At 40.2% G+C, this 144,179-nt stretch overlaps 1 protein-coding gene across 4 annotated transcripts; it reads right to left on the reverse strand.

Annotated features, from left to right (window-relative positions):
• Positions 1–590: 590 nt before the first annotated feature.
• On the reverse strand, positions 591–107,189 carry PAPSS1 (3'-phosphoadenosine 5'-phosphosulfate synthase 1). Of its 4 annotated transcripts, XM_027600049.1 has the most exons (13): positions 106,905–107,181; positions 106,506–106,667; positions 93,492–93,606; positions 87,436–87,671; positions 78,340–78,478; positions 74,060–74,178; positions 60,227–60,340; positions 57,604–57,715; positions 55,747–55,952; positions 48,359–48,494; positions 34,133–34,401; positions 13,839–14,068; positions 591–1,268 (listed from the first exon to the last, which is right to left on the reverse strand). In XM_027600049.1, the coding sequence occupies exons 1-13, from the start codon at positions 106,962–106,964 to the stop codon at positions 1,130–1,132; spliced, it is 2,037 nt and encodes a 678-aa protein (XP_027455850.1). In that variant the 5' UTR covers positions 106,965–107,181; the 3' UTR covers positions 591–1,129. The 4 variants fall into 4 exon arrangements, with proteins under 4 accessions (XP_027455850.1, XP_027455851.1, XP_027455853.1 ...); XM_027600050.1 differs by lacking the exon at positions 106,506–106,667 and having other exon boundaries at positions 106,905–107,180; XM_027600051.1 differs by lacking the exons at positions 591–1,268; positions 13,839–14,068 and adding an exon at positions 15,259–15,385 and having other exon boundaries at positions 106,905–107,189.
• Between the last annotated feature and the right edge of the window lie 36,990 nt (positions 107,190–144,179).

Consider the following 144,179-nt stretch of genomic DNA (forward strand, 5'->3'; position numbering starts at 1 on the left):
AAAAAAAAATGCTGGCATCCCAACTAAAATTGTATATCCTGCTCCTCAATAAACATCTCCACTTGAATAGTCTACTTGAGGATATTCTACAAAAGCAAACTTGATGTGCTGCCCCCTCCCAAATGGACTGTCATCCCCCTAGCTCCCTCTATCAGGTCTCTATTACTGGTACCACCACCTTAGGTGTTTAAGAATATGAGAGCTATTTCGGAAAACTGGTTGAGTTTTTGGATAGACTGAGAATGCATTATCATTTTCCCACTTAAAAATTCACTATGAAACACAGTGTAGGAACTAATTATTAGAGTCCAGTAATTAAAGATACCTGTATTGGGGCACCTGGGTAGCTCAATCGGTTAAACGTCTGCCTTCGGCTCAGGTCATGATCTCAGGGTTCTGGGATCGAGCCCCACATCGGGCTCCCTGCTCGTTGGGAAGCCTGCTACTCCCTCTGCTTTGCTCTCTGTCAAATAATAATAATAAGGATAATAATAATAATAAAAAGGATGCCTGTATTTTCCCTCCTCCATCAGAAACGTTTCACAAGAAGGAAAGGTTATATGTAAACAAAACAAAAAATATCACATAAATAAGAAGCCAAAAGTTTAATGTTTCTGAATAAAGTTCATTCAGGGCTTACACAGATCGTAAGAATAGATTACAACAGCTGAGAGATCAATAGCTTATTGGAAGGAAAGAAGAAAGCAGTTTATATTTTCAATGTAGAAAAAGAAAATCTAATTGCTACAGATGTCTTGTAAAATTCCCCAAAGTCTAGCCAAGTTTATTGAATGTGTATACTATTGGTTACAACTAATATAACAGCTTGAAAAAATCATAAGACAGAAGCATAAATATAATATAAAAAGACAAGATTTTAAAATTGTACTGTAGGAATATTAACTATAACAAGTGGAAAAGATACATTAAAACCAGCAGTTTTTACTGTTACACTAGTTCAAAATAAAACTCATAAGGCAGACCAAAACTGATGCTAGTTAAGGAAAGTGTTCTGTTTTTAGGAAGTGTATCCAGACAGACACCACCACAAAGAAATGCCAACGGTAATTATGTGGTCCCCTCTTGTTACTCAGTGAAGTGTCAAAGGTGGAGTGACTAGGTCAACAGCTTAAGCTTTCTCCAAGGACTTGTAGTATTCCATCAGCACAGTCCAGGCTTTGGGAGCCATGAAACCTTCTGGAGGTTTCTGGCCTTCTCGTGCAAGTTTGCGCATTCGTGTTCCTGAAATAAATTCATAGTCTTCATGGCTGAAAGAGAGGAAAAAAAAGAAAATGATTTCCCATTTTTAGAATCTTAGTGATAGTGAAACTTTAAAAAGCTTTTGTTCTTCTGTTCATGGTAGATAAGCTTAATGGAAAAAAAATCTGAATAAAACATAGTACTTGTAAAATGAATGATCGATCTGATTTCACATTTGCCACTGAACAAAAAACATGTTCTCAAAAATTACCCATTTTTTGAACTAGGAGACAAATTTTAATTGAAATTTTTACTGAGACCACTGTATATTCACATGCAATACTCACAGTGAGAGCTCATGTACCCTTTACCCAGTTTCCCCAACAGTAGCATAGCTTGCAAAACGATAGCATAATATCACAATCAGGTTATCAGTATGGACACAACCTACCAATCTGATCCAGACTTCTCTAGTTCTACCTGTGCTCTGTGTATTTAGTTCTATACAATTTGATCACATATGTAGGTTCATGTATCCCCCATAGTCAAGATGTATTAACAATTCCAAAACCATGACCATCCCTTGGCTTGCCCTTTTACAGCCATACCCACCTCTCCCCGCTTACATCCTCCTCCCCAGCCCATGCCAACTACTAACTTAGAACTAGAAATTCACAAAAACAAAAAGGTATTAAATCCAATTTAGCTACCACAGATGGAAAACTTTTTAGGAAATTTCAATCTGAAAGGTTAAATGCATAATGGGACATTAAGAGAAAAACTGTTATTGTTTTACAGCAAAAGCAAGTTAAGTAGCAATAAAGGATACTATCCCACTGTTAAGATACCATAAAAGTGGTGTTAGTTTTTCTCATCTTTTTATATCCAAAAACACACAAAGGGGGCACCCGGGTGGCTCAGATCATTAAGTCATGATCTGCCTTCAGCTCAGGTCATGATCCCAGGGTTCTGGGATCAAGCCCTGCATCCCAGCTTCTCCCTCTCCCAATCCCCCTACTTGTGTTCCTGCTCTCGCTGTGTCAAATAAATTAAAAAAAAAAAAAAAAATACACAAAGGCCCTTAAACCAGTAAGCACTGAGCACCTATGGCCGTGGCACACACTGTCTACCAGGAATTTCACCCTCTTCCTACAAACAAGGAGAACCAACCTACACAGCAGACCAGGACCCATCAAGAGCTCTGGATCACTTAGGTTACCAGACCACAGGCTGTGTTTACTCCTAGTTAGGAGCTCTCTGTTCCTTCCCCACTTCATGATTTGTGGAGTTAACCTGGGGACCGTAAATCATAAACTGCCACATGCTTCTAGATGGATGCCAAGTATGTTTTTTTAACTAATAATCATACTGCCAGGAATCTACACTAAGGAAATAACCAGATGCACACAAATGGTATGCATAAAGGGAGCTATCTGAAAGTTGGTTCAGGATAGTAAAATATGGTAAATGACCTGAAGGGTGAAGGTTCTAAATAAATTATGGTACAGCACTGAGTAAAATAATCAGGACACAAAATTTTATGGGCAATACAAATGCAATTTTGTTAAAATACAGTGTGTGGAGAGAAGGCTACAAAGAAATACACCCAAATAGTGGCTATTTCTATACAGTTATTATCACAAGTGCTTTTAATTTTGCTCATGTTTTCTGTAGTTTTCTCCAATGATTTTTATCAATTATCAATATCAAATTTTATAATGAGTTTTATTTTTAAAAGTTTATTTTTAAAAAATCTCTACCCAAAGTGATTTTAAATAATTTTTAAAAATTTAACCTTAAATTAACCTGAAACCTCAATCATTTGGAATACTTCCCCTGAGGAAAGCAGATACATAAGGAGCTGCTATAGCATTATGCTTCCTATTCTGGTCTCACAGTAGTTACAATGGCTATTAATCCATACTTACACAGCAGGCATTAATTAACAATAAAGAGCCTATCTGAATGGTGCTAAGGACACAGAAATATTTACTAACCAGGCTCGGGTACTTTATTTCATTTCAGGAACTCAATAAATATTTGGTGAAATATAAAAGAATGAAAAGGTATATGTATAGACAAATTCTACTGGTTCAATACAGAACCACACATAGTCTTAAATGAGTCACTACTCTTCATCTTCTGGCAAAAAAAAAAGGAGGGGGGGAAATACAGGATTTTTGATTGCTGTGGTGAATCTCAGCTACTTGTACATTCCCTTTTATCTAAATCCAGATTACTCACATTAGCGATCTCCACGTGACCTTCATAATGAGCTCTTCCATAATCATCTTCAGATCTGTCTTCTCTCTGACCTTGCTCACCTCCACTTTAAGCAGGGGAACCCACATACCACCTTCCTAACCTGGTTCATTTAATCTACCTAGGAGGGCTCCAGACCAAGAAAGACCAAGTATTGTGATTTCCTCATGATCCAAACTGTGTACCGGTCTCTGGTCGCTCTTTCTGTTTTTCTGATTTTGTCTGTGTGCTCAATGACCCCACTGCTCATGGGACTTCTAAACCTTGCAACTGGTGGTATTGTCACCAGGCTCTGTGTACCTCTTTCAACTGGCCTGGCCCTATGCCTGCTCACAACTGTTAGTTCCTAAGATCCACATGACTCTTGGTCCTGAATCAAGTTCTACCTCTTCGATTCGCCGTTGGCCCCACTCCCTAGTGAGATACCTGACTTTAGTGAATGCCCCAACCCTCTTTGAAACATATCTAAAAATTTTATTCTGGAATACTATACATGGAGGATAGCAATACAAAATAGTGTGACTCATTTCATCAATCACAGGAAAATCATCTCTTACCATTAAGCAGAAAAGCTGTACTTAAATTTAGGCATACAACATCTTCCCCTAGTCACGCTGCCTGTTCTTCCTATTCGAATCCTCAACTACCAAAAGGATAGGAAGATATACATATGCATTCAGCTCAACATTTCAACAGCTCTCATCTGATTAAGTAAAACCTCTTTCAAATGTCTATATAAATTTTCAGTGATGTTCAATGAAAATGAAAGGTTAACAGATATTGCTTAAAAGATGGATCCGAATAGTTTCAATCTAGGGGCTATCTCTCACTTGTCTCATCTGTTCAATGTGCAAGACAAGTCAGATCTTTTATAACATGCGGGCCCATGCAGATGGCTGGTTCCCACAGTTCACACAGGAAATAAGCCAACATCTTTCTCTTACACAAATGACAACCTAAGGGGAGAAAAAGAAACTGACTGTATGTGAGATGGGCCTAGAAAAGAAGCAAGACTGCGAGAGGAGATTTCAAAACATTCAGTAAGGTTGGGGTTAGAAACAATCTGTAAATTTATCAGCACTAAAATGAAAACTGAGTTGGAGAAAACGGGTAAGCTCTCCAAAGACTCAGCAAAAGGAAAAGCATTTGTCAAAGGAGTAGGAGGAAAACCAAGATGATATGGAGGTCACAGAAGAAAAGTTCTAAAGTGTTAAGGCCACAGAGAGGATGAGAAAAATGACCATGAGGAAAAAAAAACCCTACTGGACTTACAAATCAGAATTTAAATCTTAACTGAAGAGTTTCAGTAGATGGTGAAGAAAAGAGATGGGAGTAGTAAATTGGCAGAGATACAGAGAAAAAAGAGGAGTTTTTTTTTTTTTTTAAAGGAAAAGGTGGCGGCGGGGGCGGGGGGGCTTTAAGCAAGTATACAGGTGGAAAAAAGACTGAGAAAAGGGAGGATGAAAACCAGGAGAGAAATGAAAGATGGAGAAGGAAGTCTGGCATGAAGGACATAGGAAGGGGGGCTTTGACAAGGAGGAGCATCAGGAATGAAGGAAAAAAGGAACAGTGATGATGTGGGGTTAGAAAAAGACGAGGCAGTTAATGCAGGATGGCCTCAACCTTCTCAATAAAGATGTGAAGACTGCCTTCAAGGGTAACAAGAAGCTGTGTGGGAATGGAATAATAATAGAATCCATCAACACTCCTGACTTTGACTCCAGGCCAGCCAGGTTACCCCTGAGGGCAGGGCTTAGCAAAGCCCAGATCAGACAGGAGAAGCAAAGAGGGCAGAGCGGTCCAGAGAGCTATCCAACTGTATCTAAACATCCTCACTCCAACCCGATGTCAAATCAGTTCGTTTAGCTCCAGAGGTTCACTTATCAGCACCCTAAATAAGCTTTGCTGAGGAAAATTATGACCCTAGAGCTTTATGGCCACGTAAATTTTAAAATTTGTTTCAACAAAGGAAACCTTGTGTCCCATGCTTCAAGTGCTCGTTCTGGAAGGCAATGAGAAAGAAGTGAGAGCTCAGCTTGCGGGATGACCCTGTCCTATTTGATGAAAGGAAAAAAGCCAGACCAATTACAGCCCTTTCTTCCCAGCCCCCCACCCCCAATGCCAAACTGTCTGGAATCCAGAAGTTTGCTTGCATTCCTTCTGAAATTGCATTTTAAAACCAAGGTCCCTGGGTACCTCTTTTCCAGATGCTCTTTCACACTCGATCTGCCCAGCATGCCACAAACATTTCTTCATCACATGAAATGGGAGTTTCTGCTCCCACAGGGTGGTGGTTCCATTCTACCCTGGCTACAAAAAACACATTTTCCTCCACCTCATACTTGTACTGTCACAGAAGGATTTTACTTTTTACCAGAAGTCAGGTGCAAGGACTTGGCACAAGAGTCACATTACCCATAATCAAATCGTATTTTTCACAGTTCATCTTTAATTAGACATCACCTTACAGAAATAATTAAATCAAGTAAAAACTCAAGACATCGGGGGAATAATCTAAAATTAGCTCTCCACTTTACCTGTGAGTAATCAGGAATCTGCCAGAAGCAGAAAAGGCTACTAAATAAATGACCCCGGCCGGGGCTGTGACTACAAAGCAATTCTAATAAGCCATCTAATTACACTAGTTAATTGATCTCCCATGGCACCTGAAAAAGGAAAACACAAGTATGTTGGATTTTTTTCCTTCTCAAAACCACTTGGTCATAGATTCTTACAATACACAGCTCTTCAAGAAAGAAAGGGGTTCGAATGGCAGGGAGGGGGGAAAAAGCACACCATTTAGCAAGCTATGTGGGACCCTGTGGGTTGGACCAGCCTCCTGTCCCATGTGGGATGTACTAAACCACATGTGGCCAGCATCTTGACTAACTCCAAAGTACAATGACTCTTGACCACTTGTTGAAGGTTTTAAATCTTCACAACCATCTGCTGTCTCTTAGTCCACAGATGTGGCCATCAGAGCCACCAGCATGAGTTGCTCAAATGGACAAGAGCTGGGGTCAGCAGATGGCCCATCAAGTGTATCTTTTGAAGGTTCATATTCAATTAGATCAGTTTTTAAAAAAAAATGCTAACTGGACAATAAGCAGAGAAGCAAAGGGGAATTTCTTCTCTGATAGAACTAAAAATAATAGTGGTAACTTATAAGTCAATCTAAGAACTATTTTGGGTCTAATTAACTTTTCATCCAACTTGAAAGCAGCTCATATATGATACTATGTAGATCAAAACACTAAGAATTCTTAGGCATGAGGTCAAAAGTCACTTCTTCAAAACCAGATAAACAGTTACTTACAGCTTTCTTTCCAGGAACTAAAAAGCACCGGCTAGCATAGTACATGACAAATTTAACAATTTTCAGTTTCAAACCAAAGACAAACTGAAATACACAAAAAATGTAACTATCTAGAACCTACTTATACCAAAATCCTTAATTCATCATGTTTTCCTCCCAGCACCACCATCTTATAAGTAAAAGCTAGAGAACAGCTCCTATCAGACATTGAGTCAAATAACAAATTTCCAGCGTTGCCCTAAAAAGCGTACTGAAGTCAACTCAGTTTTCGTTACCAAAGACGGTCATGAAACCTATAATCTACCACAGAAGACAAATGGTCTTTACCTGAGTGCCAAAGGACAGGTTTCAAAAAGGACCCAAAAATATCTTAATGGGCAAAATGGGGTTTCTGTGCTTTCAACTGGGAACAAGAGCATATCCATTTTCACCTGCTTCTGATTACTCAACGGTGGATTCCAGTTTTCAGAGAGCTAAACTCAGACGCTCTCAGATACCCATCATCCAAATGAAATTATCTGGTATGAAGTACATGGCTGAACTCTGGTTATACGAAAACTTTCTTTCAGCAGACTGCCCCGGTCTCTTCTGAGCTGCACATTGATGTCCCCGGGTCCTCCTTCCAGTATAGAGCCTACTTAGTTGCAGGAGGTTAGAGAGAGAGAAGTAATACATTTTCAAGGGGTTTCTCAAAATTAGTGACCCAAACAGCTTAAGCATCCATGAGTTAACCAGAAAATCAGGTAAACCCAGGACATTGCGAGATAATAAGGACAGTGCTTTGACCATATTAAATAATTTCCTTTATACTTGTCACCAGGATTTCTTTGTCTTGTGATTTGCTTTCTACTTTTGAGACACATGTGACTATCCTCATTTATTTAGAAACCAGGACTTCTATTACACTGAAAACATCTAGATCAGCTCCAAATATGAAAGTAAAAAGTCTGGAGAGGTTAAAAAAAAAAAAAAAAGGAGCATATTTTGGACTTGTGACTAATGACGAAATAATTAAAAAGAAAATAAATACCCAAATATGCCAATATTATTACAAATCTTTGATTCTCAACAGAGGTAATTTTGCAACCTGACCTCTCCCTCGCCAGGGCAAGCATCCTAGAATGCACCAGACCCCCCCACCCAACCAACAAATTATCCGGCCCCATACGTCAATAATGCCAAGATTAAGAAAGCCTGCTAAACGGCATGTTAGGAAAGAAACTGATTTGATATTGCTATAATAAGGAAATCCCAGTCCTACCTCCAAAAAGGCAGAAAACATAAGAAAAATGAGAAGATCCCGAAGTCACAGGAAAAAGAAAAGCAGATAGGAAAAAAAAAAATCAAGACACCAAACATAGTACTTGTGGCTCTTTCCTCCTGGAACTCCTTGCAGTAAGCAAGATCAGGGATGACACGGCACCACTCTACAGTCTAAGGGGAGATCACAGCCAGGCCTCAACAGTGCAGCGTCTGAAGGTCCAGATGTAGAAACACTATACTCCATGTGTGCTGGACAACGGGTCCAAGAGGTGGGACCAGGTACGACAAGAAGATGCTACCTAAGGACACGAGTGAGCTATGAGGAAGCCTCTAGGCCAATCTTGCTCTGCAGCATAGAGTGGCCTTCGGCACTTCCTCACTCAGCCCTGTGCTGTGCACACAACCACTGGGACTTGTGGCTCAGTCTGGTACCAGAATGAACAGCAAGGAGCCCCTGCAATGTGTACAGAGAGCTTCTAATCGCGTGAAAAGATGCTCATGAAAAGTAAATACTTAAAAGCAGGATAAAAAAATTGTTATAAACTCAACTGTTAAATGAATACACAGAAAGAGAGTAAAATCAAAGCACACACACACAAAAAAAAACCCAGTGATGGCATGAGTGTTTTTAAATTGTTAATATTGTTTTTTTCTCCTTTTAAATGCTTTTATAATTAAAAAAAAAAAAAACATGGGTTTGTTTGGTGTTTTTAATTGGTTGACCACTGCAGGAACTCATCCTATTCATTTGTTACCACCCAAAAATGCATCAAAATCAGGGCACCCCACTCACCAGAGTGGCAACTTTCTAGGAACAAAGGTTTGAAAAAGCGAGCACAAGTGACTGAAGCCTATTTTCTTTCCACCAGGCTGGGGTATTAAGAGCACCTTGTATTGCTCTACTGGGAAACCCATATTACTCTGTCCTAAGCACTAAGGGAAATATTTTCCCAAGGTCTGTCCTGTTTGCTTTTCCTACTTTTTCTCTAGTACTTACAGTTATGTCCATTTATCTCCTAAGAGTAGTCAAAACTGGTCAGGGCTTTGGGGGTAGAGAGAAGGAGCAGATCTTCGGCCTTTTTTGGTTCAAGGCACTTTGGCGTCCCTGGCATTAAAAAAAATAAATCTTCATATAGTCTATTCCAGCACAGCAGAGTTCTAACTGGGACCTTACATTGTTGGTTACCCTTCAATGCGTGGCTCTCTCTCCTTGCCCCCACCTCTTCTCTCTTTCAGAGGTTACAACTGATTAAAAGCAGGACATGAGTACTATTGGGTTTTATAATGAAAATACCACAACATCTCCTTAGGATATTCTCTCTATTTATTCCTAATATTAACAATGAGAGAAAAAATTACTTTTATTTTACTTCTAGAAAACATAAGCTTCTCATTTCTCCAGAATGTTTTCCAAAGAGGGGTCTCTGAAAAAATGAAGACAAATAATGTTACTACCACTAGAGGTCATTTGTACCGCAAAAGGGATTTTGCAGATGCAATGAGTTACACTAATCAAATGACCTAAAATAGTAAAATTATCTGAGTGGGTCTAACCTAATTACTGAAGCCCTTTGAAAGCAAAGACTTTTCTCAGCTGATAGCAGAAGGGAAAGTCAGGGAGATTTGAAGTATGAGAAGGATTCACCATGAAGGAAGTTCTCTTGCTGGGATGGAGGTGTCCACAACAAAGAACCTAAAATGGCTTCTAGGAGCAGAGAGCAATCCTTAGCCAATAGCCAGTAAGAAGATGGGGACCTCAGCCCCAAAGCTGCAAGGAACTGAATTCTGCCAACAAGGGTCATCTTGGAAGTGGATTCTTTCCAGAACTTTCAGATAAGAGCCCAGCCCGGCCAGAGAATCCAATGTCATCCACCCAGACTTCTAAGCCACTAAATTTGTGGCCATGTGTTATGCAGCATTAGAAAGCTAACACAATTAGCAACTTGGAAACACTGAAGTATAGCTTTAAGAGTCATCACACAGAAACCACTAGAAAAGATGAGCTTTCCTGTAGAAAGTATATAAAAGAGAAGGCTGTATGAAAAAGCCTTGAGAGACAGCTACAATTAGAGTATTTTTTTAAATGATACCGATAATATATGGATTAAGATCTACTCCAGCATTAAAACTATGAAAATACTCTATTGATAATGTGAAAATAACCAGACCGCAAACACTTTCATCCACCTGTCCCTTCATTTACCCACTTCCACAAGACACTCTCACTCATGTGTGCTCTTTTTGTTGAGTCGCTATTTCAATAACTGAACCATAATTTTGCATTTTTCTACCCACATACAAAGATTTACTGCATAAAGGAGAAAACATTACAAATAACTCAATTCTTGGGGTGCCTGGGTGGCTCAGTCAGTTAAGCATCTGTCTTCGGCTCAGGTCATGATCTTAGGGTCCTGGAATCGAGCCCCGCATTGGGCTCCCTGTTCTGCGGGAGGCCTGCTTCTCCCTCTCCCACTCCCCCTGCTTGTGTTCCCTCTCTCACTGTCTCTGTCAAAATAAATAAAATCTTAAAAAAATAAATAAAAATAAAAAAACCTGAATCCTTGAAGTTTGTTTGTAATATCTGAAAGAATGGGGTTTAATCTTGTAGTCCTAAAAAACTGAATTTCCTTGAGTCACTATTATAGCAAATAAGAACCCACTTAAGTTCCTAAGTAAAAACAGATGATTTTTATCATAATTCCTATCAATATCTTGCTTGAAATCTTCATGAAGTTTGTTTTTTTCTCCCTAAGCCTTGTCTTACACTAGTATTTAATTAAATCAAAAGCTACAAAATCATTAATTACATAAAAGCTGGCATTGAATAACATCCATTAATCAAACATAAGACAACCTCATATGTGCATAATTAATAACTGTGTTTTCTCACTACATCAAAGACTATCGCCTTTCCACAAAATTTTACTCACTTCCCAACATATTCCCATCAACTTAATTATATTTGAAGACAAATATAAAAAAACAAGAAAACTAAGGCAGTTTTAAGCTTCCCAAGTTACAATTTATTAAGATTTGGTAACTCAAAAAAAATTCCAAGAAAATGAGCCACTCATGCAACTAATATAGAATTCATCATTGGAAAATCTTATGAGAACTGATGTAATTATTTAGCTTTTGAATGATTAAAAGAGAGATTTAAAGCAATACTACACAGATTTAACAAAACATGAAAGTTATCAAGGGCTTCCCAGCACATCAGTCAATGACACACTGATGGGTTCTGGGTCTTGCGGGTGACTGAATCACCTGATCATGCATGCAAAGAAACCAGTCTTGAGACATCAAAACAAGAAGTATAAAAGAAAAGCTCAACTCTAGTTAGTTTTGTTTCCTTAACTCATCAGCATGGAAACTCACCTAAGTTTTAACTACTTGGCCACTAGCAAAATGATTCTATTTCTCTTTTCTCACTCTGTAACTAATCATTACTTTCAGAACAAGATTATGTTCATAACTTCTTGTACACAAACTGATCAGCTGCATGCTGGATGAGAAGTCAAAGGTTTCCCAGCCCAGCATTCCACCTCTAAAACTCTACGTGTTAACATTGTAGAAAGCAATGCTACCCTCCATCAAGGGTTCTCGGCTGGGGAGCCTTTCAAAAACATTGCCGGTGTGTAGGCCTCTCCCCAGAATAAGTAAATTAGAATCTCTGATGGTGACCCTATATAATTTTAACCACAAAAGAACAGGACTGTATTAGAAACTTTTTCTTTTCACTTTCCTTAATACTTAATTTATATTTTTAGTTTCAATCACCTTTTGTGATAATATAGACCAAGGTTTACTAAACTTGCTTTTATTTTTCTTAAAATTCTCTTGTTAAAGCTTCTGAGGCATCCCTTTGGAAGAAAAGACCCATTTGCAACTCTCAGCACACCCCTCTTATAGCTGCATTGTTTGTAAGACTGTGAAATTGCACCGTGTGTGTGCATGTAAGTGTATGTACACACTCATATATATACATACACATACAAACAACATACACAGAGACATATATTCTTAGAACAAAACAAAACACAACAGGCTACGATTTAGAACTATTTCTATGTGTTGGCAAATGCTGGTCTTTTATAAAAGTAAAAATGGTCTGGATTATTGCAAATTCTTCTCTTTGTGTGGTTCAGAAGTACACTGGAATGTGGGCCATATTTCAGATCTTCAGAAAAGAATAGTGCAGAAGAGCTCCTGTCTTAAAGTCCACACCTAGGCCACAGGTACAGTTAGGAGTTGCCTGCAGTTATATAAGCCTCTTCTGTTCATTGACTCCTAAGATTTTCCCGTATTTTAGCTATAGTTCATCACTCTGAAAAGCCTGCAATCACCTAAAATTGTGCATTTGTTTTTCTCCAGAATTATTTAGACCATTAAACGAGAAGCCAAAAAAAAATCCCTTAAAGTCTACTGTAAATAACAGTATTTCTTTACCCAGACAATCTATCATTTATCACAAAGAAATTCAATGACACTGAACTTTATGTTGCTTTTAGAAACAAGAAAATGTTTTGATCTATAAAAGTTTTTTCTTTCTTGTCCCCATCATTACAAAATGGGCCACACCAAATGAGGACACAGGGTCAAGATCAGCATTATTCCTGAATACAGAATTAACTGTAAAGTGTCATAGAAGAAAGGATGAGGGCTCTCAGATTAAAGGTCATTAGACCACGGTCAATTTTCAGTTAGTACCTGTCAGTAGAAGTAAATGTAAGAAAACATACATAAAAATACCTGTTCTACTTGCTGAACATGAATTGTAAGTTGTGCTAAAAAAAAAAGTAGGTATACTATATAAGGAGATGTAATTTGTACTAAATAAGCATCAAATAACAAAACAAGTATCTGCTAAAATGTAAAAATAACTAGGTGCTACAGATCATGGAAAGAAGTACAGACTTTAAGCTAAGATGGAATCAACTCATCCACTGCCATCATTTTAGAGAAGAAACAAGGCTAGACAGGCACAGGACTCTCAAGTCACCAATCGAGGATAGGGCTAGAACCCCTAACTTCCTATTCTAGAGCCTTACACCGCCACTCTTCATTTAGATTGACATTGTCTATAGATAAAGATTAATACAGAAGGGCCATAGATACATGTTTGACACTACCAATAAGCTGTACTAAAAGTTTGTTTTTTGCCCCTCCTAAGATTTTTGAAGAAAGAAGTTGTGCTCTCAGTGGTCAAGAGCACAGGCTCCGGAAACACACTCCTTGGGTTCAACTGCTGGGCTGCCATTTACTACTCTGTGGCCTTATACAAGATATTTGAATTCTGTATGCTTCAGCTTACTACTAATCTATAAAACAGCGATAATAACAGTACCACAGGAAATTGTGGGGAATAATTTGATACATATAAAGCAATTAAGACAGTGCCTGTCACATTGGGATTCCACAAATATGAAATTCTCTCTCACTATATAGATTTTTCTGGGCTTACCAGAGTAATCATCACTAAGTCTCTGGACTCCTTCTACGTGCTCTGTACACAATACATACATACATAGATATGGCAGACACAGAAATGTCCATACTGCCCCGAAGAGCTCCACAACAAAATTCCTGAAATCATTAACCATAAAACCAGATTCAATTTTTATTTCTACTTCTAACTGCTAGCATATTGAGAAGTTAGTTTCCTAGGTTTGGCCTTTCTCTGAAATGGGTACAACAAAGCCTGCCATCAGTCAAGTTACTGTAAAGCTGAGACAACATGCCCTGGGAGCAGCTTAGAGCACAAGGTGTATCACAGATCTGTGAATATAAAACTTACTGTTCAGAGTCATAGTAGTCCATACGCTTCTTTTTCTTGTTGTAAGCTGCAACTCGAAAGGGAACTACTTCCAAGGTGATTAGGCCAGGGGCCATTGTCAGCACTTTGGCACCATGAGTTGGCTCATAAAGATCCCTCCCTGTTTCTGGATGAGGCATGCCAGCAGGGTCTCGTCCAACAATGTAAAAATTGGCTCCTGCAACCATCCGTGCTCGGCAATGCCACTGGACCTAGAATAAAAGTTTTCATATTTGATAACTATGCTTTTATGCCAGTACTTAGAAGTAGTAAATGGATAATAAATGCATGTATACAGACAGCCCCAAACTTAAGGTCCCCAACTTTATGATGGTGCAAAAGTAATACACACATTCAGTAGAAACCATACCTCTAACTTCAAATTCTGGTATTTTCCCGGCTAGCAATATGCAGTAGAATCCTCTCTCATGATGCTGGGCAGGGGCAGTGAGCCACAGCTCCCTATCAGCCACACAATCACGAGAGTAAACAACCCACACATTTACAACCATTCTGCACCCATACGGTCTGTTTTTCACGACCACTCTGCTTTTTCACACTCAACACAGCATTCAGTGAATTATATGATTTAACACTTCATTATAAAATAGGCTTTGTGTTAAGTCAATTTGCCCAACTGCGCTAACATGAGTGTTCTGAGCACATTTAAGGTAGGCTAGACTAAGCTATGATATTTAGTAGGTTAGGTGTATTAATTGCATTTTTGACTTAATGTATTTTCAACTTATGATGGGTTTATCAGGACATAACATCATTATACGTTGAGAAGGACTTGGACTACTTACAGAATGAATATCAGGAGGAAATCTCAACAAGTTTAAATATGTCATCTTGGGAAGCCAGAAACAACACTGGCCAGCCCTCCCCACCAAAATCTAAAAGCATAAATGTGTAGAGATGTTTATGTGTATGTATTTATGAATATTTTTGGCTCTTTAAGAGATATGTAAATGTACATGTGTCTATATGTATGAATGTACCTAACCACAACATGTCATTTATATAGTTCAAAATCTAGTCTATTAGAAGTCAGGCTAGCAGTTGATCCTTTCAGGGAAGCAACTGGAAGGTGCTTCTGGGATAATGGTAATGTTCTTTTTTGCCCCCCAGATTTACTGAGTATAATTGACAAATAAAACGGTATATATCTGAAGCATACAACATGATTTGATAGATATATATTGTTAAACATTCACCATAATTAAGTTAATTAACACATCTATCACCTCACAGTTACCTTTGTGTGTATGTGTGTGGTGAGAACAATTAGGGTCTACTCTCAGCAAATTTCAAGTATATAATATGGTATTATTAACTATAATCACCAGATGGAACATTCGACCCTCAGAACTTACTCACCGTATAACTGAAAACTATGCTTTGACTTGAAAATTACAAGACGAATCCTTCGACAAACTTTGACAAATAAGAGCTTGTACTTAATCCATTTTGATGTCACCTCTAGGAGTCCCTGGTAATGTTCTGTTTCTTGATCCAGGACCTGCACGCTGGTAATTAGAGTATGTTCACTATAAAAATTCACTGAACTGTACATAAACTTGTAAGGTACACACTCTTCTCTATGCTAGATTTGAATACCAGAGGAAAAGGATTTCAATTATATGAATCCTTACATACACTGGCACCGAGAAAACCCTATAGCTAAGTGACTCCTACCCAAGATAACTGGTAAGAATAACACCGAGTGTTGGTTGTGACTCCGCAGCTATGCATCCGAAACTAGCTCTGAAGCTGAGGCAGTCACACTAGCACTTGTTGAAAAATAAAAAAAATTATTCATTTAACATCCAGAATTGTAGTACTTTGGAAGTTAAAGCAACTGTACAGAGATCATCATTCTCATTAACATGAAGAAAATGATCGCCCAAAGGTTAAGCAACTTGGCCAAGAAAGTGTAGAGGAAACCCAGGTCTAGAAATCTGGCCTCACCTCCCTTTCAGTGTTAAGCTCTACCACTTAGTGACTTACAAAACCATTTCTGGTTTAGGTGAAAGTAAGATATAAACAATGACCACCCACACACCGTTGTTATTTGCTCTCTCTTGACAGTTTGTCTTATACCAAGACATATTTTTATTGACATAGTTTAGAAAGTGCAATAGCATAAGGACAATCCCAGACCCCACACTCAAACTGATCACCCTGAGGAGTTTCAGCTTTTTCAGTTGTTTCTACTGATATTTACCTCTGTGTATGTTTTTTTTTTTTTTAAGATTTTATTTTTAAGTAATCTCTACACCCAACATGGGGCTTGAACTCACAACCCCGAGATCAAAAGTTCTGTGCTCCACTGACTGAGCCAGTCAGGCACCCCTGTGTTTCTAAATGGCATGTGTATACTGCTGATTTGACTATTTAATTTTAGGTATTATGTTACTTCTACATTATTTATATCCCCTACTATGATGATGCTTGACTCTTACTCCAGTCTCCTCATTCCCTACCCCATTTATGCAATAAATACAGTGATATCACCACTGTTGGTGAAATCAACATTTGTCTATAAAAGGGGAATTACAATTGTATTTATCTCATAAAATTTTTAAGAAAATTAATACATGAAATGTGAAGACTTTGAATAGTACTTGGTATAAAGTACATAAAAAATGTTAGCCATTACTTTATTCCCCATTAGCCTTACTTTATTCCCCTCCTTGTACAACTATTTGTTTTTCCTAGAGTTAATAATTGTCTTGACTTTTTTTTTCATTCACCTATTTTTCCATATACCTGTATTTCTAAGGACCTTTTACTACCTTTCTTCCTGAGAACACAGTTTACTATAATCCCTACTACTCCTTGCAGTGTAGCCATGTGGCAGAATTTTGGCCGAAAGAATGACAGCCCAAATGATATGTGCCAGTTCCAAACATGGAACATTCAAAAACCTCCTGAGCACTACCCTAGTTCTCTTTCCCCATATGTTAGCTAAATAAAGAGGACCCCAAGGTCCTATCACTATATGTTTTCTACTATGCAGCATTACTACTGTTTGCAATGAGCTGTAATCGTTCTGTATGAACAAGATGGCAAAACACAATGATAAAAGACTTTTGTTCCTCATATATGCCACCTCTTCTTCCAACCACCTTCAGATTCAGCGCTTCATGAAAATTCTGCTCATTCCCCTCTGCCCCTTCACTGTAGACACACAAGACCTTTGCTAGTCCAGATTCAGAATTTTTATCAAAGGGTCAGTCAGTCAAAACCAATCATCAATTAACTACTTTGCAACTTCACTTAAATGGAAAATCATTTCAGCCTCATGCAAATTAGCTACTGCTTTCAGAATTAAATTAAAAAGGGCAATTGAAGTTCTCTGAATTTAGGTGAACTTACTTTGCTCATTAAATATTTATATCTATATACTTAATTCATTCAAGTACCAAATGGTCAATGAACCAAGGATGTATGGCTTAATTTTAACATGTAAGGAAGCTCAGATCATTTAATCCAACCCTCTCTGCCCTTTTAAAAGGAGAGGAAACCAAAGCCAGAAAAATTAGTACCTTACAGGATCACAAAACAACTGGCAGTGGGCAGTTCTAACTTTGGCTTATAAAATAACCAGGAAATTTAGTTGCCTCTTTAATTTCTTCTAGAGGTTAAATGAGTAAATTAAAGGTAAACACAACAAACACAGACAGAGTCAACATTCTCCTGCAAGTGACTGAATAATTTCAATTTACATTCAGGGAAATGGTTTCCCTATGAGAATACTTTTTAAAACTGTAACAACCAGGAATAAGCAAATCACATGTAACTCTTCCAAGAATGTCTGGTGTGAATCAACTTACAACCCACTGAAAAGGTAGTATGCTTTAATCAAAAGAAATGCAAGTCAGCCCACAGCCATCCCCCGTATCTGGTTTAGGAACACAGGCTTTTGAATCAGACTGTCCTAGATTTAAAACCTGGTTTTGCACTTTAATGACAGAATGCCTTTAGTCAAGTTTGGACTTGAAACTGAAGCTTCGGTCTCCAAATTTATAAAAATGGCAAAGGTAATGTTTAACACATCAGACTGGTGGGAGATTTGAAAACACTCAAGACAGCACTTAGCCCTCAACAAAGGACAGTCACACACACTGCCACTGTTACTATTACTCTGTGAAACAGTCCATGACAATTCTGGTTGCATTTAATTGCTTCCTAGTCAGTTTCTAAAGAAAATTCATTTGCTCTGTGAAAAAGATGACATGCTGCCTAGAAGGTGGTCACTAAAACCCTGTGAGCGCTGCCTGTTTATCCCTCCAGCACACGAGGTCAAGATGTACTATCTTTTTTTTTTTTAATTTTTTATTGTTATGTTAATCACCATATATTACATCATTAGTTTTTGGTGCAGTGTTCCATGATTCATTGTTTGTTCATAACACCCAGTGCTCCATGCAGAACGTGCCCTCCTCAATACCCATCACCAGGCTAACCCATCCCCCTACCCCCCTCCCCTCTAGAACCCTGTTTGTTTTTCAGAGTCCATCATCTCTCATGGTTCGTCTCCCCCTCTGACATACTCCCCTTTTCTTCCTCTCCTGTTATCTTCTTCTTTTTCTTTTTTCTTAAAATATGTTGCATTATTTGTTTCAGAAGTACAGATCTGTGATTCAACAGTCTTGCACAATTCACAGCGCTCACCGTAGCACATACCCTCCCCAATATCTATCATCCAGCCACCCCCTCCCTCCCACCCCCAACCACTCCAGTAACACTCAGTTTCTTTCCTGAGATTAAGAATTCCTCATATCAGTGAGGTCATGTGATACATGTCTTTCTCTGATTGACTTATTTCACTCAGCATAACACCCTCCAGTTCCATCCACGTCGTTGCAAATGGCAAGATCTCATTCCTTTTGATGGCTGCATAATATTCCATTGTGTATATATACCACATCTTCTTTATCCATTCATCTGTCGATGGGCATCTTGGCTCTTTCCACAGTTTGGCTATGGTGGACATTGCTGCTATAAACATTGGGGTACATGTACCCCTTCGGGTCCCTACATTTGTATCTTTGTGGTAAATACCCAGTAGTGCAATTGCTGGATCGAACGGTAGCTCTAATTTCAACTGTTTGAGGAACCTCCATACTGTTTTCCAGAGGGGTTGCACCAGCTTGCATTCCCACCAACAGTGTAGGAGGGTTCCCCTTTCTCCACATCCCCGCCAACATCTGTCGTTCCCTGACTTGTTAATTTTAGCCATTCTGACGGGTGTGAGGTGGTATCTCATTGAGGTTTTGATTTGGATTTCCCTGATGCCAAGCGATGTTGAGCACTTTTTCATGTGCCTGTTGGCCATTTGGATGTCTTCTTTGGAGAAATGTCTGTTCATGTCTTCTGCCCATTTCTTGATTGGATTATTTGTTCTTTGAGTGTTGAGTTTGATAAGTTCTTTATAGATTTTGGATACTAGCCCTTTATCTGATACGTCATTTGCAAATATTTTCTCCCATTCTGTCGGTTGTCTTTTGGTTTTGTGGACTGTTTCTTTTGCTGTGCAGAAGCTTTTTATCTTGATGAAATCCCAATAGTTCATTTTTGCCCTGGCTTCCCGTGCCTTTGGCGATGTTTCTAGGAAGAAGTTGCTGCGGCTAAGGTCGAAAAGGTTGCTACCTGTGTTCTCCTTTAGGATTTGGATGGACTCCTGTCTCACGTTTAAGTCTTTCAACCATTTGGAGTCTATTTTTGTGTGTGGTGTAAGGAAATGGTCCAGTTTCATTCTTCTGCATGTGGCTGTCCAATTTTCCCAACACCATTTGTTGAAGAGACTGTCTTTTTGCCATTGGACATTCTTTCCTGCTTTGTCAAAAATAAGTTGACCATAGAGTTGAGGGTCCATTTCTGGGCTCTCAATTCTGTTCCATTGATCTATGTGTCTGTTTTTGTGCCAGTACCATACTGTCTTGATGATGACAGCTTTGTAATAGAGCTGGAAGTCCGGAATTGTGATGCCACCAGCTTTGCTTTTCTTTTTCAGTATTCCTCTGGCTATTCTGGGTCTCTTCTGGTTCCATACAAATTTTAGGATTATTTGTTCCATTTCTTTGAAAAAAGTGGATGGTATTTTGATGGGGATTGCATTGAATGTGTAGATTGCTCTAGGTAGCATTGACATCTTCACAATGTTGATTCTCCCAATCCATGAGCATGGAACGTTTTTCCATTTCTTTGTGTCTTCTTCAATTTCTTTCCTGAGTATTTTATAGTTTTCTGAGTACAGATCCTTTGCCTCTTTGGTTAGATTTATTCCTAGGTATCTAATGGTTTTGGGTGCAATTGTAAATGGGATGTACTATCTTTTTATGCCCAGTGGCAAGAAGGTTTGGAATACTGAATGCATATGAAGAAGGAATACAGTGATGTCTACAGCTTTCCTATAAAGTCTTCTAAGAATCTGTAAATGGCCAACCTAACAAGTGACTTATTTTCTACTTTACTTGCATCTGCGTGCCAAATAACAGACTGGCTTTTTTTCTGATTACAAAAGTAATTTAACTCCTATGTGGCAAATAGTGTTGGTTGCTTATACAAACAACTGATTTTTCTTTGCCCTGATCTATTTCTTAATGACAGAAACCACAGTCTAGAGGATGAAAATGTCAGGTCCTTGTTTTTGCAGCCTTCCCTGTTGTATAGCCATACGGCCATACAGTGTGGGCATCTGAGCAAATAATGGGACCTCTGAAGAAGTCTGCTGGAAGAATCCAGAAAACCTTTTCCCTAATAAAATTCTCAACTCTCATTTATCTGAAAATGTCTTTACTTCACCTTCATTTTTGCTCGAATATAGAATTCTAGATTAACAGACATTTCTTTTTGTTTTTCTCTTAAAGATGTTACTCCATGTTTCTGGTTTGTATTGCTCCTGAGAAGTGAGCCATCATTCCTATTTCCCTACTGTTTCCCCTTTCTCCTTCCCTCCCTCCCCTATTGCTTTGCCTTTTTTTTTTTTTTTTTAGATTTTATTTGAGAAAGTGTGCAAGCGGGGAGGGGGGTGGTGGTGGCAGCAGACTCCCCGCTGAACATGGAGCCAGACGGGGGCTCGATCTCATGACCCTGAGATCATGACCTGAGCTGAAACCAAGAGTCAGACGCTTAACCACTTAACCAAGTGAGCCACCCAGGAACCCCTATAGCTTTGCTTTTAAGGGTCCTCTTTGTATCATGAAATTTCAGGAGACTGACTATGCGTAAGTGTAGTTTTCTTTGGATTTATTCTAAGATTTATTAGGCTTCTTGAATTTGTAGGTTGACTTTGGAAAACTTTTAACCATTTTTTCAAAAACCTTTTCTGCCACATTTTTTCCCCCTCTCCTCTTTTCAGAACTCCAATTAAATATATGTTAGATGGCCTGATACTGCCCACAGGTCACTGAGGCTCTGCTCATTTTCCCATCTATTTTCCTTTTCTTTTCAAGTTACTTTGATTGATCTGACTTCTCTCTCACTGACCTTTTCTTCTACCAACTCTAGTCTGCATTTACATCCATCCAATAAATGTTTTCATTTCAGATCTATTTTAGTCCTTGACTTTCCATTTGATTGTTTTTTATATAGTTTCCATATTTTTGAGATTCCTCATCCATAAGACCATATTTGCTTTTAAGAAGCTTTAATGCTCTTAACTGCTAATTCCTACATCAGCATCATCTCAAGGTATGTTTCTAGTGACAGCTTTTATTCTGGATTATTGATTACACTTTCCTACTTCTTCATATTTGCAATTATTCATTGTTACTGTATACTGGACCTGTGCATGATTTCTTCTAAGGAGTCTGAATTGTGTTGTTTTCCTTTAGAGTGTCAACAGCTTCATTCTAGCTGGCAGGTAATTTACTGGCAACTTTTTTTTTTTTTTTTTTGAGGTTTATTTCTTCCTTTTTGGGGATGTCACTCTAGCATTTTTTTTTTAAAGATATTTATTTGAGGGGCACCTGGGTAGCTCAGTCATTAAGCGTCTGCCTTCAGCTCAGGTCATGATCCCAGGGTCCTGGGATCGAGCCCCGCATTGGGCTCCCTGCTCAGCGGGAAGCCTGCTTCTCCCTCTCCCACTCCCCCTGCTTGTGTTCCCTCCCTCGCTATGTCTCTCTCTGTCAAATAAATAAATAAAATCTTAAAAAAAAAAGATATTTATTTGAGAGTGAGCAAGAGCACAAGCGTGGGGAGGGGCAGAGGAAGAGGATCCCAAGCAGACTCCCTGCTGAACGCAGAGCCCCACTAAGGGCAGAGCCCCATATGGGGCTCTACCCCAACAACCCCAAGATCACAACCCAAGCCAAAACCAAGAGTCCAACACTTAACTGACTGAGCCACCCAGGTGCCCCATAACTCTATAGCTTTTTGTGCCAATTATCAATCTATTGTCCCTCAACTCCAAATTCACCCTTTAGTACTCGCTCTGAGATAATGAACTGAACTCTTTAAGTATTTCTCCCTTTACAGTGAGCACAATGTTAAGTTTTATCAGTAGAGGGCATCATAGGGATATTGCAGGAGGAAGGGGGCGTCAAAGGTGCCTGTGTATGGGGATATTGAGTGGCACTCTGGTCCATGGACAAGCCCAAAGTATACAAGCCTTCAACGACCCCAAAGCCTAAGCCTGAGCCCAAGGCCCACCCCACTGCTGCCCTCCTAGTGCAGATACTGGTGCATTCCAAGCCTCCCACCAGCAGCAGCTCCCTGATTCCCACAGTTCACCCACCCACCAGCCTGTGCTCACCTGTGTCCCAGAGGGTTGTTTCCTGCATCCACCTCAATACAGGTATCACACTGTGTGCACTGCTCTGGCAGCAAGCGGGCTCCCCCCCAGTGCCCCGACCCACTTTGAGCAGCAGTCTGTCAGCCTCAGCTAGCCTGTTCACCAGAGGGTATTTCCTGCTTTCTGGTTTCTGTGAGCCCACTTGTAGTCCAGACAGTCCACTGAATTTCTCCACCATCTGCTGGGATGAAACTATGTCTTTTCCAGTGAGGTCTGCAGCCTAGTCTTAGGGAGGGGGATCCCTTTTCCAAGTTTATCTTTCCTTTGGTAATCTCCCTCAACCCTAGGGTAATCTTTAGAGTTCACATTACGTTTTTATAATCACTCTCCTTTTGAAGTTTACTAATTCTTTAAACTTCCCCTGTTTAAATTCTAACTAAAATGGAGGTTCAACAATTACCTCACTTTCAAATGAGGTTTGAGAACTGTCTTATCAAAATGTTACGCAGAATATGGACTACTTAGAATCAGTAACTCTAGTTAAAATAGATATTTGTTTAGAATTTCCTCCCAAAGTACATTTTGGGGGCTAAGGTTTATTCAAATCTCTTATTTCCATATTGTAATACAAATCAGAATTACTTAAGTTTTGCTGTCCAGCAGTGATAATAGAGAAGTAGTTTATAATTCAAATTATAATTAACTCTTAAAGAAATGTAATTTATCTATGCAAGTATTAATCCTATAATGCCTACTCCCTACCACCCATCACAGATTTATTAAGATACTGTGTGACTACTGAACTAAAAGATTACTGTTAGGAACCCAAATTATACATCTCTATACACAATATTTAAAATGTAAATTCCTTAGAATTAGAATTGCTCTTGATTTGTCCCAATATGGCCATCTTACCTAGAAGAGTGTCTTTTCCTCATTTTTTTCCTCTTACCTATTTTTAATTGACATCTCTTTTGGGATAAACATAAAGTCTCATTTGCTCCCTGACTCCATTAGAAAAATGGTATCCATCATCTATCCCCCTACTCCCAACGATTTTGGTAAATTTTATTTTCAACAGTTTCTGAAACAAAAAATGAACAAACTTTCCAAATTTAAAATTATATTACACAAACATATAACTGGACTATACTACTTACATAAAATACTGTGACTACTACACCATCTTCTCCTGCTCCAATTGAGAAATTCCACTATCCCAGAAGCCTGGCAGAGTAAGTATATATCCTCAATTTTTCTTAATTACAAATACTCAGGGGGGCACCTGGGTGGCTCAGTTGGTTAGGCTTCCAACTCTCAATTTTGGCTCAGGTCATGATCTCAAGGTCATGAGATCGAGCCCCATGTTGGGGCTGCATGGAGCCTGCTTGGGATTCTATTTCCCTCTGCCCCTACCTCCTCCCCCCACCCCTTGCATGGAAGGAAGGGAGGAAGGGAGGGAGGGAGGGAGGAAGGGAGGGAGGGAGGAAGAAAGAAAAGAAAAGAAAAAAGAAAAGAAAAGAAAGAAAGAGAGAAAGAGAGAAAGAAAGAGAGAAAGAGAGAAAGAGAGAAAGAAAGAGAGAAAGAGAGAAAGAGAAAGAGAGAAAGAAAGAGAGAAAGCAAGAAAGCGAGAGAGAAAGAGAGAGAGAGAGAAAGAAAGAAGACAGAAAGAGAGAAAGAAAGGAGAGAGAGAGAGAGAGAAAGAAGAAAGAAAGAAAGAAAGAAAGAAAGAAAGAAAGAAAGAAAGAAAGAAAGAAAGAAAGAAAGAAAGAAAGAAAGAAAGAGAAAGAAAGAAAAACTGAGGATAATAAATAGAACAATTTAAGTCCAGCTTAGGTGACCTATTTCTTTATATATTCACTCAGAAATTTGCTTTTATGTAAGTGTAATTAAGTTTTCTTGAAGTCAACATTCCATATGGCAAAACTCAAATAACTGGTTTATAAAAGAATTTAGGCACAGAAACTATTTTCTTACATAAATGTGCAAGTTTTCCTTTCCAAACTATCAAAAGTGTACTTATTTTGAGCGCCTGGGTGGCTCAGTCAGTTAGGCGTCTGCCTTTGGCTCAGGTCATGATCCCGGGGTCCTGAGATCAAGTCCCGCATCAGGCTCCTACCTCTGCGGGGAGCATGCTTCTCCCTCTCCTCCCCAGTTGTGCTCTCTCTCACTATCTCTGTCTCTGTCTCTCAAATAAATAAATAAAATCTAAAAATTTTTTTTTAAAAAACGTACTTATTTTAATAGTACAAAAATTCTTTACGAAGTCAAATCCATGACCTATTTTTGTTGGGTAAAAAATCCATACCTTCATTCATCTCATGAATTCCATGTTAAAATACCCCTTTCTCTTCTTTGTACACTATCACCTCTCTCTAATATTAATCTATTTTCCTGAAATTCCCAAATCATAATGGCCTGTCTCCTGATTTCTCAACAGTAGGAATCATTTTACACTCTTCAAGTGACTGGGAAAATCTAGAGAGGCAAATGAAAAAGGAGGTTCATCCTTCCCATCATTAGATTCTGGGTCCTTATGGCTTTCTATCTTAATTGTGCAACTAGTACTCTGAATGCTTCTACCAATTTCCATCACTCTGTACGGGCACTGAACAGTATTCAGTCCTCATAAGCGTCACATTGATGATGTGCAATGCAAAAATTACAAATTCTACTTCGATGTTTCATTCCCCAGCTTGTAGAAGGGAATTACAATTTACAATTACTCTCATCACAAAATCTTAAGAGTTGAAAGGGAGTTTAGACTGTGGAATCCAAATCCTTCATTCTGCAAATCAAGAAACTGAGATGTGACATTCAAATTACAAGTTGTCCCAAAGATTCCCTTTATGTGCAAGAAATCTCAACTGTCTGAGTCTTTGAAATAACACAGCTCAAATGTAAGAGATGTATTTGTTCAGAACCATCAGCACCCAAACTAATTTTTTTCTTATGAATTATGTTTCCCTGGCTGAGCCCAGCTTTGCAGATTAGGAGGATCAAGGGAAAAGAGAGTAAATCCACCATGGCCCAGCCCCCCATCTCACTCCTGCCTCTCAAGCCCAGGGGCCCCAAAATTTGCTTTTGATAAAAGACAGAAGTATTTGATTTTGTTCTGCCTCTCCACCCTCTCACCTATCATTATTTTAAGGAACCAAAGGTGGTAAGGCATTGGAAAACATTTCATGAAGTTCTTTACTAGGGTGAGAGAAGATCAAAATAGTTACCAATTACTGAGTTCCTAATATGCTAGTCACTGTACAAAGTGTTTTATAAATATTATCTCATTTAATGGTTTCAGCAAATTGATCAGTTACTATTCCTATTTCACAAATAAGAAAACTGAGACTTGGCAAGTTTCAGTAACATGTCTAAGGTGCAAAATGAACAACTGAGAGAGCGAGTATTATTCCTGGGTATCTCCAACCCCCAAATTCATGCATACCTATTCTTACTGAGCCCCTTACACTGTGTCAAGCCCTATAGCAAGACAGGACATCAGGAGGACAAATCCTGGTTAGCACTACACTTAGGGAAGGAACAGTATAGATTACCTAACTGCAGGAAAACCAGACTAACAAATGATATTGGAACATGATGCTGCTTCACTAAGAAACAAGAAGAGATGATGAGCAGAAAATCTATAGAAAAATCGGAGGAAAAAAGGGCATTTTCCCCTGTGAAAAGCATCCTAAAAAATCTGTAAAATCGAATGCCTCTGAATTAAATTAGTAATTTTGGTTATCAAGAAACTAGATATAAGCTAAAAATATATAAAATATCAGACTACACAGACCCCCCAAAATTACTTTCAAAATACATCAACAGACTCTAAATGCTTCTGTGGTACAGACCCACAACTGCTTATTGAAAAACCTGAAATCCAATTTTTTCCAGCTTTCTTCAGATATAATCGACATACAACCTTGTGTGAGTTTAAGGTATACAACAGAATCTATGTACATTTTGTGAACTTACCACAATTAGGTAACACATGCATCTGAAATTTAAAAGTCTCTATGTACCTAGTTTTTAAAACTAATTTAGTAGCAAAACCTGATCAAGACTGACACAAAGTTAGTTGTGGGCTCACTGATCCCATTTGGTGTGAAAAATCATTCACTGTGCCACAGAAATATTAATGTGCTTTATCTCCCAGGAGAATAAGGTAATACGTGACCCAAAGATCCTGGATAAGGGCCTGTGGCACACGACTCCAGAAACACGAATAAGATAAATGAGAAGACAAAATTATCAAAGGCCCCGAAGAAGACCAAAGTTGACAATTAAAACTGGGGAGTCTATGGGCGCCTGGGTGGCTCAGTCGGCTGCCTTCAGCTCCTGGGGTCCTGGGATGGAGTCCCACGTCCGGCTCCCTGCTCGGCGGAGAGCCTGCTTCTCCCTCTCCCTCTGCCTGCCACTCTGCCTGCTTGTGCTGTCTATCTGTCGAATAAATAAATAAAATCTTTAAACAACAACAACAACAACTGGGGAGTCTATGGCGCTTACATTTAGGCTTAAATCTCCAGAAGAAATGTCTCTTTAGGTTGCTGGAACTCTTAGAAGTGCTTACAGGGAGGAACAGATTTATATCCTAACAGACATCCTAGTTAAGCTGCAGATACTGGTATAAAGCACAGACTAATTAAACAAATACACTATCATCCAGGGGGGGCAGTATATTCCTACTGTCCCAGTGTAGGGCATCTGCTCATCTGCACAGAAACAATTTCTATTAAGGAGTCATTTACTAATGCATGAGTAACTTTCATGGCAAAGAGAAATCCCTATGTCCAACTCTATGTTTCCTCCAAAGTTCAACGGGTTATCCTTATTCAAATGTCTTAACCCAAGGATACAGCTAGTAGTGGCACATAGTCCCATTCCAAAATGCATCGTACTTTCAGCACGTTCACACAGTATTTATCCTTTACAAAAATGGACTTAGCATTTTGCAAGATAGGACAACCACAATCTCCTATAGTCAATGAATACCTCACAAAAACAAAAATGTACACATAGAACACCTTTTTAGCATTAGAAAAGTAACTCTCCCTCCACATGCTGCCCCACCCACCCACCCAATTTTTTTTTTTTAAAGATTTTATTTATTTATTTGACAGAGAAAGACACAGTGAGAGAGGGAACACAAGCAGGGGGAGTGGGAGAGGGAGAAGCAGACCTCCCGCCGAGCAGGGAGCCCGATGCGGGGCTCGATCCCAGGACCCTGGGATCATGACCTGAGCCGAAGGCAGACGCTTAACGACTGAGCCACCCAGGCGCCCCCACCCACCCAATTTCTAAAATGGAATTTAGGAATCAAAGCTATTAAATCTTTACAGACTGGAAAATCAGGGGCATCCTGTTGATAACTAGACAGGCTTCACAGCTGCTCATTGCTCTGAAAAGCATTTGTGCTAGGGAAACAAATCTGGTACCAATGCCTTCTAAATGACCTACAGAAAATGATTAAAGGAGAGTCATTGTTTTTATTTTATTATTATTAGTTGGCAAATAAGCATTACTGGCAGGCTTTTTCCTGATGTCACTGGAAAAGCTACAAAAATGAATGTTTTTTTAATTACAAAAAAATTCTTCACTTAAGGCTGTGAATAGCCAAATAAGTCAAACACTCAAGGGGGGCACCTGAGAAAAAGAAATGGACAGTTTTCACAAACCACTCAATCTAACCGTTTAGATTAGATCCTGCCAGGTCATAAATCAGTAAAACATTTAAGGGTTTAAAATACAGAGAGCTTTACTAGAACTTCTAGTTTGCTCTTTAAAAGTTCAGAAGTTAAAAACTGCCTTTTGCTCAGGTACCAGATCCAGTGCTTCCTGACAAGAACCACACCTCTTAGCTCCTAACTCCAAATAGAGATCTATAGGCAGATGCAACTTTAAGGTGCTTTCAGACCCTTCTAGAAAACCTGAGAGCTCTGTGCAGACACCTGACTTCTTTGCCCTCCCACCCACTACCCACCACAGGCCCCTTAGAGACTTCCAGGTAGCAAAGAGATGTGGAGAAAAGAACAGCAGGCCATGGAGTCAGACTGGCCTGAGTTTCGGTCCCAGCTCTGCAGTCATGCTAGTGACTCTAGGGTCTCTCTGCTTGACCTAACTCTAGTGAGACTCCTCCAAGCCCTCAAAGCCCGACGACCTTCAGTGTCCATCCATGTAGGGCCTGCGTTACCCAGTTTTAGCAAAACTCTTGCTAGCAGAAACTCCCTATCCTCGACACGTGTTCAAATCCTTCTTCCCCACCATCCCCTAAGTGATATTTGATCAGCTGGCTTGCTTTCAGCAAGAATCCTGCAAGGTCTGCTTAACCACAATCATCTCTTGCCTGTAATTTCTGATGCTTTCCTCTTGGTGATTTTCAATCCACTGAACACCCCCCTACCACCACCACCCACTCTGCCCCTTGCCTATCAATCCCCACTTGTCTACATCCTATTCAGAATTGAGCCCAGTTCTACACTGAAGTCTCTTTTCCCCCACTGCAATAGTTCCTGAATAAAATCTGCTTTTACTACTTTAACTATTCCCAGTTCTGATGTTCTCTGATGGCCCACTGTTGCCACTTGGCCTCTCTGAGCTTCAGCAACCTCATCTGCAAAATGGGAATAAAGCTGTCTCACCGAGTTGTTGTGGGGATGAGGTTATACAATGTAGGAAAAGAATCTATTCAGTGTGTGACACATACCCACGTACTCAAAATGTGGTTATTTTCATTGTCTTTTTATTATTTATTTTCATTTTCTTTATGTATTATCTCAAACACCGAAGGACATTCCAAATCAAAGGATGCATGCTCTGACATGAAGTCTGCTCTGGAGGAGGTCACCCCAGGCTCTCTGCCAAAGCTGAAATTCTAGGCCTTCACACAGACAGACAAGAGCCCTGAGGTGTAGGCAGCTCCCTCGATGTAGGGACAGAACCCCAGGGGTGTTGAGAACTTGCAGCAAAGAGGTTTGTTATTGTTTTTTAGTAAAAGCAGTTGATATTCATCACCTTGTGCTGTCACCAACTAGGCAATGAGTTAAATGATTTACATCATCCTATTCACCCCTCATAACAACAACAAAAACACTGGCAGATATTACTAATACCATGACGCAGGTATCATAAGAATACAAAGAGCAAGAATACAGAGGAACAAAGAATATCACAACTCCCAATTCCAGGCTGTGATAAAACACAAGTTTGAAAGCCACTGTACAGAGGTTCCTCCTCTAATGAATGCCAGCCAGGGCCATCCTACCTCACTGCTTTGGAACTCCTATAGGATATTTTAAGAATTTATTTCCAGTCTGTTTTCAAAACATATGTGTCCACTTATTTTAAAACCTCTTTTAATAATGTACCACAAGACACAAAAGACATTCTGTAGAAGTTACAGTACATGGACCTGGAACCAGATTATCTGTAGACAACCTGTGATCTGGACTAAGTTTTGTTTTTGTTTTTTTTTTTTTTTTTTTTTTTAAGATTTTTACTTATTTGACAGAGAGAGAGGGAACACAAGCAGGGGAAGCAGCAGGCAAAGGGAGAAGCAAACTCCCCACTGTGTAAGGAGCCCAATGCGGGACTTGATCCCAGGACCCTGAGATCATGACCTGAACTGAAGGCAGACACTTAACTGACTGAGCCACCCAGGAGCCCCTCGAACAAGTTTTTTAACAGCTCTACCTCTGCTTCCTCATCTGTAAGCTGAGAATAATAATCATACCTACCATCTTAGTGTTATTGTAAGGATTAAGTTAGCTAATACAAGTAAAACCCTTGACATATTGCCAGTCAGATACAGTAAAAGCTCATTGAAAATGAGCTGTTTTTATATTCTATTTCTCAATCACTATATATAAATACAACTCATTTACTGATTCTACATTTCCTCTTCAGTGAAGACAGTTCAATGAAAACATTGTTGAGGTTGGTTAAGAAATAGTAAATTATTAGAAATTGTGTGGCTGAAGAGTCAGGCTAAAGGAATAAACTAACTAAAACGAAAAAGATCATCAAGGGACGCCTCGGTGGCACTGCTGGTTAGGCGTCCCACTCTCCGTTTCGTCTCAGGTCGTGATCTCGGGGAGGTGAGATCCAGCCCCGGGTTAGGCTCCGCGCTCGGCCGAGAGTTGGCTTGCGATTCTCCCTCCCTCACTCAAATAAATAAATAAATCCTTAAAAAAAAAAGATAATCAAGTATGAGGAAATACTTATTTTCTCATCTGGGAGAGTAAAATGGCACAACCACATTGGAAAATTCACTGTGAGCATTTTCTAAGCTGAACAAACGCATACCCCAGGACCCAGCAATGCGACCCATCAGTATACAACGACATAAACGTCCACTAGAAGACATGCACTGAAATCTGCATCCCAGCGCTATTCATACTAGCAAAGCACTGGAAACTGCCCACACGCCCACCCACAGTATTGGGTGGAGTCACATGACTTGTACTGAGCACGACCGACCTACCACCAACGATACACAACGAGGGCTGAGTTCCAGAAACACAATGTAAAGTGAAAGAAGCCAGACACAAAAAAGTACATGCTGCAGGATTTCTGTTACACAAAGGCTGGACCGGACACTGAGGCAACCCTCAGGTGTCTCCCCCCGGCCCGCCGGAGGAAAAGAGGACTATTCCCCCGGCGTCTGGGAGAGGGGCCAGCACACACTCAGCAGCTGTCAGCCCTCTTCAGAAACGGCCTCCATGCAGAGAGCAGCCGGGCCCGAGGGCACGCCCCTTCCCTGGGCGGCCAATCACAGCTCCACACCAGGGTATAAATGCCTAGTTCTTGGGCAACATGGAACATCTCTGCGGGCCCTTCCGGAACTCCACACAGGGGCAACTGAGGCTTCCACTAAGACTGAACCACAGCTTCACTTCTGCCTCTGCCCAATCCCACTCCCTTCCTCTCTTTCCTCTTCACAGGCGTTGATCCCAAGGGCTCTCGCCAACAAATTTCCTGAACGCTAATCTCACTCTCAGAGTATCCAAGCTTTGGCACAAGCAAACTGGACCCATGAGGTGAGAAGTGAGGATACAGGGGACCACTGGGGGAGAACAGGGAGGGAACAGAAAGACAGGAAGGGCAGCTTCTAGGATGCAGATAAGAGTCTTTTTTTTAAAAGTCTGGATGCTGGTTGTATGACTGTTCAAACGGGAGAAATCCATTTCACCTGACATCTATGAAATGTGTACTGTTTCCCATGTATACTATACTTAAATATGAAGTTAAAAGAAAGAGAGACAAACTAGAAAATGCCCTGGAACAGACCTTTCAAGAATATTTAGTCCAACCTCCTTGTGCACCGGTTAAATAACCATTTATGGTGCACTCAAAAATAACCCAGAGAAGTCTAAAGAAGCCTAGCCTGAGATTACAAACCATCTGGGGGCAAACCAGAACCATGTTGCCACTCCTCGATGGCAGGGCTGGACCGTCTTCACCAGACCATGCCCTGGTGGGAAGCAAAAGGCAGCAACTCTGAGGCCACGGAAGGGCCTGCTGCTGCCAGCCCACTGACCAGTCACCTATGCTTGCAAAAAACACAGCTCTCAGGTAAGCCAACATGCAGGCAGCACCCCAAAGGTACCTTTGTGTACCTTCACCTTTGAATCTTTCTTAAGAAACACACCTGCTTCTGAAATCAGAAGACATAAGAATCTTTCCAATGTAGACAAAACAGCATGCTTTAATTCTTTGTGGTGTTCTCTCAGGAAAGAATAATCTGTTTTAGCACAGCTTGGCTACTTTTATTATTTATCCTCTCATCTTCGCCTTTCTAAAAACAATTTTTAGTTAGTTAAAATGTCATCTCTCTTCCCCTTTTAGATAGGAAATAAGAAACGAAACACAAAGAGGACAAAATCTGTCCTGAATTGGGAAGGTAAATCCCTTTACTTTCCTAGGTGGCCTATTCCTGACCCTGAACTTGCCTGGATCACTCCCATTTTAAAAATCGTTTATCCTATAACTCTGGAGATTTTGAGACCAAATGATTCCTTTAAAATGATGACGATGATGATGAAGACAGCACCAAAGGAACGGTTGGAGAATTACCAGAATAAAATTTGTCACTTTATCTCCAAGACAATGTAGTTCCTCTTTGAAGAAGTCGTGATGGTCTCTAGGAAGCTTAAAGGTTGATCCCCTGCCTAATTCTCCTGAACCTTCGATACCAACAAAGAGGGAAGAAGAGTATGAGCTTGACCTACTGAAGTTCCAATGCATTATTTAGACTGGATCTAAGAGAAGAGTCAAATACATTTTCATCTTTCAGGGTCTTTTATTATTATCTTTTCTTTGTTTTTCTTGGATAAAGAGACAGTAAGAGCACACAAACCCACAACTAAGCTCCAGCGAAAATTTTTAGGCGTGAGCCTAAAGAATAGCCAAACACGCTTGGATTTCCTAAACTTTTTGGGAGGAAGACATCACAGAATATATATAAACTATTTAGACCCTTTTTAAGAGGGTCTGCCTCCCAAATAAATCTAAATAAATCCATCTCCCTTCAAGGGCTGAAAAAGAATGTAATAATAATGTGCATTCCATTCTTTATCTTGAAATTCAACAAGAAGCTGGTTAGGAATTCCCCACACAGTTTTTGAGGTCATTTTTGAATGCCTATTCTGCCTTGAAGCAAAAACCTGATTAAGTCCTTGTCTATATGTATGGTCATAAAAAGATCCCACAACATTCTTTTTGACCACTAAATAGAACTCCAGAACCCCCTCCGCACACAGTATCAAGAAGTAATTTTACTTCCTGACTCTATTATGCACCAGTCCTTCACAAAACAAAAGATGAAGAATGTCTTCTGAATGTTTTTTAAAGGGTACCATGCTTACCTTCCCACTGAAATACCTTTGGCCCTTCCAAAATTCAGAAGCAGCAAAAATCAGACCCAATTTGTCTCTGGGGAAGAATGACAGTACTTTGTTAAAGAGCTGAGATGGATATTATCAGAGCTCTGCCTGTAAACGGGGCCAACAGTTTTCAGAGGCGCCTCTGTCACACCTTCCCAAGCTTACCCAGCTCTCTGTCTGCGGGAACGTTCCCTCCTTCACAAAGCTGGGACCAAGAACCACGATAACAGCAAGAGAAGCCTCTCCCTGTCTTCCCGTTCCCAAGAAGACTGCTTTTGGGGGGGTCACCTCTAAAGAACGTTTCCGAGGCGCGCCTGGGTGGCTCAGTCGTTAAGCGTCTGCCTTCGGCTCAGGTCATGATCCCAGGGTCCTGGGATCCAGCCCCACATCGGGCTCCCTGCTCCGCAGGAAGCCTGCTTCTACCTCTCTCACTCCCCCTGCTGGTGTTCCCTCTCTTGCTGTGTCTCTCTCTGTCAAATAAATAAATAAAATCTTTTAAAAAATAAAGAAAGAACATTCCCGATAGGAGCATGAGAGTACTCCAGGCCTGTTCAATGTCTGGAACAGACCAACAAGTCAGAGGAGAATCAACACTAGTCGTGTTAGTAAATGTGGTTTCTGCTGAACTGAAAATCTTAAAAGGAGTCTACCTCAGTTGGCCCAGCATACATCATGGGAGATGGGAAGATGGCCACCACTGTTGTTTCAGGATTCAGGACTCCTTCCTCCAGCACTGCGGCATGCTGCTTCATACGCCACATCAAAGGAACGTCATCATCCTTTGTCCAGCCCCCAAGAGGGTGGAGGAGAAGGACAGGGCGCCGATAGCCCCTCTCTAGAAGTTGCTTATGGGTATCTTGCATTAACAGAGCGTGTCCATTGTGCACTGGATTGCGTAATTGAAAGGCAAAGACAGCGTCTGAAAAGAGAATTTCCAGAGTCAAGAATATAACGGCTTACCTTCCAAAGGACAAGCAATTCTTCCTCAAGTCTGATGGGATTAAGCAAACGTATGAGCCCACTATCAGAGACTGGTAAAAAAACATGTCCTACTTTGACCATTTACTCCAAGGCCAACTTGACCTATCCTTCTGCCATGTTTTTACTTTACAAATCTTACATGCCTGAGGATGTGTTAACAGAACGGTCATGGATTTGCAACAACTGTTTTCTGCATTCATGGCATGCAAGAATAACCACCAGACTTTCTGGTCCCAACTTCCTGGTTTAAGTGCTTACAACGGATGTAAGTGCTTGGCCTGTGCCTTAATTACACACCAGGTCAATCCCTCCATAGGACCTAAGACACTGCTTTATTAAAGGGAGACAGAAAGATAGAGAAATTTATCGTTTAAAAAATTTACCTACTATCCAAATATGCTCGTTTATACTGATTACTTTGTTTGACTGGAACCCGACGTTGTTTTGTGATGCCAGGTCTGGATTTTGGATTACAGTTTAGCAATAACACTATCCCTTACAAGAGCCACTGCTATTACCCAAACAGTGAAAACTGCTAGATGAATTAAAACTGGTTAACTCTGTATCTTCTGCTTACAACCCTGGCTCCACCCTGCATGGGGATTGCTATTAGGAGACATTCTCAAAAGCATGGTTCTTTGGAGTCACAGAGAAATTTCACAGAACACAGTGGTAACCCAGCTAGAAGAGCTCTGTATTTTATTGCCCTGTCAACATGTGGTATAGCATCAAGCCATGCTGATCCAAGCCTGACTCAGAGAGAGTATCTTCCCCTCTCCTAACAATTTTAAGCCAAATAGTATAAACGTCTTCCCCAATCTGTTGTCAGTTCTGACCCTCTTCTATCATGATGACAAAAGGCTACAGGAGGAAATCTGTGGCACCCTACTCGACCAGGGGTTTGGGGGTTTATTGGGGGGGAACCACATCCTGTGATATTCCAAGATTTACAGCATTACTGTTATGTTTTGAAGTTCTCACGCTACTTTTATACATGAACAAGGCTGGTTTTTACCCAAGAAATAGCTGATATAAGGTACAAAGAACAAGAAAGTCCTGATACAAATATATGAGCATTTAAAATTATTCCGCTTTAAGGAGATGGGAAGAGGGGTACAAACCTGAAAATTTTTCTACCCTGAATTCACTTCAAATTTTTTTTATATATGGATATAAAAAGATCCCCAAACAGGGGGTGCCTGGGTAGCTCAGTTGGTTGGGCATCCCACTCTTAATCTCAGCTCAGGTCTTGATCTCAGGGCCATGAGTTCAAGCCCCATGTTGGGCTCCATGCTGGGCATGGAGTCTACTTTAATAAAAAAAATATCCCCAAACATCCCTTTTGATCTTTAAATAAAACTCCAGAGCTCCCCCACCCCTGGGAGCAAGAAACAATTTTACTTCCTGACTCTACTGCATATACTCCAGTCCTTCACAAAAGTACAAATGAGGAGGGTATAATTCCCATTTAGGAGATCACTGCCTGACCTTATCCACTCTGATTCTGGCCTAAGTCTTGTCACTCACTTAGCTCTCTCCTCTCTTCCCTTCACTTTATGCCACCCATTTTTTTATAAACAGCCTGCTCACAGGCGCCTGGGTGGTCAGTCAGTTAAGCGTCTGCCCTCAGCTCGGGTCATGATCCTGAGGTCCTGGGATGGAGTCCCGCATCGGGCTCCCAGCTCATCGGGGAGCCTGCTTCTCTCTCTGCCCCTCCCCGCCCACTCATTTTCTCTCTCCCTCTCTCTCTCATTCCGTCTCACAAAAATAAAATAAATACTTTAAACAGCCTGCTCACAATAGACACACTTAATGAGCATCCAATGTATCCTCCTCGTAGGCCAATGTGAGTCACTGCACTGATAGGGGGTGGAGGACAGACTCCAGACTCACACCAGGGGGAGAGGACTCTGGCCCAGCACAAGCCTGCAAGCCCCAGGGCCCCAAGAGACAGCCTGTTTGAGAGACCACTTACACACAGTGAGGTAGAGCAAATATGTAAATATAGCGAGGATAATGGGAGCCAGGATTCTCAACTGCAGGAGATGGAAGGCATAAATACAGAAAGGAGAAAGGTTAGAACAGACGATGTGGTGCCAGATTAAGACTGAAAGTATCAGCATGAGCTCACGGTTTTCAGTTATATTGAGGAGACAGGAATAAATATAAATGTGTGTTGGTACCTAAGTGCCTGTATGCTTATACATTGTGCACATTTCTTAGCTCTATCCACTGAAAGGTCCTATAAGCAACCACTACCCAATGACGAGAAATACAAAAGCACAAATCTCACATTCTAAATACCGCACGTGAAATGGCTGATTCTAGGGTTAGGGCAAGGAACTTACAACATGAGCTGGGACATCTTGTGTGTCATAAAGAAAGAAGTGCTCGAAAAATGATGGGGACATGTCAAAAGTTTATAGCAACCAGTCTGACCCAATGACTAACCCCAATGGCCAACCCAGGACAAGTTAAACATCAATGTAAATAATAATAGTAATGAACTGTAACCTACTGAGTAATATAGGAATCTGTGAGTCCATAAAGAATAAAATAAATCAATACACCATGGAGAGAAGGGGAAACGCTACCTTTTGGTAGAAGGTCAACTAATAAACATAGGAAGAATGACAATTAGAAAAATCACCATTTGGCCATATTTGTAATGTGCTAAAAAAAACTAGTGGGTAAAAGTTTGGTAACAACAAGATATTTATAGTTTCAAAATCTCTCCCCCAAAATACTTTTTAGTTATTAAGTACAAAAAAGCTTGTTAACTTTATAGCAGAAAATTCTGGCAAACACAATCTTAAACAAGAGCAAAAGTAAATTTTTTTTAAAGATTTTATTTATTTATTTGACAGGGAGAGAGAGAGTGGGATCACAAGTAGGCAGACAGGCAGGCAGAGGGAGAGGGAGAAGCAGGCTCCCTGCTGAGCACGGAGCCCGATGAGGGGCTCAATCCCAGGACGCTGAGATCATGGCCTGGGCTCAATCCCAGGACGCTGGGATCATGGCCTGAGCCAAAGGCAGACGCTTGACCAACTGAGCCACTCAGGTGCCCAAAAGTAAACTGTTTTAAAGAAGTTAACCTTAAAACAAAAGTTCAGGATGAATCGAAATTGTGAGCCACCAAATATGATGCACTGAGAACTCACAACTGCTTTCGCAGTATCTCTGACAAAATGTGTAATCTGAATCTAATCGTGACGAAACAGCATATAAATCCAAACTGACAGACATTCAACAAAGTAAATGTACTTTGTACATTTGTACAAAAAATATGTACTCTTAAAAAATGTCAAGGTCGTAAAAGACACAATAAAGACTAAATGACCCTTCCAAATTGAAGCAGACTATAAAGAGACATGACTGAGTCCTGCATCAGAAAGGAAAGGTGGCAAAGAAAAAACCTGATTGCTGTTGGTTTTGCTATACTGGACCTTATTAGGACAACGGCCTGATTTGAATGGAGTATAGGGGTTAGACAGTGCTACACCAATGTTATTTTCTGGATGTGGATAAGCATGCTACGGTTAGGTAAGAGACTGTTATTTTTAGGAAATGCATGTGGACATACTAAGGGGTAATGAGGCATTCTATCATGTCTACAACTTTCAAGGAGAGTGAGAACCAGAAAGCAAATAAAGTATAATGTTAGCAACTATGGATTCTGGATGAATATATAGGAGTTCTTGGTCCTATTCTGTATCCTAATTTTTCTGTAAATTTAAAATTGTTTCAAAATAAAAAGTTAAAAAACAAAGTGAAAAATTTTGACAAGAGACATGTGAAGCAAATACAATGCAGGGTCCTTATTTAGATCCTGATTCAAACTATTAAAAAAAGTGACTACTATGAAATTATTAGAAATTTGAACACCGAATGGATATTTGATTATATTAAGACTATTAACTATTATTATTATTATTATTTAGCTGCAAAAATGGTATCATGGCTGTCCTTTTTAAAGTCCTTACCTTTAAGAGGTAAGTACTCAAACAGATGAAATAAAGGGGATATGAGCTCTGCTTCAGAATCACATGCAGGGGTGAGGTAGGGAGGGGGGTAAAGATGCAACAAGATTAGGTAAGAGTTGATAACTACTGAAGCTGGGCTAGAGGCACACAGGGATTCATTATACTATGATCTCTACTCACAAGTAGCTAAGTTTGAAATTTTCCATAACAAGTTCTAAAAGAGAAGATATATGCAGGGTACCAAAAGAAGCATTACTTTAGAACAGGGTTATTTATGGGTTCATATCATAAGTACACCAGTTTCTAGCCATGGACTGTGTCCTTTAAGGACTGAATTTCACTTCCTACATTTTTGAAATGGGGATGATACTAAGGTTATTGTTATGAAGACAAAATAATATAAAGTACCCAGCATGGTGAGATGCATACTGCGGTCCCTTGTAAATCTAAGTTCCTTGATTCATTCTTAAAAAAAAAGAAAAGAGAAAAGAGAAGAGGGGAGGAGAGGAGAGGAAAGGAGAGAAGAGAAGAGAAGAGCAAAGCCAAGCAAAGAGGGGTGCCTGGGTGGCTCATTCGTTAAGCATCTGCCTTTGGCTCAGGTCATGGTCCCAGGGTCCTGGGATCAAGCCCCAAAACAAGCTCCCTGCTCAGCGGGAAGCCTGCTTCTCCCTCTCCCACTCCCTCTGCTTGTGTTCTCGCTGTCTCTCTCTCTCTCTGTCAAATAAATAAATAAAATCTTAAAAAAAAAAAGAAAAGAAAAGAGAAAAAAACATATCTAAATATTCCTGGCAAGAAACTGAACCCACTGTTCTACTAGTGGCTCAAGGTCCACTGTGGTACAAACTAACACTCTCAGCTAATGTCTCCAAAGTGAGGACGTATTAGCTCTGTGCTCATTAGCTTTTGTCCTCTTTAATCAGGAACAGGCCTCTGTCTTTGTCTGGGTGTTACATCTCAGGTAGATGAGGACTACATGCCTAGACTTCAATCAGGTCAAATCTGATTTTGTAAAATCACCATTTGGCAGGATTATTCATATGACAGGATGTGCAAAAGGAAACATATAAAATAAATGGTCTCAGATACACATATTTCACAGATCCTGATAATTTATCTATGTAGGCTTTCTTTCCAAAAAGAATTAATCTAGCTTCACACTGGACATTTAAGAGAGAAACTGAAGATGGATGACTTAGTAAAAGTTCACATTAGCAGCATATAAAGGATTTTACTGCCAAAATTTCTTCCAGGTAGAATTACTTCCTTACTATCAGTTCTACTCAGAAATCCAATGACCATTTGATCTGTCTGCCCATTTTTTTCTTGCCAATATTACCAGGTCTTTCCTAAACTTCTATTCAATCCCTTTTAACTATTTATCAATGAATTGCACAAATGGTTTTAACTGTCTGTTAGGTCCAGACTGTATTTTCATCCCTACCATCTGGTTTCTCCACTAGAGAACCTACGTGGATGAACGATGTAATAAGAGTACCTGATCCACTGGAAGCTTACATTCCCAGGGTGCTGTCCCAACTAACACAACCCAATATGCATCACTATTAAATTTTCCTCCATCAATCTTCCATCAAGGATAGAAAAAAAAAATTATGGGTCACAATGGACCTGGGGCCACTGATACTTATAGCTTCACATCCTCATTCTCTTTTTCTAAAGGATGGTGATTTCCTCATTGTCACACGACTCTCGGTGTCAAATATTTGCCTTTCCACTTATAATTCCTTAGGCCTAGTTTGAGACTGTTCTACCTAAGTCCATGGTTTCAACTGTGCTTGAATATGGGAGATGATCTACAAGATGACTAGAATTTAATACTGACATTTATGATTTCCATCTCCTTCTAGGCCCTCTGTCCCCATGTTCCTGGAAAAGACCAGGAATTCTATGATCTTGACTTCTGGAGAGTACACTGCAAAGCTGCTGACATCATGTATAAAGCAAACCTTTTCCATAAAGAACCAGAGTGAATATTTTAGGCTTTGCAGGCCTTGGGGGTTTCCGCCACAACTATACCAACCCTGCAGTAGGGGTACAAAAACAGCCACAGACGATGGATAACCAGTGAGTCTGGCCCTTTCCCAATAAAACTTTATTTATAAAAACTGGCAGCAGGCCAGATTTGGCTTGGAGGCTGTTGTTTACTGACCTCTGCAAGACAAATGAAATGTGGCTGATAGATGTCAAAAGAGCACTGCAACCAAGCGGATTGGTGTGAGCAAAAGCGTTTAGAAAGGAAAGCAGAGACACATCTGGGGAACAGAGAATCATCCATTTTGTCAAAGATGGATCCAAAACCTGGCACAAGATTCTTACAGAGAATTTTGAATGCCAACTTAAGGAAGGTTACCGTGTACCAAACAGGGGCTATAAGCGAATCAGTCATGTTTTACAGAAAATCAGTCTCCACAGGACCATGCAGGATTGACGTGGGAGAGAGCAGAGCAAGTGGAGAGACAGCAAAATCGGAAGACTGTGGCTGAGGAACATGTTCCCACGTTTCCACATAAAATAAAACTTCCAGCAACTCTACCATCCATTCCACACACTCATTTATTCCTCCCCCAGGATATGGACAGGCTCATCGGACGGACCACAACCTACACGCTGGTGAATGGGGGTCACACTGCGGCAACAGTGAAGACAGGCATACCCCCTCCCTGAGACCTCTCCCCATCCCACGCCCCCCACACCTGAGGTCACCAAGCACGGCTGTATGTTACTGGCTCCAATATGCTTCCTCCGACCAAAACTCTCCTCTAAGCCTCACACGGTCTCCCCAGCTGCCTCCTAGCACACCACAGCCACCTGTGCCTCCACCCCTGCTGGCCTCCCTGCGGGCCTCGAGGCCCCCTGCACCGCGCTCACAGAGCACAGCGCCATTATCCAGCTCAGGGCCTCAGACTCCATTCCCTCCCTCAACCTCCACGAGCAGTGAATCACCCTGTCCCTGCATCTCAGCCACACGTGCTCTACTATCCCTGTATCCCTGTGTCAAACTTCATCGCCTCTTCGCCAGACTCAGCTACAAACCGGTCCCCTCTTCCATCCAGACTCCATGCAGCCCCCAGAGCAGGCAAGGGCAGGGAAGAAACCAGTTTGGGACAGGATGGCAATTCCGTGTTAGATATGCCATCCTAAGGTAACAACGGTGGAACCGGTCCTGGGCCCAGGAGCTTACAATCCAGTCAGAGAGGAGAAGCAAGCATTCACTAATCAGAGAATAAATGTGTGATAAAAGCAACATATGTCCTTCAACTCAAACAGCACAGGACTGCATCTTTGTTTTCAGAAGATAAGTCTGGTGACAGTGTGAAGGATCAAGTGATGGATTCATTCAACCAATTCCTTCCTGCTGTTACTTCATGAGTATAAGACTCCTGCCAAATCCAAGAGACACCTTCCTGTCCTCCCCACTGCCTCTGACAACACACCCAACCCCACATCTTCATAGCCTCAGGGCCTGCTAACCATGACACCAACCTTTTCTTTATCCTTTTAAGTAAAAACTATGAAACACTGAAGACATTTGGGAGGGGATGGGGATCACCCATAAATGCACCATCCTCATATAGCTGTTTCTGGTTGTTTTGCTCAATCACCTAGTTTTCTCCTCACACATATGTTTTTACACACTTGTAATCATATATGTATGACATTTTATACTCTGCTTGGCCATTCTGGGTCAATCACCTGTTTCTGACATCTTGTGGTCCCTCTTGGAGCAATAGGTTCATTTGCTAGGTCCTATGAAGTTCCTCATGGACTCATTCTGGAAACCTACCCGTTCACCTGGATTCAATTACTCTGCACACACAGATGGCTTCTGTTAGCTGCATCTCTAATCCGGACCATCCAATTCATCAGTTAGAGCAACTTATGACTGAAAGCATTTCAATATCTCTTGCTCATTACTGTCCCCATTCCCTCAATCCTTCCACCTTCATCATTACTCAAGCCAAATGCAGGTCTAACCCCCAAAACCTGTCCCTTCTATATTTCATGTCTAAGGAAAGGGACAGCCCAGGGATAGCAGGTTCTATCCCTTTCCCTCCAGTCCGGCAGCCAACACACTATGGAAACCAGTATGGTCTGATCTCTTTCCTTCCAGAAGATGGGAGGGGAAGAAGAACAGAAGATGGTTCTCCTGAGCATGTGCTGATTTGGGACAGGGGAAGGAAATGGCAACCACGAGTTGTTCCTGGTGGTGGGAAGAGGGTGAGCATGGAGGCCCCTGGATTCATGCAGGACACAGTTGCCTAAACTAGCTGCTCTGCCAGCAAACACAGTGCCATGAATCCGGCTCTGACCCTGCTCTGCAGCTTCGCATGGCGTGCCCACAGACTACCTCAGTTCTCACGGGAGGGCCGCCCCAGGTCTCTCAGAACTGGGCCCCACTGCCCCGCCCACAGTCAAGGCCTGGTAGCATCCCAGCCACTAACCCAGAATTACACCTCCCCACTTCCCACAACTTCTTCTCTGTAAAACTGCCCTACATACAGCAGTGATTAGTAAGTCTCCTCTTCCAGTCCCACCCAAGCTATATACTATCTGATCTGCCACTCTATCTCCCCCAAAGCTCTAGTAACAGGCATTTCTGATTTTCCCTAAGCCAATGTAGTATTTGTGGTTTTTTTTAAGATTTTATTTATTTATTTGAGAGAGAGAGAGAGAGAGAGAGAAACAGCATGAGAGGGGAGAAGGTCAGAAGGAGAAGCAGGCTCCCCGCTGAGCCGGGAGCCTGATGTGGGACTCGATCCCAGGACTCCGGGATCATGACCCTGAGCCGAAGGCAGTTGCCTAACCAACTGAGCCACCCAGGCACCCTCAATGTAGTGTTTGAACGAGAGTACTGACAACAGTTCTAGAGTTGCTAGGGAAGGTTGTGTGTTCAATGTTTGTTTTTGTGGGAGTTTTTCTGAAGAGAGTTAGAAGTAAGAAAGAGTATGATTTCCCCTCCTTCCTCTGGACTGTCCTAAATTACTGGGCTTTCTTTTACTTGAACTGCTTATGAGGGGAAAAAGAATAAGACAGACAGGTCACTTGAGTAAATATGAACACATTAATTAGCATTTTTCACAAACTGGTACTCTCTTTTTTTAAGATTTTATTTACTTATTTGACAGAGAGAGAGAGAGAACGCACACACATGTGAGGAGGGGGTAGGGCATAGGGAGAATGAGAGAGAGAGAATCTCAAGGAGACCCCCCACTGAGCGCGGAGCCTAACACAAGGCTTCATCTCACGGCCCTGAGAAAGGGCAACCACGAGTTGTTCCTGGTGGTGGGAAGGGGATGAGCACGGAGGCCCCTGGATTCATGCAGGACCCGAGCCAAAATCAAAAGTCAGACACTTAACTGACTGAACCACCCAGGCGATCCCAACAAACTACATTTTAATGAATGGATGGAGACATTAGAAGGATATTTTAGGTAAAGCTGGGAATGATACATGAGAAGGCTGAGGCAGAAGCAGAAAGTCTGTGAAGGCACTAGACTTTCTTGACCATAAGTGGCAGTGAGCAGGAGATACTGTAATCCAAAGTGTGGGGAGCCTCCATCAGTCTGGTCAAGGCATACTCAGATGAGGCTCTCAACATAATTTAACAAAGCGAGTATTTGAAGAGTGGTGGTCAGGGTTACGGGAACCCAAAAGGACTGCTGAGACCTCTGGACACTAGCAGCTCTGCATCCTGTTACCACTCCCGAGGGCACTGGAAGGAGACGGTGTTTCTGAAGCCGTGAGGAGGGGCAGTGACTGGAAGGTGGTTGTAGGGGCATGGAGGCATGGCCAGAATCACAGTGCTGAAGCAGGATGCTACTGGGGCAAGAGCTCCCCCAAACTTTTTGTATTCTTTGGTTACATGCTAATGTTTCCCACACGGTGGAGGCAGGATACAGCTCCCCTCTCCCCACTACCTCCCCCCAACCCCAACACACAGACACAAGACAGAACAGACAGGAAAGGGAATGGAGAATAAGCAAGCACAGAGCCCAGTTGACAAAAAGCTTTATATTCAACTTTTTTTTACTACAATTTCAAAGCATTTCTAAGCTTTAGAATGGAAAACAATTTATTGCTGCCATACTTTGGGGTATAAGAGTACTAGTTTGGGGGCTCCTGGGTGGCTCAGTTGGTTAAGCATCTGCCTTCAGTACAGGTCATGATCCCAGGGTCCTGGGATGGAGCCCCACACTGGGCTCCCCGCTCTGCAGGGAGCCTGCTTCTCCCTCTGCCTGCCATTCCCCTTGCTTATGCTCTCTCTCACTCTCTAATAAATAAAATCTTTAAAAAATAAATAAAATAAAATAAAAAATAAAATGTGTTTGTAAGTTCAACAACTCTACAAAGCCTTCTCAAAGATTTCTTCAACAGTGTGACAAGAGTACTAGCCTGAAAGAAGTTAGGTCAACTTTTCCCTTGGTAATCCAGCAAGACAGGAATATTCTGTGTGTAATAAACACTAAGTGGCTCTTACTTGGCTTAAGTGAAATCGGTTCTTCCTCTCCATGACAGTGGTCAACCATCAGTGATTCAAAGAACCTGCCCTCTGGAACAGCATCACCTTGCAATCACTGCTGTGGCTATTAAAGACCACTCAAACCTTCCAGCTACAGAACGGTCTCAGAACAGCAAAAGCGATCATACTAATGAACACAAGATAACAGCCCATGTCCGATCTCAAAATTCTTCTTCAAAGGTGAGGGGAGAAGAGGAAGAGGTAGGAAAAGAAACCCCTGGTAAAAGAAAAAATAAAGATTCCGTTTTCTCTCCTTGCACTATGTACGTGACACAGACACCCAGCAGAGGACTTGTTAACGGCCCCTAAATTTAAGAAGGAACAAGAATACAAAGGAAACTCCTGGGTCTGTTGCTTATTTGCCTTAGTCTAAAATGGAAAAGTAAACAAAATAATACTCCACAATCTTTGTTGTCTGATGTAAGGATAACTGGCTCTCAGCTACTTTAAACAAAGTTGCAATCACTCATTATGCAACAAATTCTCTAAATGATTTAAAATGTTTGGCTCTGAGAGAAGAGTGAAAAACAGATGTAATACTGAAGACTCCAATTATGAATAATTCCTTGATAAGACTCCTCACCAGTGCCAACAATTAATTTCCTAACATGAATTACAGTTATGAATTCAAATTTTGGCAAAAAATTAAAGTAAATGAGGCGGTCTCAGCACATCTTCCATTAAACATACTCTTGTTCACCAGAAAAAAAAAGTAAAAGCCTGTATGTACTAAACCTAGATAATTCTGGTTGCAAATGAAAGAAGATCCAACTAGAAGTGTCTTAAATAATTCAAACATACATTAAGTCTTTGAATTAGAAGTCTGGATAGAGAAGACACTAGCACTGGGTCAGCAACTCAGACAGTCTAAGACCCTCATGGGTTCTCACAGACAGAAATAGCTACCAGAGCTCAAAACACTGTCCCCTTCCCTGACAGCACGTGAAGCAGGAAAAAAAAGACAGGGAAAGACGACTTTTTGTCCTAAGCCAGTTTCTCGTCAAGAAGAAAACCCCTGGGGCGCCTGGGTGGCTCAGTTAAGCATCTGCCTTCGGTCTCCGGGTCCTGGGATCGAGCCCCATGGTGGCAGCTCTGTGCTCAACGGCAAGTCTGCTTTTCCTTATGCCCCTTTCCCACTCATGCACATGCGCCCTCTCTCTCGCTCTCATAAATAAAATCTTTAAAAAAAAAAAAAACCCTTTTCTAGAAGCCCCTCGCTCTTACATCTCAATGGCAGAAGAGACTTACACAAAGACCCTTAAATTCTCTTTTCAGTGAATGAGGTGCCCTCACTGACTTACAGCAATCACGATATATTCCCCTATGACTGAGCCCAAAACATGTTAGCAAAAAAGAAGCAGACACTATTGTATGGGCAGGCACCAAGTGTAGCATTCAGAGAGACTCCTGCACAAGTAGTTTAAGCCATGCTTCAAATCCAGAGATAGTGAAGTTAAGGAGGGGCAGGGGGCCTGGGGTCCTATGCTCAGACACCGTACAGGGGCCACACAGAAACTGAATGAAACAGGCGGGCCGAGTGGGAACCGCACAGCTCTGAACAGTGTGTGGCCTCCAGTGCCTGATCTATTTTAAGCTCTCATTTCAAATATCAGCAAAGTACAGGAGAGTTTAAGAATAAACAGATATTCTTTCTTTAACCTTTACACAAATACAGGTCAGCCTATCTTCAGACTCAGAAATTATGACACGTTAACTCTTACCATGGGCCAGCTACTATCTACAGTGCCCTACACAATGATCTCATTTCACTTTTTTCATTTCTTTTTTTTCAGAGAGAGAGAAAGAGAGTGTGGGGGTGGAAGAAGCAAAGAGAGACAGGGAGAGAAGAGAATCCTAAGCAGGCTCCATGCTCAGCACAGAGCCCGACATGGGGCTCAATCTCACCACCCTGAGATGATGAGCCAAAATCAAGAGACAGATGCTTAACCGACTAAACCACCCAGGTGCCCCTCATTTTGCTTTTGAAAATAAAATGTTATGCAGGGGCACCTGGGCGGCTCAGATGGTTAAGCATCTGCCTTCGGCTCAGGTCACGGGTCACAATCCCAGGGTCCTGTGATCGAGCCCCACATCGGGCTCCCTGCTTGGCGGGGAGCCTACCTCTCCATCCCCCTTGCTTGTGCTCTCTTGCTCTCTGTCAAATAATTAAAATCTTTCAAAAAAATAAAAAATAAAATAAAATAAAATAAAATAAAATGTTATGCATTAAGTACTACTACTGTCCTCATTTTTACAACTGAAGGAAGTGAGACTTGGAGAAGGGAGTAATTTCTTCACAACCACATGACTTCTAGGAAGTGAAGCAGGAACCAGAGTTCACAGAAGCTAGACACAACTCCTGAAATAAGTGCTCTTGCCCGGCTTCTGTAGTTACTCGAAAGAGGGCTTCTGATGAACAAATATGGTTGGGTAGCCAGCTAGCTCCTTAAAAAGCCACCACATTAACTTTTCTCAGCCCTGCCCACTCCATTTCTACACAGAAAATATTTTTAAAAAGTGGCACCCAGGTTTAGGGCTTAACCTCTTCTGTAGTGGACCTTTCAAATTCTTCAGATCTTAAAAAAGCCTCCCAAGCTCTATAGTGAATGTGGGTGCCTGACATGGAAGCTTGGATTTGTGAGTATGGGTGCACCAGTATAAACACATCATTCACCTACCTCTGTGTAAAAGACCAGCTAATCGCAAACTGTCAGGTATAAAAACCCCGGTCCTGGAGTACTTCATAAAGAACAGCATCTACAGACTCTTCTCCTCCTACTCCATTTCATGCTAATCCAGAAATCTGAAACCACTACTAACCTACTCTTCAACAACTTTTCCTGTTATCCGTTTAAAGTCCTTCTCTTCTACACCACAGGCTCCTGTCTTACTGATTTATGGATCCCCAGCACCTGGCACCCTGGCATAAAGATGCACAACAAACATTTGCTGAATGAACAGCCAGCATGATATTGTTGTTCTATTACTTTCTACAGTGACATATTAGACTCATAAGATATTCTGAAATATAAAGTACAATGATATGAGTGAATTACTCAAATAACTTCTCTTCCATAGTTCTATTCAGCTTTAGCATATAAGTTTTATAATACACAAATAAAAGGTCAATTTGTTATTGGCAACCATCTCCCACACAGTATACAAAATAACATTAGATCAAATTGCACCAATATAACAAAACTACCCAGGCAGGTTTAGATAGACTACCTCTCCAACATATTTCATCCTGCATTTATCTTTACTCAACATTCTCTTTTACACTTTAGTAAGCAATGGGAAAATTCTTCCAGAAATTCCCCATCAGGCAGAGACTTCAAGTAGTCCCATGTTAGATAATAAGATCCATGTCTTACCAGCATTCATATCTTTAAACTTCTGCTTTAGCTCAGTAGGAGTGAAACGATATTGATCAAGACCATCATTCCAGTAAATTCGGTCCAAGACTTGAAGATCTCCTCCAATCAGCCAATCTCCTTGTTCCATAACCATCTAATAGAAGAAAAAGAAAGAAATGTTTTAAATAGAAACCAAGATCAAAATAAGTAAGAACATTTCTCACACAAGCTACATATAGTTGCAAGTCACCCTCATCTTAAGGCCAATGGTAAATCTGTTTGCCGTATCAACTGAATTGGGATTAGAGATGCTTTAAAATTAGAATGTAGGGGTGCCTGAGTGGCTCAGTCGTTAAGCATCTGCACTGGGCTCAGGTCATGATCCCAGGGTCCTGGGATCGAGCCCCACATCAGGCTCCCTGCTCAGCGGGAAGCCTGCTTCTCCCTCTCCCACTCCCCCTGCTTGTGTTCCCTCTCTCGCTGTGTCTCTCTCTGTCAAATAAATAAATAAAATCTTAAAAAAAAAGATCTTAAGTTTAAAAAATAAAATCAGAATGTATTTTATAACTTCTCAGAGGGGTCTGTGACACAACTATGATATTCACATATGAAAGGCAAACAAAACCAAAATGAGTGATTATGGCTTGTTAGGTAACAAAAACATTCTCTTCACTGTTGTTGTATGCTGATGAACAGAAACATCTGTAACCCTGGGTCACCCCAGCCTCTGTGTTCTCCAATCCTAAACTTTTGAGCAATCCAAGTAATGATGATAGAGCTGGACACAAACACATACCTTCCCATGTCCACACCACCTCAAATTTCTCACAGCTTCACTCATGCTCTTTCCCCGCATCTGTGAGGAGGAATGCTACCTCTGGGACCTGTCCATTTCCACAGCACAGCTAAAGCTCACTCTTCCTCCCCCACCCCCTCGCTTCAGCTTATGGGCTAATAACGCACCTAGACTGCTATGGTCCCTTCCTACCTGGTCTTGTTCACTAGAAAGTCCTTCCCCATCCATCAAACCATTCATTCATTATTTATCGAGTAACTGGTACATGCGCTGGTACGTGTGCTAGGCACTGCGGAATGCAGCAGCAAACAGGACAGAGAAAGGCCTCACTCTAACAGAGCTTGCATTCTAGTGGGACAGACCGAGCAGAAACCACCCAAATGTTGGCTAATGAAGAACGTTACAGAGAAAACAACCAGGGCAATGGAGCACAGCTCCCAGGGATTAGACTCAATGACATTTCAGAGAAGGGAGTCAAGTGAAGGTCTCTCTGAGGAGGGTGGCATTGAACCCGAGATAACTAAAGGAACCAGCCATGGAGATCAAATAGTTCAGGCAGAGGGGCAGTGCAAGTACAGAGTCTGAAGCTGAAACAAAGTCCTGGAGCTTTAAGTCCTTGAGGAGTGGAAAGAAGGCAAATGTGGCCCAAGGCCAGGAAAGTCAGAGCAGGGGGAGGAGCAGAGATAGAACGAGAGAGACAACAAATAAGGCCAGGGCCAGACCCCACTGGGCCTCACAGGCACTTGGGTTTTATTCTAATTACAATGAGCAACCATTGGAGAATTTCAAAAGGTGGAGCAATATGTTCAGATATAGATTTTTAAAGGTTCGCTCTAATGAGGAAGGACACTATATCATACTCAAAGGTTCTATCCAACAAGAAGATCTGACAATTTTAAATATTTATGCCCCTAACATGGGAGTAGCCAATTATATAAGCCAACAAATAACAAAATCAAAGAAACACATAGACAATAATACAAAAATAGTAGAGGACTTGAACACCCCACTCACTGAAATGGACAGATCATCTAAGCACAAGATCAACAAGGACATAAGGGCTTTAAATGACACACTGGACCAGATGGACTTCACCAATATATTCAGAACATTCTACCCCAAAGCGACAGAATACATACTCTCCTCTAGTGCACACGGAACATTCTCCAGAATAGATCACATCCTGGGTCACAAATCAGGTCTCAACCGGTACCAAAAGATTGGGATCATTCCCATATTTTCAGACCACAATTGCTTTCAAACTCGAAATTAATCACAAGAGGAAAGTTGGCAAGAACTCAAATACATGGAGGCTAAGGAACATCCTACTAAAGAATGAATGGGTCAACCAGGAAATTAAAGAAGAATTAAAAAAATTCATGGAAACAAATGAAAATGAAAACACAACTGTTCAAAACCTCTGGGATGCAGCGAAGGTGGTCCTAAGAGGAAAGTATATAGCAATACAAGCCTTTCTCAAGAAACAAGAAAGGTCTCAAATACACAACCTAACTCTACACCTAAAGAAGCTGGAGAAAGAACAGCAAATAAAGCCTAAACCCAGCAGAAGAGAAATAATAAAAGATCAGAGCAGAAATCAATGAAATAGAAACCAAAAGCACAGTAGACAAGATCAGTGAAACTAGGAGCTGGTTCTTTGAAAGAATTAATAAGATTGATAAACCCCTAAACAGACTTATCAAAAAGAAAAGAGAAATGATGCAAATCAACAAAATCATGAATGAGAGGAGAGATCACAACCAACACCGAAGAAACAGAAACAGAAACAATTATAAGAACATATTATGAGCAACTATATGCCAGCAAATTAGATAATCTGGAAGAAATGGATGCATTCCTAGAGACATATAAACTACCAAAACTGAACTAGGAAGAAATAGAAAACCTGAACAGACGTATAACCAGCAAGTAAATTGAAGCAGTAATCAAAACTCTCCCAAAAAACAAGAGACCAGGGCCAGATGGCTTCCCAGGGGAATTCTACCAAACATTGAAAGAAGAATTAATATCTATTCTTCTGAAACTGTTTCAAAGATAGAAATGGAAGAAAAACTTCCAAACTCATTTTGTGAGGCCAGCATTACCTTGATCCCAAAACCAAAGACCCCATCAAAAAGGAGAATTACAGACCAATACCCCTGATGAACATGGATGCAAAAATTCTCACCAAAATACTAGCCAATAGAACCCAACATTTAAGGATTATTCACCACGACCACAAGGTTGTTTCAACAACCACAAATCAATGTGATACAATACATTAACAAGAGAAAGAACAAGAACCATATGATCCTCTCAATAGATGCAGAGAAAGCATTTGACAAAGTACAGCATCCTTTCTTGATCAAAACTCTTCACAGTATAGGGATAGAGGGTACTTACCTCAATATCATAAAAGCCATCTATGAAAAACCCACAGCAAATATTCTCAATGGGGGAAAACTGAGAGCTTTTCCCTTGTCAGGAACACTGCAGGAATGTCCACTATCACCACTGCACAGTACTAGAAGTCCTAGCCTCAGCAGACAACAAAAAGAACGGCATCCGAATCAGCAAAGAAGAAGTGAAACTCTCACTTTTTGCAGATGATATAATACTTTGTGTGGAAAACCCAAAAGACTCCACCCCAAAACTGCTAGAACTCATACAGGAATTCAGTAAAGTGGCAGGATATAAAATCAATGCACAGAAATCAGTTGCATTTCTATACACCAACAATAAGATAGAAGAAAGAGAAATTAAGGAGTCGATCCCATTTACAATTGCACCCAAAACCATAAGATACCTAGGAACAAATCTAACCAAAGAGGCAAAGAATCTATACTCAGAAAACTATAGAATACTCATGAAGGAAATTGAGGAAGACACAAAGAAATGGAAAACCATTCCATGCTCACAGACATTGTGAAAATGTCTATGCTACCTAGAGCAATCTACACATTAAATGCAAGCCCTATCAAAATACCATCAACTTTTCTCACAGAAGTGGAACAAATAATCCTAAAATTTGTATGGAACCAGAAAAGACCCCGAAGAGCCAGAAGAATGTTGAAAAAGGAAAGCAAAGCTGGTGGCATCACAATTCCGGACTTCAAGCTCTATTACAAAGCTGTAATCATCAAAACAGTATGGTACTGGCACAAAAACAGACACATAGATCAATGGAACAGAATCGAGAGGCCAGAAATGGACCCTCAACTCTATGGCCAACTAATCTCTGACAAAACAGGAAAGAATGTCCAATGGAAAAAAGTTTCTTCAACAAATGGTGTTGGGAAAATTGGACAGCCAGATATCGAAGAATGAAACTGAACCATTTCCTTACACCACACACAAAGATAAACTCAAATGGATGAAAGACCTAAATGTGAGGCAGGAATCCATCAAAATCCTTGAGGAGAACACAGGCAGCAAAACCTCTTTGACCTCAGCCATAGCAACCTCTTCCTAGACACATCACCAAAGCCAAGGGGAGCAAGGACAAAATGAACTATTGGGACTTCATCAAGATAATAAGCTTCTGCAGGGCAAAGGAAACAGTCAACAAAACCAAAAGACAACTGACAGAATGGGAGAAGATATTTGCAAATGACATATCAGATAAAGGGCTAGTATCCAAAATCTATAAAGAACTTAACAAACTCAACACCCAAAGAAAAAAAAATAAAATCAAGAAATGGGCAGAGGAAATGAACAGACATTTCTGCAAAGAAGACATCCAAATGGCCAACACACATGAAAAGTGCTCAACATCACTCTGCATCAGGGAAATACAAATCAAATTCTCAGTGAGATACCACCTCACACCAGTTGGAATGGCTAAAATTAATAAGTCAGGAAACGATAGATGTTGGCGAGGATGCCAAGAAAGGGGAACCCTCCTACACTGTTGGTAGGAATGCAAGCTGGTGCAGCCACTCTGGAAAACAGTATGGAGGTTCCTCAAAAAGTTGAAAATAGAGCTACCCTACAACCCAGCAATTACACTACTGGGTATTTACCCCAAAGATACAAATGTAGAGATCCAAAGGGGCACCTGCACTCCAATGTTTATAGCAGCAATGTCCACAATAGCCAAAGTATGGAAAGAGCCTAGATGTCCATCGAAAGATGAATGGATAAAGATGTGTATATATACACAATGGGATATTATGCAGCCATCAAAAAAATGTAATCTTGCCATTTGCAACAACATGGATAGAACTAGAGGTTATTATGCTAAGTGAAATAAGTCAATCAGAGAAAGACAAGTTATCAAATGATGTCATCGATATGAAGAATTTGAGACACAAGACACAGGATCATAGGGGAAGGGAGGGAAAAATGTAACAAGTCGAAACCAGGGAGGGAGACAAACCATAAGAGACTGTTAATTTCAGGAAACAAACTGAGGGTTGCTGGAGTGGAGCAGGGTCAGAGGGATTGGGTGGCTGGGTGATGGACATTGGGGAGGGTATGTACTATGGTGAGCGCTGTGAACTGTGTAAGACTGATAAATCACATACCTGTACCCCTGAAACAAATAATACATTATATGTTAATAAAAAATAAAGCTAATTTGGTAAAAAAAAAAAAAAGAAAGAAGAAAGAAAGAAAGAAAGAAAGAAAGAAAGAAAGAAAGAAAGAAAGAAAGAAAGAAAAAGAAAGAAAGAAAGAAAGAAAAAAACATATTCAGAAAACAAACAAAAATTGTCCTTCTTTTTGGATATATATGGGGGGTATATATTAAATAACTCCATGATCAAAAGGAAAAAATGAAAAATAAAAAAAATAAAGGTTCACTCTGCCTATTCTGAGGAGAACAGACTACAGTGGACATGGAGGAAGCAGACTACAGCCAGGGCACGGCTGTGACCATCTAGGCTGGAGACCTGGAGAGCGTGGCCAGTACCGGTGCAAGTGGAGGTGGGCTGGGGACATCCTACACAAGACCACCAGGCCAAGCTTCTTAAAGCACCACTTCGTTTGTGACTCACTCATGCTCCAAGGCTGCCTGTGACTTCACTCCTAGCAAGGCACAAAAGACCTAAGACAGAGTCTAACCCTGACTCCTAACAGGCGCCTCTGTAGCTCTGGGCAAGTTGAACCCACAGCCTAAGACTCCTCAGGATTCTACCTCCAAGGATCACTGTAAGGACCAAAGGACAGAAATGTGGTTGGAAAAGCACAAAGCATAAATACATGTAAACCCCTATTATGACTGAACAAGATTTTAATATCTCAGGGTAGAATGCTAAGCTCCTCTGTCTTCTCAAGGTCCTCTCTCCTGCTTAACAACCAGTCATCTCTCAAAGGCATGGAGTTTTGCTCCTCCTGCTCCCTAAAACTGAAATTCCATTTCTCACAGTTCCTATCAAAATCCTGCTGGCTCCTCAAGGTTGCATACCAAGTACTAACTATCCTAAGAAGTTTTGCAGATTACTCTAAATAAAAGTAGCACATACACCAATAATTGCTCTCTGCTACAGATGATCGAAGATGGCTTTGAAGCCCGAAGTCCTAAGTGCAAATCAAACCCTCATCCCACCCTTTAGCTGTATAATTTGGTCAAGACATTTAACCCCTGTAATTTCTCCATATGTAGGATGGAAATGCCACCCATCCTTAAAGGTTTGCTTTGTGGTTCAAAGAATTTACATAAGCATGTTTTGTAAACTACTATTTGTTATTAATAACTAGAATTTTAACATCGAAGGAATGTCTGACACTATCACTAATTCAAACTTCTTATTCTCTAAAACAATATATCTCCCTATTTTAAAAAGTTTATCACTTTTTATCCTTTATGAGACGAGATTTAGCATATTGACATGATCTAAACAGATGTCAAAATATTTTCTAGATAAAGCTACTAAAATTTCAATTTCTTTTAAAGCTCAAAGTACACTTTAAAACAAGTGACAGAAATTTTACTTCAGTGACGACATTTCACATACAACACATAAAATATATGAGGCCCTTTGGAAAGACAAATTGGATTTCACTGCTTTCATACCAAACACAAAGCATTCAATTAAAGGCCCAGACAAGACAAAATCACCCTGCCGTAGGCTCCCAAAGTACCCTGCCCTCACAGCCTACCTGTAAGTACATGATGTCTGCTCCCTACCAGACAGTAAGCTCCAACCATACAAAGACTGTGCCCACCATTACATCAGCCCTATATTTCCAGAACCAGCACCTAACTCAGTGCCTAATGTACAGAAGATGTTTAAAAAAGATTTACTAGGGGCACCTGGGTGGCTCAATCGGTTAAGCATCCAGCTCTTGATTTCAGCTCAAGTCATGATCTCAGGGTTGTGAGATCGAGCCCCACGTTGGTCTCCGTGCTGGGCGTGGAGACTGCTTGGGATTTTCTCTCCCTCTCCCTCAGCCACCCCTTCTTACCTCTAAAAAAGATTTACTGAACAAATATTACCCGGACCAAAATGACAAGATCATGCGTTCATCACACTAATCTAAGATCCAGTGTCCATTCTGCCAAATATTAACAATCCCAATGGAATCGTCAACATACAGGTAATGCCCACACTTCGGCACAAACATTATTGGCACATCGAGATAAAATGCAGCAAGGTTTGCTCAGGACCTTGATGTAGGGGTGGTTCTTGCATGTTGTTCCCCACTGTCTGGCACAGCGCTCCTCCTTCCGGTGCTCAAAAAACTCCGGGTTGCGAAGAATAGCCACACGGCGGCCCTCGTACATCAGAGCAAATGCCGTACAGCCGTCCAGCCTCTCTTTTTCTTCATGAGTAGCCGGCAGAACTATAGGCACTGACAAGTTAATGACACCCCCTGCAGGGCACAAAAGAACATAAAGCACACAGCTTGGATTACTCAACAGGCCTCATATCCACCTTTCACTCCAGCGGACACTCTTCAAATAATAGATTTATGGGTCCAGTGACAGTATCTGGCACAGAAAATCAGGAGAGAGAACAAACAACTCCAGAGGTTAAAAAAAAAAAAAAAAAAAACAGCAAACACTGAGCAGCAACACTGTGTAGCAATATACTTCTCACAACAATTCATGAAACTGTCTTTGGGGAGAAAAAAATGGATATAAAAATCACAGAAGTAAAAGAAACTGTTTAAAAAGGAAGACTCAGCTGGTTATGCCTAATGTCATCGAAAATATAATGAGCACCTCCAATATATGAATAAGACAAAGAACGATGCTTCAGGGCCTTTCCAGGAAAATCGAAACCTTCCTGATAACTATATTTTGAGTGGCAAATATACTTAAGTATACTTGGGATACTTGGGTTTCCTTGAGATAGGAAGACAAAAACACCCAAAAGGTATTTTTATTTCTTGGTTTTTAATCAGAATTGAACCAATGTCAGCAATTACTGGCCAAGAAACAAAGGAAGTCATCAGTGCCTCTATCTGAACCAAAATGTATGGTCAGTGAGACAAAAAGCACATTCTCAGTTTCCAACCTTTCAAGCTCTAAACGTTTTCTTTTCTGTTCATTGTGCCCAGGTTAGAAAAATAAAATGCAGTCTCAAATTCATATGTGGATCTTATTTACATACTTAGTAAAAGCATATTCTTTTGGAAATCATGGCATGCCTCTTACAAAATATGTCAACAAAATCAACAATAACTGCTTGGCTGCTTTAAAGTTACCACAACTAGGAACAGTTTAAAAGGGAAAATTAACAGGTACATTTGCACCAAACCCAGACTAAATCATTACTAAGGAGGTAGTCCACAAAGACTTTACCATTGGTTCCAAAGAAGAAAAATGAAAAAGCAGTATTTAACACTTTTATGTGATAAAGTTTGAGAAAAATGACTAGGAGTTATAATTTCTAGTATCAACTTCACTCCTTAGTTAAAAGAAGTCACAACACAGAAGAACATGGTAGCAATTTAGTAGGGCTCTGTGACATTTAAAAATATTTTCTTTAATGTAATAAATTAATCTCAACAGTATATAAAGTTTCAGATAGCTGAACTGTCATTACAATGTACAATTTCTTTGGCAATTTTTCTTTTTTTAGTGTTTTAAAAGAGGAGGAAGAACCATCCTTTTAACCATCTATTTCAGGACTACTTAACTTGGACTCCCTGATTCCTTATTAGAACACTCAAGCATGGATTTCAGCAGGGCAAAATTCAGTATAAATGTGCACTTTTCAGAGACGACTTTCCACAGTGCTCAGGTGGATACAGCATAGGGAAACTGTATTTGCTTTTTAAATCCATTTTCAGCCCCAACCCCAGGTTTTTCTTCTCTCTCTGCAATAAATTACATTCAGGAAAACAAAGCGGGGGAAAGAAAAGATCTCACGGTTTGCTTAAAGTATTTAGTACTGATATAACTTAGTCTTAAAATGCTACCTCCATTAGACATCACCACTATTTTTTATAAACAGTGATAAATCTGTGTCATTTCTCTTCCATGCTCGATGTATACTATAGAAGTAAATGGTCTTACCATCCAGAAGACAATCAAAATGAAGGCACTGCAGATACTCCCTCTCTCTCATAAAGCCGTTCAGTGGGGTTGCCCACCCTTCTGCCAAAACCTGCACCCACTGCATATCCACCTAGTAAACAAGACAGGAAAGTTTTCTACTTCATATGCTTAGGAACAAAAGCAGTAATAACCCTTAGGAGTTTAATTTTGAAAGCAATGGAAACAAATACCTCAAGAATGATTATAGACTATACAAATCTAATAAAGATTAAGGGCACTAGGAAAATGTGCATTTCTTCTAATAAATGTAAATAACATTAGGCTTCAAAGCATTTCTAATAAGGATAGCATCTCCTCCACTAGTGGTTCTCAAGCTTTAATATGTTATAAGAAACCCTTGGAAGGCCTTTATTAAAATAAAGATTGTTCTACCTCCAGAAATTCTATTTCAATCACTTTGCTGTGGGGCCCAAGAATTTGTATTTTTAATAGGTTCCCAGAAAATCCTAACAGTGATGGTCTGGAAATCAGACTTTGATAATTGGTGCACACACACACAAACACACACACACACACACAGTACATGCGCACACACTCGGTTAAATGAGCATGTCCAGTTTACGTTAATGATACATAGTCCATCAGTTCCTCAACGTTCTGGTAGGAGATGCTAGAAATCTTAAAGAGCAAGAAATAATAGTCTTTGTAAAATGAAGGATGCTGTGCCATTGGTGGGGCACTTGTTTTGATAAATATTTTTATGTAAAGTTTGTTTTAGTTTAAGGCAGTCCTAAGGCTGGGGCCCTCCTCCAACAGGTCTGGTGCCCTCACAGGTAGAGGAAGAGATGCTGCCAGGGCTCGCTCTCTCCACTCAGTGAGGATGGTAAGGACACAGGCAGTGAGGGCTGTCAGCAGGCCAGGAAGGCAGGCTCACCAGTGACCACGTCAGCCAGCAACTTGATCTTAGACTTTCCAACCCCCAGAATGGTGAGAGGACCAGAATGTACCCCATCCGGTCTAACGTCTTGGTGATGGCACGCCAGGCTAATATTCTACTGACTTAAGACGAATTTTTCAATTAATTACTTTCCATCCTGCCATGCAAAGAACAAACCACTATATTAAAAGAGCTACTGTGTTTCCGGGTTGTAGAGTCTAACTGACCTGGATTCATATTCATTCATTCTCATTCTCATATTCTCTCTCTCCCCGTGTGTGTGTGTGTGTGTGTGTGTGTGTGTGTGTGTGTGTGTGTGTGTGTGTGTGTGTGTGTGTGTGTGTGTGTGTGTGTGTGTGTGTGTGTGTGTGTGTTTTCATTCCATGCAAAGTATGTCGGCGACAACATCTGTTCCTTTGCAACAATCACCTTCCTGAGTGGCTCTGCTCTCCGACACTCCCTCTCTGCTTCCCCAGCATGTCTTAGCTTCTGGTCAATCACGCAGAATGCATCAAGTAATCTACTCCTAATCGGGGATTTGAATAACTACTTAAAAAGGCTTTCTCTAAGCCCAGAAGTTTGTTGGTGGGCATTGTTTTGGTTTTTTTTTTTCCTTCCACTTTAAGATTTTGGCGCTTCCCTGAGGTTCTGGATTTTTACTAACTAAAACAAAGGCTGGGAAATTCAACTTCTGATCCAGGTTCTTAGCCCTTAATCTCCCCATTTTTAAAGTACATCTAAATGATACAGTCTAAAATCCCCTATTATTTGAAAATGATAAATTACAGTTTCCATTGTCATCATATCCAGTTTAGCTCAGTTATTTTGGGGGGGGGCTTCTGGAGGTGGCACTCAATGATACTAGAGCTAAGACATACACAGAATTAGTCTTAACAAAATAATAAAGAAATTCAGGGTTTTGGCAAAGGATTATGAAACTTGTTTGGAGGGGGAAAAATGTTCATTTTAATTATTATATTTATAGTATTTTGAAGCATTAAGAACCTATTCTTTCTCATAAGCCGAAAACTTTTACACAATCTTTGGTCTTTGCTATTTCAAAATTATTGGGGCGCCTGGGTGGCTCAGTCAGGTAAGCTTCCAACTCTTGATTTCGGGTCAGGTCAGGATCTGAGTCGTGAGATTGAGCCGGGCATCGGGCTACATGCTGTACGTGGAGCCTGCTTGAGGATTCTCACTCTCCCTCTCCCTCCCCTCCCCAAGGAAGAAAAGGGGAGTATGTCAGAGGGGGAGACGAACCATGAGAGATGATGGACTCTGAAAAACAAACTGAGGGTTCTAGAGGGGAGGGGGGTAGGGGGATGGGTTAGCCTGGTGATGGGTATTGAGGAGGGCACGTTCTGCATGGAGCACTGGGTGTTATGAACAAACAATGTATCATGGAACACTGCACCAAAAACTAATGATGTAATATATGGTGATTAACATAACAATAAAAAATTTAAAAAAATTAAAAAAAAGGTAAATATTATGACTGAAACCAAATCAAAGCCATGATATTTTGGAAATATGGCTTCACAAATTAAATACACTTCCCATCCCTGGAAATTGTGACATAAACTACAACTAACCTCCCTATCACCCACCACCCACACCCTCAAACATAGTTATCAAACAAAATTTACAGATAATGACTATATATAAGGCTAAGTCACTTGGTATGAAAAGCAACAAAGCACTTACTTTATTAATTTTCAATGCTGGTAATGTCTCTGCATCTGTTTTTGCCAGATGGAGTTTATTTTCTGGCACATATAATTCTTTTACTTCATAAGAGGCATCCACAGGTACAATATCCTATACAACAAAAAAAGTACAATTAAATGATTCAACAATTTAAAGTTCTCCAAAGGATGTCTTAATGAAGAAAATTTAACATTTTAAAATGAGACTTCAAAAACGAAGTATAAAAGAGGGCTCTGAATGCTGTGCCTCCCCAGTCAACTTTCCTAATGTCAGTTGGTCTACTCTCAACACATAATATCCCACGTACAAGAAGTCCTTAAGCATCATGTCCCATTACCTAGTAACAAAGAATAAATTCCGAGAATGTGCCACATATGTCAAAATCAAGCAACTGCAAAGAACAGATGACCTCCAATAAAAAGAATTTAGGAACAAACAAAAATCACTCTAAATATAATCATTTTCATCTTTAACACATCACAAAACCCTTTTATTTCAGCTTTCGTATGCGTCTTTATCCCTGGTGTCACTAACACCACCTTCTCAGTCATGCCACATGGTACTCCTGAATGTGTCAGCTTTACTCCCCCTGCATGGTTTGAGAAATAGTACTTTTTGATCCCATGTGAAATGCAGTCTAGAAGTTTTTTATCTGACCCCCAAGTGCTCATTTACACAACATTGGGACAGTGCTTATCTCTAAGAACATACAAGAAAGAATGTATTTCTGATTACCACAACACAGCTCCTTAGGTGATCTTTACAAGGCTTGCTCACACTTGTCAGACCCCGAGGAATAATGTGTTTAATTGCTTCACCTTTTTTTTAAGCCAAATCTATTAGGTCACCTTTATAAGCACACAAAATTGGCAATGATTAAGGGCTTTTCATACATGTATCTCATCCAAGCAATACTTTGTTATTCAAAATAAGTAATTCTCAAGGGAATGAGTAGATAAGCCACAGACTGGGAGAAAATATTTGCAAAAGGCATTTCTGAAAAAGGACTGTTCTCTAAAACACACGAAGAACTCCTAAAACTCAGCAATAAGAAAACAAACAGCCTGATTTTTTTAAAAAATGGGCCAAAGACCTGAACAGAAACCTTACCAAAGAAGATATACAAATGACAGATAAGCATATGAAATGATACTCCACGTCATGTCATCAGGGAAATGCAAATTAAAACAACAAGATACCACGACACACCTATTAGAATGGCTAAAATCCAAAATACTGACAATGCCAAATGTAGGTGAGGATGTGGAGCAACAGGAACTCTCATTCACTGCTGATGGGAATGCAAATGGTACAGACATTTTGGAAGACAATTTGGCAGTTTCTTACAAAACTAAACACACACCATATGATCCAGTAATTGTGTTCCTTGGTATTTACCCAAATGAGCTGAAACCTATGTCCACACAAAAACCTGCACAGATATTTAAAGCAGCCTTATTCATAATTGCCAAGACTTGGAAACAACCAAGATGTCCTTTAGTAGATGAATGGATAAACTGGTACATCCAGACAATGAATGCACTAAAAAGGAATAAACTTATCAAGCCATGAAAAGAAATGGAAGAACCTTAAATGCATATTACTAAGTAAAAGAAGCCAATCTGGAAAGGCTACCTAGCATATGATTCAACTATATGACATTCTGGAAAAGGAAAAACTATGGAGACAATAAAAACATCAGTGTTGCCAGGAGTTATGGGCGAGGGTGGGCTGCAGGGAAATGAAGGGAAGAGGGGATTTTTAGGGCAGTGAAATGATATGATACTATGACAGTGGTAAATGTCATTATACATCTGTCAAAACCCACGGAAGTACAACCCTACAGTAACCTATGATTTTGGGGTGACAATGTGTCTATGGTGTATCCACTGTAACAAATGTACCATTTTGGTGAGGGGTGTTGATAAGAAAGGCTGTGCTTGTGGGGGAGGGGAGCAGGGGGTATACGGGAACTCACTCTACTTTCCACTCAGTTTTGCTATGAACCTAAAACTGTTCTAAAAAATAGTCCATTAAAAAAAATGCAAAACAGGGGCGCCTGGGTAGCTCAGTTATTAAGTGTCTGCCTTTGGCTCAGGTCATGATCCCAGGGTCCTGGGATCGAGCCCCGCATCGGGCTCCCTACTCCACGGGAAGCCTGCTTCTCCCTCTCCCACTCCCCCTGCTTGTGTTCCCTTTCTTGCTGTGTCTCTCTCTGTCAAATAAATAAATAAATAAATAAATAAATAAATAAATAAATAAATAAATAAAATCTTTTAAAAAAATGCAAAACAACAACAAAAGCAATTCAAAATAAATATCAATGGAAGAACCAGATTTTCGAAGACACACCTTGCTATTTTCCCAACCAAGTGTGAGAAGAAACTTCCAACTTATATTTGGACTTATATTAATATCTTCATATTAGAGGGAAAAAGCAAACATATATGTGTATCAAAGCTAGATGATCTCCTGAAAGGCCTGGTGCCACTACTCAAGCAGCCCCTATGGGTTCTGAAAATCTAGAAAAATTGATTCTCCCACATTTCTCCTCTAAAATGGAACAAAAGAGACATAGTTCGGCATCAGTTAAATCATGTGTCAAAATCAGTCTGCTCCCATTGGTAAATTCAAGGCTTCTGATCATGATAAACCCAAGAATAAAGAGAGTAAACATGAAGGAAAAGAGAAAAGAACTAATAAAACTTAAATACAGGAAAGAAACACTGCTTGCTACAATACCAAGTTTAGCTAATTGTTCTGGAGTACAGACATGAAGGGTACTTTCTGGTGGCCCCCTTTGTCCCTCGAGCATTCCACTGCTCACAGGAGGAGGAAAGTGGAAAAGGGAGTGTCTAAAACATAAACCATGCACGGCACTTCATATACCTTCCCTGCCTACTGCAGTGAAGCTTCCAGCAGGCACCTACAACTGAAGGGTATCCATTGTGTTTACGGGGCAAATACATGAGGACATTCAAGACAATGGTGAAGGAAGAATGATGACACCTTCCACCAGCTGCCTCTACTTCCTCTTCCTGTAGATATAAATACTATACAACTTTGTATTAATGAGGTAGATTATTCCCTTTTTTTTCCTCTCTCTCCAGAGCATGAGCAAGGGGGCGGAGGCGGTGTCGAGGGAGAGAAATCCTTAAGCCGACTCCCTGCTGAACGCAGAGCCCAGTGCAAGGCTTGATCTCAGGACCCTGAGATCATGAACTGAACTGAAACCAAGAGTCAGATGCTTAACCGACTAAACTAGCCAGGCACCCCGAGGCATATTATTTCTAGTAATGCCAGGCTAAAGAGGTCATGTCTTAAATTTGCCAACAGACTCAAAGAAGTGGTTAAGTGTATATATACACAATTTATACATAATGCTTGATTTCACTGTGTACCTGAAGAGGAAATCACATATAGAAAAGTCCCTTGTTTTCTTTGTATGTCACTTTTATCTCAATAAAATTGGAAAGAAAAAAAAGACTCTTCTTATAATCTAGCAAAAGAAATAGCTTAAGGTAGTCCATACTGTGCAATAACAAGGAATAATTCCAGGAATCGTTGTTAATACATTTATTTTAAATTAGAGCAGTAAAGAGAATTTGGAATTGAGAAAAACAAATCATCCCACATATGGTTATCATTGTCATTTTTATATATTCCCTTCCCAATACAGGGCACTGGTGGTTTCAGGAGTCTGTACAAAACCTATTATTTCATCGACTTGAAAATAAGAATTCAGAATCAACTTTTCCTACAAGAACAGTATGACATGCATTAAGAGAACTGCACACACCCTATCTGTTCAATTAGCTTCTTGGATATGTAAAGCTCTCAAAGACATCTTGAGACATACCCATTTTTCCAGCTGCAAAATAAAGAACTGAAATCCTCCACACTTGGAACAAATGCTAAACTTAAATTACACAAAAAGTCAGACATTATTAGGACTACCGTGAGGAAGAGTGTGATAAAGTTCCACAAAACAAACTTAAAATTAAATACATTAATCACAAAACATTAGGGGCACATCTTCAAAACCAAAACGGGGCAAGAGAAAGCAACAGGGGTCTATAGGTTAGTTATTTCTGATGTTTTACATCTAAGATTTGAGTTCAAATTCTACCATTGCAACCTTGAGCAGGTTACCACATCTCTGAACCGGTCTCCTTCTCAGCTGTTTAAAACAGATATATATGCACATACGTTACAGGTCTATTGTGAAATTCAGTAAATTAAAACACCTGAACTGCAGGGACTCACATTCGCTGGATGCTTAAGGACAAAACCAGCATTGTCCCAAGGGCTTCCTAGGAACGAATTCATTTAATCTTCATACAATCCTACCTAGGAAGATAGAAGTACTTTCCTTGAACAGATTTGGAAATTGAGGCTCAGAAGAGGTTAATAACTGACCCTGAATCCCTGCTATTCTGTCTTCCAATGCACTTACCGCACAATAAATACTCAATACAGCATGTGTGCCACACTCCAGGAGCTGTTCTAAGCACTCTACACATATTAACTCAGAGAATCCTCAGTACAATTCTAAGACAGGCACTATTATTACTTCCCATTGCACATACAAGAGAACTGAAGCCAGAGAAATTAGGTATTTTTTTCCAAGGTCACGTAGTTAATTGATAAATGTTAGAGCTGGGATTCCAACTGAGGTCCCAATACTATTCTCCTCCAAAAAAATAAAAAATAACCATTACTGTTTCTCCCATGAAAACAAGCTATGATACATTTTGTCACACAGATTGTCCTTAGTTTATCTTCATGATTTTATTAAACATTTACAATTCCCAGGGTTGTTGGTATGTGATCTTTGTGTGTTGATAGAGCTCTAGACAAAAAGTAAAGATACTCAATATTTCAATTAGGCCTACACATTTCTAAGAAGGGTAAGTGAGCGATTTTTCAAACAACTTTTCCAAACCACATCATTGTAAATACATTGAAAACCTCCATTTCCACTATGTTGGACCCCTCAGAACTTCAAAATCCAGAATCCACGGTCGGGTAACAAATGAAAGAGGGACTCCAGGGAAGAGAAGAATTTCACTGACACCAACAATTCTACATAAAGTTTTCTTTGCCATCCCTGGAGCCTACGTTACTGTAAGGATAGGAAATCTTTTTTGTTATAGGGGTTGACTATTCTCCTCTTCCACTACATTTACCGCTGGTCGTTGTCAACAGTTTTGGAGGGCCAGAGGAGAGCATCCGACAGACTAATCTTTTGATCTTTGTTGGATACAACAGGGCATTTTTAGCTGGTTTCCTAAGCCGGCACCACTAGATTCAGCTCACAAATACTGATCAACAGCAGCAGGGACCACGGCCCACTGTGATGCTCCACGCAAATGGCTGGGGCTGTGCTCCTTGTTTCCACCCTGGATTCACCCCTCTCCAGAACCACACTGGAGCGTACACCCAGGTATGTCAATCTACTCCCTCTGAAGAGATGTTCGAAGTAAGAACGGAGACCTAACAAATGTTTCTATATACCATCTCTTCCTTCCAACCATATCCTAAGTTAAGAAAACAAATACACAAATAATTTGTGAGCAACTGTGCCTCCAAGAGAACCAGTTTGAACATGAAAGAATATTATCTATACTATGAGCTCAACCAAAATATTTTTCTAATGTTTTGTGCACCCATATAAGCTATGAACCCATCTGGGATGAAGACATTTTTAATGTGCTGCTTTATACGCATGGATATAGAGGCTATAATCACTTTCCTTTCAAGAAAGGGTGAATTTTTTTCTTATTTTAAGTCAAAATAATTTTTTCATTATAAGCATTACACACAATTGTTCCCTTTTCAAAATTCACATCCAGCAATATTTTTAAATGAATTTTAGCCTCAAAACTTAAATACAAAATTCTTCTGATGCCTAACTAAAGTCAAAACTAAAGTTCAAGAGGTTGCTACTGTTTTTCTCTTCTAAAAAAAAATACATCAAGGGACATAACAGCATGATCAAGAGGCACACAGAACATTTGCTCAAAAGAAAGGAATTCTATATAGATTCTATGCGTAGAGAGACGAGAACTCTCTATCAGGAATACAAAAAAAGAACTTTTTAAATGCACACACAGCCAGTTTCTAGCACATTCTACTGACAAATCTTTTCAGTTCCCAAAACCACTATTAAGCATCTAAAAGGAGCAAAACCACCTCAAAGTGAGACAAGATATCTAGACAACATAATGTGAAGTCCCGGCCACATGAGCGGTCCATTTTATTTAGGATTCATTAAGATTTTCAGAGACACAGTCAGCTATTAGAAAACAATGTGTTCTTCTTCAACATGTACATATAAAACCTTTTATTTCACAGAATTTCCTTTAAAGCAAAAATAGACCACAAGCCAGGCCTGGAGCAAGTGTTTATATACCTAAACCCCTCGCCACCAATCTTGAGAGCACGACAGTCACCCAGCATTTATGGGTGAAAGGAATACGGGGGGCGCTCCTGAGTCGGGGGTCAGTAAACAATTCACATGCTACCATTAATTACGGAGGTCAAGAAATAATTTAAATATTATGAATGTGTAAATATTAATTCTAAAATGTTACGTAGGTACTCAAAACTTTTTTTTGCTTGACTGATGAAACACAATCTAAGAGCTAACATATACTGTATCTGTAATCTTTGTTCAAAAGGACAGTTGTTAGTTTTTATCTGGAAACCCACAGATGGAACAAACATTCACTACCTGAAAATAATAGTGTTCTTGTCTTCCCTTTCGAATATTCCTAAAGAACTGTGAACATGTTAATAAACACAATGATTCCACATTCTAAGTTTTGCCCTTAAATATTTTCTGCACTTTTTTCCTGAGTCAAATCTGCTCACCAGATTTGAAGGCTAAAGCTCATTCATATTTTATGTAACTATTAAATTTCTATTATCTAAACTACGTGCATCCAAACCATGAACACCAAACGACATTCTGGCAACACTTTAAAACTGAGCTGCGAAGTCAGGTTTTTATGTGCAGTATAAAATCCATTTAGAGCACTAAACCACCATTTCATAAAAAGACAAACCTTTAAATAATTTATAGCACTAGTAAATCTCAAGTTCCTAGTGGATTTAAAAACAGTATTTAAAATATCACTTTAGATTAAAACCAGCAGCAAGAAGCCTATGTCCTTATGTCATAACACACCAAGTTAAAATGCAATACCAGCAGGCCATCTAGTGACCATCTAAGGGTTCGGGGAAAAACTTAAATCCAAAAATCCTCAGTATTTTTCAGTGTCTTCTATTTTCTTGAATAAAAATATGAAAATATGCCAACTGAAGCACGTTAAGAAAATGAAGATGCGGCAACCCTCTTGGGTCCCCTCCCTCTTCTGGAGCTTTGTATTTTCACTCAATAAACTCTGCTTTGCTGCCCACCAAAAAAAAAAAAAAGAAAAGAAAGTGAAGATGCTCTGACCAAACACTGAGAAATGAAGTATTCATATAATACACAGGCCAGATCAAAAGAGAAGACAGACAATGCAAAGATGACTGAGGATACATAACATTACACGAACCAAAATACCCATCATCCCAAAATACCCATTGTACAGAACATTAAAAACATATTTTTCTTGGACAGTGAAACTTAGAGTAAAGAACATTAAAGAAGCAATACCTGGTAGAATTCATTTCAGGAGAGTCTCTCCAAAGCAATACCAAAGCATCAGATAGAAAAATTCCTTGGCTATCATGGACACAGCACTTCTCAAACATCTGTGTTCTCTAGAAGCCCCAAACCAGGCTACCCTCCTGCTTAAAAAGTTTCCCATATATTTCAATGGGAAATACAGATTTAGTCTTTGTCCCTGGTTCCTGGCACAGAGCTCTTAAAACCCTTGGAATCTCCTGAGTGGTTAAGGGGGTGTGTGGTGTGATGATGTAATGACTCCAGGCTAAGGGGCTCCTCAAGAAAGACCATGCCATACTTAGGTGAGAAGGTTGGAACTTTCAACTCCATACCCAGAACTCTGGGCTGGGGTAGAAGCTGGAAACTGAGTTCAGTCACCAATGGCCAAAGACTTAATCATGCCTCTGTGACAGAACCTCCATAGAAACCCCTAAAGGACAAGTTCAGAGAGCTTCTGAGTTGGCTAACAGTGCCCACAGAGCACAGAAGGCACCATGGCTCTCCCTGCCCCATTACCTTGTCCTATATGTCCATTTGCCTGTTCCTGAGTTGTATCCTTTACAATAAACTGGTAATGGTAAGTAAAGTGCTTTCATGAGTTCTGTGAGTCAAATTACTGAACCAGGCTGTGGGGGGGTCTGGGTCGTCCGTGAATGGGCAGCCAGCCAGGCAGAAATGCAGGTATCTGGGCACCCTACTCACAGCAGGCATCTGAAGTAGAAGCAATCCCGTGAGACTGAGCCCTAATCTGCAGTGTCCAAGCTAACTGTGGACACTTGGTGTCAGCACAGAATCGAATTGCTGAACACCCAGTTAGCGTCAAAGGATCAGACAATTAGTTGGGGGCGGGGGGGGAAAACACCTCAAAAGTCTAACAAAGGGAGCCCGAGGAGGAAATAAAATGTACTTAAAATAAGATTTTGTTTTATGTGGCTTAATAACCCAAGGCGCTCATTTACCATTTAGATTTAGGTTTCAGGACCTAAACAGATTAATCCATCTGGCACGATGGGCCCCAGCTCTGCAAGGTATATCAGGTAACCAACAATCACTTCCTACTTCGCACTACAAAGAACAAATATTTCACACTAACTGGAGACAGACACAGGCAGTTTACTTCTTTACAAGGTCAACATTCCTTCCCATCCAGACAGTGCTGCCTGAACTGCTCTGAAGTCCGTTGACAGTATTCTAAAAATATTAACTCCTTCTAAGACCCAATACTCTCAAGTTCTCAATCCCAACTACACTTCGGAAAAAAATGGTCAAGGAATGCGCAAGAGAGCCACAGGAAAGCCTGAGCTTTCATAAACAAACTGGAAATGGAAGGAATCCAGGTATAAGGAAAGGCAGTGTAGGAGAGAGTGGGCTGCAGCATCCAACACGCTGTGTTCAAATCCAACTCTACCCCAACGGCGCTGTCCTGGGACAGACTTCACCTCTCTGAGTCATCTCCCATCAGTAAACTGAGGATAATTATAACTACTTTTCAGAGTTTTAACATACTACATGTATGAATGCTACTGAAACAACTACTAAAGGCCTTGCCTCCGTGGGAGTTCTTGTTGGTTTCCATCTCTGCCCGCGACATTGCTTTCTAGCGCACACGGTTATAGTCTTACACGTAATGCTGGTTAGTGCAGGACCTCTAATCTTCATATCCTCACTCCTCGCTTTCACCCCTGCACTCTGCCATCGTTAGCCCCTTCACCTCCCCATCTAGCTTTGTGAGATTAGCTCTACTCCGTGAGCTCCCATAACCCTCCTTTGGAAAGCCTCACAAATGCCTCTGTGATGACAATGAAGTTGCACAGTATGTGCCACCCTGGGTCACCAGGGACAAGCTGCTTCGGAAGGTGCATGCTGCACTAAGTTCCCTTGCGATCAGGGTGCGGTGGGCAAAGACCCCTTGTATCACCAGCTAACCATCAACACTGAGCTGAATGTCAGGTATTCACCGGCTTACCTACATGCCCTAATGCTCATTTGAGATTCAACTCTCAACAGTCAAAGGAGAATAAATGCCAGAACAGAAGTAGTCGTGTTCTTTACTCTAAGTTTCACTGTCCAAGAAAAATATGTTTTTAATGTTCTGTACGATGGCTGTGTGTATGTATGTCTTCTTTCAACTGTGTTCTTAAATTTTTTTCATGCTTTAAAAGAAAAAATTGGATTAATTTATACTGTCATTCGAGTCTACAACGATAAATAATGGTGATAAGGACTAAAAATTAAGGTCCATGATGCAGGAATTTTTACTGTTTAATTCACTGCCACATCCCCAGTGTTTTACAACAGTACCAAGCACGTAAGGCACTAAGTATTTGTTAAATTAACTAATGGAATCAACCAAGTAAAACACAGAAATACATACTTTCAATGGGAAATCCCCAAAGGAGGGTGGTGCCAAAAGAAAGCAATTGCATTCTGCCCCTCCTCTCTCTAAAAAAAAAAAAAAAAAAAAAAAAAAAGGAAGGAAAAAAAGAAAAGAAAAGAAAAAGGGGTGCCTGGGTGGCTCAGTTAGTTAAGCATCTGACTCTTGATTTCGGCTCAGGTCATGATCTCAGGGTCGTAAGATCAAGCCCCATGTCAGGCTACACTCTGGGCATGGAGTCGGCTTGAGATTCTCTCTCTCCCTTACCGTCCCCCTCTGCCCCTTTTCTCTCTCTCAAAACAAAAAAGCAATTGCATTAAGGAGCCATTTGTATTTCTTCTGTCACCATCGAGCTTTATGATAAAAATAAATAATTTTTCAAAAGAAAATGTCTCCATCTTAAACGAATACAACCAGAATGCCTTTCTGGTTGTAGATTTAATTACACTGCACTTTAGGTATAATGAGAACACTGTTCAAAGTAAAAGCCAGAGGCATTTGGAAATGAGTTCTAGGAAATCATACACCTAGAATCCTAGGTATAGAATCTAGTATGTCCATGAGCAAGTTACTTATTATCTCTAAAATACTTCAGAGGTTTACTCTGTGAATAAAATTAGAAAACACATATAAAGTACTCAGCACAAAGACCACTTGGAAGGTGTCACAGTAATTAGAGTGGGAAGTTGTTAGAAGCTAAACTAGGAGAAAGGCCACTTGCCCTCAGATTCTAACAATCAAAACAAATATTTTAAAAGCCACAAGACCCCACATATATGACCTTTATAGTATGTATTCAGTAAATGTTAGTTTTTTTATCTATCCCTCTTTTTCAAACCTTGAAAGAAACTGTCCAATTATCAGATTGTCTAGCAGGCATAATATAGAGTACATCCATATAAAAAAGCAATTAGTATAATCATTAATTAGGGGCAAACATTAGAAGTAAAGCTTTAATTAAAGTCACAGAGAGAGGGGCGCCTGGGTAGCTCAGTCGTTAAGCATCTGCCTTCGGCTCAGGTCATGATCCCAGGGTCCTGGGATCAAGCCCCGCATCGGGCTCCTTGCTCCACAGAAAGCCTGCTTCTCCCTCTCCCTCTGCCTGCCGCTCCCCCTGCTTGTGCTCTCTCTCTCTGTCAAATAAATAAATATTTTTTAAAAAATTAAAATTAAAAAAATAAAGTAACAGAGACTAAGGAAAGCAACAGAATGAATGAATGAATGAATGAATGAAGTGGCAGAATAAATTAAGGACAATAATATGAAAATACGCAGCTTGGAGCCAAACTATGGAGAACCTTGAACACAAATCACCTTAATTCTATAAACCATGGGAAAATCAATAAATTCTTTAGAGTAAAAAAAATACAAAAACAAAACAACTAGACCACACTCAATAAAGAGGATTCTCTGAACAATACAGGATGGCATAAAAGGCATATGGAACTGGAAGCAGGGTAGCCAGTTAAGGGAATATCAGGGTAGTGTGAGCCTAAAATCGTACAGGGACAGTTTGCCCTCAAGTTTTAAGCACTGGGGGGAGGGGGAACTGCAAAGTCCCAGGCACAATGACACTATGTGAAGTCTTTGTTTTCATTTCACAGAATCATGGTTAAAACCCAATTTCTGACTAAATACAGTGTGGGATTCTGGGTCAAATCCTAGTACAGGACAGGAAAAACTTGTGAAAGCCACATAAATGTGTGCTTTAGTTTACAGTATCTTCCTGGGGTTCATTTCTTAGTTTTGAGAAATGTTCTATGGTCATGTAAAACATTAAAGTAAGAGGAAGCCGGGTGAAGGATATACAGGCACTCTCTGTACTATTATTAGACTTACAGAAGCGTTGTGAAATTTTTTCAAAATACAGTTTTTTAAAACAAAAACAGCAAAATCATCTGCTCACTACCAAAAAAAAAAAAAAAAAAAACGACTCTATGTAGGTGAACTGTCAAACCCAAAGGACACTATTCTACCCCAGGCCCCAAAGAAGTGGTTGGGAATGAAAGGGAAGATGTAACAGAAGGAGCTATGTGAAGCACCCACCACAAATTATGTTTAATAACCCCATATTAGTGTCTGAGCACCTGGAATTATGTGTAGTCCCTAAAATGGCTTCAGAGATTCCTGAGCCCCCTACACTATATAGGAGAATATCTGTGTACCTTCCTGAGGTTCTATAAAACACTTAAAAATCATTAATTAGATATGAAAACTAGAGAACCCAAACTAACAGAAAATAAAATTCTGTATAGCTTCCCAACATTGATAAGACAAATCTCCAGCTTTAAAAAAGAAAAAAAAGATAGGCTCAATGTACAAAAAAATGCAAACAAAATTACAATCCAAATAAAAAGGAAAAACACTGGAAACACAGACAATCCCAGAAGAGTAAAAACAGAGCAAGAATAGAGATTCCAGAATAGAACATCACATAACAAGAGGAAAGGCCAGCTAACCTATGAAATCGTCAACGTTCCTGAGTCCATCACAGAGCTGAGGTACTAAAGCAGTAACAAAAACTGCTTCCAAAGAGTGACAAGTCCCAGCAAGAAAAGACAAGACCTATGAACCCTTCATGTGCGCATGGGAGGAAGAAGTGGCTGCAATAAAAGCAGGAAAGAAAAAAACAGCTAAATGTTTTTAGCACTCTTCAAGGCTGAGTGAGGACTAGTGTGACAGGTTCACATACCTGGGAACCTGTCACCAGGAGTTCTATACTCACTCACAAGCACATCATTTCACTTACTCAGCTAAAATGTTTAGATAAGGGAGGACTCACATTAAGAAGGTGAGTCCAAGGTTAACTATCTGGCAGATACTTTACAATATGAAAAAAATTCTAAGGCTAAACATTTTTAATATATCCAGACACAGGTAATTTTTTTAAGTTGTATGTCTAATATATCCAGTTAGAGATACTAGATGAAAGAGGTTTATGGTAATAGGATTTCAAAAATCAAGAGGGTATTCAGATGCCTAGGCCACAGTTAGAAGACAGAATGGAGCACAACGACGCATCACCAACTGTGTACCATGTCAGGAGTCCCTGCACAACACTAGGCAGCAAAGGTGAGGACATCCTGGCCAGGGAAGGGAGTAATACTGACACCCACACAAAGGCCAGATCCTCCCCAACTAAGTAAACTGCATGACCCTCCATTTGGACCAGGGAAGTGTGAAGATAGGAGCAGGGAAGAAAAGAAAAACAATTTCTAAAAACTGAAACTGGACTAAACTCTATGAGAATCATGGACCTCACAGAAGTCTGAGCGCTCGGGAAAAGAGCCAGCTTCTTTATGCTTGTATATGCTCAGGAAGGAACCAGAGAAAGATCTTTATGTCCTGGAACGTTTCCCTTCCTAAAACTCAACCATCCTTATCATCATGTTACACAAGGAAAATCCAGGCACTCTCTAAGAGTCGAGGAAAAGTTAGCTACATTATGTACCTCAACTTAAAAAAATACAATAACCTCAAGTTGTAGAGCTGAATAATCACGGCTGAATGTATTAGGTATTTGTGTAGAATAGACAAAAGAGCCTCTGGCCTGCAAGCCTCATATGGTTGACGCTGACCAAGATATTGCATATGTTGTATACAATGGTGCCCCCACAACACCTAACACAGGGACATACACACTCAGAAAACCGTCAGCACCATAAAGAACCTGAAATACAAACGGTACTCCGTATCACCACCACCTGTTTTTTTTTGGCAGGGGAAGAGCACAAGACAAATACATTTATGGAGGATTCCCTCTTTGACCTTCCCCTACCCGTTCTTGTAGAAGTTCCACCACCTGCTGGACACAGTCGTTCACATCACAAGAGTCTGTCTTCAGCACCAATTCAGGAGCCTCTGGCTTTTCATACTCAGAATCGATTCCAGTGAAACCTACGAAAGGTACCAGGTAAGAGAGAAGGGTGGAAATTAAGACAGGCTTATTTCTTCAGTGCAAGTCTCTGCTCCGTCAAAGTTTGTATTTATGCTGTCCCTTCTGAGTTACGGGGTTATGGTACTGAAACTTCTTTCTTGGGAGAAGATTTCTGATTAAACTTTCATTTCTCCTTTAAACACGTACAGTCAATTCCTATTTGCAGTTCAATAACATTTCACAAACACTAAATTAGGGAATCCTGAATCATGGGCTCCTAGGGGAAACATGGGGTTAGGTTCCTGCAAGCCTCAGTCATCACAAAATATTCGATCCTTCTTCATGGTACGAAAGCTGAAACACGAAGGCCAAGTGTCACTTTGTTCAACCTCTGCTGGGAACACATACTCGGTGTGGCTAAAACTTTTGCCACTCTGCATGTGTCCACAAGTGACTGCCAAAGCCCCATGAGTACTGATGTGGGGGTTAAAAAACTTTAGTGAGCAGAAAAACTTGCAAGTATGGGCTCTCCAAAGGATGAGGACTGATTCTTCTTCTTCTGTGCCTAAATGCCTAAACTGCCAATGGAGAAATAGGAATGAATACCAAGGGATCCAGAGCATCTTAATTTCTCCAGGGGAATACAGGATATTATAGTACTTAACCCCTGGGCATAAGCCAAACTCAACAAGGTCTTCTTCCTCTCCATGCAAAAGCTGGCACCAAAGTCTATCTGTCCATTATATTCACAGGGATTATCTATGGCCAAATTGAAGCTCTGCAGGCTGCTTCTGCCACCAGGATTAAGTGTTCAGGCAAGACAAATTAACTACTACTAGCTTTAGCAAAACATAAATAAGAATGGTAATCCTGCTGTATCACAAAATATACTCCACAACCAAACATAATTAGTTTAGATATTAACCCCTATTTAGATTTTCCCTTTAAATATGTGTTACCAAGGAACTGCCAAGGAAGAATGCATGATGTTTCTCAAGAATGGGCTAGCTGAGCTGAACATATGCCGTTCCATCACCTCATACATAAGTCACTTAAGGCCAGTCTGCCTTGGAGTGCTTAGGTCAACCTTGGGGTAGAATGGTAAACATTAATTTAAAATCATTACTATTCAGAGGAACAGTTACCAAGAGAGTTCTAAAATATATTCTACAAGTCTACAGCCCACTTATTTTTTTCTATTTCATATTTCCAAGTATCACATGAAGTCCTGAATCTAAGAAGGAGATGTCTGCATTACCAATATTCCTAAAAGAGTCACACTAAAATAGTTGGGGAAAAATAATTCTGATCAAAACAAAACACTAGTTTTGTTGTTTTGTTTTTTTTTTAAGAGAGAGTGTGTGTCTAGGGGCGTAGGGCAGAGGGAGAGAGAATCTTAAGCAGTCTCCACGCTAGTGCAGAGCCCAGTGCAAGGCTTGATCTCACAACCCTGAGATCATGACCTGAGCCGAAATCAAGACTTGGACACTTAACCAACTGAGCCACCCAGGCGCCCCTAGAACACTAGTTCTTAAGCTCCAATTCTCAAATGCACACAATGGAATCACCAGGTCCCACCCCCATGAGATTCCAATTTCACTGGTACAGCTTTGGCATCGGATTTTTAAACGTTTCCCCAGGTAATGTTAACATGCAGCAAACCTTGAAAAAACCACTGTGTTAGAAGACCTGGCTTAGCATTTCAGAAGTCCAGGAATTCCCTTCCTAGCTAATTTATCCTGTAAGTGAGTATAATAAATGTACACTTAAGAACATTTATATTTAAGCAAATAATAACTATGAGTAGTAATCATGAAAATAATCTAGCATTAGAATGGCTGACACGGGGATACATTTACAGTTTAGTAAACGTCACATAAAGGCCTACAAAAGCCTGAGGTCTGCTGAATGTATGCAATCTCTTCTGCCCTCAAACATTTACCACCACAGCTCTGAGACTGCATTGATACTTCCTTTCAAGCACTATTCTGACGATTTTTAAAAACAAACAACTCTACAATCAGAAACTTTATGGCAGAAACACCATGGCAAACATAATGTTTGTACACAGGCACACACACACACACACACACACACACACACACACACACACACACACACACACACACACACACACATATATTAACCTAAGGAACATTTTATCAATGTCTACTCAGAGGACTTCGTTTTTTAAGATTTATTTGAGAGAGAATTCATGTGTGCATGTGCACAGCAGGGGTAGGGACAGAGGAAGAGGGAAAGAATCCCCTAGCCAACTCCCACTGAGCGTGGAGCCCAACCACGGGGCTCAATCCCAGGACCCTGAGATCGTGACCTGGGCCAAAACCAAGATTCGGACACTTACTGACTAAGCCACCCAGGTGCCCCTAGTCAGAGGAATTTAAAAACACTCAGGAAAATAACCAAGTAACACAGAGAAAACTAAGCTAATACAATCACACTTCCAAAAAGAGAATGCAAATTGTAAATGACTCAAGGTATTTTGCATGTGACCTTATTCATCTTTGCATTCCAGCACCAAATATACCTCAGAAATAGAAAACACTGATCAATGTGTGTTGAACATCCAATTTCCTCTCCTTCTTCTAATCTATCCAACAAGCATTTACTATGTGTGTGTCAGGCATTAGGCTTTGGGCCTCACACTGTGCTAAACTAAACTCTTAATGATAGAAAAACAGTCAAGATATTACCCCTGTCCACAGTAGCTTACTCCAGAGCCAGAGAGACAAATCTACCTCCCTCACCAATCCATCCTTGCAAAAACAACAAAACCAACTACAATTAAAATAAGATTTAGACTTCAGGATCCCAGACACATCACTTTGCTTCTCTTTGCCAAATCTCTATTATGAAAAACTGAAGTGAAAACTGGCCATCAACAAACAGAGAGGAATACAGATGATAAAAAGAGCTAAACTAGTTTCCCTCCCAATGTCGTATATTATTCAGGTCAGGCAACCTGTTGAGTCAAAAACTGCAGGCTTAATGGGTGAAACTGAGTCTCCATGGTGGCACAACTGGATGTCAGGCTGCCCTAAGGAACCAGATTTCACACGGCAGGTGGCACTTGCCCCAACTGCTAACGTGTCCCCAGGTCCAACTATAGAAGAGCCCAGAATAAAAAGAATTGTCCTTCCTCTTAAACTTTTCTTATGCAGGGCCAGAGGGTGAGTGACAAAATCTCGAATTCACAGAGCCCCAGGGAGCTCCTGTGATCATCCCAAGCTATCATACTCCCTCTATTGGGAACGCATCAAAGTTACCTGCAAGAATCATTGATCCCTACACAGTGCTGACTGGGTAATCAATCCTTGATTTTTTTTTTTTTTTTTAATGCTGGCATGTCCTCTGTTAACAATAGAACAGAACTAATATCCAAGTATGTCTTGAAGATAAATACGACTGGTATCAAAGTCCACAGCAGACAGGTTCTTAATGTCTCTTATGTCCAAATGTTCACCACAGTTGAAACTCTAGAAGCAAACCATAAAATCTAAAAAACAAGGTACCTCTATTTTGATGGAATTAGCAACACATTAATTCAACCTAATTCAACAATTGTACACAGAATGAATGAGGAACTATTCCAAGCACCACGATATAAATAAGAACAAGACACTGTCTTTGCTCTCAAGATGTTTCTAATTCAGGCATTTTTCCCATTAGCTATGGAATTTCCTTCATTTTCACTGGAACAAAAAGCAGAAGGGACAGCAGCTAGCAACTGATATTCAGTCTAAAGTTAGGCACCTAATTATATCAAGTAGGTTTCCAGCAGTCCCTGAAGTCCCAACCTTCTAAACCTCTGTCTTGTGAGTAGGATTCCAACCTGATCAACAATACCCGAGTATACACAGCGCCAGGTAGTGCCAGTAGGCCTCAGAGACACAAGAGTGTAGTTAGACCCACTTTTTCTTCTCAAGGAGCTCCAAGTTGTTTGAATACTGCCAATCTCTTAGTAAAGATGATCCGTCTCAAATATGATAGGCTAAAATACACAAGCAAAGGGGCGCCTGGCTGGCTCAGTCAGAACACGCAGCTCTTGATTTCGGGATTGAGGTCGAGCCCCACGTTGGGTGTAGAGATTACTTAAAAAACAGAATCTTTAAAAAAAAAAAATGCAAGCAAAGAGAAACTGGAAAAAAAATAGTACTTACCTTTAATTTCTCCAGCCCGTGCTTTTTTGTAGAGTCCCTTGACATCCCTCTGTTCACAAACGTGCAAAGGAGCATCAACAAATACTTCAAAAAAAGGTAAGCTTGCACCCTCATGAATTTGCCTTGCATTGTTGCGATCCTTAGAAAAAAGACAGCTGAGTCAGTGGAAAATAAATACCAGACAAAACAATTTATATTTTAAAATATAAACTGAGGGGCGCCTGGGGGCTCAGTCAGTTAAGCCTCCAACTGACTTCGACTCAGGTCATGATCTTGGGGTCCTGGGATCGAGCCCAGCATCGTGCTCCACACTCAGAAGGGAGTCTGCTTGAGGATTCTCTCTCTCTCTCTCTCTCTCCCTCTGCCCCTCCCTCCACTTGTGCACACACACTTGCGCTCTCTCTCAAATAAATAAAATCTAAAAATATATATATGGGGGTGCTTGCGTGGCTCAGTCGTCAAGTGTCTGCCTTCAGCTCAGGTCATGATCCCAGGGTCCTGGGATTGAGCCCCACACCGGGCTCCCTGCTTGCCGGGAAGCCTGCTTCTCCCTCTCCCACTCCCCCTACTTGTGTTCTCTCTTTCTCTGTGTCTCTAAGGATTAAAAAAAAAAAAAAAATTTTATATATATATATATATATATATATATATATATATATATATAGGGCACCTGGGTGGCTCAGTCGGTTAAGCGTCTGCCTTCCACTTGGGTCATAGTCCCGGGGGGCCTGGGATGGAACCCCGAGTCAGGCTCCAACACTGCTGTTGCCCACAGTCCATCAGGAACCCACTGCTCACATTAAGTCCTTGAGCACTTTTCTCAGCTGCCTTCACGATGTCAGCTACAACATATACACCAACACTTAAGCCTGAGCCCTGCCCTCCCTCCTGAAATTAAACGTTTCCAACTCCCTCCTAAATATACCCAGCTGGAGATCCCAGCTACCTCAAACGTAGCATGTCCATAATTGAGTCCATTCTCTTTTCCCCCAAGCAGGAATCCCGCCTATATGGACCAAATCAAAGATGACAACACTATCCACCCAGAATCCCAAGAGTTGTTCTGGTTCCTTCTCTCTACCCCACACCCCCACCCCCTGGCATTCTGTCACAAAGTCCTTCAGATTTTGCCTCTAAATATTATACCAGCCCAGTTTGCATTGCTTCTCTACTCCCTAGTTCACCGCATTCCTCATCTGGTCAATTGCTACACCCTTTTAAAAGTCTGTTGGCTTCTAGCTTTGATCTACTCAAAGCCATACTCTAACACTGTCCCCTGGATGACAGATGATGCAAATTCAACCATGTCACTAACTTTTCAGAGATTCCCAACCACCGTCAGGGTAAAACGCAAACTTCTCAGTGGGAGGCTTCAGGCCTTCTATACCTGGCCCCACCACTCTCAGTCTTGCACTTGATGTTCTATTAGTAATTAATACCTGCCTAGTCTACCAGGCTCTTTGGGCCTTACACCTTAGCCATCCCCCTGCCAGAAACCCTGCACTCCTCCCTTCTGCCTAAAGCAATGTGCATCTCACAGCACGGATCCGTGGTGAATTCCTCCAGGAAGCTCACCCCACATGCCCAGAATGATGGAGGGCCCCTGCTTCCTCTGGCTTCTTAGAGAACCCACTATATACCTGTCATAGATCTTATTCTGATATACTGATTATCTTTTCATTAGCTACAGCATGTAGCAGAATGACTAAGTTGTGACCTTAACTGATTCCAAAATGTCCTTTTAAATGAAGGTGTTTCCAAGTTTCGAGCCATGGCTCTCTTCTCCTTCTATACAACTCCATATACTCAACTTCAACTAGGCTTCAATTTACAGTTAATGATTCCTAAATCTATCTCAATTCTACACAGCTTTCCTGACCTCCAGAACCAATGTTCCAATGACCCACTTAGATACGCCACTAGGATTTCAAACCTAACCTACCTAAAAATAGTCATCTCCTCCCTTCCCATCCTGTATTTTCTCCCTCAATCATTTCATCTTCTATTCAGAAAGCACCGTCCTTCATGTTCACCCCAAATTCAGCAATCAACCAGGCACCACGTCCTACTGATGCTACGGGTTCAAGAGCCCTCAAATACACCCCCTCTTTTCCATTCCCATTGTTGCTGCTTGAATTCACTCCAAAAGCCTCCTCACTCATCTCCTATCTCCAGGCCACTCTTATTCCGGCTTCAAAGGGGACCTTACTGAAATGCAAACCAGAGACAGCATTGCCTAGTACAATCTCAAACAGTTTAGTCCCCTGTGGGGCAAAGGTCTGAGCAGTGAAGGTTTATCATCGGACCTCTGCGAATCGCTCTAGCTTCATCTCCCCTCACATTCATCCTGCACCGCAGTCGTAACGAACTACCTACAGTTCCCCAAAAGATCAAACTCCCTCACATTTCCATGCTACTGCAGACACTGTACCATCTCCTCTGTCGAAATAGCTTTCTCCCTCCCATCTCACCGGTATGTTCTGATTCCTCCTCCATGACTCATTTCAAGCAGCACCACCTCTGTGATTCTTCCACAGCATCTTTCATAGACATTTACCTCATCGCCGGCTGCAACGTACTGTAACTGTTCACATCTCTATGTTCCCACCAGACTAGCTAGGAACTATCAGGTTTATTTTGAGAACCAAGATGCCCAAGTTCAATGGTGACATGGAATAATACACACATCCTCTATTATATGGTTTGATGCAAATATCACAGATTTTGACACATCCTAAGCATAGTCCAAACCTCATTCTTAGTGCTTTTAGAGATGAGATCAACAAATTTTACTCCATACTATGGAAACAAGGGAGGCAAAAAGAAGATCAGCATATACTTTTAGCTGACAGTTCTCCAAATCCCATGTTACTCTCTCCTCTTCCAAGAGTTGCACAAATTCCCAAAAGTGCAACAATATCCGTTATTATATTACTATGAAAACTTCATATCCAAGGATTCAAGAACTCAAACTATAATTCTCTTCTACACTTCATTATCTAGTATACTTTATTTTTTTTTAAGATTTTATTTATTTATATGAGAGAGAGAGAATGAGAGATAGAGAGCACGAGAGGGAAGAGGGTCAGAGGGAGAAGCAGACTCCCCGCCGAGCAGGGAGCCCAATGCAGGACTCGATCCCGGGACTCCAGGATCATGACCTGAGCCGAAGGCAGTCGCCCAACAAACTGAGCCACCCAGGCGCCCCTCTAGTATACTTTAAACTGATATACTAACATTGTTCCCCATGTTCCAGGAAAATGAAAAGTAACTAGTCCTCACAGGACCTTTCAGGACTCCTGCCATGGTTCAATTAAGTGAAACTTAGTAATTAACACTCCATCTGATACTTACCTATAACTCTAACAGCTCATATTTTGGTGTTGCTTTTAAAAAAGTTTAAGTAACCATCCAAATTCACAATACAGTACTAGAACTGTGCTACTATTTGTTATATTTACTGAATACTTACCACACACCAGGCACTGCGCTGAGAGCTTTGGATGCATGATTTACCTAATCCTCAGAGCAACCCTATGAAGTAGGCATTGTCTGAGCTTATGAAAGTCAAGTCAACTGGCCAAGGTCATAACAACAACTGGCAGAGCTGAATTCCAACCCACTGTTTCTGTCCCCAAAGCCCCTGCCTTTATTTTATTTATTTATTTATTTTTTAATTTTACTATGTTATGTTAGTCACCATACACTACATCATTAGTTTTTGATGTGGTGATCCATGATCCATTGTTTTCGTATAACACCCGGTGCTCCATGCAGTACGTGCCCTCCTTAATACCCATCACCGGGCTAACCCATCCCCCCTCCCCCCCCAAAACCCTGTTTGTTTCTCAGAGTCCATTGTCTGTCATGGTTCATCTCTCCCTCCAATTCCCCCCCCCATTTTTCCCTTCCTTCTCCTAATGTCCTCCGTGCTATTCCTTATGTTCCACAAATAAGTGAAACCATATGATAATTGACTCTCTCTGCTTGACTTATTTCACTTAGCATCATCTCCTCCAGGCCCATCCATGTTGATGTAACAGTTGGGTATTCATCCTTTCTGATGGCTGAGTAATATTCCATTGTATATATGGACCACATCTTCTTTATCCATTCATCTGTTGAAGGGCATCTCGGCTCTTTCCACAGTTTGGCTATTGTGGGCGTTGCTGCTATGAACATTGGGGTGCATATGGCCCTTCTTTTCACTACATCTGTGTCTTTGGGGTAAATACCCAGGAATGCAATTGCTGGGTCATAGGGTAGCTCTATTTTTAAATTTTTGAGGAACCTCCACACTGTTTTCCAAAGTGGCTGTACCAACTTGCATTCCCACCAACAGTGTAAGAGGGTTCCCCTTTCTCCACAACCTCTCCAACATTTATTGTTTCTTGCCCTGTTCATTTTTGCCATTCTAACTGGTGTAAGGTGGTATCCCAATGTGGTTTTGATTTGAATTTCCCTGATGGCTAATGATGATGAACATTTTTTCATGTGTCTGTTAGCCATTTGTATGTCTTCTTCAGAGAAGTGTCTTTTCATATCTTCTGCCCACTTTTTGACTTGATTTTTTGTTTTTTGGGTGTTGAGTTTGAGAAGTTCTTTATAGATCTTGGATACCAGCCCTTTATCTGTAGTGTCATTTGCAAATATCTTCTCCCATTCTGTGGGTTGCCTCTTTGTTTTGTTGACTGCTTCCTTTGCTGTGCAAAAGCTTTTTATCTTGCTGAAGTCCCAAAAGTTCATTTTTGCTTTCGTTTCACTAGCTTTTGGAGATGTATCTTGAAAGAAGTTGCTGTGGCGATGTCAAGGAGGTTACGGCCTATGTTCTCCTCTAGGATTTTCATGGATTCCTGTCTCACATTGAGGTCTTTCATCCACTTTGAGTTTATCTTTGTGAATGGTGTTAGAGAATGGTCGAGTTTCATTCTTTTGCATGTGACTGTCCAATCTTCCCAGCACCATTTATCGAAGAGACTGTCTTTTTTCCATTGCATGTTTTTTCCTGAGTTGTCAAAGATTATTTGACCACAGAGTTGAGGGTCCATAACTGGGTTCTCTATTCTGTTCCATTGGTCTATATGTCTGTTTTTGTGCCAGTACCATGCTGTCTTGGTGATCACAGCTTTGTAATCTTGAAATCGGGCAACGTGATGCCCCCAGCTTTGTTTTTTCTTTTTCAACATTTCCTTGGCGATTCAGGGTCTTTTCTGATTCCATACAAATTTTAGGATTGTTTGTTCCAGCACTTTGAAAAATGTCATTGGAAGTTTGATCGGGATGGCATCGAAGGTATAGATTGCTCTGGGTAGCATACACATTTTAACAGTGTTTATTCTTCTGATCCATGAGCATGGAATATTTTTCCATCTTTTTGTGTCTTCTTCAATTTCTTTCATGAGTGTTCTGTAGTTCCTAGAGTATAGATCCTTTATCTCTTTGGTTAGGTTTATTCCGAGGTATCTTATGGTTTTTGGTGCTATTGTAAATGGAATCGTTTCTCTAATTTCTCTTCCTACAGTTCCGTTGTTAGTGTATAAGAAAGGAGCTGATTTCTGTGCATTGATTTTGTATCCTGCCACATTACTGAATTGCTGTATGAGTTCTAGTAATTTGGGGGTGGAGTCTTTTGGGTTTTCCACATAAAGTATCACGTCGTCTGCAAAAAGAGACAGTTTGACTACTTCTTTGCCAATTTGAGTACCTTTTATTTCTTTTTGTTGTCTGATTGCTGTTGCTAGGACTTCTAGGACTATGTTGAACAACAGTGGTGACAGTGGGCATCCTTGACGTGTTCCTGATCTTAAGGGAAAGGCTCTCAGCTTTTCCCCATTGAGGATGATATTCGCTGTGGGTTTTTCATAGATGGATTTTATGAACTTGAGGAATGTTCCCTCTATCCCTATACTCTGAAGAGTTTTAATCGGGAAAGGATGTTGTATTTTGTCAAATGCTTTTTCTGCATCAATTGAGAGGACCATATAGTTCTTCTCCCTCCTCTTATTAATGTGCTCTATCACACTGATTGATTTGCAAGTGTTGAACCACACTTGCCTTCCGGATATAAATCCCACTTGGTCATGGTGGATGATCCTTTTAATGTATTGTTGGATCCTATTAGCTAGGATTCTGTTGAGGATTTTGGAATCCATATTCATCAAGATATCGGTCTGAAATTCTCCTTTTTGATGGGGTCTTTGCCTGGTTTGGGGATTAAGGTAATGCTGGCCTCACAGAATGAGTTTGGAAGTTTTCCTTCTGTTTCTATTGTTTGAAACAGCTTCAGTAGAATAGGTATTTCTTCTTTGAATGTTTGATAGAATTCCCCAGGGAATCCATCAGGCCCTGGACTCTTGTTTTTTGGGAGGTTTTTGATCACTGCTTCCATCTCGTTACTGATTATTGGCCTATTCAGGTTGTCAATTTCTTCCTGTTTCAGTCTCAGCAGCTTATAGGTTTCCAGGAAGGCCTCCCTTTCATCCAGATTGCTCAGTTTATTGGCTTATAGTTGCTGATAATAATTTCTAATAATTGTTTCTATTTCCTTGGTGTTAGTCGTGATCTCTCCCTTTCATTCATAATTTTATTAATTTGGGTCCTTTCTCTTTTCTTTTGGATAAGTCTGGCCAGTGGCTTATCGATCTCATTCTTTCAAAGAACCAACTTCTAGGGCGCCTGGGTGGCTCAGTCGTTAAGCATCTGCTTTCGGCTCAGGTCATGATCCCAGGGTCCTGGGATCGAGCCCCACATTGGGCTCCCTGCTCGGCAGGAAGCCTGCTTCTGTCTCTCCCACTCCCCCTGCCTGTGTTCCCTCTCTCGCTGTCTCTCTCTGTCAAATAAATAAATAAAATCTTAAAAAAAAAAAAAAAAAAGAACCAACTTCTAGTTTCATTGATCTGATCTGTGTTTCTGGTTTCTAATTCACTGATTTCTGCTCTAATTTTAATTATTTCTCTTCTAATGCGTGGCTTAGGCATCGTTTGTTGCTTTTTCTCTAGTTCTTTAAGGTGTAGAGTTAGTTGGTGAATTCGGGATTTTTCTATTTTTTGAGTGAGGCTTGGATGGCTATATATTTCCCCCTTAGGACCGCCTTTGCAGTATCCCATAGGTTTTGGACAGATGTGTTTTCGTACTCATTGATTTCCATGAATTGTTTAAGTTCTTCTTTGATTTCCTGGTTGACCCAAACATTCTGAGCAGAATGGTCTTTAGCTTCCAAGTGTTTGAATTTCTGTCAAATTTTTTCTTGTGATTGAGTTCCAGTTTTAAAGCACTATGGTCTGAGAATATGCAGGGAATAATCTCAATCTTTTGGTATCAGTTGAGACCTGATTTGTGACCCAGTATGTGGTCTATTCTGGAGAGAGTTCCATGTGCACTCGAGAAGAATGAGAATTCTGTTGTTTTAGGGTGGAATGTTCTGTAAATATCTATGAGGTCCATCTGGTCCAGTGTATCATTCAAAGCTCTTTTTTCCTTGTTGATTTGCTGCTTAGATGATCTGTCCATTGCTGAGAGTAGAGTATTGAGGTCTCCTACAATTAACGTATTGTTATCAATATGACTTTATTTTGGTTAACACTTGGCTTATGTAGATGGCTGCTCCCATGTTGGGGGCATAGATATTTACAATTGTTATATCTTCTTGTTGGATAGACCCTTTAGGAATGATATATTGTCCTTCTGTGTCTCTAATCACACACTTTAGTTTAAAATCTAATTTGTCTGATATTAAGAATTGCTACTCCAGCTTTCTTTTGAGGTCTGCTGGCATGGAAGATAGATCTCCATCCAGCCCCTTCCCCACATAGTAATTCATCTGTTCTTTCACATCTGAGTTATGCTGTCATTTAATAAACACTAAATATCTACTGTGTTCCAGGAGCTGGACTTGGCATCAAGACTACAAAGACAAATAAGATGTAGTTTCAGCCTTCGAGGAGCCAGTGGGTTTTAGAGGTTAAGAGGCATGGTGGGTGAGAGCATGGATTCCAGTGACACTGTCTGGGTGCAAATCCTTGCTCTACCATGTACAGTATGTGACCCTGGGTAATTTACACCTGTTTCCTCACCACTGCCTTTTTTTTTTTTTAAAGATCTTATTTATTTATTTGAGAGAGTGAACAGGGGGCGGGGCAGAGGGAGAGGGAAAGGAAAAGAGAATCTCAAGCACACTCCACACTAAGTGCAAAACCTGACGCAGGACTCAATCTCAGGACCCTGAGACCATGACCTCAGACAAAACCAAGCATCAGACGCTTCCCTGACTGAGCCATCCAGGCGCCCCACCTCTGCCTTCTTCACTGGTGTGAGCACTAAAGGAGTTAATTCATAGTATACAGTTGGTGTTCAATAAAGGTTAGCTGCTATGATTTTTATCACTACTACTACTCTCGCTGCTGCTATTAGCACCACCAACCAACGACCTGGTATTTACAGTAAAACAATGCGTTATGGCACAATAATAAGGGCACCAGAGACAGGTATCCCACAAAGCCCAAAGGACAAAGGGGAGGTACTCAGGAGGAGGAGACACCTACCCTGAGTCTCAAAGCACAAACAGGAGTCAACTGATGTGGAGAAGGATCAGTGGAAGAAGAGCGCCTTTCAGGCAGGGGAACAAAAAAATCTCACAGTGAGAAACAACACAGTTTTTTAAGAGAAATATGAAAAGTGAAATGGTGCTAAAATAAGAGGAAGAGTGTAATAAAAGAGGAGACCGAAGATCTGGAAGCAAAGAAGCCATAGTCAGGCATATGTGAAGAAACTGAAGACTTTCCCTGGTGTCAGACACATGTTGAGTATTTACTATGTGTTTACTGAATTGAAAAGTCAAACTTGAAATAATCTGGCCACTGGCTTGAGGTCAACAAGTTTGGTTATACTGGGAAGGGAGGGGTCATAGCAGGTTTTATCAAAACTGAATTTACTCAGAAAGTCACAGCACAGAAATGCTGTAGGTTAATTTAAAATAATTAAAATAAATTAAAATATTTGAATTGAGCTTCAAAGCACAGGTCAGTTTTTAAACTGTTTGTTCTACCTGATAGCATACTCTCAGTGACATGAGAACAGCAATAGCACAAAGCCACATACCTGAGTATAAGGTGATATAAAACTTGTGATGCATACTAAGCCAGCATCTGCAAACAGCTTAGCAACTTCTGCAATGCGTCGAACATTCTCCTCTCTGTCTTCAGGACTGAAGCCAAGATTCTTATTGAGACCCTGACGAATGTTGTCACCATCCAAAGTGTAGCATGGGATACCATGGCACACCAAGTACTCCTCTAAAGCCATGCTCACTGTGGTCTTTCCTGCTCCAGATAGGCCTGAAAGTGAACAGTCCAAGCACAGTTCAGATGCAGCATTAGAAAGATAACCACTTAGTCATAAAGAATTTAAATCACAGCCTTAATTACATTCATTATTCATAGCCATCTCTCAGTAACACTTTTCGCACATTTCTCTATAAGATTTACATCTTAGCTAGAAAAACATCTGTAGTTCAAATAAAATAAGCATTTATGGTTTTTGGGTTTTCTAAATTACAATAGACATTTATTTAAAGTAATACATTTGCAGCTCAAATAGTTCGAAACTGTACATTTCAGGTTTACCCAACTTCTTAAAAATATTTGAGGAGAGTTACAACGACAGATTTCAACTCCATGATTACTTCTTTGCCTACTCCTCTATTTTCTTTGTCAAGCAACTTCATTCAGATGGGGTTCAAGGTGAATTTATCCTCCTCATATTTTGTCCACTGCTCATTATGCAAGATCTGCTGCCTCCTGGTCAGATCCAGTGCTCTCTCAGTGTGAAACACCCTGTGGTTATACAGGTTCTCAGGAAGCCTTATGGCCTCTTTCACATCATCATTCTCATATACTGTATCATCTCGCATTAACTCCAGTTTATTGGACCCTGTGGCATCATGATACCATTTCTGAATACCCTCTAGCCACCAGCTTGATGGTGCAAGGCCTGTTCGCCATTTTGACCCAAGACTACAGCGTTGCCTACTCAAGCATTTATGTTTTTAATAACTCCTGTCTATGCCCAAAGGTATTCTAGAAATTACTCAGTTTCAGAGGGTAGATATTCACTTTGTTCTCATTACCACTATTCCAATGCTACGTGCCAAAGTAAAAACAGAGTAGTATGCCCAAATTATTTCTAGGGAAGTAAGAAAAAGGACAAAAGTAAGTAAAAATAAACATTATAAAGTTACTTCTACATCCCAGAATCAATACATTCCACAGACTACCATGATAAAAGTATCTGGGAGTCCAATTTATAATATAATTAACCTTGAAAGAACATCCTTACCTCAACTCACCTTCCTCTACCAATGATGTTTACTCACTAAACAACAAGGAAAAGGAAAGCATATAAGTATGCACTAGTACATGCCATCTCGATGAGTATGAAAGCACAGAATTCACAACTAAGGTAGTGATGAGGCAAGAGATAAAAATGGAAGTCTCACGTACTAATTCCTTTGAAAGAAGCCATGAGAGTATAGAAGGCTAACTAAAAAAAAGGGAGATGATGTGTTAGGAGGATCAATAGTATTAATTGCTTTATATATTAAAAATTTGTATTGTTGGGGTGCCTGGGTGGCACAGTAGGTCGAGCATCTGACTCTTGGTTTCCACTCAGGTCAGGATCTCATGGTCACTCAGTGTGGAGTGTGCTTGAGCTTCTCTCTCCCTCTCTTTCTGCCCCTCCCACTCATGCTCTTTAAATCTAAAAAAAAAAAAAAAAAATTAAAAAAAAAGTCCTTGTATAGCAGATCTTATTTTCCAAAGATGGCTGCAACAGAATTTCCCACCCTGCGACCTCTTTGACAATGTAACATCACCACTGTCACATCAAGAGGTAGAGTCTAATTCCCCACCCTTTAATCTGGGGTGGCCTTAGGATTCACCTATCATGAAAAGAATGCAGCGAAAATAACAATGTGTGACTTCCAAGGCAGGATCAGAAAAAGCTGTTACACAGTTTCTCTTTGGACCCTCCACTTGAGAGAAGCCCACTATTAGATACCCTGAGGCCACCATGCTAGCAAGATCATGAGTAGGTGGTTCAGCCAGTTAAGCCCCCAGCTGACAGGTAGCATCAAGTGAGTTAGTGATCACCGACCCCAGCAGGTGAGCCTTTAACGTCAGGGAAAATCATCCAGCTGAGCCCTCCTGAATTCCTTACCCACAACATAGTAAGCAAATTAAAACGGTTGGTTTATGCCACTAGGTTTTGGGTGATTTGTTACACAGCAACAATAATTGAACAAAGAGATGGAGGCAGGGGGTTCTGTTTTTTGTTGTTTTTAACCAGCAGCTGAGCACTAAGTATGAGAAGAAGAAAAAAAAAAAAAAAAAAAACCCTGAAACCTGAACTCTTAGACTTTATACAACACAACCGAAATGATAATAAAAGTACCTATTTACACATACGTGTATATATACTCATTTTATGTATATATTTAGTTTGAAACAAAGTAAAGAGAGAAACAAAAAAAAAGGGACTGCTGAAACTTTAATTACTGACACAGGAAGTTTCATTGATGATGATTACAGGGAGCACAGACAAAAAGGCAAAGAAATTAAAGCAGTTAGAGAAAATTAATACACAATTACAAGAGAGATAATCCAAAACTAGATGAGGAAAATTAGTACAGCTAAATAAAGAAACCAAATGTACTGGACTAATTCCCCACCCCACCCCCAAATTCATACACACCGGGAACCTCAGAATGTGGCCTTAGTTGTAAACAGGGTCTTTGTGGATGTAATTAGTTAAATTAAAATGAGATCCTACAGTACTAGGATGGGCAGTAAATCCAGCGATGGGTGTCACTACCAGGCTATGTGAGGATGAAAGCAGGGATATGGAGCTCTACATCTACAAACCCAGGGAGCACCCAGGATTGCCAACAACCTCCAGAAGCTAGGTGAGCGGCCTGGAGCAGATTCTCCCTCAGAGCTTACAGAAGGAACTAACCCCACCAAAACCTTCATTTCAGACTCCCAGCCTCAGAACTGTAAGACAATAAATCTCTGGTGTTTGAAGGCACCCCGTTGTGTAAAATAATTTGTTACAGCAGCCCTGGGAAACTAGTACACCAACCAATGTAAAAATATAAAAGAAAGTTTATCTGAAATAAAAATCTGAGAAAAAGCAAACTGCATTCCAGAAAAATGGCAAACAACTCAAAATAGCTTGACGGATCCTGGTTAAGCTACTGAATTGCAAGAAAAGGAAAGGAATCTTTACTTCCATTTCCAACAATATTGTCAAAAAAAAAAAGATCAAAAAAGGCTACGGAATATTTGACAACATGATTAACAAGCTTGATCTAATGAACATATGTAGAACATTGCACACATAAGGGAATAGATGTTCTTTTCAAATACATATTTACGAAAACTGATTATGTACAAGATCATAAAACAAGCACCAAAAAATCTGATAAACAGTATTTATAAGCGTCACAAGTGGTCAGATCAATGGAATAAACCATGTTCAAGGAAAGAATTACCCAATATTCTAAAGATCAATTTTCCCCAAAATTGACCTTTAGATACAATGTAATCCCAAATTAAATCCCTACCAGATTTTCGAGGAACTGGTTAAACCAATTACAAAATTTATACAATAATGCAAAGAGCCAAAAAAAAAAAAAAAAGGTTAAGATATTCTTGATGAAGAATAAGGTAAGAGGACTTACTTCACTGGATTTCAAGACTTATAAATACATAGTAAGATAATGTGGCAATAAAAGAGGAATTGACCAGTAGGATAGATCAGAGAGCCCAGAAACAAATCCACACATAAATGGAAATGTGACATATGACACCTGGCATTGCACAAAAAAAAGGATGCCCTCATCAATATATGCTCGAGACAAACGATTATCCACATGGAGAAAAAAGAAAATAGATCCCTCCCTCACATACACACAAAAATCAACTACAGATGGATAAAGGGCCTAAATGAGAAACGGAAAACTTTTAAAGGAAAAGAAACAATTTTTCAGGGATCCAGATGAAAAAAGGAAAGTTCCTAAAAAGGGAGAAAAAAAAATCAAATTAATCTCACACTTCTTCACATCATTTAACACCAGAAGACAGTGGAATAATGTTTTAAGAATTTCAAGACAAAAAAAGTATGAAGTATAAATCAAATATTTATTTTACCCAAATTGTCGTAAAAGACAGGCAGACATTCTCAAATATAAAAACAGGGAATTCAAAATCCAGTGAGCACTATCTTACAAAAACAACTTAATGATGAAATATAAACACTTAAAACTGGACCCAGAGAAAGAGCTCATGATTGAACAACGCCATAATAAAAGAACTAATGGTGAGTTGATGGATATACAATCAATTTACTTACAGAACTCAAACACAAAAAATTATGAAAATTTTAAGATTAAAAATTATGAAAATTTAAGAATGTGTTATGGGGGCACCTGGGTGGCTCACTCTTGTTAAGCATCTGCCTCCGGCTCAGGTCATGATCCCAGGGTCCTGGGATTGAGCCCCGCATCGGGCTCCCTGCTCTACGGGCAGCCTGCTTCTCCCCCTCCCACTCCCCCTGCTGTGTTCCCTCTCTGTGTCTCTGTCAAATAAATAAATAAAATCTTTAAAAAAAAAATGTGTTATGAACCTGAACAATGGAAAAGTAACAATTTAACAAAAGTCTAGACTTAAGAATGAGAAGAATGTGTCTTCATTCACATAGAAACAGACTTGTCTACAATTGAAGCATGTAATTACAAAAAGCACACACACAGAAAATAAGAATGCTGCTTTTCACCAATCAGCAAAAATTTTAAGGATTGGTAATATCCTGTTGATGAAGACACTGGGAAATGGAACTTCTCCCACACTGTTGGTAGGAGAGTAAACAGATATAAAATTTTGGTGGTAATTTGGCAAGATGCATCTAAAGTTTAAATACGATTCCTAGAAGTGAAAGAATCCATCATTCTTAAAACCGCCTCCAAAATCTAGATCACTTGACCCTCTTACCAGCCTACTCTGGCTGGGCCCAAAGGGAGACTCTGGGAGAACCAATGTGAAAACCAATCAGAGGCCAAAGCAAAAGGTGAATGATAGAAACGGATGCGAAATTCTTTATCACTCACTGTTTCTCTTCATATGGTTTACATTATTAGCTTATTGAATGTGGAATCTAGGTCTTATTTGCATGCAAAAGTTTACAGAATGTAATGTAGTTATCAAGTAGAAAGTAGTTTTGTGTGTTTAAAAAAAAAAAGATTTGAGAGAGAGAGAGGGCGCGCATGCACATGCAAGCACACAAGCGAGGGGAGGTGCAGAGGGAGAGGGAGAGGGAGAGAGGCTCAAGCCGACTCCAAGTTGAGCACAGAGCTCTACTCACGGCTCAATTTCATGATACTGAGATCATGACCTGAGCAGAAACCAAGAGTCAGACATTTAACCAACTGCACCACCCAGGTGCCCCTAGAAAGTAGTTTTAAGATGCATTCGGGGGCGCCTGGGTGGCTCAGTCGTTGGGCGTCTGCCTTCGGCTCGGGTCGTGATCCCAGGGTCCTGGGATCGGGTCCCACATCGGGCTCCCTGCTCGGCGGGAGGCCTGCTTCTCCCTCTTCCACTCCCCCTGCTTGTGTTCCTGCTCTCGCTGTCTCTCTCTGTCAAATAAATAAAATCTTTAAAAAAAATAATAATAATAAGATGCATTCGGGGGGTGCCTGGGTGGCTCAGTCGTTAAGCGTCTGCCTTCAGCTCAGGTCATGGTCCCAGGGTCCTGGGATCGAGCCCCACATCGGGCTCCCTGCTCTGTGGGCAGCCTGCTTCTCCCCCTCCCACTCCCCCTGCTTGTGTTCCCTCTCTCACTGTGTCTCGCTCTGTCAAATAAATAAATAAAATCTTTAAAAAATAAATAAATAAGATGCATTCGGGTTTTCCCCTTTATTTCAACAGCAATTCTGTAAAGAACAAAAGGAATTACCAAAAGGAAATATGTTACAATTAAGCAACATTGTTAGTTACATGTAGTGATGTTCCAAATACAAGAACAGCTCAAAATTTAAATAAATATGCTTCATCCTGGTTCAAGGCTGCTTTTGAAATTAACAAGTTTATCTCTCTTGGCCATACCTGTCAGCCAAACTGTGCAACCACGAAAACCACCTCGGGTCCCCACAACCTGACCTCTCTTGTTCCTGCTAACATGATGAGCTTGATAGGTGACATTAGTTGCTCTCTGCATCCCCTGGAAAAAAGAAACAAAATTCTGATTCACCTGAGTCCTTTAAAAAGTAAACACATATTCTTTGCTGTCACTGTTCTATATAACATGCCATAAGCAAAGAAAAAGATTGAAACTAACAGCTTTCTTTCCTTTATAGTACCTAGCATGGCCTTTGATGCTTTTACATACACCACTGAATTTAACCCTCAGAGCCAGGACGGTAAGGACTCTTACTACTGTGGTTTTACAAATGAAGATACTAAACCTGAGAAAAGTTAAATGGCTTGCCCAAGTTCCCATAACAAGGGAAGGCTCTCCAGAGCCCAGTCTTCCACTCACTTAATCATTCATTCAACCAGTATTTACTGAGGCCCTACTAGTATACCAAGTGAACTAAAAACAGGGTTCCTCCCCTCACTGAGCTTACGTTCCACTGGGGGAGACTAAGCAATAAAACTTTATTGTAATATCAGAGAGTGACAAGTGCATTACAGAAAATAAAACAGGGTATGACTGGAAAGAGGAATCAGGGAGGAGTGCCTCTTTAGACAGGCTGATCAACAAAGGCCTCCAAGAAGGTAGCATCTAAGCAGACTCCTGAACAAAGTATGGAAGGTCTGTAGGTATCATGACATGCATGATGGAAAAAAAAAAATAGATGCATTGTTTATTTGTGGTTATTCCACAAAAAAAGTGGAATGCAATTTTTCTTCCAAATTATCTTCTTAAACAAAAAGAACATAAATTTACACAGGCCTCAAAGAATCTGAATAGCCATTTCTCCAAAGAAAAAATACAAATGACAAAATAGGCAGATTAAAAGATGTTCAGGGGCACCTGGGCGGCTCAATAAGTTGAGCATTTGACTCTTGATTTGAGCTCAGGTCATGCTCTCAGGGTTGTGAGATTGAGCCCCACATCGGTCTCCACACTACGTGTGGCATCTGCTTGGAATTCTCTCTCCTCTGCCCCCCACTCACTCTCTCAAAAAAAAAAAAAAATTCAATATCATTAGCCATCAGAAAAAGGCACATCAAATCAAAACCACAAAGAGATACCTCTACAACCCACTAGAATAGCTATAATCAAAAAGACAGTAACAAGTGCTGGTGACAATACTGAGAATTTAGAATCCTCATACATTTGCTGGTGAAACTGTAAAATAGTAGAGCCACTTTGGAAAACAGCACTTTTGCAAAATGTTAAATATACAGTTACCACATGACCAAATAATTAAACTCATAGATGTATACTCACAAGAAATGAACACACATCCACATAAAACATATATACCAAGTTCACAGCAGCATTATTCATAAAAGCCAAAAAGTGGAAACAACCCAATCGTCCATCAATTGAAAATCAGATAAAATACTTTAAAATTTATATATCCATTCAATGGAATATTATCTGGCTGTAAAAAGGAATGAATTTCTCAAACGCATTACAATTTGGATGACCCTCAAAAACATTAAGCTAAGTGAAAGAAGTCAGTCACCTAGACCACATATGGTATAATTCCATTTATTTCAACTGCCCAAAACAGGAAAATCTATAGAGACAGAAGGCAGATTAGTGATCGCCGCAGGCTGGGAGACTGGGGGCCAAGGGGCAGGGGGAGTAACTGCTAATGGGTACAGGGATCTTTCATGGGGTGATAGAAATGCTCTAAAATTGTTTGTGATGACAACTGCACAACTCTGTAAATATACTAAAAACCTTTTAAACCATACACTTTAAGCAGATGAACTGAATGTATGCAAATTATATCTCAATAAAGCTGTTTTCTACACAAAACAAAAAAAAATGAATCACAGAGTTTCTATTTTCTCTTCCTATGGAGCAAAAACGTAATTCAGGTTCTTTTTTATATTTATTTATTTATTTGAGAGAACATACACCTGTGTACATGGCAGGGGCAGGGGGTTGAGGGGGCAGAGGGAGAGAATCTCAAGCAGACTCCCACTGAGCACCAAGCTCCACAGGGGGCTCTATCCCAAAATCCCAAGATTATGACCTAAACAGAAATCAAGAGTCCAACGCCTAACCGACTGAGCCACCCAGGCACCCCTAATTTAGGTTCTTGTTAGCAGCATGTTGTTATAAAATAGATATGTGACAGCATTTTTTTGATAGGGTGTTTGTATTTGATACTGCTTATATTATTCAACATTCATTCAAAACTATTTACTGAATGCATACTACATGCCTGAAATTCTTCTAGGTGGTGATGAAACAAGAGTGAAGAGTACCAGTAAAAATCACTGTCCTCATGGGACTTATCTAGTCCTCATGCCTAGTGCAGTGGTTCTCAAGGTGTGGCCCCTGCGGAAGCAGCTCTTCCATCTCCAGGTAACTGTTACAAATGCAAATTATCGGGTGCTGCCCCCAGGCCAAGGGAATCAGAAACTCTGGGGTAGGTCCCAGCAATCTGTATTTGAAAGCCCTCCAATCGTGGAATGCCTGGGTGGCTCAGTCGTTAAGCGGCTGCCTTCAGCTCAGGTCATGATCCCAAGGTCCTGGGTTCGAGCCCCACATCGGGCTCCCCGCTCAGTGGAGAGCCTGCTTCTCCCTCTCCCTCTGCCTGCCTCTCTGCCTACCTGTGCACGCGCGCTCTCTCTCTCTCTAATAAATAAATAAAATCTTTAAAAAAAAAAAAAAAAGAAAGAAAGCCCTCCAATCGATTATGAGGCAAGCTCGAGTTTGAAAGCCACTGGATTAATGGGAGAGCCGGGAGAAAAGATAAGTAAGTTAAGGCAGGAATAAGTATCAAAAAGAGAAAAAGTCAATAAAGCAAAATTGTGAAGAAATTTCAGAGAAGTGACGTTCAGACAGGGTGGCCAAGCAAGGCTTCACCAAAAAAGAGGACACTTAACACCTGTGATGACTTCTGGGGGAAGTGTCTCCACACAGTGCACAGAATGAGCACAAGAAGAGTGAAAAAGTGACTAGGGAAATCTAGAATGGTTGCTGGGCAGTCCTAATGTCACGTGAAGCCAACAATCATCAATTCAAAGCAAAACCAGTCACCAGGACCATGTTTTCTGCAGCCGCATCAGGGACACAAAATGAAGCAGGAGCAATTGGAGTGGATCCAACTAGAGCTGTAGTCTGGCCCAGGGGTCTTCAAAATGGGGAATAAACAGCCTTGCAGCTATAGAAGCATGAACTGTGGGGGTTTGGGGGGGGGCGTGTTTTGTTTTAGAAGTATGAACTTTGTAAAGGAATGTATTTCTATCCAGATCTTCAACTTCTGGATGGTACTCCTTTCTAAAAATGGTCTACCTGAGGTGCTGGATCTCTTTGCCCACCTCTCCCTCCCCGATCCTCCTAGTGTACGGCACAAAGCATCTCTGCCCTTCTGAGTCCTACTATCACTCATTGCAGAAAATCCTCTGGGGCCAAAGGGCAATCTGACAATTCTTTGAATAGGCGCACCACAAAAGCTGTACCCCTCCTCCACTAATCATCGCATTAACAAATGCATTTCCAATAAAATTATGCTCTACATGTTCAATAATCATTTATGAAAAATTATAACGCGGGTCTCCCTAGCTATTTCTTTTCGATGAACTAATGAAGCAAACATTACTTTCCAGCTCTACGTTTCCAAGATCTTAAACAAAAACAAGGTTCCACACGTGGAAATCCTCACCTCTTGGGAATCAGGGACACCTCTTCCCATGGGTCACTAGTTTCAGCTCCCAGCCCACGTGTCTGGGTAGAAGGGAGTGGAGTCTGAAGGATGGAGGGGGCGGTTTGAGGGAGTGGTTTCGAGGAGGGTGCTAGATAGTTAGCTGCCTACACTGACAGAACCTGTTTGACTGGGGTCATTTTGCTTTGGGGTTTATTCCAAGTTATTCTGCTTTGGGGCAAGAAGAAACATGCATCTAATGAATTTTAATTCATTCTGGCCCTGTAAAATAGCTCCTGTTTTTCTTTTAAACTGAGTAGAATGCATAAAATTATCTGAGTAGCTATAAACGGCTTTTAAAAACTCTGGTAGATAGGGCAATCTAAGGAGGCTTACTGCTTATGTATGTTTGAGATTTTTCATATTAAAAAACAATCTTAAAAAAAAAAAAAAGAGATTTTCCACAACCTCCTACCTCCCAGTTTCTCAGAGTAAATCAAAGAGCATTTTTTAAAACTACTGGAAAGGCAAGGTGGTGGGATTATGCCTGAACGTTGCTGAGAATCCAAAGGCCACTTCCACAAGCAATCTTCCTTCAGGCCCCCTCCCCTTCTTTTCCACCCATGCTAGCCAAATTCTTCCTATAATTCCGCCCGAAAGAAAGGACATTAGTGAGTCACCGAAGGGCGAGTGAGTTATTTCCTTCCGATTTTACACTCCTACTCTCGGTCTTCAATGGCCTAGCTTCTTTCCACAAGACGGAGAAATCAGGCTTACGATTTCTTTCCTAAGAGGCTGGGTGAGTTATAGAAATATTTATGTGGCTTGGTACATACACCCAGGCAGTCCCTGTAATAACTCACTGCCTATATGATCTGTTCTTTAGGGACTGTTTTATACTTTCAGCTGTCTTTCTATGTGTATATATTTTGACTTCCTTGGGAGGGTAGGTCAAGCACATGAGTTACAGTTCTATCTTCCCCAGCGCCCAACCTCTTTCCTTGTGCCTAGTCAGTGCTCAGTAAAAGTTAGATCTGAGGCATTTTTTTTAAAGATTTTATTTATTCATTTGACAGGGAGAGACACAGCGAGAGAGGGAACACAAGCAGGGGGAGTGGGAGAGGGAGAAGCAGGCTCCCAGCGGAGCAGGGATCCAATGCAGGGCTCAATCCCAGGACCCTGGGATCATGACCTGAGCGGAAGGCAGACGCTTAACGACTGAGCCACCCAGGCGCCCCTGAGGCATTTATTTTAAAGCATGATTTGTTTTCTCTGTATAACTTGCAAATGAAATGATGACTGACATTCAGAAGCCTTAAGTTTAGCAGAAGTGGGACAATTCATTTCAAGAGAATTTACTCACTTTCTACACTCGGGGCTAAACAACCATCAGTCCTGTTACTAGGCTAACATCACCAGGCCTCTGATACTTGTGGTGCACATTTTCTACACATTCTACAAACTTCTGTCATGGCACACACAAGTGGCCCTGTGTGCCTTTTTGACCCACCTTAATTTCCACATGGGCGGTTTTATTTTATCCACTTCCCTATGGGAGAAATTAACTTCTCCTACGATGTCATTTAAAGAATTGTAATGCCTTGTGAGTTTACTATGATTTGATGAACAACTCTGCCTTTTTAAGTGAAATCTATAAAAGCACAGAGCATATATCAAATATCAAGCATAACTCTGGACTCAACACCCATCACCCACCCCATGACCCACCTTAAACTGACTGCTAAACAGTGTGCTCCTCCAAGAGTATCTCTGAAATGATTAACAGTCATGTTTCTTTTATGTCTCAACACAGACTATGGAGAGATGGCAGAGTATCATGTGAATAAGTTGAAGAGATGGTCGAGTACATACAAAGAGAAGAAGCTTTTACTTCACAAAGTTACTGATCAATTAGTTCAGTTACTGGTAACTGAAGTTAATCTTTTGAACAAGCCAAAGACAAACAGCAAAAGAGAAGATCATATATTCCTGGAGGCTGAGAAAATCTGAAAATGGTATACTTAAAAACTTGCTACTGCAAAACACGTTGCACAGCAACACTGGAAGGATGCTTCTGGTCAGAAAGTGAATCTCTACCCCAGGCCTCCTGAATCAAAACTAAGTTACTGGCAGGCTTTCCTGATTGACGTCAACTATCATGCATGTGCTCTGTATATACATGACGGCTCTCCAACGGGTCTGTCTTAAATATTAAGTAATCTTTAAATATTTAATGGAGATTTTTTTAAAATGTCAATACCTTTAATGAAAGGGCCCCTGGATGACCTCCAGGTGGAAAGCCCAGCTCTAAGAGATTCCTAGAAGTCAGAAACCAATCTAAGACTATCTGGTGATCGAGCCCTTCTAGATACTGGGGATAAAATTAAAAAAAAAAAAAAAAATTTCAGGGAATGGGGAGCCTGGGTGGCTCAGTCGTTAAGCATCTGCCTTTGGCTCAGGTCATGATCCCAGGGTCCTGGGATCGAGCCCCACATCGGGCTCCCTGCTCTGCAGGAAGCCTGCTTCTCCCTCTCCCACTCCCCCTGCTTGTGTTCCCTCTCTCGCTGTGTCTCTCTATCAAATGAATAAATAAAATCTTAAAAAAAATTTTTTTTCAGAGAAGAAACAAAGTATAAACAGATAAAGAAATCATTACACCATGACAGACCCCTGCACCTCCCACCAGGGTGACTACACATAAGACTCAGCTCAGCAGCTGGGCAGACAAAAATACACTAACAACTACCTCGAAGTTGAAATTAACTACTAAAACCATAGGCGAGTACACACAAAAATGTGTACACGAATGTTCACGGCAACATTACCCATAATAGCCAAGGAAGAGAAACAACTCAAACGTACATCAACTGACGAATGGATAAACAAAATGTAGCATATATCCATAAAATGGAATATTATCCAACCATCTAAAGGAATAAAGTTTGATAACATGCTACAACATGGAGGAACCTTGAAAACATCATGCTAAGTTAAAAAAGCCAGACACAATAGGCCATACATTTTATGATTCCATTTATAGGAAAGTTTGGAAGGGAAATCCAGAGACAGAATGTAGACTACCGGTTGTCAAGAGCTACAGAGGAGGAAGGGGTAGGAAGGGGAATGACTGCTCACGGGTATGGGATTTCTTTTCGGGGCAATGAAAATGTTCTAAAATTAGATATTGGTGATGGCTGTACAACTCTATGAATATACTAAAAAAAAATGAACTGTACACTTAAACATATGAGAAATAAAGACACAGGGAAGGGATGCAAGCATCAAAAAAACTAGAGAAGAGACTGAATAATGGCTACATTCATCTAAAAATTAGAAACTGGACTTCTATAGATAATGTCTAATATTCCCACTATTTTTATTGTTAAAACTCACTTGGTAAAGAACTGTACCCTTAAACAATATTTCACAGAAGTAATTACCACTTAAGTAAATACCAAAAAGAAAAATTATTCTCTTCACTTAATTTACTTAGTAACTTGCTTTCAAAACAATTCAGGGTTGGAGTTTGACTATTCTGTCACTGGTATGCTATAAATAATTGATCTGTCTCAGAGCAAAAGATGGTAACTTCCAGGCTGGTGGGTGAGAAAATGGTATTATCAACTAGATTTTACTTTAAATTACTAATTTTGCATTTCACAGTTACGCAGTTTTTTCCCTTTTTCTTACTCAAAGCAAAGAATAAAACAGTGTTTCTCAATTTCAGCATTAATGACTTTTAGAACCAGGTAATTCTGTTGTGGGAGCTGTCCTGTGTACCGTGGGATGTTTAGCAGCATCCTCTATCCAACAGATGCCAGAAGCCCCACGGTGCGTGCGTGCGCACACGTTAACAACCAAAAATGTCTCCAAACATTGTCAAACACCCTCCTAGGAGTGGCAAAATTTTACCTGGTTCAGAACTGTTGGAGTAGAGAACTACCACTCAAAACTCAAATGTAACAGAGCCAGGGAAAGCTTATTTCACAATTCACATCTAGAGACACAACTCTGCTAAGGGAAGGCTAACACTGCTGGTACCCTGCCAGAAGCCAGGGCTGCAGAATCGCCCAGAAGCATGATTCCAAAGAAACCACTATCTCTCGAAATTTCCTTGCCCCGAAAGAAAGTAAAAATGAATCCATAAATACATAGAGAGTAGAAAAAAGTGTTGGCAGCTATCCCAAAAGAACTTTCTAGACCTGCCCTGTCCAATACAATGCTCTAAGACCATGAAAATGTTCTATTCTGCACTGTCCAATACTGGCCATTAACTACATAAGGCAGTGTATGTAGCACATGCAGCAACGGAAAAGAATTTTTTATTATACTTAGTTTTAGCTAAATTTCAATTGCCACAGGTGGCTGGTAGCTATCAGATTAGACAACACAGATCCAGACCTTGCCATCATTCTTCTTGTTATTACTGTTAGTCAACATCAAGAGTCCATTCTTAGTAGAAGTCCAGCTTTCCCTCTTCTTCAGGCAATTTTTCCAGCAGCATCTCCCTGGAAGATCAATACCTGCCCCTGACCACAGTCAGGCCAATGTTCTGAAGAATGAATATACTGGCCTCTTCCTCAGCTTTTCATCAGCTGTGTGTTCCATTTCTGCATGCTTGTTTCTTTTCTGTTCCACCTCGGTCTTCCCCAAAATCCAGAGTGGGCTACTGGCCTTCTATGAAAGGCATCTACCACTATAAGGAACAAACTGCTCAAAAACGGAGAACTGGTAAAAAGGAAAATTATCTTGTTCATTTGTTTGCCTTTTAATTAACTCTTTCCCAGATAGAATGCAATATCCACGAGAGCAGGTAGGACTCTGTCTTTTTACCACCGCATCCCCAGCACCTAAATAAAGGCTTGCACAAAGTTGGTGTTAAATATTTTTGATTAATAAATAATAACAAGAACACCTTAAATAGTGCTCATGTGCCAGGCACCACCGTCGTGCTTCAAATATAGTGACTTATTTAAACCTTACTATAACCCTAGGAAGGTAAGCACTATTATCCCCACTATAAGCTATGTTTTATTAACTACATTATTACCTTTGAGGACAGTGAGGCAGTGAGGCAGAGAGGCGTTAGGTAATGTGCCCAAGATCACACAGGTGGTAAATGACAAAACTGTAATTTGAATCCTACCACATATGGAGTTTATTCTCTAACTTAAGCGGTACAGAGATAATGCTATCTAGGCTTTTAATATCTGAAGCACTGAAGCTTACTCTGTAGCACACTCCTTATCCCCATCCTGCTATACGAGCTGCGTGTAGACACGGAACATCCGTCATGAAATCTCACTACATGATACATGGTAACAGCAGCATGCAACATGATACAGGGTGCACAAACAATTCAGCAACGGGCAAGAGTATGTGCACACAGAAGGCCGCGCCGTATGGTAAAGGAGCCCACAGCTCTGAAGATTTTACTAAGTGATAAAGGTTAACAGGCATCCCAGGCAGAAGGAAAGGGCTTGTGTAAAACCATGATGATGGAAGGTACAGAAAGAAAGTCGGGGGTGGAAACAGGGAGCTATGGAAATTTGGGGAGTGGTGGGAGAGAGGGGAATGGAAAGGCAAATCAGAGTGAGACTGTCTGTGCTTCTGAATGTCAGATCACTCTGTGGGCAGTAGGCTTCACCTCCAGTGTAAGGCAGCTCTAAGCAACCCAACAGGATTCTACCAAATGGGTGAATAACACCTGGGCCTGAACTGAGTGCCCCACATTTCCCTCAGCCCAGCTAACATACTCCCAAGGGCAGATAAAAGCTGATCCCATTGGAGAAAGGTTCTATCAGATGGAGAATGATATCCATTACATCCGACGCTTTGTCCGACTGAGCTAAGAGGAAGCTAACAGGGAAAGTTCACTCCTGATTTCTCTTTCCCATTCTTCTAAGTATATGGAGACATCTTCCTGTAATACTAAATAACATTCCCCAATCCTGTAACGTTACATTTTCCCATGTCTTTGCCTATCTCTCACGAATCCACTTCTTTTACCTGCTCCTTCACAGGAGATATAACCCAAAGCCTAGGACTTACTTTTTTCTCTGTATTCTCTAACTCAAATTCAACCATCACATCTTTATTTCCAACCTTAAGCTCATTCAGTCCCAATCATTGTGTTGACCACATGTCCCTACTGAGTATATGAAATGAGGCTGGTCTGAACTGAGATGTGTACGTGTAAAATATACACTTAAGTAAAATATCTTAGTAATTTTATATTGATTATGGTAGTACTGAAGTTACATTTATATTGAAGTGACTGTTTTAGATATGTTGGGATAAATAAAACATATTATTAAAGTTTATTTCAACCTGTTTCTTTTTACTTTCTTTTTTAAGATTTTATTTATTTATTTGACAGAGAGAGACACAGTGAGAGAGGGAACACAAGCAGGGGGAGCGGGAGAGGGAGAAGCAGGCTTCCCGCGGAGCAGGGAGCCCGATGTGGGGCTCGATCCCAGGACCCTGGGATCATGACCTGAGCCGAAGGCAGACACAACGACTGAGCCACCCAGGCGCCCCTCTTTTTACTTTCTTTAAAGGGCCCTCTAGAAAATTTTAAACTATATATGTGGCTCACATTATATTTCTACTGGATAGCATATCTACTAAAGCTGTCCCTCACACTCAGCGTGCTGAAAACTGGACCCACCACTAACAAACTCTATGACCTCTCTGTGCCTCACTTCCTTCATCCATTAGGTAGAAATACTAATTGCAATGAAGAAGGTAAATGTAAAAAAAAAAGAACCAGACACAACACTTACTATATGCTGACTTTGTTCTAAGCATTTTTCATATATTAGCTTTCAATCTTCACAATACCCCAGTGAGACTAGCATTTCCATTTTATAGACGAGCAAATGGATGCACAGAGAAATTAAGTGACTAGCCAAAGGTTACATGGTTAGTAAACAGTGGAGCCCAGATCTGAGCCCAGGCAGCTTTAAAGAACCCTCTCTCATGACACCCACTTCAGAAATGTTGCAAAAACTCAGTAAGTTAATTTAGGTAAACATTTCAAACTGTACCGGGCACAGAGTAAACTCTCTTTCAGTGTTTAACTATTATCACTGTTACCCTAGCCCCCAATCTACTTCCCCATTTCCCAGCATGTCACCAACTTTCTCCCCATGTCCCGGGATTAAAACCTCAGTATCAACTTTTAACCCGCCTCCCTCTTTCATCCCCTAATTCTAGTCAGCTCCTTCTTACTCTTCTTTGAATGTTTTTAATGCACCTATTCCGCTATTCCCACTACCACATTAGCCTAGCCCTTTGTACCCTCACACTTGAATTCACACCAAGAATAACTTAAATAGTGCTCATGTACCAGGCATGCTTCAAATCTATTAATTCATTGAAACCTCACTAAAACCCTGTCTGTTCTCCAGGACTTTCACATCTGGACTCTAGCAGTATTTAATTTCCTCAGTAGCCCAATCTTCCTGGAAATCCAATTTCGTCATGTGATGGAAACTTTAAAGGTGTATGGGTTCTTCACACTAGTGTCTATTAGTTAACTTACGTATGTGAAAGGGAAATACGAGGGATGTTCTCTATTGGGGCAAAAAAAAGACTTATAAGGCCCATAAAATTAAAAATTCTAGCATCCTCAAAAATCTCCTATGGAATTAAGTCTTAACTCAGCAACCAAACGTTAACAACTGCACAACCTAGCCCCACCCTACCCATTCAAACTTATCTCCACTTCTCAATAAAAATTCTCCAGAGTAGGAGTGCCCGGGTAGCTCAGTCAGTTAAATGTTCAACTATTGGTTTTGGCCAAGGTCATGATCTCAGGGTGAGGAGATTGAGTCCTGCGGGTTCGTTCTTGGCATGCTCAGCAGGAAGTCCGCTTGAAGAGTCTCTCCCTCTGCCCCTCCCCCCCATTCGCTCTCCCTGGACCTCTCCCCCCCTCAAATAAATAAATAAAAATCTAAAAAAAAAAAAAATCTCCCGAGTAAACAGGTTTCCTCGTTGTTCCTGGAGTAAAAATAATATTCTTTTTCTCAGCCCTTATTCATTCAGTCCCTCTCTGACTCACAAATCTGAGCACATTTCTCCTCCATAAACCCTCTCCAAACACCCAGGAGAAACTAACCTCTGCCCTAAATTGCGATAAAACGCGTCTTACACCACTCACTGTGGTGTGATATTCATCACCTGGCAAATGCCACTTAGAAGCCCAACCAGGCCATGAGCAACTGGAAGGCAAGCACGGAGTCCCTCATTTTTTATCTTCTCCAAGAGCAGCACAAGTCTCTACAAAGAACACACATCTATTTGGCAAAAGTTAATAAATTTATGGATGGTATAACTGAAAGTATCTGTAAATACCCTAATTTAGCCAACCTTATTTCCCTAACTAGGAAATACTTCAAGGTACAGGAACAATACTAAGTTACATGGTAGCGGTTTCACCGCACCTTCAAATTATCTTCGTTACTCCTCGAAACAGCCCAGAGAAGTGCACACTATTACACCCTTGTTAATTCAGCTAAGGTTTAAAGACACAGAGTGTTTTTCCTCAAGAGCACTCAGCTACTAAATGGCAAAGCTGGAACCAGCGACCAGTAGTCCAATGCTCTTTCCAATGTTGTAATTCACCTTTTACTTCATTCCCTCCTTATCACATAAGGTTAAAAGGAGAAAGGAATCAGATGAGAATCCTTGGTAACAAAAGATATGGTAAATTCACGACTTCAAAGGAGCATTTGCCTGAAATGGCTTTTGTTTCTTTGACCCATCAAGGGTAATGATGATTTGCAAGGTTGCATTTAAAATTAAACCTCATGATCCTATCACACTGTGAAATAAAAACCCATCTAAACTTAAAACCACTTCCTTTCCTGACTCCGAAGTTGGACACCCCCTTCCCCTCCCCCTCTCCCCACTGCAATCTGCTCTACACTTACAAAATCTTAAGGCTGTTGATCATCAAATTAAGGAAGGAAGCAACCTTCTGAGGGCACAGCACTTGACCATCAAATCCAACTGGCAGTTCTTGTTAAACGTTATAAACCATTAGTCTTCCCATACCTTACTGTCTCCAGAAATCGAGTCCTTAAGACTCCATGTTATTTGTTAGACATTCCAATTTAATACCGAGCGACAAAGAACCTCAGTTCAGATCAGTCTCAACTCATGAATGGCCACATTGTTGGGTACTCTCCCTTCACACTGAAACTCAGAAATGGAAAGACGTGGAGATGGATCCAAACCTGGGCTAAGTGTACTGGCAGAGCCAAGAAAAACTAGAACGCACCGAATGCGCCCGCCTTCGCCTCCTCCGCAGACCTTCAGGCCACTTCAAGGGATGCGGGCAGCATCCCCCGTCAGGGGTGCACGCTTCAGCAGCCGCCAGCTCACTCCCAAAAGATTCTCTTCCAGGTCTCTTCTGAGCCGAGGAGCTGGGGAAGAGGGCATTCTTCCCCCCCAGAAGGTGGGTCGGACCGCACACCGCGCCCAGCCAGAGTCCCCAGCCGCGCCAGCCCAGACGCCCCCCCACCCCACAACACCGCCCCAGCTGGGAGGCGCCGCGGCCTCGGGTACCATCCCCGAGCTCCAGGGAGGATGCAGAGGAGGCGGGAAGGAAGCAGCGGCTCCGGAACGAGCTGCAGCCATAGCCTCCCAGAGCCTCCTTCGCTCCTCTGCCCCGACTCACCCAGTTCTGCGCAGTATTGCTCAGCTTGACTTTCTTGCACAGACTCCCAGGGACCTCCATAGCCGCAGAGTGCGCTCGGGTGCCGGGATCCTCAGCTCCAGGAGGGTAACAGGAGGAGAGGCCGGAGGGGGCGGGACGGGAAGGCGGGGCCTCCTCGCGCTGGGGTTGGCGCGCGCTTACGTACGCACGCGCTCGTCCTCGAGCCTCCTGCGTGGCGCGTCGGCCGCGCCTCCGAAATGGGTCTGGAGCGGAGGTATGTGGGGAGGGGCGAAGCGGCGGGCGCGAACCTTAGGCCGGAGTTGGGGGCGGGGCTTTGGCGCTCGGAACGCGCGCGACGCTCCTCCCTCTTGATTCTGAGGAAGGGGCGGGGCCTGGGAAGGTAGTCGTGGAAGTTTCCTGGCTTCTCCCCATCTCGCCCTCTTGTGCTGCGCAGGCGCTGAGGCTGGAAACGAGTCCCAGGCGCGTGCCGCCCACGGAAGGGCAAGGGAGATGCCTGCCTCTTGGCTCTTAGCGTGCTTGGCTCCCTTGCAGCTGATGCTGGTTGGGAGAAGACATTGATGTAGTCTCTTGCCCCTGTGCCTTTTCCTCAAGCCTGGCCACCTGTCTCCTGTCTGCCCCATCTGTATCTTTGTCACCCTGGCCACCCTTTACCCACCTGGCCGCATTTAAAAAAGGGATTTTACAGCCTCGCAAAGGGAAGAAATGATTTACCGGACAGCTCATTCGCCACACGTTCCTCTTGATGGCTTTAAAATTCTGGTCGGCGGGGCGCCTGGGTGGCTCAGATGGTTAAGCATATGCCTTCAGCTCAGGTCATGATCCCAGGGTCCTAGTATCGAGTCCCGCATCGGGCTCACTGCTCCTTGGGAGCCTACTTCTCCCTCTGCTTCTCTCTCTCTCTCTCTCTACCTCTGTCTCTCATGAATAAATAAATAAAATCTTTAAAAAAAAAAATTCTGCTCGGCAGCGCACTTCAAAAAACAGTCAATGCCCCATCCTTGGTCATCAGTGATTAGCATCTTGACTGGGATTCGTGGTTATCTGCAAGGTGCCTCCTTCCCCACTTGGGAGACCTCTCTTCATATCAGATTTCTGTCCAGTAATTCTTACCGGGTAGGCCAAAAGGGCCCCTATATTATTAGCTTTTCCAGGAATTCTTAGAGGACTGAAACCCAGGCTTAGGGAAGGCTGCTGGTTACCACAGGGTAGAATGCCCACCTGTGCAGGACATTTTCAAATTTACCTGATTATTACAAGGCTAGTTCATAGGAAAATGGGCTGGGGTATGGGGGAGCTTCCACCGCGAGTTCTTGCCCCCCTCCCATTACTCTTAAGGACTTTTCCATAGCTTACCTCTGGCACAAAAATAGTTGTTAGAAGTTCTCGGTAACCCAGTACTCTCCACCTCCCATCCTCCAGGCTCCCTTCCACCTCCCCGCCCCCCCCCCCCGCCGCGCCCCCACACACACACCATTTTCAATCACTAAGACCTGAAGCTATTGCTTCTTAATAGCTAGCAAATCAGTTCTCTATTTCCCCCACTGTTACTGTCTTTTATTAGGCCTTGCCCATATCCAAGATGAATCACAACTAATACCCTTAACTAGGCATCCTCCCACCTGTGCAGCTGCTGCCCACACCCCTGTCACATACACCATTCTTGAATTGCTGTCCGAGTGGTACTTCTAAAATGGAAATCTGACTTTGTTTACTTGACCATGTAAAATGTCAGTGGTTCCCTATAGCTCTTTCTAGGGGATGTTCAATTTGAAGTCTGTATATAGAACTGAATTTCAATATAATTCTCAATTCTGCCAGTAACAGGAATGAACTTGAAGTTCAAATGAGAACACAGCACCACATATGGAATCATCCATTTTTCCAACGAGTCCTACAAAATGATATTTAGAGGAAAATGATATAAAGACATCACAACCTGGGCTTCTAGTTGTGCTTATTGTTTCTCAGTCCATATTTCTGAGATTTTCCAATGAAAGACATTTTTAGGGTTAAAATATATTATGAGTTTACTTTGATAGTCTCAGTTCAAATTCATGATTCCAAGCATCAGTCATACGAATGAGCCTGTAACATCTCGTCAAACCAGAAACAAGGAAATTATCAAAGAACACTAGAATTAAACAACAACAAAAACCACAGGACTATGTCAAAAAGACTCAGAAGTCAACTTCAAGAAGTTTTCTCACATCAAAGATGGCATAATTAGATTAGAGCAACAAAGAGATAATAACTATAAGGTATTGACACAAAATATGTTTAAATGTAGATGTCGATACGCTGATAATGATGATAATTAAAAGAGAACTCATTGACATCTTTGGAGGATGCTAGGGAGCCAACTCATGATTTTGAAAATTGATAAATAAAGGGAAAGAATTAAACATTTACCCTGCCTTCTCTGCATTAACTGTAAGTCAGGTAATGAAAAAATTGATGAGAGGGGCACATGGGTGGTGCAGTCGGTTAAGCATTAACTCTTGGTTTCGGCTTGGGTCGTGATCTTAGGGTCTTGAAATCAAGCCCCATGTCAGGCTCTGTGCTGAGCACGGATTCATTGAGATTCTGTCTCCATCTCCCTCTGCCCCTCATGCACTCTCTCTCTCTCTAAAATAGATAAATCTTTTTAAAACATTGATGAGAGGAAGTTCTCCTTGTAGAAATATAGCTTAATAAATGAAGAAGGAGATAGAGGATTATGACATCACCATTTTTACCTTCTAATGAAATAATGGATAAAGATAATGATGTTCATGGCAACTAACATCATGAAAATAAAGAACATCAGAACTTTTTTGCCTCCTGTAGTATTAATGCCCCCTTGCAATCAAACCTGATCCTAATCAAGCTTTCAGGCCTAATTACCAGTTTACAGTTAAGGCAGAGGAAAGAGGAAGGTGTAAAACCACCATAAATGCAAGTAACCAAATCCAAACTGTGGAAAACCCTACATCATAATGACCTGATTCTTAAATAATTCAATTAAAGGGAAAAAAAAAAACAAATAAAGAACTGAAAATTAAAAGAAAACCCAAGATCACTATAAAGCAATGAAAATATATGGAATTTGGGGTGCCTGGGTGGCTCAGTTAAGCATCTGCCTTCAGCTCAGGTCATGATCCCAGGGTCCTGGGATTGAGCCCGGTGTTGGCTCTCTGCTCAGCGGGGAGCCTGCTTCTCCCTCTCCTCCTCACTCGTGCTCTCTCTTGCTGTCTCTGTCACTCTCTCTGTCTCTCTCAAATAAATAAAAATCTTAAAAAATAATTAATTATATAATTAAATAAAATAAATGGAGTTTATTTGACCACTGACTCACATAGAGAAGAATTTTTAATGTATATGGCAAGAGAGGAAATTTGAAGAGTCCCTGGATTCTTGATATTAAAGCTTACATTTTTTGATGATAATAGCTTTGTTGTTATATTTTTTAAGGAGTAATTTTAAAGCTACATGTTGAAGGATTTATCGATGAAATGGCAATGCCGTAAGTATTCAGAACCAAAATGGGGCTCTTGGAAATTAAACACAAGATAGCAGGAGTGGAAGAAAAGGTGAATATATCTCACAGAATGCAGAGCAAAAATCCCCTAAAATAGAAATAGAATTTTTAAAAGAAAGAACAGTCCAGGAAACCCAACATCCAAATATTAGGAATTCCAGAAAGAGAAAAATCAGAGGAAGAAATAACCAAGGAAATTATTCAACAAAATATCCTAGAAGTGAAAGACTTGAGTCTTTCCCTGACTGTCCAGCTCAATGGATAAAAATTGAACATACAAAGCATAGCACTGTTGTTTGGAAACCCTACCAGCTTCCAAGGAGAAGGAGAGTTCAAAAACAAAGAATCAGGAATGAAAATGAATTGAGAGTACCAAGAAAAACACTGAAAGCTAGAAGACAAATAGAACAATACCTTCAGAGTTCCAAAAGAAAATAATTTCCAACCTAGAATTTGGAGTTATATACCTTTCTCAAGGAAATAGTGGAAGATATGCTCCACTTAAATGGAAAAAGGGAGACATGGCATTCAGAGAACAGAAGTTTCCACACAGGAGACTGCCCAAAGGGAATTCCCAGGTTGATGGTGAAGGAAGATCTGGGGATGACAGCCATGTACTGGGTCTAGAGGATACTCAGTCAGGAGGCTCTCCAAGGAGTCAGAAGGCCCTTGGAGAGTCTTGTTCAGGAAGACAAAATTAATAGAGCTTCTGATGGAAATGATCAATACTGAAAATGATTCAGACAACTGAAAAGGAGTTTGGGGGTATATTAGTGATAACTACTTAAAAATGTAAGTCATCAAAAAGGACACATTTATCACACCCTTTTTTTCCCATTGGATTTTATTTATTTATTTCTCAGAGAGAACGGCAGACAGAGGGAAAAGCAGGCTCCCCGCTAAGCAAGGAGCCCAATGCAGAACTCGATCCCAGGACCCTGGGATCATGACCTGAGCTGAAGTCAGACGCTCAACTGACTGAGCCAACCAGGCATCCCTATCACACCCTTTCCATACAAACTGTATTTCAGGGTAATCAAATAGTTGATGAAGAACAGTTTATACTGATAAAATTTTAACTAATAAATGCAGAAAGAACGTTAGCATTTTAAAATCACCATTTTTGATGGGTAGTAAGGAGGGCACTTGTTATGATGAGCACTGGGTGTTATATGTAAGTGATGAATCATTGAATTCTACTGCAGAAACCAATCTTGCACTTTATCTTAACTACCTAAAATTTAAATTATGAAAGAAAGAGAAAAGAAAAAAGAAATAAAAATCACCATTTTAAACACCTGATGAGGTAATTAATATAGGCAATAATCATTAGTGTCTGCTAAAAGTATTCAGTGAAAGATAGTGTGATGGTTAATTTTGTGTATCAACCTGAATGGGTGACAGGGTGTCCAGATAATATGGTTAAACATTATACTGGGTAAGTCTGTGAGGGTGCTGCTGGATGAGATTAACATTTGAATCAGTAGACTAAGTAGATTGCTCTCTCTAATGTGGGTGGGCCTCATTCAGTCAGTTGAAGATGTAATTAGAACAAAAAATGACTCTTCTGCAAGTAAGAGAGAACTCCTGCTTTACTTTGAGCTAAGACATTGGTCTTTTCCTGCCTTCAGACTCGAACTGAAACATTGGTCTCTTGGGAGTCATGCCTGCTATCTTTCAGACTGGAACTTAGGCCATCAGCTCTTCTGATTCTCAGGCTTTGGGGTTTGGAGTGGAACTGTACCATCTGCTCTCCTGGGTCTCCAGCTTGCTGACTACAGATCTTGAGACTTCTCAGCCTCCATGATCACGTGAGCTATTTCCTTATAATAAATCTCCATCTATCTATACTATTGGTTCTATTTCTCTGGAAAACTCTGACTAATACAGGTAGGAAAGGGAATTTTATAATGGAGGGATCAGGCTGATACCACCTGCACCCGTTTAATCAATTTTAGCATCTTCTAAAACTGGGACACCAGATATCATGACCCTAAAATGTGATATAATAAGAAATACTCAGCACTAATTGTCTTAATTTGTGTTGTTCAAGAAGCAGGGGGCATGGAAAGAAGGATTTGAGTACAAGTCATTTATATGGGAGGTGAGCCCAGGAAACACCATTAGTAAAGGGGGAACATGATATAGGAACATGAAGGCAGTCAATAAAGCAGCCATTGTGGGTAACTGGAGCTTAATCCCACTGAGTAACTCCGAGGAACGGTGTTGAATTCATGTTTCAAAATATATTACCTGAGAGGAGAGAGCTGGTGTATTTATACCACTCCCTTCCGTCATTCTTCAAGGACTACTCCTAGGAAGTGGAGTGTTCATTCCATGGTAATTTTGGATTGCAGTGCACTAAGTAGAGAGGGCACTTGTCCCAAAGAAAGCCTTCATGCAAAGAAATGGAGGTGTATTCACAAGTGGAAGTCAGGATGGTATGTTCCACAATAGTAAAGGCTGAGAGGATGTGCATGCAGCACCAGAAGTGTTGGCTATAACCACTTATGAAATAATCTTTAGAAGAAAAAAAAAACAGCAAGGGCATATGTCTCTACTCTTTCTTTTTTCACATAAGAAGTTTCTTATTTTTAAGAAGAGAAAAAACAATAAAGAACTCCACAAAGAAAACCACACACACACATAAGGAAAGAAAAGAAAAAAAAAAAAAAAAGGAAACTATCTTCAGGGTAAAACTATCATGGTGGAAAGGAAGGATGGTAATAGTTTTACTACATGGCTCAGCTCTAAATCACACATACCTGGTCATAGTAATGTAAACACATGCACGTATGTGCGTGGTGGTGACAGAAGAAGAAAGGGGGATAAATCTTCATTTTCCAAGGTGAGAAACCAATAGATATTGCCTAAAACATAAAGACCAAGAGTAGTGATACACCTATTAGTTCAAGGTATGGAGCTATGTACCAAGAGATTTACCTGAAAGACTTTAGAGTGGTTGCCTCTAGGGAGGGGAAACTGGGGGAGGAGATGAAAATGACCAGGGATTTGCTCTTTGTCTTAAAATTCCTTATAGAATCATTTGAGTCTAAACTATTTGGATATATAATTTTGACACAGACATACGAAAAACTTTTTTAAAAGACTGAATTAAGGTCAAATGAAGTGAGCATGTGGGAACAACCCTTAAGATGTTTGGCTTAGGGGCGCCTGGGTGGCTCAATCAGTTGGGCATCTGCCTTCTGCTCAGGTCATGATCCCAGCGTCCTGGAATCGAGTCCCACATCGGGCTCCTTGCTCAGCGGGAAGTCTGCTTCTCCCTCTCCCTCTGCTGCTCCCCCTGCTTGTGCTCTCTCTCTCTCTCAAATAAATATATAAAATCTTAAAAAAAAAAAGATGTTGGCTGAAAAAAAAGGGCAGAGAAATGAGACAGAGCTGAAGAACAATACAGAATCAAGGTAGGATATTTGAAAAAGAAAGGATAAACTAGAGCAAATTATATGCTGATGAGAATGACCCAACAGAAAGCAAAGGTAATTAACTGATGGATGGAGGTCCTTGAGGGTTGGAATCCAAGGCACAAGTGAAGGTAGGCCTTTGACGCGGAGTAGGTAATCCCTGCAAAATAAAGTGAAAAGAGGAGATAGGCACAGATGCCAGCCCATTTGTATAGGAGGTGGGAAAATGAGAGACTTTCTACCAAGGGTCTTTATTTTCTCATGTAAGTATGAGGCAGAGCCATTAATGAGAGAGGACCATACTTTGAGAACTACCGCCCTAAATAATGAATGGGCGTCCCTAGATATCTGAGAAACTTACCCCCATAACATATTGTACATTCCAACAGTCATCACAACTGAAAAGAGCAAATTAAATATTTTAGGCTAAACCAAGGAGCTATAAAAATTAGGAAACCCAGAGCAAAGTGTATCTTAACCCTTTCAGGAACACAGGTATTCTCGGGAAGAGGGTGATAGTTATGTAAAAGTTTGGTAATAGCATGTCGTAAGCCACTCACCTGGGTAGCACAGCAGAGCATCCGTCTCAGAAGATGGTCTGGGATGGACAGAACTGAACAGCTGCTGCACAAGCCAGAGGTAATGTGCACGAGGATCCCATTCACCCTCCACCCTCACTATTGTTAGTTCAAGCCCCACCAACCGAGAAACTGGTGGGACGACTTGGAGGCAAGCAGGGATATTTTATTTCTATCTGGAAATCCTTCCTCCTACTCGCTTCAAGTCTCTGGGCCTGCCAGAAGCTGGTTTGTAGAGAAAATCACCCTCTGGTCAAGGCAGTTACATTTCTTCACATTTTGCATATGTGGAGAAAATACATGAGGGTATCTAAAGATATATTTTCTCCAGCAGGGGGATCTGACTGAATAAAGAACAAGAGAAATAGGACTGAAAAAAATCCTTGAAACATCACCAATTTCATCCGAAGCATTTCCCTGGTGGTTATTGCCATTTTTTACCTTAGAAAAAAAGCCCCCAAATAGTGAATTTCTGAAGACAGTTTACTAAAAAGGGTTATGTTTTAGAATTATGGTCTGTTCATAATTCAAAGGAGATCTTTTTCACAGTGAGTAGAAATAACTTGCTAGAATTCTAGGTTTTCTACTAATTAAAAGACTTTGGGTAAATCATATAACTTCTGGGGTGAAGCAGGGGCATCGGTTGGATAAATTTATCTCAAGGAATTCTTTCAGTTCTAAAATTATTCTAGGTTCTTAATTTAGGTGTCACCTGTACCTGAAAACAAGAATTTAATCAAATCCACAAATTATCTTTAAGCACCTTACTGGTTAAAACGTTGTGTTAATAATTTCTGTATGTTAAAGTAGCTGAGTAATAAGTAACGGGAAGTAACACCCAACACAGCATATATTCTTTTCCCTAGATTCTTTCAGCATAATTATGATGAAACTCATACATGTTGTTGTGTATATCAATAGTTTATTCTATTTTGTTGATGACTAGTATGCCATTGTACGGTGTTAGGATTTCGTTAAATTAACATTTGTTAAGTAGAGCACAGGTGCTGGATGGTAAATTGTGGCTCAACAACAGAACACAAAAGAAATAAGGAAGTTTAGAGGCACCTAGGTGGCTCAGTTGTTAAGCGTCTGCCTTGGGCTCAGGTCATGATCCCAGGGTCCTGGGATCGAGCCCCGCATCAGGCTCCCTGCTCCGCGAGAAGCCTGCTTCTCCCTCTCCCACTCCCCCTGCTTGTGGTCCCTCTCTCGCTGTCAAATAAATAAGTAAAATCTTTAAAAAAAAAAAAAAAAGAGAAGAAGAAGAAGATTATTACTCATAGGTCTTTGAGGAAGTACATGGCACACTTTGAGGGGCCACACAAGGCAGGGTGCAGGCAGAGAAAGAGGCAGGACCTGGGGCAAATGCCTTTATTAGGATCCCAAGGCGGAATGCTCTGGGGTTCCCCGGCTAAGGCCAGATTTATTAATTAAAATCAAAGAAAGCAGGATTTCTCATAAGCTCTGCAGGGGTCTCATCTTTTTTTTTTTTAAAGATTTTATTGATTCATGAGAGAGAGAGAGTACAAGCAGGGGGAGGGGCAGAGGAAGAGGGAAAAGCCGGCTCCCTCCTGAGCAGGGAGCCCAAGGAGGGGCTCGATCCCAGGACCCTAGGATCAGGACCTGAGCCGAAGGCAGACGCTTAACTGACTGAGTCACCCAGGCGCCCCTGTGGGGGTCTCATCTAAGGGGCACATAGGGGAAAGTCCTGGAAGGCAGGGGAGACTGTTGATCACAGGGCAGTTGGGGAAGTCATATCAGGAACTTCCATTTGCATGTGACTCTGTGGGCTGTTATCTAGGGTATGTGCTTGCGTGAGGGGCTAGTGTCAGTGTAAGGTCCCTGCAGGTCCCTTGGCCAAACAAAATAGAGGCCAAGGCAGCAATACTGTGGAGTGGTTTAGTTAAACTCAAAACATGTGCATATGCCATGATTTGTGTATTGGGGTAATATCAGTTTGGGGCTCTTGCAAATAAAATTGCCATGAACATTCATATACAAGTCTTTGTGTGAGTATATGTTTTCTTCCCCACTCCCCCCACCCCCGCCCAACCCCCAGGGGAAAAAAATCTAGGTGTATCAATATCAGGGGAATGACTGGGCCATATGGTAGGCATATGTTTAATTTTTTGAAAAACAGCCAAAACCATTTTCCAAAGTGGTGGTACAACTTTACACTCCTGTTAGCAGTGTATGAGAATTGTAGTTGCTCCACATTCTTGCCAACAGGTTGGTATGGTTGGTCTTTTTAAATGGTATCTCATTATAGTTTTAATTTGTACTTCCCTAATGACTAATGATGTTAAACATCTTTTCATGTGCTTATTTGCTATCTGTGTATCTTCTTTGGTTAAAGGTCTGATCATATCTTTTGCTCATTTTCTCATTGAATAGTTTGTTCTCTTATTACTGAGTTTTGAAAATTCTGTATATATTCCATCTCAAACATTTTATTTTTCATCTCTAGAAGTTCAACATGGGTCTCTTTTTATTTTATTTTATTTTATTTTATTTTATTTTATTTTATTTTATTTTATTTTATTTTTATTTATTTATTTATTGAGGGAGGGTGGGAAAGGCAGAGGGAGAGGGAGAGAAAGAATCCCAAGCAGGCTCCACGTCCAGTGCAGAGCCCAACACAGGGCTCGATCTCATGATTTGGAAATCATGACCTGAGCAGAAATAAATAGAGAGCCGGGCCCTTAACCAACTGAACCTCCCAGGTGCCCCAACATGGGTCTCTTTTTAAAAATGTGTCTTCCATGCCTCCATTTCACATAAGCAATCTTTCTCCCACCTGTTTAAATATATGTAAAATAACCATGTTAATGTCCTTATCTACTAATTCTGTTTTCTGTGTTTACATCTCTTTGTATTAATTCATTTTTCTCAGTCCAGGTTATATCTTTCTCTTTCCCTGCCCCTTTCCAGACCCCTGATATTGTGAATTTTACCTTGTTGCATATTGCATATTTTTGTAGTCCTATAAATATTTTTCAGCTTTATTCTGGGTCATAGTTAAGTTAATCAGAGATAGTTTGGTCCTTTCAAGGCCTTAGCCTATGACTAATTGTGCCCCACCACTCAGAATACCATTTTGAGTACTTTGCCCAAAGCCACAGTTTTCCACTCTGGCTGGGGGGAACACGACCTATTTTCTGCTGGTTGTGAGCTCAGGGCATTTTCCCCTTTGTTCCCTTTGTTTTTGGGGGGTTTCGTTGTTTTCTTTTGTTTTTTTGAAGATTTTATTTATTTGACAGAGAGAGACACAGTGAGAGAGGGAACACAAGCAGGGGGAGTGGGAGAGGGAGAAGCAGGCTTCCCGCTGAGCAGGGAGCCGACGCGGCGCTCGATCCCAGGGTCCTGGAATCATGACCTGAGCCCAAGGCAGACGCTTAACGACTGAGCCCCCCAGGCGCCCCCCCCCGCGCCCCCCCCCCCCCCCCCCCCCCCGCCCCTTGCTCCTTTTGGATGGTATTTTTCTCTGTCCTACACATTAGTTTCCTCACTTGCCTTTGCCCCAGCGTACTTTCCGCCTCTCTGGAGCTTTCTCCGTGGTAGCTCTGTCCCCTCAAGTACTTTTTCCTCTATCTCCCTGAGTCCCAGCTTCAACTTCTTCATTCCACAGGACCACAGATTTCTGCCTGGGTTCCCCTCCTTGCACTGTGGCCAGGAAACTCTCTCCAGATAGTAAGCTGAGGCAGTTGTAAGGCTTACCTCCTTGTTTCCCGGTCTCTCAGGGGTCACTGGCCTGAACTGCCTTGTATCCAATGTCGGGAAGCCATTGTTTCATTTATTATTGTAGTGGGCTTTGTTCATTGTTTCTGGTGGGCGGTTACATCCAATCACTGATACTTTATATTCCCAGAAGTAGAAGTTGCTTTTTTTATGTGGCTACTTTTAGAGTAATAACTTCTTTGCTTTTTTTTTTAAGCTTCGCCGTTTAACATAGATCCCTAGATGGTATAATTTAGTCTTGACAATTTAAAAAGTGTGCTATGTCCTCAAAATGATTTTATTTTTTAAAAGATTTTATTTATTTATTTGAGAGTGAGCCAAGGAAAGAACACGAGCAGGGAGGGAGAGAGAAGGGAGAGGGACAAGCAGACTCCCAGCTGAACAGGGAACCCAGCATGAGGCTCCATCCCAGGACCCTGAGATCATGACCTGAGCCAAAGGCAGAAGCTTAACCAACTGAGCCACCCAAGTGCCCCCTTTAAAATGATTTTAATCTGTAAACATACTTCTTCATCATTTTCATTTCCTTATAGTGCCTCTAAAGGGGAGTAGGGTGCACCTAAGTAAATTTGGAAATATGTGGAGTCTGAAACTAAAGGCAAAAGGAACTGCACATAAGTGCTGTGCTAGTTGATAAAGTCATTCCCATAAGGGGACAGCTTACCAATTCTGATACTGCTATGCAAGTGTAATGGAATTAAACAATTACATAAGCGGATGGCACAAAGTAGGAGCCAAGTCTCTCACCATTGGAGTGAGAGTCAGATAAGCTGTGGGGGAGGGAGGGCAGGGAGAGGAGGTAATAGGTTTGGTAATGGATTTGAATTGGACACATTAGTAAGAACTCATGTTTAGCTTAATACAGATGCAGGTGATAATGTACAGAAATATTTATAGATATGTGTATATACGTAAGTGATATACGTGTTTCTTTGCTCTGTTTGCTGAGAGGACTCAAAGGAAACAACACCCCAGTAGAGTGAGTCCAGATCTTGGTTCTAACACCATTTCCAATCAAAGAACCCAGGGTTTTGGAAGAAATGGCTGATTTTAGGACTAGTGAAGAAATATACAAGATGAGCCTGGAACATCTTGGAGTGCCCGAGTGTTTTTGAAGTACAAAAAATAAAAAACAAAAACAACAAAACAACAAAACACTGCATTCCTGTAGGTCTGACAAAGGAGCACAGAAGCCAAGTGAAAGAGCTCACAATGGCCAAAGCTGGAAAAAATTTGAGGAACAAAATAAAGTAGTATAGAATTATCACAAGTATAAAATAAATATTTGAGTCCATATTGACACATAAGTGACTGAATAAATGTACAAATGGGGAAAAGAGACAAATATCCCATGCAGAAGGATTCCAAATAATTTATGTAGATACTCAAATCACAAGGAGAGGGAGCATAAATTTTTGCTCCTTAAATATGGGCTGGGCTCACTTCCTCTACATTATGGAAATGGAAAACAAACCATAACTTCACAGTGAAGAAACTTGACAAATCTACCTCAGACAGGTAAGCGAGAGCAACATCAACAGCGATAAATCACGTTGATAGTGTGTAGTCTTGGTATGATGTGATGAACATGACACTTTACCCTGTGATCTTCCTCCAAAAAGCCATAAGCCCAGTCATATCATGAGGAAAACATCAGACAAATTCCATTAGACAGACAACCTACAAAATACCTCACCAGTGTTCCTTAAAACTGCCAAGGTCACCAAGAACATGGCAAGTCTGAGAAACTGTCACAGCCAAGAGGAGCCTAAGAAGACATGACAACTAAATGTAATGTGGTGTCCTGGATGGGGTCCTGGGACAGAAAAAGAAATTAGGTAGAAATTCAAAAACTAAGGAAATCCAAATAAACCCCGGACTTTAGTTAATAATGTATCAGTATTGATTCATTAAGTGTAACAATGTTTCATACAAAGGTAAATGCTAACAATAGGGAAAACTGAGTATGGGAGTATATGCTTAATTCATCTGTAAATATAAAACATTTTTAAAGAATAAAGACTATTTTTAAAAAAGGAATCTTGACACCAAATGCTAAATCCGCAAATTGTCCGCATCCACTGAGCCTGTCTGGACAATAGTAAGCAAGTTCTGTTTACTCCTGGCCTCTCAACTTAATTCTCCCTCCTGAAAATTGCAGCAGTGCCCACTGTTTGACTTGGTGTTCAGATGGCGGACATGTGTGTGAAGAAATCATCCTGGACATTCTGGTCCACAAGCCATGGCCAAATCCCAGTCCACAGAACTGTGAGGCATAATAAATGGTGGTTGTTTTTTTTTTTTTTAAGATTTTATTTGACACAGAGAGACAGCGAGAGAGGGAACACAAGCAAGGGGATTGGGAGAGGGAGAAGCAGGCTTCCCGCTGAGCAGGGAGCCGGATGCGGGGCTTGATCCCAGGACCGTGAGACCATAACCTGAGCCAAAGGCAGACGCTTAACGACTGAGCCACCCACGCGCCCCTAAATGGTGGTTGTTTTAAGCCACTGCTTTGAAGTCGTTTGTTTGAAAGGAATAGGTAAACAAAAATATATAAAAAATAATTTAAAAAATTATTGCATAAACTTAATATATTTTGCCTAAATTATGTTCATGATTACATGTGTCTGTTTCAGAAATGACCCGTTTTAGAGGAAATATAGGTATTTATCTATATATCTATCTATATTTATTTATAGACCTACCTATATAGGTATTTATCACTGACCTTTTATTTTTGGAAATAATCACTTTATCAGCAAAAATTAAAAATCAAAAAAGGAAGTTTTGAAATATTTAATCACAGAAAAGTCCATTTAACTGTGCATACTTCCTGCAGTAAACAAAATTAAAATACTTCATACAATAAGGAACTAAGAAAAAATTGAACTTGAGACATCCATTTGTTTATAATTGGCAAATCTAATTTAAAAGCACATCTGCTCCGTTTAAGCCTGCAAATATCAATAGCAATTAGGAAATTGTAAATTCCTAACATTAAAACAAGATCCTGATTTCAGTCAGGGAATATTATCCTTTATTTCAAGCTTGGGGATACTAATTACCTACTAATTATTTACAAAGGATAAAATGTTAAACACAATCCTCTTTCCTCCTCCGCCTTTCCCCTTGCCTTCTGCTCTGCCTTCCCCTCATCCCTAATTCTTTTCTTCCTAAATGTCCAGAATACTGAGTAGGTCACACTGGCCTGAGTGTTTGTGAGGTAAGATTCGGAGAAACCCATGCATTCATTTCAAACAAGCCGCTCAGGCGGCCAGACCTTGTGTTACTATAATAGCAAGAAATCATCCCCCACTTTAGGATTTGTCGCTTTCTAGGTTGAGCAGTGTAGCCACATAAAATGCATAGGACCCTAAATCAGAGCTCTTCACGCCTTACGTAAAAGTTGTATTCTTGGCTGACTTTATTGGACGCAGCCCCCAGATATTCACATGGAAATTATTCCATACAGGTATTTGAGTAAATGAAATTCACGAAAGCAGGGTTGTAGAATAAGAATTTAAATATTTAGGAGTTGAGTTTTTATTTTGGAATTATAGAAACACATTTCAAGATAATATGAAAAGACGCACTAAATGACAATATGTCCAATAAAACACAGAGTTAATGTTGTTAAAGGAAAAACTGGAAGAAAGGAAGGCATTGTGGAGCATCAGAGACAAAGCTCTTCAAACTAATGTTTCATAGTGCTTTCTATGTTTGTGTCCTCCCAAAATTCACATATTGAATCCTAAATTCCAAAGGTGATGGTGTTAGGAGGTGGGGCCCTTGGGGCTGAGGTTATGAGAGTAGAGTCCTCATGAATGGGATTAGTGCCTTACAAAAAAGACCCCACAGAGATCCCTAGCCTTTTCCAACACGTGAGTACACAGCAAGAAAGCACCAACTATGAACCAGGCAAATGGCCCTCACCAGAAGGAAACCATGCTGGCGACTTGATCTTAGACTTACAGTCTCCAGAACTGTGAGAAATAAATGTCTATTGTTTATAAGTCACCCAGTATGTGATATTTTGTTATAGCAGTGCAAATGGACTAAGACAATGCTTATTTCTATTGTTTCTCCAGGGTACTCATTTATGTCTCAGTGTGTAATTTATGCAGAAACACAACTCAAGAACCAGAGTCCATAAATATTCAGGTATAGTTCCTTTAATGAAATATTTCCTGCAAAGATATAAATTAGTGATAGTGATCTGTTTCCTTCAATACAAAGGTTTCTCTTAAGATTGGTATAGTAGGATCTGATTTATGATTAGAAGACAAAGGACAATGGGGCACCGGTGTGGCTCAGTCAGTGAAGCATCCGACACTTGATCTCAGCTCGGGTGTCGATGTCATGGTTGTGAGTTCAAGCCTCAGGTTGGGTTCCATGCTGGGCATGGAGGCTACTTTTAAAAAAAAAAAGAAAAAGAAAAGAAAACAAAGAACAATTAAACCAGGTATCTCAACCTAAAAGAAGAAACAAAGTAAAGTAGGGTACTATTGTCACTTGACAGAACTCATGAATTCTTACAGGGGATAGAGATGAAAGTCTGCCCGAAATTGTAATATTCCTTTATTAAATATATGTTTACACCCCAGCATTTACCTTGGAATAGTAAAATGTAGGAAAAAGACGGAAAGGTCAAACCTGAAGAGAATGAAGTCACATATGCTAAAAAGAAACAAAATACATGCAGTTAACACTATGCTGACATCCAAACACTGGGCTGCAAGAAAGAGAAAAATAATTGTGTGTCACATTCAAGAGTAAACCCAGATAAAGCAAAAATTACAGAGAAATATATGTAAGTATGTTTTATTTCTCATCAAATCCTAAAAAGGTCATTTTATCTGAAGAGAAGGAAACCAAGATGAATAAAATCTTTGATATATTTACTCCATTTTCCCTTACTGTGTGTGTGTGTGTGTGTGTGTGTGTGTGTGTGTGCACGCACATGCGCACACTCGAGTGTGGTGGGGAGGTGTGGAGGTGGGAGATGGGGCTGGTATATACATACTGTATAAAAACAAGGCCAAGTTTTTCATTTGGACATGTTAAAGCAGAATTTTTAAGGAAAAATCTGTGCTTACCAATTAACTATTTTCTTTAACCAACAAAACTAGTCAAGTCTTTTGGTTGAAAGCGACTAAAATCATCTAAATGGATTTAAGCTGAAAATGACTGTTGGCACAGCTGGTTCTAGGTGCTCAAGGGTGTGTGGACTGTTTCTGTCTATCCTTTGGCTCTACTTTCCTCTGTGCCGGCTTTACCCCCAAGAAAGTCTTTATCAAGAAATATCAGTTTGATCAGCAGGGACTCAAAGCTGATGTCCTAGCCTAGCAACCACAGACGAAAGGGAAGGGCCAGAGAGATGCTGGAGAGCTAGAGAGAAGTCCTAGGAAGTGTCCTGGGACTGAGTCTCATTCTTCTGTCCTGGACAATGTGCCTACCTATTCTAAATTAATCACAGGGCTTGGGAGGAGGGATGCTATATGGTACGTTCTGTGGCCAAACTCAGTCATAAGTCTTCTGGAACTTGGGCAGGAATAGCAGAGAAGGGATGTTATCCCACAAAAACCACAGGGAAGGAGAGGGGGGAAGGAATGACTCACTGAGGGAAGTTGGGGGTTCTTTTACCAAGGTAAGGAGGAATGAATGAACACTTGGCAACCAACATCTTCATATTAACCTGCCTGATTTTTTTTCTTTCTTACAAAGGTACATAACAGGTGGGGGGGTATGGGGTCCAGCTATTTGTGCTTAATAGTAATTTGAATTTTAGACCAGGGAGCGTTTTGCCAGTGAAAATAAAAATAGATTCAAGGAAAGGTCAAGGACTATAGAAATGACAACTAGGTCTCAGAGAAATGTGCCACCTGAGCAGCTGGTCAAAGAATCATACCACTGAGGTTTTGAAGTTGATTCCCTTTGTGTGCCGTTTCTGGCATACCACCACCCTTTGAGAACCCTTTCTCTGGGCAATTTCCTGCCTTTTGATCCACTTCTCCAAGGCAGAAGCCAGAATACTCTCCCACACTCAACTCACAGCTCGGTTGCAGGCATGTAACCTAGGTTCCTCCAATCACACACCCCCATGTGGGACATCAAACCAGAAATGAGCTACATGACAAGGCAAGGACTGCAGGAAATCCTTTGTTGTTGTTGTGTATTTGTTTTTGCCCAGGTGACAGCTTAGAGGTCATCTTTCATTGAAAGAGGACTTTACCGACCTTTAACTACCTTCATTTTGACCTCAGTCTGTACTTTTTAACTGAGTAAGTTCTTCTTCCCAGGTTATGTTTTAACTGAGTCAAAAGACCTCATGGGCAAAGCATCCCCTGATGGGAACCCAAACTACCCCTCAAGCAATAATGACTGCCTTGTAAGACTCTGCAGAATTGCCCCCAAGACAATGATCTACCTGAACTTCACGGCCACTTGCATGTACCCACCAACATTTGACCCACATTTTCCTTATATAAATTTAGAAGTATTTGAAGACAGTCTTTGAGACATTAGTCCCCTGTCTTCCTGGTGCTGTCCTCACGGAAATGATCCCTTTCTTGTTCCATCACCACTGGGTCTCTCTGCCTTTGTATTTTGTCAGCTGCGAGTGGTCTAACCTGGTCTGTTTGGGACACCCGGAGCCAGGTGCTCTTGCACGCTTGGGCCCTGATTACATCATGATCAGAAGATAGATGTTCTGGCATCTCATGTCTAGAGTGAGTGGCATGCATTATAGCATCTGGTTTCATGGGAACGGTTACTGGCACAATCTCACAATATGATTTAGACATTATTTTTCTGAAGTGCCTAGCCTCCAAACCTGGCTCTCTAGTCCTCTAAAGATTCTCTGAGCCATCTACTTTTCCTTGAGAGATGTCTCTTTTCTGGGGCGCCTGGGTGGCTCAGTTGGTTAAGCGACTGCCTTCGGCTCAGGTCATGACCCTGGGGTCCTGGGATCGAGCCCGCATCGGGCTCCCTGCTTGGCCAGAAGCCTGCTTCTCCCTCTCCCACTCCCCCTACTTCTGTTCCCCCTCACGCTCTCTCTCTCTCTCTCTCTCTCTCTCTCTGTCAATTAAATAAATAAATAAAATCTTTAGAGAAATGTCTCTTTTCTTTTTAAACTAGCAAGGGTGTTTGTATTTTTTTTAACTAAGACCCTGATTAATACAGTGACTGTATTAGTTGGCAAGGGTTGCCGTAATAAATTGCCACAGATCACACGGATTGAACAACAGAAGTTTATTTTCTCACAGTTCTGGAAGCTGGAAGTCTGAGATCAGGTGTTGACAGGGACAGTTTCTTCTGAGACCTCTGCCCTCAGCCTAGAGATAGCAGTAGAGATAGCTGTCCCTGTGACTTCACACGGTCTTCCCTCGGTAACCGTCTGTGTCCAAATTTCCTCTTAAGAGGACACCAGTCTGGGCACCTGAGTGGCTCAGTCGTTAGACGTCTGCCTTAAGCTCAGGTCATGATCCCAGGGTCCTGGGATCGAGCCCCACATCGGGCTCCCTGCTCCGCGGGAAGCCTGCTTCTCCCTCTCCCACTCCCCCTGCTTGTGTTCCCTCTCTCACTGTCTCTCTCTGTCAAATAAATAAATAAAATCTTTAAAAAAAAAGAGGACACCAGTCATATTGGATTAGGGCCACCCGAATGACCTCATATTAACTTAATTACCTCTTTAAAGACCTTATCTCCAAATATAATCACCTGCTGAGGTACTGGGGGTTAAGACTTCAATACATGAATTGGGGGTGGAATGCAATTCAACTCATCATAGTCACCATAGTTGGGTTGGTGATCAGAAAGAGGATCGAGTTGAGAAGAAATTAACCATTACTACTCAAAAAGAAGCCAATATACATACTTTACAAATAAGAGTAGGGTACTATAACATTTTTATTTTATTTTATATTTTAAAGATTTTATTTATTTATTTGTCAGAAAGAGGGAGCACAAGCAGGGGGAGCAGCAAGCAGAGGGAGAGGGAGAAGCAGGCTCCCCGCTGAGCAGGGAGCCCGACTCGGGGCTCCATCCCAGGACCCTGGGATCATGACCTGAGCCGAAGGCAGACGCTCAACCGACTAAGCCACCCAGGCGTCCCACTATAATATGTTTATATGAAAGACATATATTATGTACTAAAGTTTGTCGAGAGCATAACAGATGTAAAAGGAAAAATTGAGCACTTGTTGGATGAGTTTACCAGGGCTAACACCAGATCCAGATAATAAAAATAATAAAATTTTGTCAAAATTATTTAGATATTTGACTTAACTTTCTATCTAATGTTGTATAGTGACTTCAGCCTAAGTTCTGTATTTTATTTAATTTTTTTAATTTTATTTATTTGACAGAGCACAAGCAGAGGGGGAGAGAGGGAGAAGCAGGCTCCCTGCTGAGCAAGGAGCCCGATGTGGGATTCGATCCCAGGACCCTGGGATCATGACCTGAGCCAAAGGCAGCCGCTTAACCGACTGAACCACCCAAGCGTCCCTGTAGTTATTTTAAAAGGAAGAATAGCACATGGATTAAGAGCATGGACATTGGAGCCAGCCCCTTGGTTTAGACAAAGCACTGCTTGTACCTCAATTTTTTCATCTTTAAGTGGGGGTTACTAACAGAGTAAATATAGAAGTGAAATATGTACTACATGCAAAGCACTTAGAATAGCTGGCACTCACTAAACACTCAACAAGTGGGAGCTTTTATTATCTAAAAAAATCCCTCAAAAGTTGTAAACATAAAATACATTTTATTTTTTAATTTCCCATCCAATATATTTCAATGGCCAGTTGCACTATTTTCCTACCACTTCAAAGATTTGACCCTCAACCTTCTCCTCACGTTTTTTTTATTGTCCCTAAAGGATCCTGTGTATTTGCCATTTTCTCCTCCCATTGTCTATCCTCATTCGTTGCTGTCGTCAGATGTACGTAACACACGCATCTTTAGTAACCCCCTCCTTTCTTAATTTAATTTTATTTTTTTAAAGATTTTATTTATTTATTTGAGAGAGAGAGAATGAGAGATAGAGAGCACGAGGGGGGAGGGTCGGGGGGGGAGGGTCAGAGGGAGAAGCCGACTCCCCGCCGAGCAGGGAGCCCGACCTTGGACTCGATCCCGGGACTCCAGGATCATGACCTGAGCCGAAGGCAGTTGCTTAACCAACTGAGCCACCCAGGTGCCCCTCCTTTCTTAATTTTAAAAACTGCTCAGTTACCTCAGGAAACTCTCTCTTGATCTCTGGTTCCAATGTCAAAGAGTCAAGATCTTAACAACATTTTTGAAATAATCTGTCCAGATTACACTAATTTTATGGGGCCAATTCAAAAACTGAACACTAGATGGCAACATTCCTAAATTGTGCTGTTTTCCTAAGGCTTGGTTTCTGAAGCCTCAAAATGTGAGTGTATAATTCTTGAATTTCTTCAATATTTTGGCTCTAATTTAAAACTAGAATAAGCCTTTGGATATCTCCATAAAGGAACTCTAGTGGCTCATTCTTGAGAATTAATTATTCCTATTTATACCTTGTATGATCACTAATTTTTACCTTTTAAAAAAAATGTTTGAATCTTGCTTGGTTTCTTCCTTAAAACAAGAGAAATATTAAGTTGTGTCTATTTTTTTAGTTATGTCATATTCTGTTTGTGGAATTTGAGGTAAATTTAGTTCTTTGATGTAACTAATAAATTTTTATTTAATCTCACAGGCATCCAGAAATGATATTTTACATGATAGACATAACAGAAGGATACACACATTTTTCTCCATTTTTTATGTTTTTCTTATGGAATGTTGAGCTTTGGGACGGGAAAACAATAGCTGTGAATTTCCTCATAATGAGGATGAGAGAGAGCAGAGGTACATTTTCTTTGAAAAGGGAATTATTGGGGCACCTGGGTGGCTCAGTCGTTGAGCAGACTTAAGCGTCTTTGGCTCAGGTCATGATCCCAGTGTCCTGGGATCAAGCCCCGCATCAGGCTCCCTGCTCAGCGGGAAGCCTGCTTCTCCCTCTCCCACTCCCCCTACTTGTGTTCCCTCTCTCGCTGTGTCTCTCTTTCAAATAAATAAATAAAATCTTTTTTTAAAAAAGGGAAATTATTATATAAATCTTCTAATTTTCCTTAGGAAATTAAAACATTAACTGGGATTTCATCTCTTGTAAAATGTAAAATTTATTAAATAAAAATACATTTATTGTTTTTAAAGGAAAGGAGCTTTTAATACGAAGTTCATTTAGGACTCCAGGAAAAAATGGATGTGAACAGTGAATTAAGAAGAAATGCAAAATGTCAACTACCACATGAAGAAAGTTGAAAACCACACGCATTAAAAAAAGCAAAAGTAAAATTTTCTTTATCTAAAAAGAATGTTTGGTTTCCTCCCTCTTATACTGAGTATTAGAGAGAATATAGTGACAGCTCGAGTTTAAATCCCAGCTCAGAATCTGCCTGCTATGTGACCTGCATGAAATTTTCTGACCTCTTTGTTGCAATTTCCTAATCTGTGAAAGAGGATTAATCAGGAAAATGAGGGGTAAATGAGTTCATTTAAATAAAGTTCTTAACAGAGTATTTCATTGAAATAATACTTTGGGGATACAGAGTTAAATAAAATGTTACTAAAAATTTTTTAAAGTGGGGCGCCTGCGTGGTTCAGTTGTTAAGCATCTGCCTTCGCTCAGGTCATGATCCCTAGGTCCTGGGATGAGCCCCGAGCCGGGCTCCCTGCTCATCGGGAAGCCTGCTTCTCCCTCTCCCACTCCCCCTGCTTGTGTTCTCTCTCTTGATGTGTCTCTCTGACAAATAAATAAATAAAATCTTTTTAAAAAATACTGATATAAACAATGAAATTATTTAAATTACAATGGAATTAAACAATGAAATTAAAGATAAGCAGGCAAAACAAGACTAACAGGAATAATCTGACTTGAAAAAGAAGCAAAGTATTTTCTAGAAATGTAATTGTTAAAATTAGAAAAAAGTTGGAGCGCCTGGGTGGCTGAGTCGTTAAGCATCTGCCTTTAGCTCAGGTCATGATCCCAGGGTCCTGGCTCCTTGCTCAGAGGGAAGCCTGCTTCTCCCTCTCCCATTCCCCCTGCTTGTGTTCCCTCTCTCGCTGTGTCTCTCTCTGTTAAATAAATAAATAAAATATTTTAAAAAAATAAAATAAAATTAGAAAAAAGTCTATAAGCAAATTAAACAGGTTTTAAGACACATAGAAATAAATTCAGAGATATCATTAATCATCATAAACATAAATGAACTAAACTCACCAGTTAAATGATGGATTGTTGAATTGTATTTAAAAATCCAGCCAAATACTGTTTAGAAGAGAGGGACATAAAACATAAGGACATATAAAAGTTAAAAGTAAAAGTAAATGAAAAGACATACTTGGCAGTACTAGCCAAAGGAAAGCTTGGTGGCATGTTAGCATTGATATAGATTTTATGACCAAACAGAAATCGAAACACCCAAAACATTATTAAGGAAGATTGAGTTCATCAAGAAGATATAATACTTTTGATTTTGTATGCATCTGATAAGACAGGCTTAAAAATATAGAGCAATAAGTAATAGACTTACAGGAAGATATTAACAAATCTACCATGTAATCAAAGATTTCAATATCCATCCATTCATTTTATTCAGTAAATATGTTTGAGTGTCTACCTGCTAGGAAGTCCTACTCACTGGTGACATGGCTATGAATAAAACAAAAAAATCCTCAAGCTTTTGTAGCTTATTTTATAATGAAAGGAGAGAGCAAAATATACAAATAAATACAATAAACCCTTGTAAAAATATACCCTAAATTTCATGAATTCTGAGATTATAAAATGGAATATTTGCTCCCATCTACCACCCAACCCCACAGATAGAACAAAGGGAGGAAAGAGAATAAAGTTCTTACCTTCTGAAGTTGGGAAATGGTATAGGGGACAGGTAGAGTGGGGGAGCCAAGCAGAAAAATAACATGAAACCCAGAAGGGAGGTGGAGTTTGAATCCTACTTACTCAGTAATCTCCCAACTCGTTATTCCCAAAGTGGACCCAAAAAACTGGCATGTTGGAGCCAGGAATTTCCTGGAATCATTGATGTTTTCCTCAAGTCCAGTCAGCTACAGACCTGGAGTCACTGCCATCAGTGTGTAAACTGGAGTGGATAATCACCACCAGATGGTGCCAAACTGCAGTGGGGACCAAGATGGATGTGAATAGTGAAGCTAAAGCCCCAGGACTGAGCAGGTTCTCCCACTCATTTTATTAATCTTACACTGAAAGACAGGGAAAAAAACAAATCAGAGAATAAGTTTGGAAAAGAAGACAAAGGACTTCATTATTTCTCAAATGATACGATAGTCTCCATAAAAATCCAAAAGACAACTTACTAGCAATAACACGAGTTTACCAGGAGATCAATATGCAAAACTCAGTTGCATTTCTATAAAATCTGGTAAGTACTCAGCAAACATTTCTATAACAACAATTACATAAAAAACATAAAAAGATATTCCATTTAAACAGCTCAAATATAAGATGTTTAAAATTCTATCTAATAAAAGATATATAAGACCTGTACAGAAAAAAAAAACTATGAAATATTATAAAAAGACACTTGGAAGACCTAAGTAAATGGAGAAATATGCTATGTTTGTGGAAAAGAAAGTTCAACTTTTTTTAAAAAGTGAAGTCTCTTCAATGTGCAGAAATCTGTTGCATTTCTATACACCAATAACAAAGCTGCAGAAAAAGAAATCAAGGAATTGATCCAATTTGCAACTGCACCAAACAATAAGATACCTAGGAGTAAACCTAACCAAGAGGTAAAAGATCTGTACTCTGAAAAGTATAGAACACTTATGAAAGAAATTGAAGAGGATACAAAGAAATGGGAAAAAATTCCATGCTCATGGATTGGAAGAACAAATATTTTTAAAATGTCTATACTACCCCGAGCAATCTACACATTTAATGCAGTCCCTATCAACAGCATTTTTCACAGAGCTAGAACAAACAATCCTAATATTTTTATGGAACCACAAAAGACCCTGAATAGCCAAAGCAATCCTGAAAAAGAAAAGCCAAGTGGGAAGCATCACGATTCTGGACTTCAAGATATATTACAAAGCTGTAGTCAGCGAGACAGTATGGTACTGCCACAAAAACAGATATGTAGATCAATGGAACAGAATAGAAAACCCAGAAGAAATGGACCCACAACTATACAGTCAACTAATCTTCGACAAAGCAGGAAAGAATATCCAATGGAAAAAAGACGATCTCTTCAACAAATGGTGTGGGGAAAATTGGACAGCAACATGCAGGAGAATGAAACTGGACCACTTTCTTACACCATACACAAAAATAAATTCAAAATGGATGAAAGACCTAAATGTGAGACAGGAATCCATCAAAATCCTAGAGGTGAACACAAGCAGAAACCTCTTTGAGCTCAGCCACAGCAACATCTTGCTAGACACCTCTCCAAAGGCAAGAGAAACAAAGGCAAAAATGAACTATTGGGACTTCATCAGGATAAAAACTTCTGCACAGCGAAGGAAACAATCAACAAAACTAAAAGGCAGTCTATGGAATGGGAGAAGATATTTGCAAATGACATATCTGATAAAGGATTAGTATCTAAAATCTATAAAGAACTTATCAAACTCAACATCCAAAAACCAAATAATCCAGTTAAAAAATGGGCAGAACACACGAATAGACATTTTTCCAAAGAAGACATACAAATGGCCAACAGACACATGAAAAAATGCTCAACATCACTCGGCACCAGGGAAATACAAATCAAAACCATGATGAGATACTACCTCACACCTGTCAGAATGGCTAAAATTAAAAATGCAAGAAACAACAGATGTTGGTGAGGATGCAGAGAAAGGGGAACCCTCTTACGCTGTTGGTGGGGATGCAAACTGGTGTTGTCATTCTGGAGAACAACATGGCAGTTGCTCAAAAAGTTAAAAATAGAGCTACGCTATTACCCAGCAGTTGCACTACTGGGTGTTTACCCAAAGGGTACAAAAATACAGGTTCGAAGGCCTACATGCACCACAATGTTACAGCAGCATTATCAACAATAGCTGAACTCTGGAGAAGAGCACAAATGTCCATTGACTGATGAATGGATAAAGAAGAGGTGGTGTATACATATACAATGGAATATTACTCAGCCACCAAAAAAGAATGAAATCTTGCCATTTGCAACAATGTGAATAGAGCTAGAATGTATTATGCTAAGAAATAAGTGAGTCAGAGAAAGATAAACACCATATGATATCACTCATATGTGGAGCTTAAGAAAGAAAACAGATGAACATACAGGAAGGGGGAGAAGAAAAAAAGGAGAGAGGGAAACAAACCGTAAGAGACTCTTAATGATAGAGAATAAACCCAGAGTTGATGGAGGGGGGTAGGTTGGGGATGGGCTAGATGGGTATTAAAGAGGGCACCTGTGACTGGTCATAGGGTATCATATGTAAGTGACAAATCATTGAATTCTACTCCGGAAACCAATATTGCACTGTATGTTCACTAACTAAAATTTAAATAAAAAAAAATTATGTGCTATGGTCAGGGCCAAATACGTTATTACATTAGCTCCTGTGGTCTTCATCACATCCCTCTGATATAGGTGTTACACTGTTGTGCAGATGAGGAACCCGAGGTGAAGTAACTTACCCTGAGCTCCACATCGCTAAGCTGTGGAGGTGGGATTGGAAGGCCCCAGGGCCCTGCGCCTCCCACTCTGCCAAGCACAGACACAGGATAGATCCCAATTCAGCTACTTCCTGCTTTTTCAGCCACCAGCAGTTTGTGGGTCACTTAAATCTGAGAAGCCAGTTTCTTCACGTGGACATAATAAGGAGGTCCACAAAATTTAGCAAGAATTACCATTGAGGCATTGCTTAGAATAGCAGCAACAAACAAAATAACAAAACAAAAATCCCACCTGAAATGTCTACTAGAAGGTGATTTATTGAGGGGAATATGGTATATTCTATATGGTGGAATATATTAAGTCAATTAAATATGTAAATGTATTCAATTTCATAGTTAAATATATTAAATTAGATGTATTAAATAAGTGTTGACAACGGAAGATGCTCAAACAAAACTTAAGTTATAAAAATGTACTTACTAGGTGATTTGGGGGTCAAATATAATGATAAATAGTATTAATATTTATGTAAATATAAATAATACAATTCCCCCCAAATTGATGTGCAGAGCTACCATAATTCCAAATATCAAGAGAGGTTTTTGTGAAACATGACAGCTGATACTGGTATTTTATATGGCAATGGGAAATATCCAAGGCACTCCTTAATAAAAAGAGGGACCTTGGCCAACCAGACACTGAAACTAATGGTGAAGTCATGACAATTGATAGTGTTGCTTTGGCAAAGAGAAGCCCAAATGACCAATTGAACAAGAGAGCCCAGAAAGATCCAAGAACACATGGGAAGTTGATATATGACAGACGTGGCCATGCTGATCAGTGATGAAAGTTCAAGCTTAGATTAAATAAACAGATGAGTTTCTACTGATAATAAATAAATAAACAGAGAAGAGGGCAAAGCTTTCCCTTATAGTAGAATCTCATGCAGAAGGAATGATGGAGGTAGAAAATCCCCATTTGGCAAGCACTGTAGTAATAATTGACTCAGACAAAATTGTCAATGGAAGCCAAAACTATTGGATTGAAAATTGATGAAGAACAGGATAGTTACACAGTCTCCAAGATCTCTCCACAAATTACTTATTACTTACAAAGGGGAAAATCGTGCTTTAAAAGTGGATAAACCTGGAAGACATCACCTTAACCAACTGATCCAAGTTGCCATCGCCAAAAAAATGGAGAAAAATGACATAAGGGCTTCCTGAGTGTTGCACTGAAAAGGACATGACCTCACTTCCACAGTGATCCTGCCAAAAATCCACAACCTGAGTCTGATTATAAAGAAACATTCTATGAAGAAAACCCACACTGAGGGACAGTCACAAAATCATTAGCCTGAACTGTTAAAAAATGTGAAGGTCAAAAGTCACCGAGACTGAGGAACTGTTCCAGATCAAGTGAGACTAGAGACAACTCAACGTAATATGTGACCTTGGACTGGGTCGTGCGGTGGCGGTGCGGGCTGAGGGACGGGAGGGTAAAGCAGGACGGCTATAAAGCATATTTTATCAGGGTAACCGGTGAAATGTGAAAGTGGACTGTAGATTATAGAGTAATATAAGCAGTGTTAAATTTTCTGATTTTGATAACTGAATCTTTTTAATCCTCGTGTTTAGAAAACATACACTCAAGTACTTAGAGGCAAAGGGGCATGCTATTTGCAATTTATTCTCAAACGCTTCAGAGATAACAATATGCGTAAGAGAAAGAGAACGAGAAAACAAACACGGCAAAATGATTGTTGCTGAATCCGCTGAAGGGTACACAGGAATTTTTTGTAAGATTTTTAAAACTTTTCTGTGCTTTAAATTGTTTTGAAATAAAAAGCTAAAAAACAGCAAGGGAAGGGAGGGAGGGGAGGCCAGGGAGTGGGGGAAGGAGAAGTGGGGGAGTGAGGAACCCAAGTAGATGCAGCAGTACTGACCATGTTCCAGTTCCTAAGTTAAACAATGGGGTCATGGACATTCATTTTATTATTTAGCTTTAACAATGATATATAGTATATATTTTTGTCCAGATCAAATAATACCTTTTAGAAGATAATAAAAGGGAAAACAAAGAAAAACCATAAGACATGAATCAGAGGTATCTGGTGAGCCTTGTGTATGTATGACCCACATGCCCTCGAGCATGCTTCTTTTGCTCCCTGAAGTTCACTTTCCTCACCTACGAAAAGGGAACAAAAGACCCACTGTGCAGTTTGATTGAAAGTGCTTGGCAGTCAGTGCTCATTAAGTGGCAGGTGCTTTTTCATTTTCTCTGATAGGGCAGAGGCAGGGGGAATATACCCACAGCCATAGACTTGCTTAAAGTGATAGAGGTTTCACATCGTCTCTATGGCCAACTGGGAAGGAGGGTATCTAGGGAATAAAACTGAGCTCATGTTGGAAATGCCCCAAATCATTATGGAGCCAATGAGTTTTGTGTATCTTTTTCCAAATTGCGCTCCATTATCTGGAAGTAAGACTTGGAAAAAACCAGATATTTATGTTGGATGGTCTAGAGGAAGGTCAATGAAGCAGGAGTCTGCTGAGAGTACAGCAGGTTTAGCTCGTCAGGGCATCCTGCCTAAGCAGTAAGCTTTCTTCTATCTAAAATTCTGACAAAGGAGACTATTTATAGGAGGTGGAAGATATAAAGTGAGCCGATAATTTAGAAGATTAATTAGAGGTTCTGTATGAAAGCACACCTAGCAGAAAAATGCTTTTCCCAGTGCAGAATAAGTGAGTCCGTTCCTGCCTTTTTTTGCAGCACATAAAAAATCATTCTTAGCTGATATAAGTACACCATTTGGACAAATTCTCTTATGGCTTAGCTACTTTTTATATACCAAAAACCTTGAACAAATTGCAAAAAACAACAAAAAAGCAAGCAAATATGTATTGAGCAGCCACTTAATTTAAGGGTAGCTCTAATGTAAGGGATATCATAGAGGAGCTGTTATAAGCCAGTCCACAGTTGATTTAAATTTTAATTTTTCAATATTAATGGCTTTATAAAAATAAATATATGTATATACACACAGCTAACTTAAGCTCATCACACATGTAACATTTATCATAAACTGTGAACCGTAGGTCAAAATTGATGATGTTTATGTATTACTAACAGTCAATTCAGTGAAGAAATCAGTAATATCAATTGTTGGCCATCTCAAACCCCAACTGTTTTTCCGTTTAGATAGCATACAGAGATAATCTGTCACCCTAAGTCACTAGAGATATTGCCAAAGAATGACTATCCTAGCTGCTGGTACCTAGGAGATGCTTTTGGTTACTTGCTCTGGTGTTTAATTTCTTAAATGTTAATTATTTAAATTATATATCAACTATTACCACCTTATTTTTATAGATATAACACATATTCATTAACACAGTTTTAGCTATGATTTCTCCTTTCCTTGCTTCATATACTATAAATACACAGATAATTCCAGAGATGAAAGCAGGCATACGTAATATTAAAGTTGGGGATTTTAAAAAAAATTCATTATAAAATTCTTGGAGTTACATGTACTAGGATTAGTAACCCAACCATTGCCTTGTTTTTACTTTGACAGTTTTGTATCAGCCACTGTATTCTCCAGAAATATAATTAAGGAGAGAAGTTACAATAACTAATGTAAACGTACTGAGAAATGCAATTTTAGAGGAATTGGAGAATATGAGGAGGGATTAAGACTTAAGAATGTTCTATTTGAATCAATGTGATAAACTGATCATGGGGAGGCACTGGGGAAAGGAAAAGATTTTCAAGACAGATAAAACTAAACAACTAAAAAATCACATTTTCAAAGGCAGCTCAAAGAATGATAATGTTATTCTTATTTTAATCCTCATGATCAGAAAAAGGATGACTCAATTCATTACTTATATTTCTGCCAAAATTATCTTTGAAAAACAAATTTCATAATGAAAGATAAAGAAAATAATGTGCTATCACAGGATTTTAATAGAAATGGGGATTTCTGATTCAATATGGTGAACAGAATGCATCACTTCCATTCTCTCCTGAAAGCCCATTATAATGACAATAACCATGTTTAAAATATATAGGTCTAAAAGATTAAAAAAAAAAAACAGGAGCAAAGACACAGAGGGTAGGAAATATCAACATGCCTTGGAGGGTAGAAAGCTGTTGACTTAGGAGAGTAGGAGAAGCTGAACCTGAATGTCTTCAGCAAAAGGAAAGAGAACCAAGCTGCAAAAGCTCGAAAATGGGGTTTTGCAGAAAGGGGATGTGAGGTGCAGATCTGGGATTAAGAGAATCATTTGAAAGTCTGCCTAAGAGACATTTAGATCTCAAAGAGCCTGGTGACTTTCCCTCCCAAATTCTCAGACTTAAGATTGATTCCCATAGAGCATGAATCAAAAAGATTCTGAGCTTAAAGACAGTAGGTACAGAAAGCTCCAGGGGAGCTGAGGGGCTAAAAAATAGGTAAATTAAGTAGAAGTCCATGTATTTATCAGAGAAACACATCCTCACCCATCACCAGCCCTCTTTTCCTATCCAGGTCCCCAGACACCTGCAGCCAGGCACAAGACTTGAGTCTCTTTCTGTGCAGAAACTGAATGGCCATTCTGTGCAGACTCAAAGCCATTCTTAGGCACTCAGAGTCTCAAACAAATAGGGAGAAAACCTGTAAAGAAGAAAACATGATTCTCAAAACAAAGGATCCAACAGAGAAGAGGGTGGGGGAATTTCCCAAGATAACAGCAAAAGAAAGTGAAGAATGACAAATCATAAAATGGGGCTAGAAAACAATCAGTCAAGATTGGAGCAGCAGAGCAAAATTTCTGTAAATGAATTAAAAATGGAATTCAGATTATTTGACAAGTATTGGGTTATATGAAAACTTATTTAGATGACTACCAAATGAATAATTTACACAGTTATTAACACCAGGGAAAAAGAAGGTAGCGTAATCATGGTACACTACTAGATTCAGCAGGGAAAAATATGTAGATAGTCAAAATAATGTAAATACGGGATAAAACTCAGACAAATCTGTGGTTTAATTATATTAGGAAGTTGGAAGGAGGGGAAGCAGGATGGTTGTATAAGAGCGAAATCCCATTTACCAATGTAAAAAGATCAGTCAATCGTATATAAAATGGCTATATCAAGATATAGCATCATAATATAGAATTCTTACATAGAAAAATAAACACTGGAAAACATAGGGTAAAGATCAGGAATTGATGGGTGAGACTAGGCACAGGGAGAGGTGGGTCATTTTTGAAAAATTGTAACTGTCAAAAAAACTCATAAAATGTTATATTCCCTTATTTTAATTATATTAGTGAAAAGTAGTAATACATGGGCTTACATTTTGTGTTTCTCAACATATTTTAACCTATGATTGCATTTGATAAACAAACAAAAAAGAACCACCAAATCCATGTATTCTTTCAATACTATTTGGAGATTAGAATAAAACAAACTTTGTGACTAAAAACAATTTAAAGCAATGAGACAAAATGCTGTTTTGCCTACAAACAGAACATGCCCCTCTTGCCCCTACTCCAGAATTAAATAAGAACATGCCTCTCCATTCTTGCAAAGATAACAACTGTTCACTTTTTCTCGTTTCCTGGCTAAGGATCTTAGTGTCTCCTTATTTCAATCAATCAAATTTAATGCATTCAATGCAAACTCTTTTCTCTCTGGCTTTCCATGCCTGTTCTTCTCCTTCCCTGCCCTCTGCCTATCTAACCTTATTTTCCATTACATCACAACGGGCAACTCCTGTAAAGATGGATGGCTCTCTCAAAACCAGGCATACATACCCTGGGCCATGCTTGCTTTCATCTTTTAGGTCAAGCGCTTGCCTGAATACTTGGGCCCATACCTTCTGGACCTGGCCAAGGTTTTCCTGTCCTTCAAAACCTGCTTCAAGAGGAGCAAAGACATTTCTTATCATAATTCTACTATTTTATCATCTTTGAAACTTTGGCTTTTATCATTAAGACTTATAGAAGAAAAAAATTGAATGAAAGATACCTTTTATGACCTACTTGGGCCAAACGAAAATTTAAACAAATGAACATCTGTCCAAATTCGAGAGATTGTGCTCAGTCTATTGGGTTGGCACATACCAGTAATTTCCAAAATGTGATGTGCCAGTGATTTTTTTCAGCATTATGCCATTCTATGGCATATGAAGGAAAGATTATCTTTTTAAAGCACCCAGTCCCAACAACATGAACACACATATAATTTGTCATTGCCTGTTGGAAGGGATAAATAGCAAATTAAGGCTAGATTGAGAAAAGCCAATAAATCTGATAAAAAATTTTTATATTGATCATTTCTGTTAATTATTTAAAGGTTCTCATTTTTATTGCATTTATTATACAAACAACATAATAATAGCAAAGAACAAAAAAGGAAAAAATTATCTCTACTTCCATCGCTCAATCTGTTTTCACTTGTTCACATACTCTTCCATTTCTCAACCGTATGCATACATAATTTTACATACAAAGCATTCTATTTTTTACCCTTGGTATTGTAAACATTTTCATGTTGTAAATCCTTCTTTGCGCTTCATGTTTTAGTATTTATACAATAATCCATGTATTAATATCCATATAAGAATTTATCTATTGCAATACCATAATTATTTGTGTCTCTATCATTAATCATTTATAATTCTTTCCAATTTTTTTCAGTAGGCTGTGAGCAAATAGGCAATTGTATGCAATGACATTACTTATCAAATTTAAAATGTGCATATCCTCTAACCTAATAAATCTACCTTGTGGAATCACTCCTAGGGAGATAATTATAAAAGTGTGCAAACATAAATATGCTATTCGCTGCATTATCTAATGGCAACAAAGATGATCTAAATGATCCACAATAATGTAATAGCTAAATAAATTTTGGTATACCTGTATATAACATATTATATGGTGATTAAAAATAATGAGTTGGATCTGTTTGGATTGACTTGGGTTGATAAACCGATGAATAGTGGGGTGAGGGTGGGAAAGGAGTTTAGGTAAATAGTTGGAGCTCATTGTTGTGGGGAAAATGTTATATGGGTGTATTTATAATAAAGATATACATAGATGTTTGCACATACATAAGAAAGATTTAGACCATGTAACAAACTCTTAATATAGACCATGTAACAAACTATTACTTTTTTCTTTATATCCTTCACTATCATTTGAATTACCACAAACATGCATTACTTTTGTTATTTTTGAAAAATAAAATATAAATTATCTAAATAATACTCATTAGGGAATTATTACTTTATTTTCATAGATAGTCCACTCCATCATCTCTTTTTAACTGCTCCAGAAGGAACAGGAGGCTTGGCAAAGCTGGTCAGTTCTCTCTACCTAAAAATGAGTTGAACTCACTTTGGATCATCAGTATGTTCATTAGGTAATGAAAATCGACTTCGTATTTTGATGTGTTATCACCCTAAGTATCAGAGGGGCTTAATTAGATCAGCCAGAAAATGCTTTCAACTTTGGGCCCTCTCAATTTTGCCCTCCTTAGAAACTTTACGGTTTTTACAAACAGGCAAAAGTTTCTATGAATCCTCAAAATCATCTAGAGTTTTAGATTTTAGATTTTGTTTGTTTACTCTTCCATCTTACAGAAACTGGAGTACAAGTGTACACAATCAGATTTCTAAATGTGAATATTTTTAGTTTAAATTTTTAGTTTAGAAAAATATGTAACAGGTTAAATAAAGGTATGCTGCAGGGTTTCCCAACATTGGTACTGTTGACATTTTGAGCCAAATAATTCTTTGTTGTCAGGGATGTTCTTAAACTCTACCTACTAGATGCCAGTAGTGGGCTTCCCCTCCAGTTGTGACAACCAAAAAATATCTTTAGACATTGCCAAACATACCAAGTTGGGAATTGATATAATACAATAGTATTCAGCCACCAGAAAGAATGGATTAATTCTAAATATATTGATAGAAATTATTTCCAAGGTAAAATATTGAGTGAAAGATGAAAGGTCCAAAACAGTGTGTTGAGTATGCAGACAATACACTGATGCAGAAAATATAGTATGGAGTCAACTACCTGGAGTAGAATCCCAGCTCTTCCAAACTAGCTGTGTGACCTTGGACAAGTTACTTAACCTCTCTGTTCCTCCATTTCTTTATTTTTAAAAGGTACTATCATACAGTTAAGTATATATTGTACACCTAGTATGAGGATTAAAGAAATCAATTTCTGTAAAATACTTAGAACAGTGTCTGCCATAAATGTTATCACTTGTGATCATTATCATCACCATCATTTGTGAAAATAATAATATTAATAGACTATCTCTGGAAAGGTTTATAAGAAAACTGGTGAGAGTGGTTTCCTCTGGGCAAAGAGGTCAGGAAAAATATAATTTACAATGGATGCTCTTTGGGGATTTTAAATTTTTCTACTATTATTTATTTAAACATTTTAAAAAGATAATTTAGTTTTTTTTAAAGATTTTATTTTTTTATTTTTTTTAAAGATTTTATTTATTTATTTGAGAGAGAGAGAGAGAGAGAATGAGAGATAGAGAGCACGAGAGGGAACAGGGTCAGAGAGAGAAGCAGACTCCCTGCTGAGCACGGAGCCCGACGTGGGACTCGATCCCGGGACTCCAGGATCATGACCTGAGCTGAAGGCAGTCGCTTAACCAACTGAGCCACCCAGGCGCCCAAGATAATTTAGTTTAAAAGGTTTTTAAACATATGTTGAACTCCTACCTTATATTTTTTAAAAAGATAGATTAAAACTTCTGAGGAGCTAGCTATTTTATCTCTGCTGTTAAAAAACCAAAATCTGCTTGTTAATGATAACAAGGTAACATCAAAATTATCTCTATTTCCCCCCACAGGGGTAGGAGAAAAAACCATAGAGAAGCTTCATTCATTTCCAGTTTAAAATAATAACAATTTCAAAAAAAATTAATAAAATAACAATTTCATCTGACCTTGTTAACTAATTTATAGTGAATCCCATATTCACAGAAATAGGAAGGCAAAGTGGCAGATGGTTCAAAATATTGTGTAGCTTTATGATGTGCTTTTTTTCTTACATATGAATGTAAGTATGTCTCACCAGCACAAATGTCTATACTAAAAATCACTCTAAGAGTGGAGAGGCACTAGAATCGAATTTAATAAGTAAAGACAGCAATTTATTAGAACATGTAGCTCTTTTTTAAAATTAATTAATTTATTTTATGGGGCGCCTGGGTGGCTCAGATGGTTAAGCGTCTGCCTTCGGCTCAGGTCATGATCCCGGGGTCATGGGATCGAGTCCCACATCAGGCTCCTGGCTCAGCGAGGACCCTGCTTCTCCCTCTGCCTCTCTCCCTGCTCATGCTTTCTCTCTCTGTATCTCTGTGTCTCAAATGAATAAATAAAATCTTTTAAAAAAATAAAAAAAATTAAATTAAATTATTTTATATAGAGAGAGAGAGAGCAGGAGACTGGCAGAAGGAGAGGAAGAGAATTTCAAGCAGACTCTGAGATGAGTGCGAAGCCCAACACAGGGTTTCACCTCACAGCCCCAAGATCATGACCCTGAGATCATGACCTGAGCTGAAACTAAGAGTCAGATGCTCAACCGACTGAGCCACCCAGGTGCCCCAGAACATGCAATTCTAAAAGTGACAGGAATGCATTTATTTGAAAATGTTTACAACTAAACACCCATTGCAGTGAAATACGAAAAAGAATAAACTATTAAAAGATAATAAGGAGAAATCCTAGAGTTCTAGTCCGGCACATAAAGAGCCTAGAAGTCGCCACTCAGTCCTAACAAGTAAGAAGCTGAACAAACAAAAAAAATCAACAACTCCTCTTAGATTCCTCAGAGAAATGAAGTCACAGGGCACGCCATTCCCCCCAAAAAGTGGAGAGGCAGATAGGCAGATATAGAGAATTACAACTTACCAGATCAGAAACCTCCATGGGAACCAGTACTGGGATGACATGGCTGTCTATGTAAAAATATTAAATAACAACAACAACAAAAAACCTCCTGGAACTATTAAATGATTATAGCAAGATTGTAGGATACGAGGTTTATATACAAAAGTCAACAGCTCTCCTATATACACCAGCAATGAATAAGTGGGATTTTGAATTTAAAACACATTACCATTTACATTAGCACCCCAAAAATGAAATAAATCTAACAAAAGATGTACGAGATCTATGTGAGGAAAACTACAAAACTCTGATGAAAGATATCAAAGAACTAAATAAATGGAGAGATGTTCTACATACATGCATTAAGAAGACTCACTATTGTCAAGATGTCAGTTCTTTCCAATGTGAACTATAGATTCAGTGCAATCGCAATCAAAAGCCCTGAAAGTTATTTTGTAGACATTAACAAACTGATTCTAAAGTTTATATGGAGAGGCAAAAGACCCAGAATAGCCAACTCAATTTTGAAAGAGAAGAACAGAGTCAGAAGACTGACACACCTTGACTTGAACACTTACTAGAGAGCTACAATTTTTTTTATTATGTTAATGTACTCGAGAGCTACATTAATCAAAACAGGGTGGTATTGGTGAAAGAATAGAAAAATAGTTCAATGGAACAGAACAGAGAGCCTAGAAATAGACCTACATAAATAAAGTCAACTGATCTTTGACAAAGGAGCAAAGGTAATCTTTTCAACAAATGGTACACCTGGTCATCCACATGCAAAAAAAAAAAAAAAAATCTAGATACAGACCTTACAACCTTCACAAAAATTCACCAAAAATAGATCTTAGATCTAAATGTAAAATGCAAAACTGCAAAACTCCTAGGAGATTTAATATAGGAGGAAACCTAATTGACTTTGGGTATGGAGAAGACTTTTTTTTTAAGATTTATTTATTTATTTGAGAAAGAGAGAGCACGAGCAGAGGGAGAGGCAGAGAGAGAGAGAGAGAGAGGGAGAGAAGCAGACTCCCCACTGAGCACAGAGCCCCATGCAGGGCTCCATGTGGGGCTCAATGTGGGCTCAACACAGTGCTTGATGTGGGGCTTGATGTGGGGCTTGACGTGGGGCTCAACCCCACAATCCTGAGATCATGACCTGAGCTGAAATCAAGAGTCGGTCCTTTAACTGACTGAGCCCCCCAGGCACCCCTGGAGATGACTTTTTAGATACAAAAGCAAAAGCACAATCTATGAAAGAAATAATCAATAAACTGACTTCACGAAAATTAAAATCCTGTGCTCTGTGAAAGGCAATGTCAAGAAAATAAGAAGACAAGCCACATACTGGAAGAAAATATTTGTAAAACAGATATCTGATAAAGGACTG

The sequence above is a fragment of the Zalophus californianus genome, chromosome 2 (assembly GCF_009762305.2).
Source record: "Zalophus californianus isolate mZalCal1 chromosome 2, mZalCal1.pri.v2, whole genome shotgun sequence".
In the NCBI taxonomy this organism is placed as follows: Eukaryota; Metazoa; Chordata; class Mammalia; order Carnivora; family Otariidae; genus Zalophus; species Zalophus californianus.

Bases quoted from the DNA above. Each gene is read 5' to 3' on its own strand.
- PAPSS1 (XM_027600049.1), bottom strand. From the start codon at position 106,964: ATGGAGGTCCCTGGGAGTCTGTGCAAGAAAGTCAAGCTGAGCAATACT. The intron at 93,607-106,505 runs GTGCGTTCTAGT...TCTTTTTTCCAG, and splicing joins GGCGAAGGCGGGCGCATTCG to GGGATGCAGAGAGCAACTAA. The intron at 87,672-93,491 runs GTATGGCCAAGA...GTTCACTTTCAG, and splicing joins TTGCACAGTTTGGCTGACAG to GCCTATCTGGAGCAGGAAAG.